The sequence below is a fragment of the Kryptolebias marmoratus genome, linkage group LG3 (genome assembly GCF_001649575.2).
Source record: "Kryptolebias marmoratus isolate JLee-2015 linkage group LG3, ASM164957v2, whole genome shotgun sequence".
NCBI lineage: Eukaryota > Metazoa > Chordata > Actinopteri > Cyprinodontiformes > Rivulidae > Kryptolebias > Kryptolebias marmoratus.
Window position 1 is genome coordinate 18077324 of NC_051432.1, and position 138722 is coordinate 18216045.

A 138722-nucleotide genomic window follows, 5' to 3' on the forward strand; every position below is an offset into this window, starting at 1 on the left:
CTCTTCCTCAGGCACTACTAGAGTTGGGCTGCGTGACGAAGAGAACTTTGGCCAAAGCTCCTAAACCCTCACTGTTCGCCCGCTCTGCCCGTCAGACAAAAAGCGAGGCGACGTTTGAGGAAGCGGACACGGTGTTCTACGAACCCACGGTCAGCTGCTGCCTGCGGCTCTGTCAGGTGTTGCCCAACGAACGGCACTGGAACGACTTCGCACCATGAAGGTGCTCCTCCATGCCACGCCCACGTGGCTTTTTGGCTTTGACTTTTAAAATATATTAAAAAAATCATTTGCAAAGATTGTTTTTTTGGTATATTTTCTTGGAAAATATTTGTTTTCCTTTCAGAGGAATTTTTTGCTGTACTCTTAATTATAATGTAAATAGTGCTTTTTATTTTTAGACTTTTTAACAAAAGTACATACAGGACTTGTGTTTGTATTGCTTTAAAGTGGGCAAATGTCCAGTTATTGTGATGTGTTAAAGTCATGAAAAGTTTAATTTATATATTCTTACATCTCCTGACTGAGCTTCTGCATCATTAAGGAGGAAGTGAAGATAATTCAGAAAGTTCAGCCTTCTAAGTTCTGGTGTGAAAGAATAAATTGCAGCAAATCTGCTTTTTAAAAAAACGTCTGTTGGTGATTCTTTGAGCTGAATCTTTTATTTTTTTAATTAAGTGTCTAAAAAGTCCAAGACACTAATGTTCTACCCAAATCTAGTAATGTATTGAGTGTCTTGCAGTGAGATTATTTTCACATGAGAAATTTAAAATGTGTAGCCTAAAAAAAAAACAACTAGTTTTTCACCTCATAAAACATGTATAAAGTTGTTTTATTCCCCAGTCTTGTTTGTTTTTCTCCAGTCGGTAGAATTCGGACCTCATTATTCTTCAGCTCAGGTCCCACAAAACAACAAAACAAAAATTGATTCAGTTTCTGAAATGCTGCCTGTAGACTGCATTAAGGTGTAGCATCGAGTAAACAGTGCAGCGAGGAAAGGGGTTGTTTATTTTCAGAGGGTGGAGACCACATCCACCGCAGAAAAACCGTTATTTTATCTGTCGCTTTCTACTGTAGGAGTTTGTGTTCTAACCAGATTAGTGGAAACAAATTTTATGTGGAACAAGATTATTTTATCTTTAGGTCAAGAGAGAGAAAAAAAAAGAAGACAAACAATTACTCTGTTTTAATTTTAAATTGCAAAGGTTGAGAAAGCAAAATGTACGTTATATTTTATTATAATGGTTAAGTATGAGAAACAGACAAACACAGAATGACTGGTCCAGGTGGACTTTTATTAGAAGAAGGACAGAAAAACCTGTTAATGATAGAAATAATTACAAATGCTAACATGGAGAGTAGAGCAAACAGACAGCAGCAGGGTGAGGACGTGGTCAGTCTGTCCTCCAGCAGTCTGAGCCTACAGCAGCAGACAGAGGACATGTGGACAGTCTGTCCTCCAGCAGTCTGAGCCTACAGCAGCAGAACTAAAGGATAACTCAAGAAACCAAAGCCAACCCTAACTATAGGATTCATCAAAAAGGAAAGACAGTCTTAAAAGTAGACAGGATGTCAGCCTCACAGACAGAAACAGGAAGTTGGTTCCACAAGAGAGGAGCCTGAGAACTAAAAACTCTGCCTCCTGTTTTACTTTTAGAAACTCTAGGAACCACAAGTAACATGCATGTTAGGTTAAGTGGTAACTCCAAATTGTCCCTAGGTTTGGGAGCATGAATGGTTGTTTGCCTCTATGTGTCTTTGTGATGGATTTATGACCTGTCCAGGGTGTCCCCCGCCTCTCGCACAGGGACGGCTGGAGATAGGCACCAGCTCCCCGGGTAAATAAGATGGATGGAAGGATTCATTTAAACTAACAAAACCCTCCTGTTTCCGCCAGGTTTCTGTTAGACAAAATAAATCCGTTTGATGATCAGTTATCAAATCATGAACTAACAGAGACTTAGAGGAGAGAGATCTTATGTTCAGTAATTTACATTTAATGATTTCATTTTTTGTTGTTGTGGTAAAGTAACTCTGTTTATAAGATTTTTATGATTTATCATTCTGGAGCTGATTTTTGGTTTATTTATTTGGAGTTTCAGTGGGGGTTTGAGCAACAGAGGAGAAGCAGCAGAGAGGTGTGTTTGTTTACAACTCTGCTTCCTGGACTGGGCCCTAGGTAGCCAATAATTTGGATGACTAACAATAACTGGCCAAATTCCTGGAAAGGAGAGCAGCTCCACCCGAAAGTGGGATGGAAGCCATCTTTCTGCGCCAGACCAGGTTTTCCCCAAAATGTCCTCCGGTGATCTACGTAGCCCACATTGTTTTCAGGACACAACCTGGATAGCCAGCAGGTTGTCTCTGGTCAGGTTGGGGAGGGGATCAGAGAAAACTAAAGAGTTCAACATACTTTTTGCAAAGTTACAGACTGAAGCAACATTAACTTTAGTGACCTTCAATTGGCATAACCCTAGTCCTGAGCCAAAAGGCCCTGACCTTTTCAACTCTGAGGAGACCCTAACCCTAGCCCTGAGCCAAAAGGCCCTAACCCCTTCAACCCTGGAGAGACCCTAAACCTAGCCCTGAGCCAAAAATCCCCAATTCAATTGGCATATCCTGGTGTCATTACCGCCGACGTGGATAGCAATCTTAGAGTATTTAACCTTAGCCTTAGTCAACAGTTTCGGGCAGGATTCAATGTTACACACTATGGCCCCCAGAAATAATTTATCTATGGTCAATCGGGTCCTTAGTGCCACATTTCGGACTATGGAGCAGCCAGTTACCAGGGTCTGCTTCTCAGCAGGTGTGTCCCTGAGTACATTGCCCCACAAAGATGGTGTTGTGGTAAAAAAAAAAAAAAATTCCGATTCAAACTGAAAATCTTCTTAAGAGTAAAAGTTTGTTACACTTGTCGACAAGGGAGAGCAAACACACTCTTCAACAGATTCTGAGTGCTCTAAGTAACAGGAAGGCAGCAAGGAATAAAGGGAAGGGAAGGGAAGGGAAGGGAAGGGAAGGGAAGGGAAGGGAAGGGAAGGGAAGGGAAGGGAAGGGAAGGGAAGGGAAGGGAAGGGAAGGGAACAAAATAAATCTTTGGAGCAGGGCTTGAAGCAGATCACAACCAGTGAGTGTGAAAGGCATCCGGGGATTTTTATCAGGAAACTGATAAAAATCCCCGGAATCTTAAAGAATGTACTCCCATTGAAGTCTGTTCAGACTCAGCGCACAACAAAACTTCCTCAAGCTCAACTCCCTAATTTCTTCATGTGTTTGGGTCAGAAACAGACCAACAAATTTGTGCTCAAGTTCATTAGACACTTTGGAAGTGTGTTTAGTTTGTGGAACTCTGACAGCAGATCATTTGCTCTGAGAAAAGTCAAGTACACAAAAGTATTTTAGTTTTTATTGTTACTCTCTGTACAGATTTTTAGCCCCTCAGTGAGTGAAAATCTAAAACCAGGGATACAAACATGCCACACTTTCACTTTCAGAATTGCCCCACGTTCTGGAGGCATGCTGGAAAAATGATCTGAGGATGTGTGATGAGGACAGGCTGTGCTGCCAACATTTAAAAGGGAAAAGGAACTCGCACAGCACATTCAGCTTCTGACCTCCGAATTCAGTTTTTCCTTTCAGGCCGAATCACCTGAAACTGCCTGAGAACAATGTTTTTCCATTTTATTCTGACGGTGGGTTCCTTCGTGACTTTTCTGTGCGTCTGCTGTGTGACCAGTAGTGGTAAGTAAAGAGTTAAATTGTCCGAGTCATCGGGCTGTCTAATGCATAAATTTACTCATTGTTTATAGAAGATATCTGTAGTATTTATGTAAGCTGCTGGATTGTTGTCTAGAAATGACCACCTTTAGTTTAGATATCATGTGAATAACCTTCTGTATTGCATCCTGAAAGTAGTGATTTTGTATGTTTAGTGAGGGTTTCTGTGATGTTTTTAGCAGTTAAAAAATACAATGATTTAAAAGACTTTGTGTCGCTTGAGGAGAAGTTGATGTCGGATGCAGCGTGAGTTAGATGGGGGCCTGGGTGTGTCGATTCCTGGCAATATTGGCTCTCGGGATGTGGAATGCCACTTTGTTAGCAAGAAAAAAACCTGAACCAATGAGTAAGGTTGAGCAATGATAGGATTTGGGCTTACTTCCACATACAGCTTCGGCTCTGGAACCAGAGTTGTGCTGGGGAAGGTTGGGTGGGGGGATGCTCTCAAGCCCCTGGCCTCAGTGTTGGGGCTCCGATCTATAACTTTGAGCTACAGGAGGATTCTTCTGACTGTTGTTTGTGGATATACACCAAACAGCAGCTTGAGCTACCCGGCATACCTGGGGACTCACATTGGTGTCCTGATGGGGGTGTCATCTTTAGATAAGATGGCACAAAAGCGCACTTGACCTTAATCCAGATTGGGTAAAATTAAACATTTATCCTTGCAGAGTTACTGAGGAGGTGATAGGAGTTTGATTGTCCAGTTCATGTGTAATTTGTTGAGTTAAAAAGAGTTCCCCGTTGTGTTCGCCAAGAGATCTTGAGCAGTTGCTTTTGGAGTATGCAGTGCCCTGATTTCTGAGGGATTTCTGGTCATCTCTGAAAACAAAACTCTTTCTTTCTCTTTCTCTTTCTTTCGCCTCCCTGGAAATAAGTCAAATAAGGCACTGAAAAACATTTAATTAAAGCAAAACAACTTCTTCCAGAGGATCTGAGGGATCCGGAGGGGTCAGAAGGTACCAGCAGGTCTGATAAATAAGTGAGACTCAGCTGAAAACAAACCATAAATCAACAAAACACACAGGTGAATGTGACGTGTATGAACATATTTAAATACAGAGAAGCACAATGTGAGACTGAACCAGTGAATTAAACCTGATAAATACCCACTAGAGCCTTAAGTGACCAGGTAGCATTTAAGGTAATGAAGGATTGTGTGGAAAGATGCTGAGGCCGATGTTCAAATGCAGATTATTTACTGTGTTTTATTTCTTTCAGACTGCGATAAACCTGTGTTCACTCCATCCAGACTGGTAGTGAAGTTCAGAGATTCAGCCAAAGCCAGATGTGATGTTTGCAAAAATGACTGTCACTACGAAAAGATGGGTTTGGAGAAATCGGTGGGGAAAGTATCACAAAATGGAACTACATTTTTTTGGACAGTTGAAAGCCTTACTGAGTGGGGTTCAGAGCCAATGTGCTTTTATAATATGAAGACTGGTGGCCAGTGTTTTACCACCCTGCCTCTTATCCTCTACCGTGAGTAGATTTAATGTTTCCTGTCACAGCTTGAACTCTCCATTTGTTCAAATAAACAGAAATGAGCAACTCTGCTCCTGTTGACAGGATCTTGTTTTGCTTTGTGTCGGCCTTTACATCTTTGTTTTTTATTGTTTATCTCAGAGCCTCCACAGAGTGTGTCCATGAGTGTTGTGAATCACACTGGGCCAATGACTGAGTGTAGCGAGTACACCCTGCAGTGCATTGTGGGAAATATAGCGCCTGCTGAACACCTCACTGTGACCTTCTACAGAGGATCCACACCACTGGGTCACAGGACATCTAACAGTACCACAAAGGAACCAGTGACCGAGACTTTCACTCTGAGCTACAGAACCAGGAGACAAGATGATGGAGCCCAGTTCTGGTGTGAAGCCAAGCTGGAGCTGGGGCCTGAAGGACCACAGCGCCCTCCTGTGGTGAAATCTGAAAAACTCACTGCAGCAGTAAAGTGTGAGTCTGCAGGAAAAAAAAAAAAGTCATTATAGTGTTTATTGTAAAACATGTGAACACTGCCTTGATTTGACATGAAATCTTTTGTTTTATATCAGTATGTTCCAAATAACTTGATCTTTATTTGAGGCTTTTAAAATTTTTCTAAGAATCATTTTATCAGATATTGTGTGTGTTTTCTTATTTTACAGATTTGACTTGTCCAGATAAACCTGTTTTCACTCCATCCAGACTGGTTGTGAAGTACGGTGATACAGCCAACGCGACGTGTGTCTCTTCCAGGGACAACTGTCATAACGAATATTTTAATTTGAACGTAACTTTGGGAAATGTAAATAAAAATGGATCCAAATTGTCATGGAGAGTAGACAACATGACTGAGTGGGACCCAAATACTGTTTGTTTTTTTGGACTGGATGATAAACAGTGTAAAGTCAGCCTGCCTGTTACTGTCTACAGTAAGTAAATTGTTATTGTCCCATTTTGACCTGCTTTTGTTCAGTTGTAAAAAATTGTGTTTTTTTGCTGTTGTTGACAGGTTTGATTTCATTTGCGTGTGTGTGTTTTAATGTTATTATGTTTATTTTTCTATTTTTGTCTCCTCAGAGCCTCCACAGAGTGTGTCCATCAGGGTTGTGAATCACATTGGGCCAAAGACTGAGTGTGGTGAGCACACCCTGCAGTGCATTGTGGGGAATGTAGCGCCTGCTGAACACCTCACTGTGACCTTCTACAGAGGATCCACACCACTGGGTCACAGGACATCTAACAGTACCACAAAGAGACCAGTGAATGAGACCTTCACTCTGAGGTTCAACACCAGAAAAGAAGATTTTGGAGCCCAGTTCTGGTGTGAAGCCAAGCTGGAGCTGGGGCCTGAAGGACCACAGCGCCCTCCTGTGGTGAAATCAGAAAAACTCACTGCAGCAGTAAAGTGTGAGTCTGCAGGACAAAAAAGTCATCATAGTGTTTATTGTAAAACATGTGAACACTGCCTTGATTTGACATGAAATCTTTTGTTCTATAAACCATCAGTGTGCTGCAAACAATTTGATCTTTATTTAAGACTTAAAATATTTTTAAGAATCATTTTATCAGATATTTATAGTGTGTGTGTGTTTTCTTATTTTACAGATTTGACTTGTCCAGATAAACCTGTTTTCACTCCATCCAGACTGGTTGTGAAGTACGGTGATCCAGCCGACGCGACGTGTGTCTCTTCCAGAGACAACTGTCTTTATGACTTTTTAAATCTGACCGTAACTTTGGGAAACGTGAATAAAATTGGATCCAAATTGTCATGGAGAGTAGACAACATGACTGAGTGGGACCCAAATACTGTTTGTTTTTTTGAACTGGATGATGAACAGTGTAAAGTCAGCCTGCCTGTTACTGTCTACAGTAAGTAAATTGTTATTGTCCCATTTTAAACTCCTTTTGTTTAGTTGTAAAAAAAACTGTGTGGTTGTTTTGTTGTTGTTGACAGGTTTGATATAATTTGTGTGTGTGTGTTTTATTGTTATTATGTTTATTTTTCTATTTTTGTCTCCTCAGAGCCTCCACAGAGTGTGTCCATCAGGGTTGTGAATGACACTGTGCCCATGACTGAGTGTAGCGAGTACACCCTGCAGTGCATTGTGGGAAATGTAGCGCCTGCTGAACACCTCACTGTGACCTTCTACAGAGGATCCACACCACTGGGTCACAGGACATCTAACAGTACCACAAAGACACCAGTAAATGAGACCTTCACTCTGAGGTTCAACACCAGCAAAGAAGATTTTGGAGCCCAGTTCTGGTGTGAAGCCAAGCTGGAGCTGGGGCCTGAAGGACCACAGCGCCCTCCTGTGGTGAAATCAGAAAAACTCACTGCAACATTTGACTGTAAGTCCAAAGAATTGACCTTACCTCAGTTTTGCATCGAGTGGATAAAAAACCTTGATGACACAAAAAATGCAAATAAGGAATGTTTTTAAAACAGCTCATTTTAAAATATATTTACAATTTTTTACTTATATTGTAGAATTAGTCACAGTTATTCTTTTAATTTATTATATTATAAACATGAAGCGACCTCTGCCTCTAACACCAAATGTCAACTTTCACAGAAAGAACAAAGTTTTGGGGGGTTTGCACAGAGCAGAAGCTTCCTCTGTTTTTATCTGAGATAACTAAAGGAATGCTAATTTTATTTTATGATTTATTACGCAATTTTTAATACTCGTGAAATTACTTCAAATATGTTCTGCACATTCAGATTATTTTCAGATAAGTTTCAGCAAGTGGTAAACATGAAGCATTTTTAGAAATATTGAGTTGCACAAAAAGAACTTTGACTTTTGCATTAGATCTGCAGAATAATTCAAATGATTATTTTTTTCATTCAGTGTAAAAAGCATTTAAAACAGCTAGGGTTTGGTCTGACATTGTGTGCATTTTCATTGTTAACTGGATAAAATCATCAGATCTTATCCTTTGATCAGAACAACACTGTTTTTGATCAACTTAATGAGCTTAATTTACTCACTTCGAGCACGGAAACATAAAGAATCTGAACCTGTTTTGTTGCAGAAACCCCTGGTCAGCTTTAGTTTGTATAAAAACTACTAAAGAAAAGCAGATTTTTCTATGATGTGACAAAGATACCTGTAAAATATAATAAAAGCCAAAACCTGGCATATTTCTTTATATTTGCAGCTTTTTTCTGACTTTATTTTAGTTAGCGTCCTTTCTAAAATTCAGCTGAAAGGATTTTTTGTAAAAGATTTATTTAACATCAGTCATGGTTATCTCTTCATTCATGTTGATTTATTTAACTCTGTGTTCGCAGGTTGGAAGAGGCTCTTTGGACCAACCGATGGAGCTGCCAGCGTTTTCCATCATGTGTTCATTTTGTGTTTCATGTTTCTGATCTGTTTGTGTTTGAGTTGATTCACATAAAATGTGAGTTTGTACATTTTTAAGAACAAAAGCACGCTATCAAGGAATGTAAATAATAAACAATAAACTGTCTTCTAGCTGTTCCCTGTGCAGCCTAAAGAGATAGTGCCGGCATTTTGACGTGGAGCTCTGTGGAAAAGTTATGAACAGTTAATATCTTACCTGCTGTAGATAGCTCTTTGAATGGTGTCAGTTTGGAGAAAATGTTTAATTCTGGCTAGATTGATAAACTAACGGCTACTTCAAGACTAAAGTGGACTTTTGCCATCCTAAAACAAGTCCCAGGCTTTAAAAGATCTGACCTATCCCTTGAATGTCAGCACATTTGTTTCCTTAAATACTCAAATAAAATCATTTTGAACAGCAGACATTTAACCACTGGAGGGCGCTGGTCCAGACTGTAGTACTGAAATGATAGTTTTCACATGTAGTTTAACAGCAACAAAAACAGTTTATATAAAAGCTGCTTTTAGTTTGCAGAGTTACCTGATTTACTTTAGTGTTGTTTCACATTCAACCCAACATAATACTGACAAAATGTTCAAATGACTTTCAGAGGATCCATTTATGTCTCTACTAGTTTGTTTCAGATTTGTGAACCTCCAGAGAACAATACCAACTATAGGACTGATGTCTTCATGAGTCATTAAGATCTACATGAGATCTCTGCTGCAGAGCGTTCAGAAATGCTACTAACCTCTGTTGTTATCATGATTGAGAGTGCTAGTGTGTGTGTGTGTGCGGAACTCATGTTGCTTTCCAGAAACTTCCTGTCTGACATGTGACCGTCATCAACTTCTCGTTGACCCATAGTTAAACATTTTGTGTTTCTAACTTGTGACTTTTTGCAGAAGTGGAAAATATTTCTAAATGAAGCATGCGTTAGCAATTTTCACAAGAATAAAACTCTCGTAACCACAGAAACCGTGTTGTCATGTCCAAAATGCGTGCAAACAGAGGCAAAAACTCCCTGCCATCTCACATTTTCCCATCTGAATCCGGCATGAATCAGGAAATTCACACTTGACGAGTGCACCCGATTATAAAGCATTACTTAGAAACAGCAAGATCTAAAGGAGTTTAAACAGTTCACTGAGTGATGAAGTCAAACACGAGGCGATAAGTGACTCAGTCTCAGCTTCATTCAGTTGTGAAACAGCAGGAGGTCAAACTGAAGGTTCTTTAGGGTCAAAGTGACCTTTCTGTGTTGTCTGAACACAACGTAAAAACGTATTTGTATCTCTTAGATGCTATCTCTTTATCTATACATAAAAGTAATAGTTCAAACTGTTTGAAATGGTGTTCAGTGGAAAGGTTATGAACAATCCACATCTCACCTATCGTAGAAAGATTTCCCACAGAGCCCCACTTCAGAAGATTTGAACTATCCCTTTAGTGTCTGTCCTTTATTACTTTGTCTTGTCCCGTCTTTGTTATGTCTAATATATGGCAATTTAAAAAAATAATCACAACTACTGTTTAAATAAGGCTGGATATTTATTAGACATTGAGTTTTTTCCACACAAATAAAGTATGATTTGAATCTACTGAAAGGGGACACATGCAAGAGAATTTGAGCCTACGTGTGTTTTGAAAAGATATGACTTTTGTTTTGTTTCAGTTAGAGATGTGTGTGTGTGGTCATGTATTTGATACATTGTGGGGATAATTTTCCTGACATACAGTATACTACCTTGTGAGGACGAACTGCTCCTCGTGGGGACCAGGCTTTGGTCCCCACGAGGAGAAATGATGTTTTTGGGTTAGGGGTTAGGTTTAGGCTTGAGGTGTGAATTGAGTTTAGGTTTGGTTTAGGGTTAGGTATGTACTGGTAATGGTTAGGGTTAGGGTAAGGGTCAGGGTTAGGCTGTAATTAGGGTGTAGAAATGAATGGAAGTCAATGGAAAGTCCCTGCAAAGATAGAGAGACATAACATGTGTGTGTATGTGTGTGTGTGTGTGTGTGTGAATCAACTGTAATGTTGCAAAGTCCAAAAATCCACATGAGAGTCACTTTTGTCCACAGAAACCTCCTGAGCTGCCTGTTATTACCTGTTGGTTCATCCTTTACATGTAAAGACAGGAGCTAAGAAAGAGTTTTAACGAGATGACACTCTTTGTTGTTTTTTATTTTCCTTTTACTTTTACTGTATAACCAGCGTAGCTTTATGTTTCTAAGTGTAGACGGCTGTTCTGAAGCCCAGAGACTTTATCCTCCGTGGTTTTGTTGGAGCTGGATAGGGCCATATCTGGACAAGAAGGGAAGTGATGGGACAAAAGTTTACTTAACTTCTTACCCACAAGCTCCAGGTTGTTTACATGCTTATGTGGGAGCCGCAGCCATTAAAGGAGGATTCCACCCGGATGAACGCCTGCAGACCCAGGCTGTATAAAACATCCAGACATCATTCAACACTAATAATTTATCAGTGTTTAAGAAAAGAGCTTGTGAAAGCACCAGCTTGTTCTGTAAATTTATTACATAATTTAAAGTAAAAGCTCTGCTGTCATTGTTGAATGATTTTGGTCTAAAGGTAACAAAAACTTGGCCGGAACAAATTTGAATGCCCTCTTGTTCCAGTTCTCCAAAGAGGAAAGGAATGTTCCTCACATTTTTGTTATTTCTATGCTTTATATTATGTTTGATGTGTACTTAATCCAATTCCAGGGCCCTGTCCTTCTGTGTGTGAGGGGAAAATGAAGTAAAAGGCCTCTGCTGCTCATTCCTGTCATACCGAGTGTTACCAAAACATCAGGGGCTCTGAAAAGATAAGATGTTTTGTCTTCTGTAAGCACAAGCTGGAGCTGGAGAGGGGGGCTGGAATAAACAGATTATTTAAAAAAAAAAGCTGGTCAGAAACAATGAAAGTGGACTTATTGATTGTGAAAGAGTCAAACCGACCGAGGCAGGCTGACGACAGTAAAGGTGGCTGATAGTTTCCGACATGAAAGCTGATCCAGAGCAGGACTTCTCCTGTGAAGTGGAGGAAGGGCTATCAGGAAGTAGATAAGGGAACTCTGGGTCGAGAGCACGAAGTGTGGAATGTTCCCCAGATTATCAGCCAAAGAAAGCCCCCGTGTGACATTTACATCAGGAGAGGTGATCTGAACACATTTATTTGTGAGAAGAAACAAAACTGAAAACTGAAAACTGAGACGTGTCTTTAGGGTTGTTGTTTAAAAAGAGACAAAATTTAAATCCCAGAGGGTAAGTCAAACGTCTAGAGATATCATGAACACATAAAAAAAGTAATAAATAACTTCACTTTTAAAATAAAGTCCAAGCATTCCTTGAGGGAATGCATACCGCCTGTCACCTTTCATCCCAGAGTTTTAGACTGAAATCAACTTATGTTGAGAAATGATGCAGCTGTAGCTGTTTTGGTCAAACCTTAAAGTTGTGCACAATATCCTGAGACACTACACTCAGAGTATGTGTAGAGGATGACTCTCAGCTACTACCACACCACGTTGTAGCTCAATATCTGTAAAACTGACTGAATTATAACCATTTTTGTGTTCTTTACATCCAGTTGGCTGTGACGGCCATCTTGATTCTGGTTGGCTTAAAAAGTTAATCAGCTGTAGATGCATATCCAATTATTACTTCCTGAAAGTTTCATTATGATTCGTCCAGTGGTTCATGAGATATTTTGCTAACAGGCAAACTGCATTTACTCTAATAGTTCCCTGTAAAGTTTTAAAAAGAAAATCTTGTGCGATCAGTTAGGGCTCATATCATGTGTTAGGGATGACTCTCAGCTACTGCTACGCCACATTGTAGCTCAATATCTGTAAATTTGACCAAATTATGGCCATTTTTGTGTTTTTTATGACCTGCTGGCTGTGGTGGCCATCTTGAATTGAGTTGACTCCTAAAGGTCATCAGTTGTAGATAAACATCCAGTTATTACGTTCTAAAAGTTTCATTACCATCCACTCAGCGGTTCGTGAGGTATTTAGCACATAAACAGTTTTATATGTTTTTTTTTTTGCTACCTACTGAGAGAAAAAGGACGAAAACTGTTTTTGCTCTGAGTTCAACAGGAAAGACTCAACCGTCACCAGAATGAATCATGACTCAGTCAGCCTCTGTGATCACTGGGGTTTTCCAAAAAATCGCAACAATTACTCGATTTCCTCTTGTAGTTTCAGTTTCAGATTTCTCTACCACACCTTAAGCAGACATTTTCTAAAACTGTGCGTAGTGCCTGCCTCTTCCACCTCCTCCTGCTCCTCCTCCTCCCTCTGGTTTAATAAAACCAACAAAGAAGAAGTGGAGAGTTTTTACTTTCAGTGGGAGGCTGTGCTCTGCCATCACACACACGTCCTCCTCCTTCAGAACAAAATGTTTTCCTGCTGTGGGGTTTTGGTTATTTTGCTGCTGGATTTTCTGGGCGACTCCCGAGTGTCCGGTTCTGGTAAGTCCTTGTTGTCTTCTGTCCGAGGTTTAAGCTCCAGTTGACATTTTACAGACGCAGTGTGTAAAATATCACATTTAGTAACAACTATAACTATACAGAGATCCTGTCACTGATCTCATCTTATAAGATTTCTGTTAAAAATAAACAAAAACAACTGGACTTCTGTTCTGTAGCTTTTTTGGATTTACCATACCCTGGGTGAGTGGGAATCTAAACCAGCATAATTTGTGTGTTACTTTGTGTGTAAAATTAAACATTTATCCTTGCAGAGTTACTGAGGAGGTGATAGGAGTTTGATTGTCCAGTTCATGTGTAATTTGTTGGGTTAAAAAGAGTTCCCCGTTGTGTTCACCAAGAGATCTCGAGCAGTTGCTTTTGGAGTATGCAGTGCCCTGATTTCTGAGGGATTTCTGGTCATCTCTGAAAACAAAACTCTTTCTTTCTCTTTCTCTTTCTTTCCCCTCCCTGGAAATAAGTCAAATAAGGCACTGAAAAACATTTAATTAAAGCAGAACAACTTCTTCCAGAGGATCTGAGGGATCCGGAGGGGTCAGAAGGTACCAGCAGGTCTGATAAATAAGTGAGACTCAGCTGAAAACAAACCATAAATCAACAAAACACACAGGTGAATGTGACGTGTATGAACATATTTAAATACAGAGAAGCACAATGTGAGACTGAACCAGTGAATTAAACCTGATAAATACCCACTAGAGCCTTAAGTGACCAGGTAGCATTTAAGGTAATGAAGGATTGTGTGGAAAGATGCTGAGGCCGATGTTCAAATGCAGATTATTTACTGTGTTTTATTTCTTTCAGACTGCGATAAACCTGTGTTCACTCCATCCAGACTGGTAGTGAAGTTCAGAGATTCAGCCAAAGCCAGATGTGATGTTTGCAAAAATGACTGTCACTACGAAAAGATGGGTTTGGAGAAATCGGTGGGGAAAGTATCACAAAATGGAACTACATTTTTTTGGACAGTTGAAAGCCTTACTGAGTGGGGTTCAGAGCCAATGTGCTTTTATAATATGAAGACTGGTGGCCAGTGTTTTACCACCCTGCCTCTTATCCTCTACCGTGAGTAGATTTAATGTTTCCTGTCACAGCTTGAACTCTCCATTTGTTCAAATAAACAGAAATGAGCAACTCTGCTCCTGTTGACAGGATCTTGTTTTGCTTTGTGTCGGCCTTTACATCTTTGTTTTTTATTGTTTATCTCAGAGCCTCCACAGAGTGTGTCCATGAGTGTTGTGAATCACACTGGGCCAATGACTGAGTGTAGCGAGTACACCCTGCAGTGCATTGTGGGAAATATAGCGCCTGCTGAACACCTCACTGTGACCTTCTACAGAGGATCCACACCACTGGGTCACAGGACATCTAACAGTACCACAAAGGAACCAGTGACCGAGACTTTCACTCTGAGCTACAGAACCAGGAGACAAGATGATGGAGCCCAGTTCTGGTGTGAAGCCAAGCTGGAGCTGGGGCCTGAAGGACCACAGCGCCCTCCTGTGGTGAAATCTGAAAAACTCACAGCTGTAGTCCTATGTAAGTCTAATGGAAACAAATTAAACAGGAAAAAAAGCTCATTTAAATGTAACAGAACTGTTTAAAAGTATTTCAGCCCTTTGCTGCACTTTTACTCTATTTTAAATAAGCACAAACAGTAATATAATAATTCAACTTTACTACAACTTTATCAAACAAATCCTCTCATGGAAAAAATGCAATTTAGTGGACTTTTTGTTAAGCTATTACAGAAACAACCTTTTGTTGATTAATTCACTCAAATCATTTTTGTTTTCAGTACATAAATTACATGTAAATAAATCTTGTTAGTTTCATAAATGCAGTTATCAAGCTGTAATAAAACACAAATGTTTGAGGGATGTATCTGTGCGTTTCTAACTTACATGTTCAGGTTTTACGTTGAAGCTCCTTCAATCAGTAAAAACCCCATAAGTCACTGAATGTGAAGGACATAGACTCAGTTATAAACTTAGATTTATTTCTTAATTCTGCAGTTTTTGGATCTTACAGACACTTCCTTCTAGTAAATTTCTTTTGTATGGTATGTATGTTGCTATTTTGGTTACATCACTTTTAACTTCTGCTAAAGCTGGCTGATTGTTCTTCTGAAAAAGAAACTGTTCAATCTAAGAGACAGAACAAGGAAAGTGTTGCTGAAGATACTGGAGTTTTTAGCTGCAAGAAAACAAAATACTATCCTGAGAATCATATTTTGTCAAATGGTCAGAAACAGGAACAGGATATATTAAAGGAACTCTTTACAAACTATGAAATCAGACATAAAAAAGGTTCTCCTGAATTAAATCAAATGTTGAAAGAGTTTACTCTGGTCGTTTTCCAGTTCTGACATCACTCAAAGTAAACAAAGCACTTTTATCTACATACTTTACTGAACAAATCTGAACGTATACATAACATAAAAATACATATAAATTGTCTGATTTCTACATCCTAAACAGCCCTTCCAATGCTGATCTCTTTTTAGTCACTTCGGTTGTTTGCGTAGGTAAACAACATTTTGTTTACATTTTGAAATTACACCTAGTTCAGTATCATGTAGCAACCCTTGCAGAGTTGTAGTTTTTTCAATAATAGATTCTAATTAATACAAAAACATCATTAAATGCCAGTTTTGATCCATATGTGTAATATGTTATGTTATATATTGCTGTGTCTGTTGCAACACATTGTTTCTGTTTTTCAGAGAATCAAACGGCCATAAAGCCGTCAGTTTTAGATTCTTTCAGAACTTATTTGAAATTTTGTGATGGTTTGTTAAATGACAAGCAGCACATGTTGCACTGTGTTTGGTGCAAATAGTAGCATGCCAGGATACTTCAAAAATATTTGTCACATAAAGGGATAGTTCAGGTCTTTTGAAGTGGGGTTCTATGTTAAGGTTATGAGCAATTAATATCTTACCTGTTGTAGATGGCTCTGTGAACAACCTCAGTTTGGAGGAACTGAGTTGAATTCTAACAGCCATTTCCTTCTTTCCAAACCCACACACAGATCGACCTGAGCTTCTGGTTTCAGAGAATCCAGATACAATCCAAGTCACCGAAGGAAACCCTTTGTACCTGAACTGCTCGGCTGAGGGAAACCCCGCCCCCTCGTACACCTGGGCGCTTCCATACAGTGGCTCCTGCCACAATGGCAGTGTTTTTACTGTTCAGTCTGTGGGGTTTGAGCATGAAGGGACGTATAACTGCACTGTCAGTAACACCGTGGGCACTGTGTGGAAGACATTTAATGTAGACGTCAAAGGTGAGTTCTCTGAGTAATGTTGAGAAATAACCCACATTAAATAAATAAGGATATTCATTGGGACTGTTTTTGAATCCACTGACTGATGGTATTCTCTGTGACTTCTTTTTTCTTTTACAGTTAACCCCAATGTGTACATTATAGCAGCAGCAGTAGCAGTAACAGTAGCAGTTTTGGTTGGAGCGATACTGATATACATCTTTTACTACAAACCCAACCGGATGGGAAATTACAGCTTAAAGGATGTTTTCCGTTTACGCTCGCAGCACACTGCAGTTCCTGTTAGAGATTAAACCCACATGAGTGTGGACAGACTGGAGTTTGGACCGGATCTGAATCACCTGAAAGATGCTCACAGTTAGCTGCTGTGTCTCTGGATTGGATCTGTTTGGATCTGCAGCTTCTTTTCTCTCATAATTTCCATGAATCTCTTCACTGACACTTTGTAAGGAGAAGAAAACAAGAGGATTAGAAGAAAAGTGTCAGTGACTCTTATGCATCCTGAGTGCCGAGAGGAAGTTTCCACTTCCTCCTATACTTTATTTTTGTATGAATAAATCACCAGAAGCTCAACAGTTACTTGCTGCTCACACTTTTACCTGAAGCTTGAGGCAAGAATAGATCACAGATGATAATTGTTTAAAGTTCTGAATTATTATTTTTTTTTCTTTTTAATGTTTGATAAAAGAATGGATGTAAAAATTGTCATGATGATGGGAAGACTAAGTTTTTTTGTTTTCTTTTATTCTGTTTGAACTGGCAACTACAAGCTTTTAATACAGAAGTTTTCATATGTGAAGTAACTAAAATAGAAAACTTATTCTTTATTAATCTTTTAAACAGACAAATGTGAATTTGTTTCTTTCTCTGTCACGTCAGCATCTTGCTGTAGGTTTTAGTTGGAACGTTGATGCTTTTACTGAAACGTTAAGGTGGCTCAAGATTGAAAGAAACTAGAGGATTTTTTTAGTTGCAGCCTCACTGAATTATGAGTGTTTGAAGCCAAATGACCAGCCAGCCGTGTAGCCACATGTTGTGCAACCAGTATTTTGAAAATGACTGCCTATTTCTGTGTGCACGACTTGCAAAACTGTAATATAGGCCGTGCACATTATTTTATTGCTCATATTATACCCACCTCAGCCAGCTTTGAACTCACTTTGGCAGCTGTTCCATGTTTATATATGGGCCATTTTAAAAAAAATGTATATATTAATTATCACCTGTGTGTCTTTTTTTAGTTCTTGGCAATTTTCAAACTTGTTCAAAATTCAAGCAACAACGCCACAAGTCACTAAGAAATTGAGAACTCCCGCAAATATTTGAAGACATTTTGGAGACTCCCTCGTGACTGCTGTTCAGAAACCAGTTTCCAACAGTCCCAACCCAGTGAGATACCGGCTCCAGGGATGTGTTTCATGGTTTAATGGGAAAAAGAAATTAAAGCATTTCTTTTTACATACTGTATGTAACTGGATGTAGAGTGTGAAGACGAAAAACTTAAAAATGAAATTTATAGGGCTTTAACAGATAGGTGTGCATTTCCTTTTTCTGTTTCGTGTTGTTTCGTTTTGAGCATGTTTTCATAAAGAGCTTCACAGATTTTTTTAGACACTCAGTGTTAAACTGAAAACCCCCACTCTACTGCTTGTGAAACCACTGAGAAAGTTTCTTTCTAACCCACAGAAAGTAGCTCTAGTATATAATTGTGTGCATGGTAATTACAATGCGGTGCTACATAATTGCTTCTGAGAAGAGGAAAAGGAACCATGCAGCAAAATACTTTAAAGAAGCAACTGCAAGCTGAAAATCCAGTATTAAAACATAAATCTTTTAAATGTATTTTGATAAATGTAAATAAATTGTACTTTTTTACAAATGAAAAGATGCAGTTCTGTTTGTTCTGGGTGAAAATGTGGCTCTGACTGAATCGTACAAACTCTTGTTTGACAACAGAAAAGGGGAGTTTTGCAAACCCTGAAAGTACCGGACTGATTAAGGAAAATTGCAGCTGACCTTCGGTATTTCTGTTTTTTTTTTTTTGTTTGTTTATTTGTGTGAATTTTACTGAAGCCTCAGAAGCAGGGTGGAGTTAGTTAATATGATGTCAGAAACGTCTCTTCCTCCCTTCATAGTGGGTAAAATCAGTGTGTGTGTGTGTTATTTTCCATAGCTGCGGTTTCTACAATCTGTTTAAATAGTATCCGTCATGCACCAGGTTCCATCGTTAAATGAGCCTCGAAAAGGAACTAATTGCTATATCTGACTTTTGATCCCCACACCGTTATCTCAGCTCCCTGTAGGCGACCCTCCACGCTTGTTTGTAATCACCACTTTGTTGCTGCAACGCACTCAGAACGTGAGTCCCATTCTACTTAATGGTGTGTGGAGACACCGCAGGATAATTGCCTCTCTCATGAACCGGTAGTGTGTTTTGGGAGTCGGGATAATTGGCGCAGTAGTTTTTGACCTCTTTGAAGTTGGGAGGGTTCGGGGCTTGGTGTGATTCTCGTAAAGCCAGCGTAAAAGTTCATTCTGATAAATTGGTGAGGTTTATCAGATCCTGACAATTTTAGTTTGTTCCTGTTTGCTGGTAGGATTTCTGTACATCACAGGGTTGTGGATACATAAAAAATCATTATTATCATTACTTATTTTTAGGAATGACTTATTGGATGTGTATGATATCATTTGTGAAAAAAATCAATGGTTTATATATAACAATTAAAATCCAAATCCAAATTAGGGTCTGTGTAAATTTAGCCAATGTTGATTCGATGGGGTGGCCATCTTGACTTTGATTGAGTCCAATAGATAATCAGTTGTAGATGTACGTCCAGTGATGACTTTTCAGAAGCATCAATAACATCCATCCAAAGGTTTATGAGATATTTTGCTCACAGACAGAGAGCGATGACTCCAGCAGTTGATGCTAAAATTTAAAGCGAAGATCTGAGTGCCCTTTAGAGTATGTGTTGTGAATGACTCTCAGCAACAACTACTCCAAATTTCAGCTCAATATCTGTAAAATGAACTGAATTAGGACGTACATCCAAATGATTGTTTCTTTAAAGTTTCATTAAGATCTGTCTGATGGTGCGTGACATATTTTGCTAACAGACACACACGGGCAAAAACATTATTGTCCGCCTTCGCCTTTTGGCAGCGGGTGATAATAGACCACTGTTTTTTCTAAAAATAAGAAAACAAACAAACAAAAAAACCACCAGAAAGGGAGTCACGGTCAGAGCTTGAATGGAGGGAGCTGAAAAATTAAAGACAGAAACATTAACTGTTGCTCAGTTTGTTTCTTCTAGTTTGTTGGTTTGAAAGCATAAAATATTAATACAAGCCTAAATAATATAAACTACAAGTACATAATATAATATAATGCTGGCATATTAATATTATTAGCCTATAAACACAATGAGTACATGATATTTTTGATGTGATAAAAAAATGACGGGCTTTGAATATTTTATTCAATATCATTTGACAAGTAAAAACTAAAAGATGTAGCCTGCATTAAGTTGAGTTAATCATAAATATAAATATTAGACTCTAACAAGCACCATAGCAGAGTTGTGGTTCTGAAATGAAGGACTGAATGCCTCCGAACACCCCTGCTGTTCAGAGCAGGTCTGCAGGCAGCTGACGGAGACCCTGAGGGCCTTCAGACAGGAAAGGGAAGAGGTGGGATGGCTGGAGATCTGAGAGGCAGAAAGACTGTAGACATCTAAAAGAACAGGAACCAGGCAGCTAACCCCGGTGTGAAGATTACTGGACTCCACTGAGAATGAGGTGAGACAGCATGAGTAATGGAAAACAGTTACTCTGTAACCCCTTTCACGTTCACACTAAGAAATACTAAGAAAAAAAAACTAATTGTATTGCTAAAGTTGTGTTCCTGCCTTTTTTAAAAACATCACAAGGAGTAGATTTTCTTAAAATAACCTTTCATTTATTTCACAAATATATTGAACTTATCTGTTAATACTTATAAAACCAACAAGGAAATTTAATTGATGTCAAATATAACCCACAATGCTCAGTTATTCACTGTGAACAGAAGTTCATTAAACATTTATGAACGGGGATGTAAACAGGCTTCATATTTCCACATGACACTTGTGTCCTTGTCAACCCCATCAGCTACTTGGCCCATAAAATGTGCAACAATCCATTATGCCTGAAAGATAACAAGTACTAAATGTTGTATTTACTATTACATTACTGCAGCAGATAACAATAATACATCTCTCTTTACAAATGTTCACGAGTTACCAGAATTTACCCATCTACCTAACTTCATGTGTGTGTATGTGTGTGAGATAGAGGGAGACACAATATAAATATCAACTCTGATTGATATAATGTATATTTTTTGATCACAATGATCCACAATCAGTGCCCATCATTCTAATAAGGGCTAATCTGCTTTCCAGATCTGCCTGGGTAACTTCAGACAGCACTATCTCAAAAAGTATAAAAGCCACAGCTTAGATATTTACACATCACAAATCCTAACAAGTAGATGAACATGTTGATATATATTATGTGTGTGTGACTTACAAACTGAATGAGTGACAATGGTTAGAAAACATGTACAAAATGAGAAAATAGAGGCGTGAGCCAAGTTGTTTACATCCATAAACTGGCAACTGGTCAGCCCTGTTCTCTGAGGAATCGTAGACAAATCTTTTATTGTCGACTTTATTTCCTTCAACTAAAATATGATTGCTGGAGGGTGTAGAAATGATATGTGAAAATATATGTTTTTCTATTTTCTCTATGTGTGATTTCTGAGGAGCTGTGCAGAGCCATGTCACTTTCTTTGTTTTCCAGTTTTCAGACAATAGTATTTATGCACAGCAGTGACACTCAGTGGCTTAATCAGTATTATACACTATTCAAAGAAGTGACTGAGGTAAACAGCTAAAGATTTTTCAGAGTTTTAAATGCAGCAATATGGAAGTGAAAAAAAGGTCAACCAGGCAATGCAAGTTAAAGAGTTAATATAAAACAGTGTAACTACTATAAATATATCGTATTATAAAAAATAATAGACCAAATTATAGTAATACAGTATGATCAATAACTTGGGTATTGCAAACAAACAAACAGATGCAATCCAATTAAATTTATGATTTTTAGGATATAAAACGTTTAGTGTAAAAGAATAAGGGTAATGTTAAACTAAAGATGATTTAGAAAGCTAATGATGGCTGATTAAGCTCCATTTCTAATCTTTTTAGTTTGACTTATCTTGACTCAGTTATTAACCGTATTTAAGGAGCTTCTTCTCAGCATCTCATTCTCTTTAAGAAATCTTCAAACTCAAAGAGAAGAAAATACTGTAATAACTAGCTGTCATATTCTGCTGTTTGAATTTTTCCCAGTCTCCCTGTAAATAATCTGCCTTTTTTAGTACCTAATTATAGTTTTATCAGTAAGATGAAATAATAACTGATTATTTTTACTTATTTGTGTAAAAAAAGGTTTGTGTAACTCCAGCAAGCCGTGCTGAAAGGCTTGTTTCTCCCGTGTGATCATAAGACTGTTCCGAGGAGTCTCCCTACCTAATATGGCGGCGACCTGTACGTGTCAACGCGGCAGACGTATGTTTACGTCAGCGACGGTTGCGTCACCGCGCGCGGCGTTACCGTTACTGGAAAGAAGATTCCCCTGAGAGGCTTGTGGATGTTATCGCTGCTAAACGGATTGATTTATTCTTTTTTTTTCTCACTTCAACGCCGTGTTATTTGAATACCCTCGTAGCGTTAATTTAGAGATTTTAATTTGAAACTGAGGAGCAACAAGTCGGAGGAGATGAGCGGCATCGACTGCAGCGTCGGGGACCACATCTCCGTGTCCGACGGCGAAGATGGGACCGGTCCGTTCGTCGCCACCTCGGACATGTTCAGGATGAGACACCGGGTGAGGAGTGAAACTTGTTGTAGCCGTGAAGTTTAGCGTCCCGCTACTGGTTAGTTGTACAACTGGGAAGAATATTTGTTCATAAACGTTAAAGCTAGAGGAGTGGGCAAAGAGAGTTTTGTGAACAGGTGTTGTGCAGAAATCTGTGACCCGTCTATCTGCGTCTGTCTAAGGCACTACTTTCATGCTTGAGTAAAAATACTAGCATTGTAAAAACATAACTCCTAGTAAAATAAATAGTCATGAGAGGAAAAATACTTTTATTATCTCTAATATTTGCAAAACTATTTAAAAGATTAATGAAAATAATTCGGTAAATAACAAAAGGGCTCAACAACAAACAAAATTGATTCATTTTAATTCTATTACACACTGGATTATGACTAAACACAAATACTGGGGAAGAAATAGTATCATGTTTATATAATCCAGAAAAAAGAGGTAAGATTGTTTACATTTACAATATGTATGTGTCTAAATCTGAATAATAAGTAGGTAGAATTATTAAATAAAATTTATACATCCTTTGATTCACAGTGTTTGGCTTGTGGGGCACAAAATGTTCCCTATTGTCTCTGTTTGAATCTTTTTTGTTTAAAGTAACCAGAGTAAATTATCACAAATAAAATGTATTTCAGACAGCCAATTATTAAAAAGTTTAGCTCAGAAATATCAGATATCAATTTAACTTAAAGCAAAATTCATTTTGCAACATTTACAAATAGTGCACTTACTATTTCACTTCTTATGAGTCTTCATTCATTAAAGAAACTAAATGTTTTGCAGGTAAACCTCCTGGACCTCAGGTTGTATTTTTGTCCAGATGCTTGTGGCATTTTATAAATAAAGCCTCAATCCTTTGCAGTTGGTGTATAAGTTACCTCTGAGAAGGAAATATTTCTTACTTTTATAGCTGTCGAAAGTATTGAGAAATGTATAAGATGAATGTGATTATACAGTTTACTTTTAAGCTTTAAAATTGGAGCTGATGTGAGCCTAAAAAGAAACCTAGGAGCACCCAGGTTGTGGAGATTAACAATAATACAATATTACATTGTTTACAAAGTGAATTATGAGCTTGAGATTCCTAGGATATTTTCCGTCTCCTGTCCCCAGCTAGATTTTTGGTGTTTGTTTACCAGGTGTGTTGCAGCGGTGGGATGACAGTCAGAAGTATCTATCAGACGACCCTCATCTGGTGTGTGAAGAGAACGCCGATCACCTGGTTGTCATCTGTGTTGATTTTGAGTTAGATGAGGTGAGAGCTGTTGGAGGACAGCATTGCACATATTCTGGGTCAGTAAACAAAACACTTCATCCTGGTGGTGTGGGCTGATTTCTGAATGTCCCTGCAGAAACATGGAGCAGATCACACACCAAGCCATCGACACGCAGTCCGTCTTAGATTTAGCTTGAACGCTGAACGTTGAGCCAAAAGGCTGCTTCAGACAGTTCTTCTCAAGGATGAAGGTTTGTACTGACTGACTCACGGTTTGTTCTGTATAAGCTTACTGAAAACATTTGGGGTTTGTTTGTTGTTTTTTTTTCACATAAGAGAGTTTGTGTTCACACCAGATAAGCCATACCAAGACGCATGTGATCATGAGCTGGAGCTGTTGAACCAAAGGGTCCGAAGATGTCCTCAGATTTCCTCAGATGCACATGGAGGACGCCATGAAGGAGTTGGAGGAAGTGGAGAGGCTGAAGAGAGACTGGGCCCAGGTGGTTTAGACCCAGAGGTCTATGAAGGTAAATCCTGCACATACACAAGTTAGAGACTTTAAAAATAAAAGTTTTGTCGGTTTAATGAAAGTGAATTTCCCTTCAGTACTTTAATTTAAAATTATCTGTGTTGAATCAGAACAGCTGGAACAGAGGATGCCACAAGAGAGGTTTTTACATAAAAAACAAGACAGATGAACAATAATTCAAGTAAAATTTAAAATAAAATAGAACAGATTAGTAGAAATAAAAACTGGTTCATTGAGATTTTTTATTTCTGTTGTGTAATGCTTATTTTGATCCAGCAAATTTAAAAAATACATCCTGTAACCTTGATAAAATAATTCAGAAAAGCAAATCTTTTTCCATCTTTTCAATCGTAACAAATTCAGATAAATCAGACTTTAGTTTTCTGAACTCTAGATGATGTATTTATGATTCTACTTATCGGTTTAGGATCTAATCCAGCTCTCTGTTTCCATCTGGAATCCAGGATGTATGAATTTACTAATCAGTATTTTTTTTAAAAATGATAATTTACCTCCTTTTATTTGATTGTCATGGTTACAAATGACACAGAACTATTTTATTTAAGGACTGAACGTGATGTGAATCAACGTGACACATTTTTGGACATTACGCTATTTATTTGTTACATGTAGAAGAGAAAATTTAAATGTACTCATGTATGAAGAAAAAAAAACTAAAACTTGCATTAGATTAACTTCAGTAGTTTTTTTTTTCTATATATGTTGAAGGCTGGAAGAGTCAAAACTGCAGATGAACACCTGTCATTTATTATCATAATATTGCTTAGTTTAAATATTTTGTGTACTTTATTCTAATCAAGAGTAATTTAATTGGGCTGATTTTTACAGTTTTTTACACTTATGACCAATCACAATATAGCTGTAGCTTATGTATTTGTTTTGTATTCAATTTTGCTTATTTCTAGCTTGGCATGTTCAGAATGGTGTTCAAATATTAATTATTTTTTCAAAATTGCCTTCATCTATTATTCTGTCGCTTATCTTTCTTAATATCATTCTATTTTTTGCCTCATAATTTCCCTCAGAAATGTTTTAGCTTGAAGATCTTGTCCCATCCTGTGATCCTCTGGACCAAACTTGTCATTCATTAAAAAAATAATGCTATCTGTGCCTCCATTCCTCCATGAGTTAAAGATACCAGGTGGTTTTTTAGTGCTGAAAAGTATTTTAAAAAGCCTTCATGTAAATAACGACTTATTGGAGAAAACAAAAAACATATTGGTGCTCTGACAAATGATGATGATGCAGTAATAGATATTTAATTTACAGAAGAGTTTTACGTTCATGTGAAGAGTATCTCTTGGTGTGACCCGTGTTACTGTCAGAACAACAAAGAAGTCAAAGCAGATCTCCATCTGTCAGACAGAAGCTCTGTTCTGAAGATAAATGGTCTCATCTTATAAGTTTACACACTACTTGAAAGAAGTTTCTTGCATTTTGTTATTTTCATTGCACCAAGTTCAAACTCTAGTTAAAAAAAAGAGGTACCTCCTGAACTGATCCTGATCCTGAGGACAGTTTGAACGTGACGGTGTAAAAATTCCCTCGTTGACTCAGAGCTGAGATATGAGCTGCGGTAGCGAAGCCTCGTGTCGTCGTTTGGTAGGAACTGAAGAGGAGCTTTGATGGGAAAACCACTGAGATGCTGCAGGGAGGGATGAAGAAACTGGACCCTGAGGTCAGTGGGTCTCTCTCTCTCTCTCTCTCTCTCTCTCTCTCTCTCTCAGACAGCAAAGCATCCAAACAGTTCTGCAGAAACAATCAGTCGTTCTTTGTTGAACCTGTTTCTGTTTCTCTTCCTACAGGAAGGAAGATACCACCTGAGGAGGTGAGTCAGAAGAAAGAAGATTAGAAACGATAATTTAAACAACCCAGTTCTTCACTTTTTGTAGCTTGGTTAGTTTACAGGTTTTTTGAAGGCTCCTATGTTTCTAAATCAAACATGTTGGAAAGGTTCCATACAAATAATGTAGCATACTGAACCACAACGACATGCAACTTTAAAATAAAGTGTTTTAAATATTATTAAATGAACTTGTACAAAAGTCTAAATATAAATCATACATTTGGGTGTTTTAGAGAAATAGGATGACACTTGGGTTGAAAGGACAAATAGGTTATTTAAGATATTTCAACATTTGATTGCAGCTTTTTTTTTTTTTTTACTAGAACTTGTCTTCTAGCAGTATTTTTAATGTCCAGAGTAGTCAGCAGATTCATATTTGTGTCTATTTGTTTCAACATTTGTCCGGATTTATTTCCAGTGTTTTTCAAAATGACCTAATATCAAATTATAGCCAAGGATATGTTAAACAAAAGAAACAATAAAATAATATATTTAGATGTATTTTTAGTTGAATTTGTTTTCAGTGTATATAAATATTCAGTGTAAAACACTGAATATTTGAATATCATCAGATTTTGGATCAATACTTCTATCAAACCTAAAAATGGTGTAGCTTGTTAACACCTCAGTGTACATCTGCAACTAATATTTGGTCAAAACAATGTTACGAAATCTAGATTAGCTTGATAAATATAGATTATCTGGTCCTTTGTTTGCTTGTTCAGTTCAGATTTCCTTCAGCAGAGTAAAAGAAATGTCCTCTTCATCAGGATAACTAAATATTTTCAGCCTAAACTTGTGTAAAACCACAAACATTGCTTACATTTCTACTTGTTCATCTGAATCCTGACTTGTTTGTTCCTCCATTTTTCACTTGCGTAATAAATTGCCGCTTTGCCTCCTCTCTCCGTCACTCGTCTTCATAATTAATTGGTGGGTTTGATTTAGCGGGCCTGTGCAGGATTTATTTATTTTGTTCTATTCAAAGCCTCTCTGTGCATTCACTTTTGTAAGTAGGAAACAATCAGCGCAGGTCAGGGGCACAAATCAAATTTAGATAATTCCTAAAAGAGCTGATGGGAGAGTGACGGAACTGCCTCACAGCCTTTCCTTATGCTGTTATATAAACCTGAAAAAGCCCGAATGTCATTATCAAATTATCTGCACCGAGAAAGCACTGTGTTCAAGGGATAGTTCAGCTCTTTTGGGTTCTGTGGAAAGATTACGAACAATTAATATCTTACCTGCTGTAGATAGCTCTCAGAAAGATCTCAGTTTGGAGACATAAAGTTTCTTTCTGACTGAACTGATGAGCTAACAGCTAGTTAAAGAGTGGCTAAGACCAAAGTGGGTTGCTCTTTAAAACAATGCTAATCTTATTTTTTATTTATTTTAAAACAAACTTTGAAATACTGTTAATTTTACATCTCATGGTTATTACAGAAAAAAACATGATATTCCTGCCTGAAGTGCCCCAAGCTGCACCGAAAGTGCAACAGCTAACTGCTGCTGTTGCTGTTTGCACTGACCAAAAAAAGAAAAATTGTAAAATTCTTTCTAAATAACAAACAATTCAATAAAAGTTTCTAAAATAGTGTGTTATATGAACCACTGTAAAACTGAAGTTGTTTTAAGATGTAAGCAGTTTGTCTTGGCCCCTCACAGACTAGCCCTTAGCTCGTCGATACGATCAAAATTAAAATCTGTTTCTCCAAACTGAAGTGACATCTACAACAGGTAAGATAGTAACTGTTCATAAGCTTTCCACAGGACGTCAAAAGAACTGAAACTACCCCTGCAAATGTAAACAGCTTGATAATTGTCGACTCAGGCATAAATAGTTTCAAAACAGAACGTTATGAGAGAGTCTTTGGCTTTTTGTTTTCCTGTTTATGAGAGCCTCTGTGTCCCTATCTGTAGTTTTTGTTTTTGTTTTTTCAAAAAATGTTAAATAAAAGAAAAGAGCAGCGTGATTCATGTTAGTAGGTGGTTTAATTGTGTGAATGCACCGAACGTCCTTGAATGGCTGTTTAAAGGACACAACAAACAGGGACAGGCCAGAATGGCAGAGTGAGAAACCACCAGGAGACATGAATGCATATTGTGATTATTTTCAATATGAGCGGTGTGTAGCAGGAATAATCTGCTCTTTGTGTGTGTGTGTGTGTGAGAGAGAGAGAGATGCCTGGCTATTGAAACAGGGTGAGTGTGCGGCTGATAATAACAGAAAAACCAGGCTCTGCCATATAAAAAAAAAAGAAAAAGAAACAGCAGGGGTAACGATGGAGAGAGGAGGAGCGGAGATTGTTGTATGGGATTAATGGACAACACAGCGAGGGAGGAGGGAGGCAGGGAGGCAGGGAGAGAGGGAGGGAGGGTAGATGGGCTTCTCCACGGAGGCTGTGGTGATGGTGGGAGGGAGGGGGGTGACTGGGGGAGACCACTGTGGCAGGGGGAGGGAGGGAAGCTGGTGATATTCATGAGAACGGCGAGTGTTTTTCTTTTTTTTTTTTTTTTTTTTTTTTTGGCTCTGGCAGTGGTGATGCACTGCAATGTCTTCAGACAGGCAGGCAGAGCGGCGAAGACAGGAGGAGGCAGCGTGAAGGCAAGACGGAGCCCAGCCCATCCTGCCATTGATCTTCAGGCGATCAAGGTGAGTGTGTTTTTATTCTTGCATCCTGCAGCGTGCGTGTGTGTGTGGATGTATGTGTGCACGTGTGGCTGTCTGACACACACACGCACACACGGACGCCTCTGGCTCTTGCAGTGTGTGCAGACAGACGTGACAGCAGGGCAGTGTTTATGTGTTCATTTCATCTATTTACATTCTGGGTGTTTTGTAGCAGGAGGCATGTTGATGCATTGCTGCTTGGTTATCTAAGCTGCTTTATCTGTGGCGGAGGTGGTGCTGGTGGCAGCCATGGCGTGTGTATATGTGCTCAATTTGCTTGTTGTCTGTCTGTATATATGTCACTGTGTCACTCTGCATTTGTTGATTTCCCCTCACAGACCTGTTATTACCCCGTGCCGACGCTGCCGTGAAAGTCCTTGTTTTGCTGCGAGGGTGTGTTCCCTGTGACCCTGGTAAAAGTCGTTTCCAGCCGCTATCTGCCTTTGTACCCGTTCAATCTGAAACACTCTGATATGCTGAATCTGCCCCATCCGATGGAATTGGGTCAACTCGGATTGCTCAGAGTAATTATATAACATCAGAGAGCTTTGGCGTTGCAGTATCTGCTCAGAATTAGCCACAATGTATGTAAAGCTGCTACGAGACCAAAGTATTTTTTGTCAGATCTACCATTCTTCCAGCTGAATAATTACTTGTCTGAGCATCCATTGGAATTTTAGCCCAGAAATTGCTTATCATTATCATTTTCCTCTGCATCAAATTTGTAGTGTGAAAAGGTCAACTTTTGCGTTCGGATTCCTGAGTACTGAATATGTGGGGAAAAGAGTCATCTTGCTTTGTGTTATGTAAAATTAATTCACTGCCTGAAAGCAGGGCAATGAGTCGTAAAAGCAAAAACAAGAAAAGATGAGTCAACGATAAAAAAAATGGGGTTTATTACTCTTAGGTTCCCGCTCCTACTAACTCTTAATATCTATTCTTTTGTTTTCATTTTCAAGGATGAATACCAGCAAGTCAAACCAGGAGTTTTGACCTTTAGATGTCCCAGATGAAGCAGCAAAATCCAGTCAGAGCTTCCAAGCAGAGATTGGATCCAAGTGATCAGTCTCATCGTGGAAAACCTTCCTGGAGACCGGAGAGACCTGGTGCAAATTCTTTTTAAAATCACTTTGGATTCTGAATTGTTGGAAGTTTACTTATTACGTGGTGGGATCAGTTTAAGACTTGAAAACGTCCTGCAAGCAGCTCGACAGGATGGATGAATATTTGAACGGATTTGGGGAAATATTTCCTTTTTCATCATCGTGAACTTTTGAATGGGATTCTCCACAGCCTCGTCTGACCAAAGGAAGACACGGGATGATGAGAGTTTTTTGATTTTATTTATCTTTTTACCTTTGGCCTTTGGGAAAACACCAGGGAAAGCACCCGTCTGATTCTGGAGCCTCTGAGGGAAACATAAATGCTCCTTCACTGTTCGACGGCAGAAGGACGCCTGGTTTCGTCCGTCTGAAGACCGAGGCGTGGACGGGGAGGGGACGCAGGCGAGGCTGTTGGCTGGCCGAGTCAGCGCCAATGGGGGCCGGTTTTGACCCGGTCTGACCCCAGTTTGAGCTTTGCAGTGACCTTTGACCTCTCCGGTCCTGGCTCTCCACCTGCTCTGCTGCCTGGGTTCCGGAACGCTCCGCCCTGGGGCCCAGAACGAGCCAATCAGAATGAAGAAGAGCCGCAGCGTGCTGTCGGTGACTGGAGAAGAGGTGAGATGGAGAACGTAAACATTCAAACAAGCAAACAAACAAGCAAAAAACCCCAAAACAATAATAAGTAAATAAAACTAAAATCTACCACATTATTAACAGAAACAGTAAAAGAAGACGCAGACGTAAAGACTGAAAGACTGCACTCTGTGTGTGTGTGTGTTTGACAAACAAATCGTGTGACTTTCACACATCGAGCTGCCTTTGTTCCTGCCGTCAGGGTCTGTGCACACGCTCAGACGTCCCAGTGGACAGTTAGAATCCTCGAGCGTACATTCACGCAGCGTGAACCGCTCTGTCACAGTCCTCCGAGGGAACGGGCTCCTGCCAAACGAGCCGCTTTCCATTTAAAGGTGACATCTGGGCTGAAGGACATGACATCGTGCATTATTCAGGCGCTCTGACATTGATTATGCTAAGCAGGTGCCCGTATGTTTCTGTACGTGAGTGTGGTTGTGAGTATCCGTCCACATCTGGGTCTGGACGACATCAAACGCGGCATGGAAGCAACACGGCACTGTTGCCTAGCAACTGCTGCCATTCCCCCAGTGTTTTGTTGCTACGGTGCTGCAGTGCAGATCAGCCTCCTGAAGCTCAGTCTGTTGAGGCCCTATCTCACACACACACACACACACACACGCACACACTCACACACAGCCTTGTACAGTCACACATGCGTGCACTCACACACACACACATTAATCATTTAGAATATGGGTTTCTGTAAAAGTTTCTTCACTTTTAAGAATAAACTCGTGTTTGTGCTGAAATAGTAACTGAGATGTTTCTTCATTTTTAAATTTTTTTTTTTATTTCTCAAGCCGGTTATTTAAAGTATAAAATACAAAAAAACACACCGTTTATAATAACCTGTTCTGCTTTTGTTTGCTTTCCTTCACCCTCTTTCCCTCCCGTCTCACAGGGGAATGACTTAGAGGTAACAGATGCTAGGGAGAAGGCGGAGCCATCTCGCTGCAGCCGATCGTACACGTCCGGGGCCACGCTGGGGGCCGAGCTGCGCAGAGGGAGGACCAGAAGACTCTCGCCTAGTCTCCAGGTATTCAAAGTCACCACGGACACATTAATGTGCTTACAGGTTGTTGACCATAACAGGAACCAGTGGACCCACCAGTCCTGTCCATGCTTTGTAAACTGTCACCTCAAGGTTTAACAGTTTTAAACAAAAATCATCTTGTACTAAGAAGGGACAAAGTTACAGCCGTTTTGGTCGAACCTTTTCACATTATTTATGATCTAATGAGATATTGTGAGATCTTGCAAGATATGATGTCACTCATAGATTGTGTTATGGATGATTATCAGCTACTACCACACCAGATCTTAGTTCAATATTAGTTATAGTTATAGTCATTTTTGTGTTGGCAAAGATCGATTGGCTGTAGCAGCCATCTTGAATTGAGTTTACTCCAAATGTAAATGAGTTTTAGATGTACAGTCGATGATTACTTTATTTGAGTTTCACTAAAATCAGTTCAGTGGTGAATTTGATATTTTGCTAACAGACACAGTAGACTCCAGTAGTTAGTGGCAAAGTGTTTAGAAACAGATCTTATGCGATCAGTCGGTGCTCAGCATATGTGTTGTGTTATGAATGACTCTCAGCTACTACCACGCCAAATTTTAGCTCAATATTTGAAAAAATTGTCCGAGTTATAACCGTTTTTGTGTTTGCGTGGCAGCCATCTTTAATGGGGTTGACTCCAAAAGTTTACTCAGTTGTTTACATACATCCAGTGATTAATTTCTGAGAGTTTCATTAAAATCTGTCCAGTTGTTCATGAGATATTTTGCTAATGCTACACACAAACGCTAACCCACAGACATACGCCAAAACATTATCGCCTCTTGCTTTTAACAAAGAGCGATAATAATATTAAAGGAATTTAACAAAGATTATCAAGCTGTAGCCAATAAAATTTTGCTTAAATAATGTGACCTGTGCTGGCAAAATGAGTCAGGATGACTGCAGGCTGCAGTGCAAAATAAACGTCATTGAGATTTGTGTAAAAATGAGTCCATAAAGACGCCACATAGTGATTCCAATAAAAGAGCATATAATCCTCTAAATCTCTCTTTAAATCAAATGTATGTCTTCAGAAATCCTGCCTTATAATGCTTGTAATTTTTTTTAAATTGAACATTGTTCTCTACCGGCTACAGTAGCACTAGGAAATCCTTTCGTGTAATGTTCGGTGTCATTGTGAAGCTTTCAAACCAGAACGGTTGTAAACAAAACTAGCTTGTCGCCAGGTGATAAATCACCAAATCTCTACAAACTGCATCAGATTTTGAAGCTTTTCAGATGGAAAATTTGAAAATAATATTAACTCAATATTGACAAATTCCTCTCGGTGCCTCATTTCTGCCAGCACAGGTCACAAATTACAACAAATCGTTTAAAGGTTGTTGTTCTTTGAGCATCAGCAGAGTCACGTTCTTCACAATGTTCCATACCAAATCAGCATCATTTTCAGATCTTTTTATATAAAACAAAACACCAACACAACAATCAATTTGACTACAAGTAGAGTAAAACCTTCAGGGGTTTTTTCACTTATGAAATTAAATTTATTGTTTTTCTTTCTGGCCTCAAACATGTTGCAAAAAGAGAGGACGAGGACACGGTGAGGGCTCGGGAAAATCCGACTGCACCCACTCTGAGCTGTGATGGAGGCCTGTTGTGATAAAACAGCTGCTTCAAAGCTGGACCATAAAGTGCAATAAAGAAATCATCCTGTGCAACCCTATGAAGCTGATTCATGCCAGCCCCCCCCAAAAAAAGAGCAACCCAGTGAAAAACATTTATTTATTTTATTCCTGCAGCCTGTATAATTTAAAACAATACAAAGAGGAAAAAAAGGCCTCAAAGCTAAACTGTACGGTTGTAACATTCAGACTCTTCCCCACACTCAGCCTCCATTTTTTACATGAGTCCTAATTTGTAAAACTGAATGAAACAATGAGCTGATTTAATATGATGGTCCAGTGGATCCTATGCTAGAGTTAATGAAATATTGAAGCTCCTTTGGTATTTATAAACTTTGTGCTGCTCTTATTATGGCTACCTGATACTTTTGGCTCATTTCGCTCAGTGAAATACCTTCCAAACTGATTGAAAATAAAGACATAATCACAATCAGGATGATGTAATCAGAAAAGGTGATTACATCATCGTCTGGCTCAGCTCCTGCCTTTATGGATTTAAGGGTGACTCACAAACGCATGACACCAATCACAGTAACCAAACTGTAATGTTTTGCTCACCAAAGGGGAGATTTCAATGTCATTTTTAATAAAAACGCTGCCAATTTGATCCTGTCCTTGTAGACTGTTGTGCTGATAAGCCTGGGTGAACTCCCAGTCTTTGTGATTAGCATTATTAAATAAATCTGTTGTTGTTTATTGGAGGAGAAAAAGAGAAGAAAAGAAAGACATTTTGTTGAATCAGCACACTAACTAACATCATCCCACCTCTAATCACACACACACTTTTACTTTCTAATTAAATGTTTATTCGTTGTTCTCGACTGCATTCAGCATTTTTTGTTGCAGTGGTTTGTCACTTTAAGCTCTCTTGTCTTTTACACAGGTAATTAGTTAGTCTTTCCACCTGTAGTTTATATTTTCAGTGTATAAAATAAGAAAAAATGAGAATAAGAAAAGAAGATTAAATTTCTCCCTCAAGTATTTGAGCTTTCTACAGATGTGTTAAAACTACCTAAACGAGAGTATCTGTCTTTAATATATTTCATATCCCTCCTGAGTTTTTCCGAATATTATTTCCAATGCAGTATTGGACTTGTTGAAAATGCAGTAATTGTTATTTTTTCTTTATTAAAGTGAGTAACTGAATAACATTATGACCTTATGTGCTATCTCCTCAGCTATAGTTAGGAACATAAACCATAAACCTATAAAGCTACAACAAAACCAGCACCAACAGTTATTAGATACCTAATCTGATATTATTTTACAATATTGGATTACACTGGACTAAAAGTCTGCTTAGTAAAAATAGATATTTAGACAAGGGGTTCTGTGGAAAATGTTTTGAACATATATCTTACCTGTTGTATGTAGTTCTTTGAACAACTTTAGTTTGGAGAAGTAGTTGAATTCTGACTCGACTGATGAGCTAATGGCTAGTCCAAGCTGAGCCAAGACTAATGTTAACTGCAGCAGTCCACTTTGTTCTCGGCCCCGCTCAGACTAGCCGTTAGCTTGTCATCCAGGTCAGAATTAAACTCTGTTTCTCCAAACTAACTTGTTCAAAGGGCTATCTACAACAAGTAAGATATTGCTTGTTCTTGTTTTCACAGAACTTGACTTCTGAGCTATCATTTAGCTTTCTAAAACAATAATCCCCAGATTGCAGAGAACTTGAGCTCTTTGAAGCTCTTAGGCAGTTTTAAAGCCGGGCTTTTAAAATAATTTATGTACAACACCTGCTTTTTGTCTCTTCAGGTACCCTGCTGGCTCCGCCCCCGAGATCGGACTCGTTCACCTGACATCCTGAGCAATACATCACGTCCCACGACTCTTCCTCTTCGCATCCCTCCACGCATCTCCATCACACAAGCAGACACCGACAGGTTCACACCTTACATCAAACCACTTCTTTCACCTTGCTCGAAGCTGGGTGTCTTCTGTCTTATCTTATTTTTACTAACATTGTGTTACAGTTATGAAGCAGAAAATGGCGTGTCCCCAGGTCATACCCCTGTGGGCTCCCAGAGTCCAAGCCTCACCTTGAACACCTCCTTTCCTCAGGGCCAGAGAAGGGAGTCCTTCTTGTACCGCTCGGACTCAGACTACGACATGTCGCCAAAGACGGTCTCCCGAAACTCTTCCCTTGCAAGTGAAGGGTGAGCCTCACAAACAAGACAGACACCATTAGTGACGAATGTCCCAATATCTTTACTCACCGTCTCATTGCCTGTTTTCAAACTCTCCTCCCTTCTTTCAGGCACACAGCGGAGGACTTTATTGTCACACCTTTTGCTCAAGTGAGTATGATGAAAACAGAGCCGCTCGTCTTAATAAATGGCCATTAAAAAAATGTTTCAAAACTCTATCTTTGCCATCTTTCTATTACTGTAGAATTCAGATGTGATGTAACACTTGTATCAACCCGTATGTTTGTCCGAGGTTCTGTTTGTATACAAATACACTCTGATACCATCTGTTGCTTTAGGTGCTGGCCAGTCTGCGATCAGTACGAAGCAACTTCACCATCCTCGCCAACGTCTCCACACCAACAATCAAGTCAGTACCAACAAAATGTCCTCACTTACACAATAAAACAATGAACATCCGGGAACGTTCACATCAACCGCTTTGAAATTTCTGATGTACTTATATTCCTTTATATTATAGTAACACAAGCACTCTTTTGTCTAGTGCAGGGGAAACACGTGTACACTTTATTTTTAGTACCACAAAACCCAAACTTTTATAACAAGAAAGTTAAAACTACAAATAATCCTACAACAGAAGGTTCAAAACTGTGCATGCATTTATATCTAAATAAACCTGAGTAGTCCAGTCTGCTGCCTTCTGCTGATCTGAGTGCCCGCTGTGCTGTCAGGAGGTCTCCTTTAGGTGGAGTGTGCGTCAGTCCCAGAGCGACACTGTCAGACCAGCAGTACCAGCAGCTCGCCCTGGACACACTGGAGGAGCTGGACTGGTGTTTGGACCAGCTGGAGACCATTCAGACCCACCGCTCTGTCAGCGAAATGGCTTCCAACAAGGTGCTAAAACAACTCAGAACCACAGAATCCAACTCAAATATCAGCAGGCTGAAAGCAATTTATCACACCTGCATCAATGATGCTGTGCAGTCTATGTTTAAACCAAAACTAGAAGAAAAAGATTAGATTTCTGGCTTTATTTTTATTTTTTTCCTATTAAAATGTTCTTTGTCATAACTGTTAAGTACTAAAAACTCATTTGGTTCCTGGTGCACCATATTATAAGTAATGTGTCCAAATGTCAGATGTTTCTTTCAAAATCCTGATGGGGATTGTTTGTGATATTTTTACTGTAGTTTTTCTGGACTTATCTGTTGTTTTACTCCTCGCTGTCTTTTACAAACATAGAGTAGTAAAGTACCTTATAGAAAAGGCAGATTTTCTCAGACTGTATCTCTTTGTTCTCATTCTGTCACAGTTTAAGAGGATGCTGAACAGAGAACTTTCCCATTTGTCAGAGATGAGTCGCTCGGGGAACCAAGTGTCTGAATACATCTCCAGCACCTTTATGGGTGAGCTCCATCAAAATGCCGATTCCTGCCAGCATCACATTCGTGACGTTTGGTAAATAAAAAAAACAGGAAATCCTTCTGTTTCTGTTTCCCTGTCAATCTGTAGACAAGCATCACGAGGTGGAAATCCCGTCTCCGACGCTCAAAGACAAGCCGATGAGTCACATCAGCGGAGTGAGGAAGCTGTCTCACAGCTCCAGCCTCTCCAGCGCTTCGATGCCTCGCTTTGGCGTCAACACGGACCACGAGGATGAACTCGCCAAGGTGTTGTTTCCAGTCTGGGTCATTCTAACTCAGAAAATACATCGCAGAAATCAAGTCTTCACATTTTTCAGATCTGTGACTGACTAGAAATCACAGTTCTGTTTTTGTTTACATCTTTGCTTTTTGATCTACCTGTCCAGGCTCTGTATTTGATGCCAGAATGAGTTAAAACATAAACATAAAGTAGATTCCTGCCTTTCTGAGCCAGCAAGAGTTTTTCTTGGTATTTGACTTGTTACTAAGATGTTGTATAAATTGTAAACAAACTGTTTACGTGCGAGATGAACGTTTTACATCTTTGTCATCCTCTGCTGAAAACAAAAGGGAGATAAAGTCTCAGTAACACGTTCAGAGCTGTCGCCTCACAGCAAGAAGACTGCTGGGTATTTCTGTGTGCAGTTTTTGTTCTCCCTGTGCATGTGTGGGTTTTCTCTGGGTACTCTGGTCTCTCCCACACACCAAAAATATGCATGTTAGGTTTACTGGAAACTCTGAATTATCACTGAATGGCTGTCTGTCTCCTTCATGTCTATGTGTCCCTGTGATGGACCGATGACCTGTCCAGGTCATACTGACCACCTGAACTTATGATTCTTCATCATGAATCTAGACAATAAGACCTTCATCTGCTTTTATAGTAATTTCCTTTTATGATCGCTTGGTTTCTGAATTCACCTTTTATATTTCTTTGTGTGTTCAACCAGGAACTGGAGGATCTGGACAAGTGGAGTTTTAACATATTCAGAGTAGCAGAGTTCTCCAACAACAGACCCCTCAGTTGCATCATGTACGCCATCTTCCAGGTAAAAAAAAAAAATAAATAAAAAAATCCTGCAGATCCCCTCTGACATCAGTGTGTTTCCTCTGACATCGTTCCTGCTCTTGTCTTCCCTCCTCAGGAGCGCGAGCTCTTGAAGACATTTCGTATCCCTGTTGACACTTTTGTCACGTATGTGATGACCCTGGAGGACCATTACCATGGAAACGTAGCTTACCACAATAGCCTTCATGCTGCAGATGTCACCCAGTCCACACACGTCCTCCTCTCCACACCTGCTCTGGATGTACGTTAATAAACAGAAAACCACACAAAAATGCATGATATGATGAAGCTTTTCTAAACGCAAATTAGGAGATAAAATAAAAATATTAAAAAAAATTTTTTTATGCGAGCTGCTATAAAGCCTCATGAATTATGGTATCATCTATTGTTAGCTTTAGTTTTATGTAAATAACGCATAATCTGTTCATTTTACCAACCATGTGTTCTCTATTTATGTCACATACTTTGCCAAATATTGAATGGAAATGAGCCGTTTTATAAGATTATTCCTAAATAATTCACAGGTGTTTGATTTCTTTTAACTTGCACCTCGAAATCTCCCGATAATTGTCAGGTTTAAGCAGGATAAATGTCAGAATTTGTGAGATTTTTATTACCTAATAGAATACTGTTTAAAAATAGCACTGCGGATTTGTAACAAAAAAGTGTCTTACAAAGTGCTAAATAAATGCTCAGGTTGTGAGAATTTCTCGAGACCATTTTAAAAGTGTTATTCGCTTAAAACAAAACGGAACTGCAGTAAATGTAGTATTTGTAATCATACTGTCATCTTCACAGACAGCTGTTCATCAGCTAGCTACCTCTTGCTCCAGAGTCGGGTTGCAGAGGCAGCAGCTTGAGCAGCGAAGCCCAGACATCTCTTTCCACAGCCACCTCTTCCAGGTCTTCCAGGAGGAGTCCAAGGCATTCCCAGGCCAGCTGAGAGATATAGTCTCTCCAGCCTGGGTCTTCCCCCGGGGTCTCCTCCCAGTAGGCAGTTCCGGGCATGAGCTTTTAAACTACCTTGGCGACCTCGACCTCGATTATGGACAGACCCACCCCAAAGTCCCCAAACTCAACTTCTTCCATGGAAGACATGTTGGTAGGGATTGAGAAGGTCCTCGAAGTATTCCTTCCACCACTTGACGACATCACTGGTTGAGTTCAGCAGCACCCTGCCTCCACTATACACAGTTTTGGTAAAGTGCTGGTCCCCCTTCCCCCCCGTCAGCTGCTACATGTTTTGCCAGAATGTTCGAGACTCTCTGTCCAAAGCCTCACCGAGCTCCCCCCACACTGAGCCTTTGGCTCAGCAACAGCCACGGCTGCAGCCCGCTTGGCCTGCCGGTATCCTACCACCAAACAAGGCCCGAGCGGACACCTTCATCAGCTAGACGGCCTCCATCACCCGTGGTGTCCACCACCAGGTTCAGGGATGCCCGCCAGATCAGATGACACGACTACAAAGTCTATCATCGACCTGCAGCCTAGGATGTCCTGGCACCATCTGCACTTATGGACACTTTATTTTTGAACATGGTGTTCATTATGGACAAACTGTGACTAGCACAGAAGTCCAATAACAGAACACCACTCAGGTTCAGATCAGTGAGGCCGTTCCTCCTAATCACACGCTCCGGGTTGCAATGTTGTTACCCATGTGGGCATTGAAGACCCCCAGCAGAATGATAGAGTACCCTGCTGGAGGCTGGAGCACCTTCCAGCTCCCCCACTAAGGACTCCAAGAAGGCGGGGTTCTAAACTCAGTTCTTTAACATGGACAAATTCCTGACTTTCTTTGGTCTAAAACCTTCCAATAAATCTTCCTCTGTTGTCTTTCTTCTTGTGTGGGTTTTGTCTTTTCAGGCCGTCTTCACTGATCTGGAGATCTTGGCTGCTCTGTTCGCTGCAGCTATCCACGACGTTGACCATCCTGGAGTTTCCAATCAGTTCCTCATCAACACTAGTGAGTTCACCCACACACAGACTCGTACAAACTCAGCGACACGATCTTCATCGCGCTGTACAACCTGTGTTCACGCCCCCTCCTCCTTTGTGCCCGTAGACTCAGAACTCGCGCTGATGTATAACGACGAGTCCGTTCTGGAGAACCACCACCTGGCTGTGGGCTTCAAGCTGCTGCACCAGGAGAACTGTGACATTTTCCAGAACCTCACCAAGCGGCAGCGCCAGAGCCTTCGCAAGCTTGTCATTGATATGGTCAGGACTTCAACAACGGCAGATTAACGTATAAACAGTTTTACAACAAACACAGCAGCATTTCTGAAGTCTCAGACTCCTCTTTTTAAAAACCCTGCAGGAATCTGGTTTATCTTTAGATATATTCAGATTTCTTTTTGCAAGTTTTACCCTGCTTTTTAAAGGTTATGATTGGTCAAAAGCAGTTTAAAACCACACAGGTTCACTCTATTTATATCAGATTTTGTTAAATACTGTAAAATGTACTAATTTATATTTCACTATACATTTTGACTTAGACACTATTGTGAATTTAAAGTACATAAATCTATCCTCTCAGTAATACATTCATCTCTCTTTTCCTGTGGATCTTGGTTGAATAAAGGTTAAGTAGGTTAGTTTCCTTCAACATTTTGAAAGGTTTTCTGAGGGGTAATTGGATTTCCAGAAGAAAAGATCAGCTGACTGTAGCTTTAATTCTTACATAACTGTCATTTTTTTTTTATCACAGCAACTCGTAATGGTAAAAGATAATAGGATTTATTTCAGCAGCCTGTCTGAGAGCCATAGACTAAAAAAAAGAGCTTAGAACATTGTTTCTGTCTGTGTGCAGGTGTTGGCTACAGACATGTCCAAACACATGACGCTGCTGGCCGATTTAAAGACCATGGTGGAGACCAAGAAGGTGACGAGTTCGGGCGTTCTGCTTCTGGACCACTATACAGAACGAATACAGGTCATTCAAATTTCCCTGATTTTCATCTGCATCTTCGATTTTAGGTTTATGTAATATAAAATCATTGAACGGTTTTCTTGTGTTTGCTTCTGTTTCAGGTGCTGAAGAACATGGTGCACTGCGCGGACCTGAGCAACCCCACCAAGTCGTTACTGTTGTACAGGCAGTGGACGGAGAGGATCATGGAGGAGTTCTTTCGACAGGGGGACAAAGAGCGGGAGAGGGGGATGGAGATCAGCGCCATGTGTGACAAACACACAGCCTCTGTAGAGAAGAGTCAGGTGAGGCTCCACCTCCGTGTCGCTAGTAATGAGAAAATCTAACTCTGCTTACAGAAGACAACAAATAAATAACTTTTAAAGCTTCTGGGCTAGACGAAGCATAAAAATAAAACTTCTGTTCGTAGTGAGGTCATCAGGGTGTGAAAGAGGTCAAACTAAACGCCTCCAGGGTGTTAAATATCATTTTATCCAAAAACATCTGTGTATTTTCCAAACTCAATCCTTTTTAACCGTCCTGAAGCCCTCAAGAGAGAGAGAGAGAGAAAGATGAAGAAAACAGCTTTATGTATAAATTAGTTTCTATTAATCTCCCTCAATAAAACATGTTGCAGCGTTTGTTACTCAGTGATAACTTCGGATCAAGTCTCACCTGGAAGCTCTGAACTCAGATTATCGAGGGCATGAATGACCAGCAGGTGGCAGCAAAGCATGGTGGTACATTTTCTTAACTCTGACAGAAATAAAAAAAAATTTAAAAAAAAAACGAAAGAGAAATCAAAACAGTATAGTCTTCTATAACATTTCACCCAAAATGTTTGCAACAATTAAACAACATCACTCACAAACATGTTCAAACTTTATACACACTGTTGATATTTGCTGAAGAAGCCGGTTTAATTCAGCCTGTGTATGTATGTCTCAACACAAGATGGTTCTGCATCAAGGTTCAGACACATTTACAGTCACTCTACTAAAACTCTGTGTGACCACATGTGTCCCAGGCTGACTCCAAATCTGCTGTGGACAGTTGGACTTACAGTAAATACATTTTACACTGATCTCAGGTACATTCGTTCCTGTATTTCCAGCTGTCCATCTGTGATCAGATCATCTAAGAGACATCCTGAAGCATTAATTCAGATTGGTTGTGAACAATTAATGTCTTACTTGTTGTAGAAGGCTCTGAAAAGTGTCGTCAGCACAAAGCTTCCACAGACAAAATAACTGGACTCTGTTAAGAACGGTTAATTCATTTAAAACATCTCCTCTTCCAGGTGGGATTCATCGACTACATTGTCCACCCGCTGTGGGAGACGTGGGCCGACCTGGTGCACCCGGACGCCCAGGAGATCCTGGACACTTTGGAGGAGAACCGGGAGTGGTACCTGAACACCATGCCTCAGTCTCCTTCGCCTCCTCCTGACAGACACCTCCAGCAGGACCGCTTCCAGTTTGAACTCACCCTCGAGGACCTGGAGCACAACAACCACAACCATCTGTTTCTGAGGAGCGGGAGGAGCGGCCAGAAAGCCATCTGCGACGACAGAACGCAGGAGGACCAGACGGGAACGATTGGGGAGGAGCAGAACCACGCCGAAGACGAGGAAGACGACAAGGAAAATCACAACAGTGAGCAGAACGGCGTTCGGGAAGAAGAGGGAGAAGATGCTGGAGAAAAGGAGGGAGAAGAAACAGAAGAAGTGCAGGAAGACAAGCGAGTAGAGACAGAGAGCGGGGAAGAAATTAATGGTGCACAAGAGGAGGAGACCAAAGAAGAAGAAGAGAAAGAGGAAGAAATGGAGGAGATAGATAAGGAAGAGGAGAATGATGAGGTGGAGGGAGGTGAAAATGAAGAACCAGACAGACAGGAAAACATGGAAGAGGTAGATGGAGAAAAAGGGGAGGAGGACGCTGAAAATGAGGAGGCGCAAGCGGAGGAAATGACAGAGGAGGGTTCGGCTGAAAAGGAGGAGGATGTAGATGATACAGAAGGAAAAGGGGAAGAGGAGACAGAGATGGAGGATAAAGACGAGGAAGTGGAACAGGAAGGAACAGAGGATAAGATGGAAGAGGAAGAAGCTTCTCAGGAGGCTGAGGAAGACGAAGCAAAAGAGGAAGAGGACAGTTAGTCGACAAATTAACAGGGTCAGTGAGGGGAACAGTAAATGAGAGATAAAGAAGGGCCAGAGAGGCTCTGACAAGCAGCAGTATGTCTGTAAAAGAGCTGAAAAATGTCCGTCTGACCACTCTATCATGCAACGCTCTCGTCTGAAGGCCAGTTCACGCTCACCTTCTGATACCTTGAAAAGCTCACAGAGTAACATGTAAGACCAACAGGGCAGCACTGGTTACAGAAACTCTGCGGGTCTTCCTGAGCAGCCAGACTGTCGCAGTGAGCCGATGAGCCGGTAGAGACAGAGACTAGAGTCTTCTCAACCTGGTGTCTGTGCATCTATCACTGCCGTTGGGGATAAACGGGGGACATAACAATAATAATAAAAGCGGGGGGGAAGACCGGTTTAATCAACTTTTTGTAGCTTCTGGAAATAAATTTTAAAAAATAATACTGAGATACGTACATGCAAATAAGTGTGTGCCTGTTTTCCGGTTGTTATAGACTGTCACCCATTGTCTCCTGGTTACCGTCTACGTCTTATTGATGAGGAAGAAAACACAATCATTATTAACTCAAGAGCAACCGTTTCAGAAAAGAGACTGAATGTTGCAGTCTGGAAAGTGTAGTTTATCATCTTATATTCACTACAGCCCCACCTCCAACAAAGTTAGGATGTGTCAAATGTAAATAAAAACAGAATGCAATGATTCGCAAATCTCATGAACCCATGTTTTATGGTTGAACAAAGGTCATTTTGTATTTGATGGCAGCAACACGTCTGAAAACAGCTGGAACGAGGCCATGTTTATCACTGTAAAGCCTCTCCTCCTCCTCTAACATCAGTCTGTAAACATTCAGGAGCTGAGCAGAGCAGCTGAGGACTAGAGGACTCTAGCTGTCCAACAGTCCTGGGTCTTCTTTGCTGTTTGGGAGCAGATATTGGTCTAAAACCTGCGTATGCTTTTCTGCATTGATGGAGCTTTTTCCAGATGTGCAAGCTGCCCATTCTGGAGGCGCTAATGCACCCCCATACCATCAGAGAGGCAGGCGTTTGAACTGTGATAACAGGCCAGATGGTTCCTCTCCTCTTTAGTTATGGAGACGTTTGTGGTTTCCAAAAAGAATTTCAAACATCGATTCATCTGCCCACAGAACAGATTTTTGCCTCAGTCCATTGAAACCCAGTCCTCTTACTGATCTGTTGCCAGTGAACCTAATTAGTTACAAAATCCTCCTACAGTCGGTTCCTCTTCATGCCACTTACTTTTGCAGCCTTTAGTTACCCCCGTCCCCAGATGTGTTATCAAATTCTAAATTACCTTGAAAAAAATTGGTACAATTTCTAAGTTTCAACATTTGATATGTTCACTGTGTTCCACTGCGAGTAAAACATGAATTTATGAGATTTGAAAATCATTGCATTCTGTTTTTAATTTCCATTTTACGCGGCGTCCCAACTTTGTCACAACTGGGGTCGTAGCGAACCTCTCCACAGGAAGCTTCGTACGCCGCGGTCTAAAGAGCAGCGTAACCTCCTCACATATTAGCCCTGAAGCGACGATGCTGGATTTCCTCGCACCGTTTCTGAAAAACAATACCAACACGTGGACTCTCCTCTCAAAGTGGAAACGTTTAAAAAAAAAACAGGCTGATGTATTGTATGTGTCGATGTCGAGTCGTGTGAAGATTTTAAAAAAATTTAAAAAATCAAATAAAAACACCAAGTGTTTATGCTATTGTGACATTGTCACCTGAGTTGTGCCAAATTGTCCCACAACCAGCACTGAGCAACGCGGCCTCCAAACAGGGATGGGGGGGTGGGGTGGGGGCTAACTTGTCACGAAGCAATGAATCTGTGGGACCAGGCCAGCAGGTGTTATGGTCTTCCACAAATCTCTGTCTTTTTTTTTCTTCTTCTTTTGTAAAAAATGTATTTGGCACTTTATTTAACACCCTTGTTGCATATATGTATATAGTAAACATGTATTTTAATCTGCTGATGTCATATAATAAATATGATCAATTCAGTGGATGGATTTGCGTTATTTATTGAAGAGAAATACTTTAAAAGTGGATTATTCCGAAAGTCAAAGTCTCCCTGAAAACAGAGCCAGCGTAGAAATTGTTTTCCTCTCATTCTTCAGTAATCAGATTCTGTTTCAGGATCTTGGCTCTTTGGTCATGAAATCCCAGCAGCTGGAATTGAGCTCCGTCCTCAGGGTGGCCGGACTGAGGAGCTCGGAGTCGAGCCGCTGCTCCTCGTAGAAAGGAGTCCAGCTGAGGTGGTTCGGGACTCTGAACGCGCCCTGAGCGCCAACCAGCGGAGGACCCAGAACTGTCGAGATCACACATGCCCACTCCGGGCTGGGAACGCCTCGGGAACCTCCTGGAGGAGCTGGGGACAGAGACGTCCGGGTGTCCCTCCTTGGCCGTTTGTCTCCTTGAACCAGATAAGAGGACGAGGACGGATGTTTCTCTCAGCTGTGAGCATTTATTATGGCTTTCGGCTGTGTTTGTCTTTGTGCCTACCTGTTAGCAAAATATCTCATCATTATTTCTGAAACTTTCAGAAAGTAATCTTTGGATGTGCATCTGCAACTGACATACTATGGAGCAAATATAATTCAGAACGGCCGCCACAGCATCTAATCATTAGTGAGCCAATAAATGGTTATAACTCAGTTACTTCTTCAGATATTAATCCAAAATGTGATGTGGAAGTAGCTGACAGTCGTACATACGTGGTGTGTGACATCTCGTGGTATTGTATGAGACTACACATAACTTTATTATCAAGGTTTGACCAAGAAGAATTTCTAAAAGTCTGACATGGATATGCATGGGGCAATATGCATTCCTTTAAGCTCACTGTGATGACAGCAATACATTTAACCATAATAATAACCCAATGGCGGCACTGAAGTTACTAAAACTGAACCATTTTTGTTGTTCGTCAAACATACATTTTTTAGAATATATTCTACTTTTGACTTGAGTCTCTTTCCAAAAGGTTTGCTGCTGTTTCCTTTATTTTTAAACCCAACATCAGTCTCTTAGTTTGAGTCTAAAGAACGTCTGGCTGGGTTTCTCTTGCTGACCTCAGATAAGCCAAGCTGGATGAATGGCAACAAGGGTTTACATTAAATGTTAGTAGGTTTAAAAAAAACAGGCTTCAAATTTGGGTGTGCTGATAAATCTATCAGGAGACGATCAAACACGGCTGTAATCAAAAGCTTTATGTTGGTTTATTTCAGTACTTTTCACTGGAAAACGGTGGTGTCTGAAGTCTTATGAACGTCTTTCTGAGGTGAAACCGGCCCACTTCGGCTCCTCCTGTCTCCTGCCTGGAAGGTGAGCTTCCCTCTCAGTCAGGTGTGAAATTCCTCGGCGGACCATCGACCCGCTGGCTCTGAGGAGTCTGAGGCTGTTTGTGCCCCCCCCCCCAAAAAAAGAAAAAAAAAAACAACAAGAAGGAGCAACTGAATCACAACGATCCTTTAAAGCAGGGCTGTCAAACTCAGTTACACAAGAGGGCCAAAATTAAAAACTTGGTCCTATCTAAGGGCCAATCTTGATCAATATTTCTGAAAAAAATACATAAATTAGTACTTGTTTTAGATGTAATATGTCAACTCATTCATATAGAAATATCAAATACCTCTTCCCAGTTTGATATTATATAGAATTTAGAAGAAACATGTTTTAATGAACAAAGAAAAATGAATTGAACTTAAGAAGACATCATTAGCATTCTCCATTAAACAGCTAAAAAGCCACCAACAAAACTTCAATCATACAGCGACTAACATTGACACTGAAACAAGAAGAAAATATTAAAACCAATATACACTGAAGCAGACACCAGTATTGTTTCTTGGCTGCAGATTCATCAACAAGAGTTTGATCTGTCCCATCTGATGTGCCCTTTTTACGTCAAAACCAAAGATTACAGAGGAACCAAAACTTCATTTTCTTGGCTTCAAAGTAACCGTCACAGGAAGACTTCACTAAACAGGTTCAGTTTTTTTTAAGCAAAATGAGAAGCGACAGAGACTCGATCTGTCACAGACTGAAGGGCCAGATTTAATCACATTTAAATGTTATCTTGGGGGGCAGATAAAAGGTTACCAAGGGCCGGATCTGGCCCACGGGCCTTGAGTTTGACACATGTGCTTTAAAGTTAGCAGCTGCTGATTCCAGATGAAGGTGTTGCAGGTGGTTTCTCTCCAGAGAGGATGTTTTCTTACAAAGGCATGCCAAGCCGAGTGTATTTTGTGAACAAGTACTCACCGTGTTTGTCTCTCGTGTTTCTTCTTTTCGTCCTCTCTGCCTTCGTCTCCTGCTGTCGCCCCATATCGCTCTCCATCCTTTCTGAAAGGCAGCCCAGACCACCGCAGATCAGCCTAAAGCTCTGCAAACACGGCAGCCTCTCGTCCCTCAGCCAGGAGCGGATACGTACGTGAGCGAGCGCTGCTGAGACAAACGTCCTGCTGCTCCTCGTCCTCCCGGTACAGACTGTAGAAGAGGCTTTCCAGAACTAAACTCATGAACGTCTTTACGGCAAATCCTACAAGACAAGCGCAGCTTTCAGCAGCATGAAAACCCAGATATTTCCATGATTATCTGTATGTTTGCGCAGCGTCTCCTGACCTGTGGGAGATGAAGCGTCAGGCAGCTGCTGCTGAGAATCATCATTCCCTGGGTCTGGTCTGAGGATAGATTGTGTCTTTAGGAGGATCTTACTTATTTTGTTTTTGCAGCAAATTGACCTGAATTTTGTTTGCAATCTCTTTTTTTTCTTTATTAGAGTTTATTGCAAATCCATTAGAACAGCTAATCTACCTTTATACTTTCTTTGAAACCACACAAAATTGGGTCATATAAACCCAACCATTATGACTCCAGAGGAGTAGGAGGTTCCGGTTCAGTGGCTCTCAAACGTCTCATGACGAGTACCACCTTAAAAAACACTGAGCTCTTCAAGTCCCACCGTTATGACAGTCGATTCGAACGTCTAACTCCAACCTAAAAACCAAAACCAGATTCTTTATTTCAGCTTCAACCTAAACACCTCGGGTAAGCGGGGGTCTAGTGGTAAAAACACCAGATGAACCTGAGATGTGTTCCAAGGTTCTAACAACACACCTGAAGACGTTTGGTTTGCTGAATAAGTGTAATAACTTTAACAATCTTTACATTTTAACTCCTAGAATAAACTAAGAGAGATAGGATCTTACAAAAATCTCAATTAAGGCAAAAATCAACATTACGACTCATTTTGGAGCACGGGTCACACATTATCTCTTCGTCCTCACCCCCTTTGTGCAATGCACCTGTATAACTAGCCCTGCACCATGATGCTACCACCACCATGCTTGAGAGTTGGTCTAGTGTAGAGGAAATTCACAATAAATTCTAATTTATACACCCAGTTCTTGTTACATGATCGCAACGGCCAGAAGACAGAGGGAGACGTGAAGTGGGCGTTCGTGTCGTACCTCAGCAGCTGCAGGAGGACATCAGGCAGCTTGTTTTCTGTGATTTTATGTTTGTTTGTGTTCTCTGGCTGTCCCGACGACTTCCGCTGGGCTTTTCTTGCAGGTTCACGGAGCTCTTTATCTGCTTTTTTTGCCTGCCAAACAGAAAGCTCTTCATTTGATGACATATTTTATACCAAAACGGATGAAAATAACATTTAAATCTGATCTGAACACCTTTAAAGTTCAACTCACCCTTCTGCAGGAGCCACACTGCTCGTCATGTAATTTCATCTTTGGGCCCTGAGTCACAATCTCAGTCCAATTCCTGTGAAAAGAAATAATAAATATCCAAGTAAACACTGACAGAGAGATGAGATTCAGACACAAATCCTCAGAAAAGACGAAGAATGAATCAAACTAACATGTTTTCTTGGTCCGAGAGGTTTGATAGACTCTGACTTCTGACGTCTTCGGCAACAGTCTCTTTATCTGAAGGTATTTTTGTAACGACAACTCGTTTAGTTTACTCTGAAGGACGAACAATCTCAGCCACTTCCACTCTGGTTTGTTTTGGTTTAAAAGCCTCCTGTTAGCAGATGATGCTGTCGTTTAGAGATGGATTTAAAAAAATGTTCCTGCAGAATACAGAGCTAAGCAACAGCGATTTAAATAAAAACAACTTGTTTTTATTGCAAAAGGCCTTCAGAAGAGAGAGCAAAATTAGGATTCTGTTGTGCTAAACATTAAATAAATCTTTATTTTTAGACATAGAGCTCCAAATATACATTTGGTCATTATTGTCCACCATGTGTTTGCATGTGTCTGTTAGCAAAATAATTCATGACATATTTCATGTTGAGTCACATTTGTCAGTAAATCTGATACACCGAATTGATGTCACCTTTTTGAGGTGTGTTAATAACATCGGTGGTAAAACAAACCAAAAAACTCCAATGTTTTGTTTTTTTTAAATCTTATGTTCTGTTTTGACTTTATTTACTCCAGTAATTTTAGGATCTCTGTTTTGGTTTTTAAAAAGTTTAAATAAATCAAATCAAACATTGAGATTTTTGTTTCAAATCCATTTTTTTTATTGGTGCTTGTGAAGAGAAAGAAAAAAACGCTCCAGCCAGCTTTCTCTGACATTTGTTTTGCAGTTTTACATTTTTACTTCCCAATAAAGGCGCTGGAGCTTTCAATCACCATGAAGTCGTTCTACCACCTGGGAGCCTTTCTGCTCTACAGACTGAGGTGGCCGATAAATTAATCCTCGGCATTTCTGTGACGATGTTATTTCCCAGAGACAGATATCAGAAATGGACCCAGTTTCACACTGTTTTTATCACCAGCAAAGGTGAGTGATGTAAATTGTTAAATTCTATCCCAATGCTCTCTGACAGATGCTGATGAAGAAACAGAAACAGTTTGAGGTTGAAAATTTATTCAGATAAACTCATGTCAGCTTCCTGGATTTGCAACGACACCTTAAAGCTTCACAGTAAAACATCAGACTGTTGTAAATTCTGGGACAGATTCAGAAACACAAGAGCTGAAGGGACATGATCAAAGTACAAAGTACAAAAGTCACTGGCGGACAAAAATATAAAATGTTAATACTCAGCCAAAAGGTTAAAAATAAACCAACGGTGGTGAAAATAGTCCAGATAATCATCAGTTTTTTTTTCCTGTTGTAAACTGAAACACTTCTGTGCTTGTATGTTCTGTCATTTAAGTACTTTTCGGTTGGCAGTGATCAGTTTCTTGATTAAACTCGCGTTTAATTTAACAGAAAACCATCTTTAACAGTTTTAGGTTAACTGAAAAACACAACCAGTTCAAAAATGTGTAATAAAAACATGTTAGACGACAGTTTTCATCAAACTTTTGACCTCAAGGAGGGGGAAACTTCATTTTTACAATAAATACACAAATACAAAAACATCTTCCATTCGGAGGAGTTTTGGAGTGAAAACGCAGCTGAACACCAGCAAATAAAAACACAAACCAGAACCCTGTCAGCAGAAAACAGTGCTGACGACCTGAATAAACTACCTGCACACACAGGTGAGTTTTAAACAAAGGCACACAAAATGGTACAGCTCAGGAGCCGGTGGAAATGAACCTGAATAAATAAAACTCATCTGAATTCTAAACTTGTTCATCACAGATGCCCAATTTTCATTTGTGGACGAACTGAAACCAGAGATATAAAAGCAGAGATAAATACAGGCGACAGTTGAAGTGACTGCCTCTTCACTTCCTGCTGGATGAGGAAATCCCAGATAAGTAACTTAACTAACAATAATAATAATGCAAATATCACACGCCTGTAAAATATCCCAGTGGAGATGAAGAGGAAGCTGTGAGTTTACTAAAGTAACATGTTCTTGCTCCTAAAGCAACACTTCAGATCTTTGGGAAATGCTATGAACAACTAATATCTTACCTGCTGCAGACAGCTCTTTGAACGACATCAGTTTGGAGGATTTTAAATGTCTGGTCTGAGAGACTAAAGTGCTGTTGTATTAAAACAAGCCCGACATTTAAGATTTCAGAGCAGATCAAGTGAACGCTATTTTCGAAGCTTTACGCTGCTGTCAGTTTCACGTCACCTGCTGATTAAGGCTGAGTTCAAGACATCCAGCTGGCCCGCAGGATCCGCGGGGAGAGGGCTTAGACTCACCCCCACATTTAACACAACAAATAAACAACAACAGAGTGTCATCGATCAGAGGCTTCTTCAGACCACTGCCCACAGCCATCAGCATCTATAACAGCTCTTTACCAAAACCAGGATGATGACTTACAGCAACAGTTTATTTCATTTAAGTATTTTTGATCTGAATTGAATCTGGTGGGCACCAGGTAATGTAGCAAACCAAACAGATTGTTTCCCATGTGCACAAGTAACCTATTTAAATATTTTTTTCAGCCGTAGGGCAGTGGTGTCCAATCCTGGTCCTGGAGGGTCACCATCCTGCAGGTTTTAGTTGTTTCTCTGCTCTTCAGCAGGTCTCAGTCACTCAGATCAGGTGTCAAAGCAGAGAAACACGTAAAACATGCAGGACAGAGACCCTCCAGGACCGGGACTCCTTTAGGGTCTTTGTACTCATCAGTCCAGTCGGAATTAAACTTTTTTTTTTTCTCAAACTGAAGCCATTCAGAGCCATCTACAACAGGTAAGATATTATGTGTTCATAACCATCCCACAAAACCCCACTTTAAAACATTTTTCTGTGTAAAACGGAGCTGACATTCACAGGAAAACACTTCTTTGGTTTAAACTTTAGTAGATCTACAACATTCACAGAAAACCTGCCCCCCGTTTCAGAGGAGCTTTCTTTGGCTTGTTTGCTTCTTTGTACTCCCTTTACCACAGATGTTGGCTGAGTGGAGTCAGATTCTGGAGGATTTCTGTCATTTTTAGTGCTTCGTCAAAGAGTTCCAGTCAGGGAAACTGTCGACCTCTCCCGTCTCATTCAGCTGCTGGTCTCCATGTGTTAATGTCAGCTTGTAGCGCAGACGAACTTTACTCTGAGGGACAAAAAATAATATAGGCTATATATAAAAAAACATCTGAAATCTGCCTGACATACAAGACTGAAGAGGATTCAAAATTAAACGCACAGGGTTGTCTTTTCTCTCGTGTGACAAATTGAAAAAATAATAAAATCTTTCCTGTTCAGGTTTAAAGTGAGGACAGATCTTTTAGTGTTGAAGTAACACAAATAATCCTGATGAATCCTTATAAAAAGCAAAACCGAAACGTATTCATTGTAAAGTCCACATTCAGGTATTGGAAGTTATTTAGCGTTTCTGTAATACAAGTATAAACAGGTACAGTTATTTACACTCACACTCTGAGGATTAGACACCAGCAGGACCTGTGAGACGGCAGGTGGAGGCAGCAGAGGGTTGTAAGGAGGCAGATGTGTCCGAGACGCCGGCTGAAGTTTCACCAACATGTTCTGCGGGACAGGAAATAAACACCTTCATCAAATATAAATGATAAACACGAAGGCTTACACATGCAACGCCACAAAAGCTGTTCACAAAACGTCTGTAATTAAAAAACAAAAAAACAAGTCCTTGTTAAAAAAAGGATATGTATCGAACAGTAAAAATGTTACGTGGGTCTATAGTTTTACCAACGGAAATAACAACTCTGGTATAAAGAAGTTTAAAAACAAAAATAAAAACTGGTTGAAACTAAACCACACTTGCAATTAGACACACACACACACACACTCAGACCTGCAGTTTATTAGGTTTTTAGATGATGTAACAGATATAAAATGTTCAGATGTAAGACATTGTAACTTTGAATATTGTCAATTAAATTGTATAAATCTGATATGTTGTCATTTCTTTTGTTTTATTCTGGTTTTATTTTATGCCTAATTAAAGTATGTGATGGTTTGTTATAACTTTTGTTTTTATGGATTGTATTTGGAGGCAGAAAAGCCTAACTGAGGACAAGAACCGCAAACGAGCTGTTTGAAAACCTCAGAAATATGTTACTCGTTTCCAAGAAGAAAAAAAAAAACTCTGTTTTTAGTCTCTTCAGACACTTTTTCATTGACTTTTGTGTCTTGACAGATTTCAGAGTTTCAATAAAATAAATTCAGAACTAAACGGCCACCAGCGCAGGGACCAGTTTTATTTACCTTTGGAACAGCGACCTGAAACGTAAAATCCTTCACTTCGAGCGCAGACGTGTTCACTGCCGACATGACGACCACGGCGACCCCCGGATGACCCGACGGGCTGTCTCGTGCAAAGTGGAGCGACACGTGGATCCCAGCCCGGTTGTACAAAGTGATCGGCTCCAGATGACCTACGACACACGAGAAAACAGCACAAATATCTTCATTTCCCAGTTCATTCTCAGCTTATTTTTGGCTTCTGAGGACAAACATTTAGAGTAAATGATTATTAATTCACTTTATGTGCCGTGTTCTGATTAAATACATTATTATTTTGCCAAATATTTGTTAGAAGACTGTAGTTTTTAACACAGCTGCTCATTCAGATCAACTACAACCAAAGAGTTTTATTCAAGCTTCAAATCCGTCAGCGGCAGAGAAAAAGAGGTTCTTCTTTAACTGTTGTTACTTTCATTCAACATAATAAACATAGTCAGATTTTACACCAACTAGTCTCATTCATTAAAAGAAAAGAAAAATAACTTGTAGATAGGCAGAAAAACTAAAAGTTTATCCCTGTTTATTTGTGGTAAGATAGAATGGAGAAAAGTGTCTGAAAACCTAAATGTCATTTTTAAATCCATTTATTCCCCCAAACTTAATCAGACCCGGACTCTATTAGAAACAAAAATAAACACTTTGTTGGACTTTCAGGCTGAACGTGTAAATTACTGAAGAGAGCAAGCAAAAACAAAACTCTGAAAACATCACAATATTTACTGTCTTAGGTTTAGGAACTGTACCAGATTTAATGGCCTCCAGAGGAACAAAGATGTTCTTCAGTGACTGAGGCGAACAGGAGCTCTTCTCTTCGAACCCCTGATTAGTTTTGGGTTTTGATTCGGACACTGTGACCTTCTGAACATCGGGGAGTGACCTGACGGGACAGAGGACAAATATATATATTAAAACTTGTCTCGGCTGAAATATAATCATCTGGTTATTTCTTGGTAAAGATCAGGAATCCTTTTGATCTGAATTTAATAGATAAAGATTTCTAAAACAGAAAAAGGAAGCTTTTCAAACGAGTCAGTTCCTAATAATATGATGTATTATAGGGAAACAATAATATCTCATACTTAATTTTAACTTCCACTCAAACTCTCTCCTTTTGTCAAACTTTACATTTTAAACATCACATTATGATTTCTATATTTTATTTTTATAAACCTACCTCTATAGTTTCCTCCCTTCCTTCAGGCTCGATGTTTAAATCTTTTTACAAATTATCCCTGTTTTAAACCACCCTGTGTGCTTTTTGGGATGCTTGTTTGTTGATGATCTTTAACATTTTGATCTTTTTTAATGTAAAGCACTTTGTGTTACATTTTGTTGTTTGAAAGGTAAAATAAATAAAGTCTGAATAATTGATACACATTTACATTATGTGCAGCAATCAATAAATACAGATTTATATCCTACTGTCCTTCATAAAACATGTAAAAGAATAGATATATGCTAAATATATTCCATGTAATACAGTTACATCATAAAGAGTATTTTCAAGCAGTAAAAACTTAAATTATAAATAAGTTAACTTTACTGCAGCTAGACAGATCATTAAACCCCTTTATCTTCTTCCTGCCATTTAGAAGAACGATAAGAAAAAATGTTGATAAGTTAATCAGGTTTTTTTTTGCAGGTATTTATATCCGACTCGTGCCCTCTCCTTTCTTTAACTTTACCAGATATTTGTTCTGTTTGGTGTAGAGCTGCTTCCTCCACATCCACGGGCTCTCAGTAAAACCTCTCTCCCTCCGTTCTGCTCTGTCTTCTGACACACTTTATCCAGCTGGAAAAAAAGTTTATATTTTCTTACATCGTCTCCCCTGATAAAACAAGCCGTTAAACCTTTATTTTTAGAAACAGGATCGAAATTTCACCTGGATCAGCTCCTCGTAATACGACTTTGGATTCTGCTGAGTCTGTTCTGAGACCAGATCGTCAAACTCTGTAAGACACGACATGATTACGCGACGTAACGTGTTTAACAGCAACAACACGGTAAAGAATCTGAACGCAGGCTGACCTGAGTCCTGCTCAGCTTCTGAGAAAAAGGAGAAAAGTGGTGAAGAGGACTCAAATGCAGGCAGTGGATCAGCTTTTCTTTGGGTCTGAGGTGAGTCCAGAGCTGACAGATCGATGAGGTGGTAGCTTTTAATCTCTCGGGGGCTTGTAGGCACTGAACAAATAAGACAGAAACAAAGTCAAACACACAACAGACCCAAGGTCAAAGTGGTTTTCCCCCCAAAGGGACCAAAAGCTTACAGATATTTTTACCTGCTACTTCTTCACTTTTGCTTCTTACTTTTCCTCCGTTCCCCTCTCCTCTTGCCATCATGTCTTTGTAGGCACTTACTGCAAGCGTCAGCTCATCGTTCGCTGCCAGAATCTGTGCCAGAGCCGCATCGTCGTCCATCGTGTCGCTGGCCAGCCGGAACAGGCTCGGCCTCAGCCGGTCACAGCGCTCATACAGCGCCTACAAACACGAGCGAAAGATCAAAGTTTACGCAGCAGAGGAAATACCAACGAGTCAACATGTTCTGGACGTTTGCCAAAATTGAACTTCAGGATCAAATTTCATTTTTAGAGGCCCCAAAAAATCTGATGATCCTCACATTTCTGTGATGAACACACAAAAACTGAGGCGACAAACCTTTTTAGGTGGTAACTCTAATCTGTGGAAGCGTCCCAACTATTAGTTATTTGAAATCAGTGTTGAGAACCCATTTCTTCTCAGTGGTTTTAATTCTGGCTTAGGTTTGTTATTGCACAAGCTCAAGTTATTTTATTATTATTTTACCGTAGTTCATATTTACAGCACCTTGTTCAACTAAGTCACTTTTAAACTTTGACTTGATTTGTAGGATGTTGGCACATTTTTACCATAAACCTTACAGTCTTTTCTGTTATATATATTTATTCTCTGCAGATTTTGTTAGGTGCCACATTAAGCAGGTGTGTAAATGGAGTAAATATGTTGCGCCACATAAAGTCAGGTCCAAAGGTCTGAAAGCACGTTCTTGTTTTCTTATAAACCTGCACAAATTTAAAGCTTGAGGAGTTCTGCTAATTAAAACCAAAATGAAGTTGGAAACCCGTGATTTTAACCAGTTTGACAGAATTTGCAAAAGTAGCACCAAGTATGGAGGAAATCTGACTGCATCGAACTGTGGACAGATTTAAAATGTCTGAGGAAGACGTTTTTACTCAAAAGCTTTTTTGCAGAAATTGTGTAATTGCTCCAGTGTGACAGAACCCAAGACAGAGGAGATAAAAGTTTGTCTTAGGAACAAAAGACACGTTGGTGAAACAGCTGAGTGAGGACCACAAGACCAATCCCATGAGCCAGACTGGGCCAGGGGACGATTGGTTACAAGTAATCCATTTAAAGCGGGTGTTTTAAAGCAAGAACACATTTAAAATACGCAGGAGAGCGGCCCCCGAGGAACGAAGTTTGACACCTGTGGTTTACAGCGTCGGAGCCCATCATACCTTCACATCATCGCTGGGCTGTAGCGAAGTCCTGGCCTCTAAGTGCTGGTCCAGGAGCTCTCTGAGCTGCTTGGTGCTGCTCTCCACCTCCTTCAGAGTCGACTCTCGCTTTGCCACCTTCTCAACCTTTTCCTGCTCCTAAGAAGCAACAGAATTAATCCCTACAACCAATAAAGATGACCAGTAAAGATGAGCAGCAGCTCCACGGCGCTCCTTACCTCCTTGATGGTGCTTTTAATGAGCCTGTTGGCGGTTTCCAGGTCTTCAGGACGGCCGCTGTTCAGTAATCTTGCTAACAGCTGGTGAAACACAGATCTGTTGGCTAAGAAAAACGGAGCGGATGTGTTTGTTGTTTTATACCATCACAGTCACTCACCTTGGCCTTCTCCTCCTGGTCAAACACAGACTCTGTGGTTCTTTGTGATGGTGGAGCCATAATAACTGTGTCTGGAAGTTTGGGATCTTTCTTCACAATACCTAACACAGGCAGAAAAACAAGACATATTTATCATGTATTTCTACACGTCACATTTATTTCTAGTTTTAACTGTAGTGTTTCCAGCGGTCTTCCTGTCTGATAAATGTAGATATTTGTGTTTGCGTTGTTCCTCACTCTGTTTCTTCAGCATCTTGTAGGCCTCCTGAATCTTCGGTTCATCTTTAAGCCAGAGCGTCCAGCCGTACAGGACCTCCGTCACCCTGTCTTTGACTGTCTGTGCAGTCCACGCACCGAAGTACTGCTCAGAAAAATCAATACAATCACGTTAATTTAGACCAGGTCGGCTTTATCGGGATGCAAAAACATACGACAATAAAAACAACAGTCAATAATAATATAAAACTCCAAACCTCCAAACCTCCAAAAGATTTCTATTTTCACTCCTTCACCTTCAATATGAAGTTATTTTTCAAATATTGAAATATGAACATGGTTACAATTTTTAGGCCTTTTATCCATCCTTTGACATTTAAAACATGTACCGCTTAAAACACATTTAGCACAATATTTTCTTTAATTTTATTTTTACTTTTTCTATTGTATTTGTTTCTGTTTATTTGGATTCTGTATATGCAAACAGTGAATGAAATAAATCTACTCATCTTGGATTATTAAATCTGTTCAGAATTTTAAAAGTTATTTCTTTATGGTGGACCTCTAATATGAAATAACTAACCTGTAATTGAGTAATAATATTGTTTGTTGTATTCAAATTTTCTGCATTTTCTTATTCCCTGGAAGCTTATTTTAGCCAGTGTCGTCAAACTCACTTTTTAAAATGTTTTTTAAACCGCTCATCTTAAGTTTGAGTTTTCTGATCCCACTTTAGCTGTTTTTTTTGTTTTTTATTACAGTAATTGGATTTGACTTTGTATTTTTGCCCCTCTGGGAAAAATTGTTTATATAATGTTTGCAATATTTTATGTTGAACCTGATAATTACTTTTTGAAAAACAGTAGGAAACAAATGAGTTATGCATGAAGCAAAACAAAGCAATTAGGTCATTTTTAATGGGGAAATATACGCCACAACAAATTTACTTCTCCCTTAAAGTTTGTCACACATTTAAAGGTACAAACATGATTTTAAAACCTGTGTGCTATTACTGAATGCACCTGGATCATATACGTGCTTAGAAAATGTATCTTTTTTTGTAATCTCACGGATTCATACTGCTGCAGGGGTCTTTTTAGTGGCTTAAGACACAGACTTTACACTGAAAACACAAACTGATTTCAGGTGAGCACTAACATCTGTACGTAAAATTACCTTCGGTGTTAAGACTTTAATTAGCTCGTTCAGAAAACGAAACTTGGCAGCTTCACTGTGGAATCTCTTTCCACAGTTGTTCATACACGCCTCGAGAACCTGGAAAGCACCAAACAAAAGATAATCGTTACCAGCAGACATTTTGGAAGTGAAAAATGAAAGAAAAATCAAGAGAGAAGGATCATAATTTGTCGCTGCTTGCCTCTGAGGTTAACCAGCCTTAAATATCACATGACACGAGCGTGAGTGGTCTTGTCACTGACCGTGAGAGCCTGCAGTGCTTGTTTCTCCTGTGGAGACTGGATTTTATGGGCGAGCAGACGAAGAGCCACCTGTGGGCTGAAATGTTTAATTAGATTAAAAAAATGTGCAAGTAGCTTCTTTCTCAGTGGCAACACTTCTCACATCCCGTCCTCCAGCAATGGCCACGAGGGCTAAAAGCTGAACAGAAATGGAAGGTCAGAACAAAGACGTTCGGTTCTTTCTGCTGTTTGAACGTTTTACCGAAGAGACGTTAAAGTTCTGTTCAGACGTTGCAGAGGAACTCAAGGCTGACGTTAACATGGTTCTGCTCTTTTCTTCTTCAGTGGTGGAGGAGCGGCATGTTCAGATGCTGCTGCTCAACAACAGGGACAAATCTACGGTGCAGACGGGTGATTCTGTCCTGCTAATTTACTGGATTAGGTTGGATCCGTTCTACTGAAATCTGTCTCTGTTATTAAACTCAGTTTGTAAATAAGCCCAGGGTCCTTACTGCTGCGTTTCATTCATGTGTCGGAGAATTAAAGAAACACGGAACATGGTTCTGTGGTCTGACACAGAACAGGCCCAACGTATAAAAGTGTTACTGTTCAGTCAGGATAAACAACAAACAAGGATGAACGCCAATCACCGTCAGCCGGATTGGTTCTGGATCAGCCTGACTCTAAACGGCAGGGCACTCTTTGAATTTGCTCGACGTTCTCTTAAAACTTTACATTCCACTCATACTGAGAGCAGCTTCTTCCTCTCTCTTCATCAGTTACACCATCTCAGCACGCCGCAATGGGAACTATGGTCTCAACCTGTGAAGCAACTCTTCACTCAAAGCTGGACGGATTTAACAATCAGAAGCGAACGTCCTGCCCCTGCAACTTCAATGATTGCCTAAAAACAACTGAGAGGAAACTGCTGCAAGGTGATGCAAGCGTCTCAAATCAAATAAAGATAACTACACGCAGCTTACCCGTCGTTCTCCTGGTTGACGAGCTGGTAGAAGCCCTGAATACAGTCCCATCTGTCCTCCTGATTGTTTGGATCTGTGGCCTTGTCTAGTGCAATGAGACAAAATAAATCAGTTTAGAAAAAAGGGACAATTATTTAACGAGGAATTTAAAAAATCTATAAAGCTTTTTATTTGTCAAGATCTCTTAACCTCCTAGTAGTGGTCGTTGTTGCAAACTAAGCTAGAGGATAAGAGGTTTATCCAAGTCAGGACTGTTTCTTCAAGACAAATAAACACAAAGTAAATAGATGAATAAATAGTGGAAACTGCTGGAACAGCAGCACCACTGTGAACTGAGAGGTCCTGAGACGCACCTGGAGAAACCAACACCTTCGATTATTACAGCTGATCACAAGGGCACACAAAATGTCTTCTCGGTAGACAGGTTATGATCAAACTGGACAAAGGACACAGGAGGAGGTGAGGATTGCTGTATCCTGCTTACGGACAGTCTGATGAAACCACCAACCCTCTGAGAGTAAGACCACCACTTTCACATGAGCTTCGGCCCCACTGATCATCACAACCAGAGGAACATCTGGGCTGCAGTCACGACGGTGGCATTTCTTCTGGGACCGTTTAGCTTTCAGCAAATTTAATACAACGATTAAGGAGAAGTCACAATTCTTCAACAAACTATCCACCAGACAGCTGATACTTAACCTGAACAGCACCATGACACACAAACACTCCTCAAATGTTGTGTTTTTACAGACCGCTTTGCAACATATAAATGTGGATACTTCTTAAAAGTCAGGACAGCAACTTTTTGCAACTCTGCAAGGATATGCTCAACTAGATTCCTAAGTTTAATGGTGTTTCTCTCCACCAACAAAAATAAAAACATTAAATTCTGCAGCAATTTTATCCTATTAAACAAACTTCTTGTAATAAACATATGATAGATGGATAGAAAGCCAGATAGATAATGATTTGCTCTGCATTAAGCATACAAATGAGCCTTTGTAAAATAGCAAAGCGGTTAAAATGCTCGTGTTTAAGCTAAATTAAATTTAAATATTAGGTATATCTTAAATAACTTCACTCCTAAATGTATTTTAAGGTGGTAAAACTCCAGTACGGCTGCTGGAGAGTCATAAAAACGTACTTATTCAACTTTTCTCGCGACATTAAATTGAGTTAAAATGTCTTCTGGTTCTGAGTTTTTTCCTGCAACCAAAAAAAAAAAAAAAAAAGACGACAAACCGCTCGAGCGCTTCTCGTTGCACAGGAACGCGCACGAGCTAAACGACTTCCTGTTCTAGCTAATATAGTTTTCCACCATGAAAGAAAAGTTATTTTATTTTAAAATAAGTCAATAAATTTTAAATAAAAATGAGGAGTCAAGCACCGTCCTTGTCACGGACTCCACAGCGGGGTTATGGAAGCGTGAAAGCCGCTCCGAGTTGACGGTTAACGTGACGTCTTCAGCGGCGGTTAGCGTAGATAAAAGCGACGAGATGCAAGCTAGCTTAAATAAGTAGCCGTTATAAAAAGTTATGTTTTCCTCTTTTTCCCTGCATGGCGTTTTTTTTTTACTTACTGAGCCACGACTCAAAGGTGTCCTGGCTGTCACCGCTCGCCATAGCCGCTCGTCTCTTGCTGATCCAGTGTGTGTGTGTTTGTGTGTGAGTCCGGAGCGAAGCGGAGGTGTCAAGCTGCAGTTTGTTATGGTGACATGTGACACTCACGCCCCGTCGGTGACTCTTCTGACGCTATAACCAAATTACACACAACACGCCCTCCCCCGACCCGTCGCTGAGGGGGAAACTATTATAACTGTGAAGCATGTATGTTTTCTGTGACGCAGGTTGGCCTCATCATTCAAAACTGAAATACCTCATTTACAAGAAGGGCCAATATTAGTCAATATTTATCGACATATGCACACACTGATCTTGGTTTTCAGATGCAGTGCGTCAAATTACGCCTTAAAAAGACACATAAGCAGCTTTCATTTCTTATTATTTGCTCTCTACAAGCAGCATCTCTTCGTTTCATCACAATCAAATCAGCTAAAAACATCCTCCGCAGAAAAACATCTAAATATACATTTTAATGTCTAATAGGAGAATACAAAATAAAGATATGAATAAATATGCAAATAGACTCTCTGTTGCTTCCTTAAGTAAGCTCAGTTTTTGAAGCAAAGCGGAAAAACAAACATTCAGACTGTCACAAATCAGGAGACCGGATCTAATGTTTAAAATACTACCTCACAGGCCGCATAAAGTTGTAACGGGGGCCGCATTGGGCCCATGGGCCTTCAATTTGACACATATGCTTTTGAATATTTTCTTTTTATCCAAGTGTGGCGACTTCAAATGGGAAATCTGTTGTTTGTTTTTTTCTTTCACATCACCCGTTTACTACAATAATAATATGCTGCTAACTATTTTAAAAAATGTAAGACTTATAAGTGATAATCAGTTGTATTCTTATTCTGTATGTCATTTTAGTTCAAGGAATTTTCAAGTATTTTGCAAGATTGTTTAAAAAAAAATTTAAGTGTATTTCTCTGACCACAGAATAAAATCATTTTTATTACAGGTTTTTTACTAATACTGGAGGATCGTCAGATTTTAATTTATGCACATTGTAAAAAAGTTAATGTTAATGCTTGTGTTACAATACAGAACTGCAATTTTAAAACTTGTCATTATAAAAGTAAAAAAGAGAAGTTCCGAACTACAGTTGTCATTATTATGCCGTGAATGAAAAAAGCAAGAACCCTCTTTTAAATAGTGGGTTTTGTAATAATAACAATAATAATAATAAGTGTCAAAATGGAGTTGTTCTAACCACAGCTGAATAACATATTACCCTGTCATTAACAAAACCAAAATGCAGAAATAGAGCATAAAAGGCAAAAAAAAAAAAAAAGGAAATCGCACTTTTACAGCTCCAAGAAACGCAGCCAGGTGCTGCTGAACAAACTGACTGAAAGCGACGGTGAGGATCTCTTTAAACGACACATTAGGACAGTTCAGATGTCGGAACAAAGTCCAGAGGAGGAAAGACGTCAGCAAAGATCTTCGAGAGACAACTCTTGCCTTTAAACTGGACAAAAAGAAGTGTTGCAAAGATCCAGCAAAAGTCCAGCTTTTAAAACTCACTACTTTACTTTTTGATAAATACCTGATGATACAGTGCATTAGGTGATACATTGCTTATCTGAATTCATTTTAAACTTACTCATAATAATATTAAGGTTATAAAATAAAGGATTTATTTTTTACAAAGACTATATTATAAATAAAGACCAGAAAGTAGAAAACTGAGAACTTAAATATACTGACTTCAAAGCTGCACTTGTGAGTTTCACCCTTTTTCTAAAACAAATGTCCTCAGTGGTGTGTTATAAAGAAAACAACTTTATACTTATCTGAGAGACACGGATCTAATTCAGAAGCTTTAAAATCTTTCACGTTGTACGTTAATTCTTTGATGGCGTTAACAAAAAGTGAAGCAGCTCAGAAAAAATCCAATAATAACTATAAATGTGGTGTTTGGTGTTTTTTTTTTTCCCCTCTCAGATCATTTTATGGAAACGTATTTAATCATTCCTGCACAAGTTTGTCACGTTAGAACTGAAACTTAGTTTCATTTCACTAAATTGAGGACAGATCTGTAAACTTGGGTTCATTTAAGCGTTTGCTTTTTTTTGAAAAACTGAAGTTAAACACAAAACATTTGCATAAACATACCCAGGTACTTCCCAATCAAGTTTGTAGTTCTTTAAAACTGAAAGTGACTGAAGAAACAAGGAAACACCAACATGATTTTTGCTCTCAACTTATTTATAAAATGTTAAAATATTTGCGATAATGCACATATTATTTAGCCTTACAGTTCATTTTAGACGAATAACCATGCGTGAAGTCAGGCATGGCAGGTGAAGTCCAACACCTGATGTCCTCTGGTTCCAGTCAGTCAGTGAGTTTAATATAAACTCATATTATGACCCTCTTTAAGCTGCGCCTGAAAGCTGAAGGAGCCTCTGGAGTCGATGTTTGATCTCCGAAGGACCCAGAGACACCATCATCTCAGCAACACCGGGGCCTTGCTGCAACACAGAGAGGAACAAAAGAGCAGAGCTCGGTTAAATTTCACAAGAAACGCAGACTGATTGTGTCCATGAGCTGCAATGAGAAGCTCCTTCCTCCTTCGGTCAGCCTTCAGTGAATGTGCCAGGGTCACTGAGTCATGACTTATTTATAAAACACAACATAGGAGTTTAGCTCGGTCATGAGATGGATGGAAATGAAAAGCAGGCACATGGAGCTGAAGGTTCGTTCTGATTACTGAAGCTAAAACTCACAAAAACTGCTGATGGCCAAGTCTGAAAAATACCACATGAGGAATAAAAATGACAGAAATGAAACTACAGAGTGCGACCAAAAGATCTGCAGAGTCCACATGATCGAAAACCGCAGATTAAATCAGCTGAACCAACGCCAAGTCCAGAATGAGACTTTAGTTGATTGAATCAGTAACACAGAGTGCTGTCAGCCTCAGTGACTTTCACAATAAAAGCATAGAGATATTATACTTATATTTATACTTGTTCAAATATAAAGCAGAGCAGAAGCTGCTGGTTTTCATTCTATTCAGTGAACAACACTCCAAGACTTTGAAAAGTCTTGAGTTTTTTTTCTTCTTTTAATATTTTTAAACGTGTATTGGCAAAGCGCTTAAGGTTTAAGATGTAATCTCTGAATAAATCTTTTTAAAAGATGAGATTTTATTGATTTTATATGAATAAACTTACTCATACACAATACATTGAAGATTACTTTGGCAAAAAGTGAACAACTTTTTGTGAAATACAAACAAAACCAGCTCACTTTTACCATTACTTAGCCTTTACTTTTCAAAAGACTAGACTCAAATGATTAACTCACACACGCACACACACACACACACACACATAAACACACGTGATGAATGATTCATGCCCCTCAAGCTGTTGGTTAAAATATTATATACAAGTTCAACCCCTCAACTTGTGCCAAACACAAAGATCTCTGGTTATTTCTCACAACATGTCACGGATCAGTACCTGCAGGCCACTGAGAGCCAGACGCAACAGCTTCATCACCTCACTGTACTTGGTGGCTTTAGTCTGTTTAGCAAAAGTCTTCAGGTCCTTAACGAGTCGGTCCACTGACAGCTCCTCGGTTTGCTCTTCTATTAACCTAAACACACAGATAACAATCCTGATAAACCGCTGTGGCTGTAAGGTGGAATAAAATGTGCCATTAGAGATTTAATTTGACAAACCTCAGCATTAATGAAGCAATTAGATGTGCCTCTTTGGTGAGTGCTGCCACCTGCTGGCTGGAGAAGGAAGGACGCACCCACAGGTAGGAGTAAGAAGGACCCACAAGCTCCTTCAAGGTGGAAATGTGACCCTTTTGAACAAAAAAAAAAACAGTGGTTTCAATATTACTGCAGATACAGGAGATAAGTACCGAAACGTGAGAATAAAAGCAACATCAGGTTCTCGGGAGGAACCAACACACACACACACACACACACACCTTGTCGCATTTATCAAACAAAGACAGCTTTCTAAAGTTTCCTCAACTACGCAGGGTTGCATTATCAGAGGAAATAATATATCTTTTCCTGATAACTGGCTGAAGGCAAATCTAGGACATTTATACATACAAGATGTGAACAACTCGCAAACGTCAGGAGCAAAAACTCAGTCTGGTTTAATAACCTCCACGTCCAAGAATATTTTAAAATTTACAAAACTCTTGATTTAATATGACGATCTGCTTAAGAGCAAGAAAAAAATACAAATGCATTCAATACAAAAAATAAAGAACTTAGATAAGTGTATAAAATATGTTAAACTTAAACATTTAGTCTAATAGATACAGGCATGCATATCAGTGTACAATTTAAATATATCTCTTCATATTTTTTAATATCCTGATAAAGTTACCTTTCGGAGCTGAAGAACCCGTTTGATATAATCCTCTTGCAGCACGCCTCGTTCCTGGATCTCTGCAGCGTAAACCTCCTGGATCTGTCCCCGCAGATCTTCTATCAGTAAACGACACCTCTGCTCGTCTTCAATTTGCTGCTGCAGGTGGATCCTGACAAATTTACAGAGATGTCAAAACGACTTCTAACAGTAGCTTTCTATAGGCTCGTGTTGCAGAAGATTTAGGGACTCGCAGCAAGAATCTGTGCCTCAGAAAGTCGATAAGCATTAATACCGGAGAAGATGGAGACTGAAGTTATTTTTTTAACTTGGCAGAAAACATTTGAGACCAACTAACTTAAGGTAAAAAAAAATGACTTACCTGTTGTACTCTCGGAGTTTATCCAGATCTAACAAAGCAGAGTGAGTTGTGATCTTTGAAGGATTAAACTCAGAAATCAGTTCATCTATTGTCCTTCCCATTCGGTTGGCTATAAACAAACATAAGGATTTAATTAGTATCTTTTACACTCAGTGTATATACCATGAAGTTACTCTAAGCCCCAGTGTTATGTCTTTTTGTTCTTCACTCACTGGTGAATCCAGACCCACAGTTGGTTGTAATATCCAGCAGAGCCTCTGGCAGCACCCCGTCCCTCTGGAAGTTCTCAATGAAAATGTCCCCCTGTCTCTTAGAAAGTTTGCTGCCGTCCTTATTCATCAGAAGAGGAAAATGTCCGAAGGTGGGGGGCTGCCATCCGAGGGCCCGGTACATGAGGAGGTGTTTGGACGTAGAGATGAGCCACTCGCAGCCCCGCAGTACGTGGCTGATCTTCATGTAGTGATCATCTACGATGTTAGCAAGGTGGTAGGTGGGAAAACCATCGGCTTTTATCACCACTGGGTCGCCCTCCACCTAAGACGAGAAGACAGAGGGGGTGAAAATCGCCACTAGAATGGAAAAGCTGAAAATTAGCTTCATGAGAGATGGACATTTTAAACTACAGCTGGGTCAGTAGTGTTAGACATCATGTTGAACTTGATGCTGCTATTTTTAGCACGACTGCTACAGAAAGAAAAAAAAAAAAATCACAACAAACCCGACCTGTGCCACCTCATGGCGGGTCCATCCAAAGATCAGATCTTGAAAAGGTTGAATGCCAGTTTCCAGACGAAACCTGATCACATGCGATGCTCCCTGAGCCAGCTTGTCCTGGACCTGGTCTGGTCGCAGGTGTCGGCACCTGTTGTCGTACCTGTGGAGAGAAGAAAACAATCAGCACTGCAATTCTGGCAGAAAACTCGACCTGTGCGTTATTTCTATTCCAGACATAAAGTGGAAGAGGCGTCAGATTTTATGTTTCTTGTTACCTCGGAGTCTGTCCAGCTCGTAGAGCCTCTCTCCTGAGTAGTTCCAGTCTCTGAGGACTGCAGAAACAGTAGTAGGCCTGGCCGCTCTCAACCAGCTGCTGGGCTGTTTGCTTGTAGAGGTCTAATCTCCGAGACTGAAGGTATGGACCCAGAGGCCCCCCTCGACGAGGACTTTCATCTGGAGGTAAACCTGCGAAAGACACAAGTTCAAGTAGTACAGAATCCGACCACCAAAGGTCTCTTTTAGGTTACTTTTCACAAAGATAACATCAAGCCATGAAGTTACAAACCATTGCATTTATAAACACACACAGATGAGTCTCACCAGCCCACTCCAGCATGTCCTCTATGGACTCTGCTGCTCCTGGTACCAGCCGGCTCTGATCAGTGTCCTCCAGCCGCAGGATGAAAACGCCTCCATACTTCTTCGCAAAGATATAATTGTAGAGAGCAGTTCGGAGACCTCCAAGGTGTAAGAAACCTGCAAAAACATTTTTTTTAAAGACCACTGTTATAGCAGGAAAAGGGAACAAGTGTATGTATAAGACTGTATTTTGGAATTTAACTCATGATCATGATACATAATATTTCCTGAAGTTGTTAACTCCTTTTGGCCCAATTAAAAAAGGATCAATAAATAGCTGCACAACAAATGATTGGGTAATAGACAGAAAATGAGAGAAAAAAGCTGCCAAAGAAAACCCTCTGAAAGACCTTCAGAAAGCCTGGAGACTTATTAATAAAAATCCCTTTAAGATTACAAGAAAGTGTCGCCTTGGGAGCAAAAATTAAAATAAAGTGGAGGAAACATGGATGACTCAAGACTTATGCACATGTTGTATGGTATAAAAGCTCCTAATGGGCCTCCTTCAGACGGGGCTGTTTGCAGGATCTTTATGATCTGGTGACACAACAACATGAACATGAAAAATAACAATAAGCTCAACTCTTAGTTTACCTGTGGGGCTGGGGGCAAACCGGACCCTCACCTCTCCCTGAACCGTGGAGCAGCATCGCCTCACGGCGTCCTTCAACCGAGGCTCAACCCGCCTGTTTCTGACCGCCGTGAGACACATGAGTCCAGCCGGAGGAACCGAACTGCGCAGGAAACACCGTCTGCAGGTCGTCACCTGGAGCCACATGATGCCGGAGCTCCTTAAAGCGTTTATCACCGGCGCGAGACACACGACTTGTAGGTCAGAAACCGGATTTAAACCTCATGTCTACAGACCATCCCGAACCGAAGACATTAAAAGAAACAAACTTCTTTATTTTCATCCAGCTGTCGTCAATTTACTCCATTTGTTATTTTGGGTCAAATGGGAAGCGCCGTTCTTCTTCGTCGACACCGGAAGTAGATTTTTTTAACAGCCGGGAAACAATCGCAGGCACCACGCTGCCCCCTAGTGGAGGAAAGGCGCCACTGCCGCAGGTTTTCACTGACAAAAAGGACATCCTGTGAATTACTGTGATATCATGCAGTATCTCCCCTTTAAAATGAACATTTCTAGCACAAACTTGATTTTTTTTGTCTGTTTAGCTCACCCACATGATTAATAAGGTGCAATATTCCATGAAAAAGTCTATTTACCAACATCATCAGACTGCTTTTACATGTGGCCACATTTACAATCGGTCTGGTATGGACTCTGTGACTCACATTTCAATATTCTTTAATTTATTTTTCATATGAACTCCGTCCTTTAAGGCTGCCTCAGCTTGTCATGGCGGTGAGAGTTGATGTATGCTTTGTAAATAACATCAGAAAAATCACAGAAATACAACCATGCTCCCTCAAGTTCATCCCAAAAGTCAGTTTAGGCTGAATCATTAATTTGCCTAACATGTATTAAACTGAAGGCGGCAGCTGGAGAAAATCCACTCATGCATGAGGAGAATATGAAATTGTACTTCTGTATTTGTAATTTCCACAAACTGATAAACTTCAAGTTTTCACAAAACTCTAATAATATCCACAAGTGTGTTAGTAAGTTAAAAAGCTAAGAATATTTTAAGTTTTCCTAGCTGTTTCAGAAATTATTTTTTAAGGGTAGTTCCAGTGTTTTGATTTTAACATTTTGAAGTTTACAATATATAATTATAGTCAGTTTTTATCTGAAAATAAAATAAAACACAATAACAATTTAAGGGGTGAAGATTAGTACAGAATTAACAGTTTAATCAAACCAAAACAGCTAAGGAGAAACAGCGGGGGTGTCTTCTTCTTTCTTAAATAATATATCAGGCAAAAAGTTAGATTTTTTTTTTTTTTACAATATCCTGCAGAGTTTCTGTTTTCCCCAACATGACTGTAACCAATTTTCTTTAACGCTCATGCTCTGTAATACAGTTCAATCTTTTTTAATCTGGGAAATGAAAACCAGTTTAACTTGTTTGGGTATGCGTGCTATGTGTGTGTGTGTGTGTGTGTGTGAATTACCGGTTCCCACAACTGTTTGTACTCTAAACGTTTCGCAGTGAAACTTACCTTTCGCATTTAAATGCTTCACTTACCTGCTCACTTGTCACTGAAGACACTAAAGAAGACTCCCTGAGGTCTGATGTAGAATATTTTACATTAAAGGCATTTTTGTGGGTTTTAAATGCTGTAAAGGGAGGATGTTTTTGTTGCTTTTCCATAATGGTGTCTCTGAGGAATAGAGAGGGTGCATTTTCTCAGAGGAGCTGTTTAATTTTCAGAATAAATCCAAGTGAGATTTAAAGTTTAATGCCCCCTGATCTGCTTTCTCAAACATAGAGTCTGCAGTGTTTGATTCCAAACAAAGCCAGAGTCTTAAATCAACAGCAGCTATAAAGGAGCGTCCAACATTAATCACACTTTGTCACTTTCTTTTATATTTCATTGCTTACTTCTCAGAGGCTGGGTACCTTTACAGTATTGCACACAGGTGAAGGCTCTGCCCCCTTGAGCCGCGCAGAGGAGTGATCCTTCATCACTCGTGTCATTGTCTATAGGAAAACACACCCTTTACAGGTGCACCAGCGTCTCAGGTGTCTGCAGAGACACAGCTGAGCTCTAAGGCACCCTGAGGATCAGCTCTAAAAACAAGGTAAGAGCTTTTAGCTGTGATTTCATTCTTTCATCACATTTTATTTCCGTGTCAGGTCAGTCACAAACGAGACATCCTGAATCTGAAGTTTTATTTCAACATGATTGACTCTCACAGCCATTTTGCTTTCTCTGATATGAATCTGAATGTGTAAAAGGTAACGGAGAGGAGCTAATTACTGTTACGCTAACAGGCTTCTCCTGAAGGGAATTAGATGAGTCACAAAATCAGTATGATTTGGTCCTTTTTGTCTCGGGAAACAACGAGCTGTTTGGGTTAATGGACTGTAGTTTTACCAATCAGGCCACTCAAAGCGTGTGCCCTCATTAACCCAGCCACACATCTGAACCATTCTTTAGAGTCTAATCGGTGCTTTAGACTCCATTCACACACCGATGCGGCACATCGGAGGCACTGAGGGGTTTAGTGTCTTGCCCAGTGGCACTTTGACACGTGACTGCTGCCAGGAATCGCATTATGTTTTTCTACACAGAAACCCAGGGTTTCTAGCCTCAGAATGAAATTATACGGTCAAATCATGACACTTTTAGCTTTTAACTTAAGAGCTCTACAAGGTACAATGTGATGGAAATAATAGAAGAAAATATTCCATTATTAGGATGCCAAACTACATTGTTTCTTACTCTTTCAATTACATAAAATAACAATGTTATATTATTAAAAGGACCAGGTTAATGTGCAATCTGGACTCATGTTGGTTAGTTAACCACTCTGCTGTGTTATTATATGTTTTATCTTGAGAAATGCATCCTGTAGGAAATTATTCTGTGGGATATTTTAAATAAGATAAAAAGATGTCATTAAAACAGGGCAACCCCTGCCGTTCATATTAAAATAAATCACTGCATCTTTAAAAGATCATTTTACTCCTTTTTGTTTCTTTGTATGTAATTTACTTCAACATTTGATCAAATCAATTCTGATTACTTAGTAATTTATTCCTTTTAAGTTTTAGATCAGCGTTTTTCTCTTTTTTCACATTTTAGTTTCTCTTTTCAAAATTATTTTAGTCTCTTTTTCCAGTTGTAATAGTGATAGGAAGCTATAACAAACAAGATTAAAAGGCTTAGTGTTTTTGTCAGTAATGGAGCACACCTTTTAAAGTTAAGCTCTGAACACAGAGAATTAGTCATAAAAACGAGGGAGTTTGCGTTTCTTTTATTCCAGTGACAAATGTGTGGAGGATTGTTGCTGAACAAACATTTAATTTGACTATTGAATGTGTAAAATGTTGCAATAAAAAAAAAAACAATGAAGTGAAACCACCGAGAACAAAACACACAAGTTTGTTGTTTTACTCGCTGCTTACCGAATGGAAACATTTTGGGGTTTTATTTCTTCATAGTTAAGATATTTATTACAGTTTAAAAAAAAAAAAGCCTTTCACTTTGAGCAGAAAACAACATTTTTTTAGCCTATTTCCTGTTTTCTTTGGATTGCTGCCATTTTAAAACAGCTCCAACCTAAATAAATCTTTTATAAACCTTCACACTGCTGTCGTGACGGGATTATTTACACAGAAATCTGTGGTTACAGATAGCAGCAGCTAGCTGTAGCACTTCTAGTGCAGCCTGGCACACTTCTGACTTCTATCAAAATATTGTAGCCAGAAAAACTGTGTGATGCAAAGTAAACAGCCGTGTGAAGGTTTGTAACATAATGAATACAACAAACATTATGAAACTTTTGAGGTTTTCAGACGACAGCAGTCGTCCACTTTCATCTCTATCCCACTTGGACTAGCCATGAGCTCATCAGTCTAGTCAGAATTAAACTCAATGTCTTCAAACTGAGGTCAGTCGAAGAGATTTCTACAACAGGTAAGATATTAATTGTCCGTCACCTTTCCACAGAACCACACCTTAAACTATATGAACTGTCACTTTAAATTCAAGATCAATCCCCACCCAAAGATTACCAGGAAACAGAGATATAAAAAAATCTGCTTTTATAAGCAAATGCCAGTTTTTAAAATTAGGTATTTTATTGACTTTTTAAACTTGAACTATTTATTTTACCTTCTACTGTTCTATGTTTCTCAAAAATTAGGATAGTTGTTTTGGTAGCTCTTTTATAAAATTAATGAACAACAAATTTACAGATTATTAGTTTACAGACAGGGCTCCAAGTACTAGTTTCTAGCTTTTGATTTTAATTTTTTTTTTTTACTTTTTGCTACGTTGTACCTCCTCCTCATACATTTTACTTACCATCACATATTTGTTCATCTGTTCTCTCAACCTGTAATTTTAATAGATTCCCAGCTTTTATCTGATCTGAAAATAAACGTTTGCCACAATTTTGGATCCTCAACCCTCTTTATGTTAATTATCGCCCGCCACGAAGAGGTGATTATGTTTTTGCCCCTTCTGTGTTCGTTTATCTGTACCATTAGCAAAACCTCTCCTGAGTCAACCTGATTCAAAATGGCCACTTAGCTAAATGACCAACACAAAAATGGCTTTAACTCAATCCTTATTACAGATATTATTGTCAGTTATGAGGTTTGACCAAAATGGCTATAACTGCGTCCCTTCTTGTCATAAAACAATCTTAATTTAATCCTCTGCTGTGAAAGGTGTAGGAATGCCCAGTCTTTAATTTATAAATTTTCCCAGAGATCCTAGCCCTAATCTTAACTAAACTCTAATCAGATGAGTAGATTAAAGTATTGGTGTAAGTTATTTTAAATCATCAGCTGTCACAGAAGAGACCCTGAGGTGGGTACAAAGAGAACCAAGGCAGGTGGTTCCCTCAAAGGAGTCAATAGTCACCAAAAATGTAAAAAAATGGGACAGAAAGAAGAATAAACTGGAATTAAACACAAAGTTCGCATCCCAGAAACATTTTCCAGAAAATTGCTAAAGTACGGACATGGGCTTGGGTTTTCATTCCTATTGTTTGGAGCTGAATGGGGTTGAGTTTCGGCATTCTTTCCACTGACCCATTGTTTCATCCTGTTTCTCCTGCTGAGGTAAAGGGCTTTATAGTCCGTCGACTGTAAAAGGCATCCGACTGCCACTCCCTGATTCCTGTTTGCAACAACCACACAGGCATGAGGGTGTAAAAGGCTCTAACAATGATCTGACAAAAGACATGCTTTTTCTTTTAGTCTGCTGCAATTTATCAAGCTCCGATACGCATCACTCGTGACAAGGGCTCGAGAAAAATCTGCCTGTGCCTTCTGCTGCCACACCGAGAAACATCGGTGTGCGGCGTTTTGTTTCTAATTTAGGAGTTGACTTGAAAACAAAGGGAAAAAAAATCGAACTTTGTGTCTTTTCCTGTGAGACCCTCTAAATCTCATGTTCTTGTTGGTGAATACTGACTTTGTTCTTTTTCTCCCTTCAGTGATTTTTTTTACAAAGGCCTCACATCCCATGAGATTGATCACATTATGAAATCACTCAACCCGTTCCTGCTGGTTTACCTACTCGGAACCATCGTCGGTAAGAGCAGATTTCATATCTTTAATGTGACACATGGTCAAAAAAAGGTCTCAAAGGGAAAACCCACCCCCAACTTTTTCTTAAAACATCAATAAAACTCGAACCGAAACACTCAGTTTGGTCATTGTATTCATTTTAAATCAAGCCCCAAACCTCCTAATTTAGCTATGGGCTCATTTGACATTTTTTTCAAACACCTAGAAAGCAGAAGACTCTTTAAATTCTTTTGGTTAAAAGCAGTTTGTGGGATTAACGCTGGCTGACAGCTTCATGCTTCTCAATTGTTCATGAATTTTCCTTTGAAAGGCTAAAACTGGCTGAAACTACGATACCAGAACAGCATGTAGTTCGAGTCAAGTTGTTTAAAGAGCAACAATTCAAGTCATCCTACAAAAAAAAGAAAGAAAAATCAACAATTAGACCCCCAGAACTTTGGGATTTATCTTTCTGAAGCAGTCCAAAATGAGCTCCAGAGTACACGAAGACATTGCATTATTTTCTGTTTCTATATTAAAATCTTATTTTAGGAGATGAATAACAAAATGACAACATTTAACAGCTTCTGCTTGGATCTTAATCTTCTTAGCACCTTGAAGAAATTAACTTTTTTAAAATTTCCCATTTTGACACTTATCATCTTATTATCTAAAATGAAAAATAACTCTTTTCTGCCATTTTTCTGATCATGAACTAACAAGAATCTCCATGTTTTCCCCAACAGGAGGATTCGGTGCCCAGGGGTAGGTTCAATAAAATGTTATCATATTAGTACAGAGACAAGAGACCATTGAGATGAACTTTTACGTTTTTAAACATTAATGCTGTTCTAAATGTTGTGAGCTATTTCATCTCTGAATGTGTGTTTGTCTTGTTTTATGGGATTGAAACCTTCAGCAGTTTAAGCTACACCACATATGACCTGGTGAGTTCTGCATCTGTTCTTATTCTTAATTTTTCTGTATGTGATGATGACGTATTGAAGAACATTTCTTTCTGGCGAACGCAGCACAGTTTGGTGCAGAGTTGAAGTAACCACAGAGGGAGGGATAAAACTGATTAAATGAAGGAACAGAGCTGTTGAAGCCAGTTTAATAAGTGAGGTAACGATCTGTGGGCAGCAGTGTGGTTTCATAAGAAAGAGCTCTTAAGATGTGATGTTTGCTTTGAGAGTCCTGATGGAGATATAAAGAGAAGATCAGAAGGAGCTGTTGTGTGTCTTTGTGGATCTAGACTACATAGATGACACAGAGCCAGGAGAGGAACTGTGGTACTGTAGGAAAAATTGAGAACATGTACATACAAGTTCGTGACAGTAGATAATGGGCTTAAGGTGGGGCTGGGAATATCCCAGGAATCAGGTCTGAGCCTCTTCCTGTTTGCAGTGAATTGACAGATGAGGTCAAACAGGAGCACCCATGGAGTATGATGTCTACAGATGACACTGTGATCTGTAGTGGGAGCAGGGAGCAGGTGGAAGAGAGCCTGGAGAGGTGGAGAGAAGAGAATGAGAGTGAAACCTGCCGAGGTGTGGTTTGGAGGTGGTGGGACTGACAAAATGAGCTGCAGGTGGCAGAGATGAAGATGTTACGATTTGGACAGGATTAGGACATGAGTCTATCAGAGGGACATCTCAAGCTGAGGGAGGGATAGTGGACATAAGGATGTTGAATTTGGAGCTGGAGATGGACGCTGCTGTGGTGACCTCTAAAGAATGCAGCATCATTTTAGAATTTGTCACTATGTATGAAAGACTTTCTAAAGGTAGAATCACTGAAAAGAATAATCTTAAGACTTATCTTATGAGGCTGAGTGAAGCACTTTAAAAAGACCAAGTCATGCTGACGGAAACACCTTTAAAGACAGGCATTTTTCTGGATGTCTGTCACAACACATCTGATAAGATACTAATGAGAAGTTGAAAAACTGACCAAAGCACATACCAACGAGATCACGTTTGGTTCGCAGCTTATTTTCACCTCAGCAGTTAGTAACACCAGTCACTGATCCTGTTATTGTACCCATGCTTCGTGAAGCAGGTTTTCCGACTCTGCCAGGAAAGAACCATAAAAATGATTCACCCTTTTCCAGGCAGCACAAGCGTCTGCGTTACCTGCTCCTGCACAGCCTGTAGTGCGAGATGAGAGCTCATGCGAAAACAATGAACATATTAGTTTTCTTAGAACTCGGTTTATGAACAGTGATAAAAAGGTTTCTCCGTATTGTCTCTCTTTGACTCAAACGTTACACAAAGCCTGTCACTCACAAGCCTGTCACTCACAAGCCTCTGCAGTTTCTTTTCTGTATCTAAAAAACAACATCTGATACCTTGAAGCTAGTTCTTGTGACATTATAAGGTTTACAAAAAAATTGAATTCAGCTAACTGAATGTCCTGACCTTTCCAACCTTATGCTACATCTAAAATAAGTTATACTGTTGAACAGCCTGTTTATTTTCCCTTAAATTGAGCCACATTTGTGAGGAAAATGCATCTGTGGGTTGAGCAGCAGAGTTGAGTGTGTGGTTTGCACCCATGAAAAACTTCCCAAATCTTCTCTGCCAAACAGCTTGTTCTGCCATTGACTCTTATTTGGTATTTTTTATGGTATTTGAGGACTAAAATCTAAAGAAACAAGACATATTGTCAGTTTAACAGTTTATTCATTCATGCTGATCTCCAGCTCCGTCACGCACTGCTGTGGGATGTGGTGGTTGTAGGTCAGCCAGTGTGGTTGTGTCGGTCACTTTGGAACAAACAGCACGTCCAAACTGATCCCACAGATGTTCGGTGGTGTTGAGGTCAGGACTGCAGGCAGGTCATTCTATCCTCTCCACTCCCAAATTCTGGAGGTAGACTCTGATAAACCCCTCTCTGTGGGGCAAACGTTGGATGGTAGAGTTCGGTCACCAGGCTGTGGAGACACTGGATTGTCACTGGTTGCTCTCAGGTGTCGACAGTCACACCCTGGGGTACTACAACCTCAAAACAAGAGTCAATAGCAGAATAAGCTGTTTGGCAGAGAAGATTTGAGAAGTTTTTCATGGGCACCACCCAGATGTTCAACTCTGCTTCCCAACCCAGAAATTAATTTTCCAAACAAATGTGGCTCCATTAAAAAGAAAATAAAAGTCTAAAACTGCTATTAGGGTAATGCAAACAAATCTAATTATATTTTTTAAAAGAATATAATCAAATAAGTCTGAACAATCCAATTAAAATGAATCTGCCCAGCACAATTAGATAACGTAAAATAACTTTGACAAAATGTGTTGATTTGACCCAAGTAAAGGTTCAGACAACAGCTGGTATGACCGCAGAAAGAAAGCCAGTGGAAATTTTCAACATCTCATTGTCTATGCACTGATTATTTAGAACACAGTAGTTCACATCAAGTGGCATTCTTGTTTCTCACGGGTTTTTTTTTTGTGGTTTATGTCTTCGATTAAAAGGACAATGCGACATCTGGCTTCCTGCAGTGTGTTGGATTACCTTCAACAGACGCAGGAAGAGATCACTTGCAGACACTGAAAGAAATACTTGAAGCAACATGGGACGTGTACACCTTCATGGTATGTTTCTGGAAGCATTTGAACTCAAGGCATGTTACACAAATTCCAGTTTGAGCAGATTGTTTGGTTTAATTATTCATTTGCCATGTCATGACATGGAACTACCCTACAATTAAATGACACCGCATAAATAAACATGTGTTGCTTCTTCTTTAAACCACTAATTCTTCATGCAAGCATTTTTAACTCATCACTGTCACCGCTGCCGCAGAAATCCAGCATGACCGGCATGCCTCTCCTGAGCCTGGAGGGAGCGCTGGAATTAAGACCCGAAGCAGACGCGCTGCAGAATGAAGCCCTGGTCAAGATGTGGGTGGAAGTCAAGATGAAACCTCTGCTGCAGTCCATCACCAAACACTTCCTGTCGTGCCTCAGCACCAAGAATTTCAGCTGCTCCACCTATCAAACCATGTACGCCTGTTTCTGTCCCTTTTCTGCTTGAACGGCAGCTGCTTTTGTGGCATTCGTTTTTGTTTAACATTCCTTTTTTTTATTAATATTATTATCTTTTGCAGCCTGAAGGAGCTCAACGAGTATTATTCTGAGATAGGTCCAGACAGACAAAAGTGGATCTACACGTTCTTCATCTACCCCTTCCTCTCTGGAGATGGAGTTGCTGGTAATGTTTTCAAGCAAAGAAATAAAACTCGTAATTAATGAACTACTTAAATAACAAAATCTCTGTTGCAATGTAAAACTCATAGTTACAGGACTGCGTGCATAGAAAGGACCAACAGAGGCAGAAAAGTTGGAGTGTGATTGCAAAGTTTTGAGATAAAGTCGGAAAAATGTTTCATATGCATCAAAAAACATGTCTTCTTGTTTACTTTTTAAAAAAATAACCATGTCTGATGCTTCCAAACCTGACAAAATAGAATGCTTTCATGTTTGAGATTATGGCAGACAGTTTGATGAGGGAAAAAACAGACTTTATCTATCTCAATATAAACAAAAACAGAAACAACGGAGGAATAAATGCAAAAGTAACAACTTGATCAACATATTGAGGAAGGCAAAAATAGCCAAATAGCCAAATTAATGACAAGTTGGAGCCTTGAGACAAGAAGAAAGTTACAGAAAACACTGATGATGGAAAGACAGCAGTGAAAAACCAAAGTCAAAGTAAAAACCATGATACAAATATTGGACAATGCAGAACCGACCTGCTGCTCTTCGGCCTAAATTTTACTGTCATCACTTTACAAATGTTTATTCATGAACAAACAAAGCAGCTAAGTTCAACTTTAAGTGACGGTTTTAGAGAATGAAAGATGATTCGATCTTTATTTGCACCTGCGCTCGTGTCGAATGAGTGTGTGTTTTCTGTGAAGGTTGTGTGAATCCAAATGAAGGCAGTGAAGAATGGCTGATGAAGAACTTTGGTGCCTTCAGCGCGATGGCCCGGCTGAACGACTTCTCCACCATCAACATGGTCTTCAGTGGAGTGAGTTCAACACACTTGTCTTTAGACTTTCTTATATTTTGAAACAACACAGGTTTTATGTTCAGAAATACTTTATATACTACTTTTTGGTCACAATATTGGGCACTTCCCTGGTACTTACCTGGTACTGGTACATACATATCTGGTACCTGCAGGAACCAGGCTGTATTATAAAGTAATTTGTTATTCTGTAGGTACCTGGTTTGCACCCAGTAAGTACTCAGTATATGCCTGGTACATAACCTTTAGGTACCCCTTATATACCCAGTATGTACCCTGTAAGCCCTCATTATGTGCTACCTACTTTTTAAGTAACAAAGTAATAATAATTTAACACCTAACTCTAACCCTCCTCCAACTCTTTGTCCACTTCTTGATCTTTTCCTTCACTTCCTGTGTTTCCCCCCCTCCAGCTGGAGGTTCTTCACCTGCTCTCTCCAGCACAAAAGGCAGAGCTCCTCCTGAGTCCCGAGGTGAAAAGTTTAGACAACGGCACTTTGACTCTGGTCCTCCAAAGTTTGATGACAGGAGAAACATTTCCTTCGACCTCTGGAAACATAACGGTGTTACCGGCCACATATGATTCCTACTCTGCACACAGCAGCCTCTCAGAGGTACGACTGCAGACCTCTTTATGTCTTTTAACATTCGTATTCTTAGATTACCCTGAAATTATTTAAATACTTTACATAATCTCCTCCTTCCTTTATGGTTTGAATAATGTTAAAGTTGACTTCTTACAACTTTATGATTAATGTCTTAACATCATTTTACAAAAAGTCACAGAAAATGAATGTATTGTTTTCGCTGCTCACTTCTGTTTTTCTCAAAATGAATTTTATGATATTTATATAAAGTTAAATTAGAAATTGGACACTGGTTTTGTGTTTGTTTAGTCAGTGGAAAACCTTTGGTGTTTTTGTTAGTTTGGTTCAACAGAACAGACAGAGTGTACTAAAAACACAAAGTCATCTTTTGTCGGATGTGAAGGCAGCGTGAAGGAACTTCTAATGTAATGACACGGGTGGCTGATGTAAACTGGTTTCAAAACATCTGTGACTTCATCCGACGTCAGTGTAAACAACTTCCGTGTCAATCCTATAATCAGTGGATCTCTTTCTCTCAGTCGGTCTGGTTGACTCTTTATCACTGTATCATGCTGTCTGTCTGAAACGAGTTTAAAATAGAGCCAAACTGATATCAGACCTCAGGGAAACATATTAATGCTCAGTGAGCTTTAAAGCTTCGGTTTCCGGCTCTCTGTTCATGGTCACCTGTCTCCAGCGAGGCTGAATTAACTCATTATGTGACGTCGCAGCGAAAACAAAACTCTTTTATATGCAGAAAACCTGTAAGCACAAACAACTATTACATCTAGACTGATCTATATAATGAAAATAATTTGCTTAGTTTCTAATACAGTTTATGCAAAACTAGTTGCTAATTTATGACGGTTAGGGAGAGATTTATTAAAGAGCAAATGCAATAAAAAAGGAGATTCCAGAAAGTTAGTTTTCCTCCTGCTTAAAGAAATAGTTCAGATTCTTTTGAACTCTGCAGAGTTCTTATAAGTAGTCAGTATCTTACCTGCAGCAGAAATCCCCCCGACCATTATTCGGCGAGTCAGACAAAAGTTTTCTCAGGGGAGACAAGCTAACGGCTAGTCAGAGCAGGATCGGTTCTGAGGCTGATTTCTGCTCTCGTAGAACCTCAGGGTCAAAAGTTTCACAGCAGTTCATTTAACTACTGTTTTGTAAACATTTACATCATCATCACTTTTGAACTACATGGTTATTTACATACAAGTAAACAGAACCTTTCTAGCTAACCAGGCTTCTCAAAGCGCTTTATAACTCAATTTATATCCTCATTTACCCATCCACACACACATTCATTCAACACTCTGCTACATCTTTACAAAGCTCATCTGAATAAATCATCCTACAGAGTCTAATCAGTGCTTTAGATCACATTTATACACCAATGGGGTACATATCGGAGGCAGTGAGGAGTTCAGTGTCTTGCCCATTTCAGCATGTGGCATAGTGGTGGAATCAAACCTTCAACTGTCTTCATGGAGGACGACTGCTCTAACCACTGATCCACAGATACTCTGTGATCAGTGACACTACAAACTGAGGCGACTGTAGTCAGTACCAGTAATGACCCTCATGAGACTTTTGTTGCAAAGCAAAACATGTTAAACATGACTGGGCCACCTCCCACCACCGTCTGGACGTAAACACCAGGTGCCCCAGGCCCCTGAACAGATCTAAAATGGATGAATGGATGGGAGAAAAAAAAACTGATTGATAAGTAAGGAGGCGTAAATTATTTCTGCATCAGATAGTTTAAAATGTTCAGCTTTGCAAATTAAAAAAAATAATAGACCAGTGCTAGTAACAGCTGGCCGTTCAACTCGACTTCTGTGTAAATAGCCACAGATTTACAGTGTCTGTAAAAAGTATTCATGTTTTAGGCTTTTATTGCTGTCATAAATCAAAATTGACCTTCTTTGCAAAAACATATCACAGTGAAATTAAATTTCTACAGAGTAAGACCAATTAAATAAAAATGTGTCATGTAAAATAAGTGATTGCATAAATGTTCGCCCAATTTAAGGATTTTAATTCAACTAAAAGATTATTAAAAAGTAGTCAGGGGATGGATGCAAAAGGACTTCTAAGACCCTGAACATTCCCAGGAGTTAAATCCATCATCATCGCTGTGAAACTAAAAGTAAAACATGCAAGATTCAAGAGGTATATTATCTATTGGGATATGAAATAAGAAAAGTTGCCTGTTTAACAAACTGAAATGTTTCTTTTTTCATCTTTTTTCCCCCAGTTTGTTAATGGCTTCAAGACAGCGTTCGCAACAGTTGGGAGCTTTGCTCATGAATTCGTTTCCTTCACCAGTCAGGTAAATAAACTCCTGCAGTCTCATCCTGGGATAGTTAAACTGACAGGCTGACTGCGAGCAGGAATGTGTGGAGAAAGTGAGACTCCTGTCCTGTTGTTTCCACAGAGGAATTTATCAGAAATCAAAGGCACCACCCTGACTCAGTTCCTGCTCAACTTTACTCTGGCTGAACTGGCGAACATCTACGAGCCGAAGAACACGTCAGACGTTTCAGAGACGCTGCAGTTTGACGTGACGAGTGTGGAGGACTGGTACCGGCAGGTTGTCGTCCCAGTCTTACGAAGGTTTTGGCCAAACGAAGCAGACCTGTTTCATCAAAACATCACACTTGCTTTCCATGAGCTGTTGTAAGTCCAGCAGATGAAATAAATATCTGCTTCTCCCCCCTTTCTGTGCCCATATGTCCCTCTCATGAACTCATTTTCCCAGCTCTTTCAAACGCAGACATTACTCCTTTAAACTCTTCTGTTCCATTAAACCTTTGTTTACTTCTCTACTTTTGTTTTGGTTAGCCATGCTGTGCCATAAGACATCTGTGCACGAGATAAAAATGCACAAACATAAATTATTTAAATTGTATAAAATAATTTTAAAGATGACAAAACAGATTCGATATATGTTAAAGGTTCCAAAGTTTAATCTGCTTAGTGTTGTAAATAATACAAGCATAATAAAACTTAAAATATTGTTGCTCCATTTCATCTCATCCACTCTTAAAACTATAAAAACAATACTTCGTATACATATTTGCCATACAAGTTGTATATTTTTGTCACATCTGGACTATGAGCTCTCTGTCGTTCACTAGTGGTGAAAATATTTTTAGTTGCAGCTTTTTTGAGTTGTTAAAATCCAACTAAAGCCATTTTAAAGAATCGATTAAATTATTTGCCTATTTGAGCTCGACTTGAGGCAGATCACATAAACCAACATAAAAAACTCCATAAATGTAATTATTAAAAAAGAAAAAAAAATGCTAATCCATAAACATGTATTCTGAAATACAATAAATTAGTAGAATGAATTCAAACCAATGATTTTGAATAGAGCTAATTATTTTAGGATGTGCTGTTTGGTTTTACAGTGCAGAAAAATGTTTTCAAAACATTTATGTGAGCAATTTAAATTCTTGTACATCTGCTCTGCCACCTCAGATCAGCTGAAAGGTTTTTTTTCCCGGAAGCTGCTGTTTCGTAATGTTGAATTTCTGACCTGAAACTTGAAAGCTTGTATCTGTTTTATGTTTTGCAGCTTTCTGGACAATGGTATGGACAATGAATCGTATGAAATCCAGGACGTCTGTAGTCTGACCCTCGATAAGGCTCCCTGCGGGGTGAGGCTTCTGATTATTATTAAAAAGTCTATAATGTCGATCTCCTGTTTTATTCGTCTGATAAAACGCTTCTGCTTCTGTCTGACCTCATCTTGATGTTCATGCTGCCAGCTGACCGATGCTGTGGAAAATGTGGCTCATGTCCTACACTGTGCCGCTCGATCCAACCTGACGCTGACTGAGACAACGGTCCTGTCGCTGATTCATGAGCTGATCAGACGATCGAACTCTCTGATGAATGATCTGTTCACAACAGTGAGTGAACTAACTCAGACCAAAGCCAGCCTTGTGCGTGGGTGTGCTTTTCTCTGCACACATCCCTCCCTGACAAAATCTCTAACAGGTGCTTATTTTTGTCCTGCAGAACTTTGAGGGGCCCTTTTTTGACATCAGCGAGATCTTCAGTGAAGGGGAGTCTCCGTCTCTGACCCAGCAGCACCTGGAGGACCCAGAATACATCAGACTGTGGTTCCAGGTCAAACTGCTGCCCCTCCTGCCGCACGTAGATCCAGACCTTCTCTCCTGCCTGAGCACCAAGAACTTCTCCTGCCTCGCCTACCAAACCCTGTGAGTTCACGGCTTTCTGAGCTGTTGTTTCTTGCTGTTTAAAGCATGGTTTCATCACATCATCTTCCTGCGTGCAGCGTGGCAGCACTGGATGAAAGCATGAGCTCCACTGATGCTGATCCGATGTACAGTCACAACATCTACAGATACTTCATCTACTCTTTCTTGGCGCAGCGCAACAATTCTGGTAAGCAGAAATATCAGCAATATAAAGAAAAAAAGAGCAAAATAACACAATCTTTTGCAATGAAATTAAAGTAACAATCCTCTAGTTACAGAAATTATCTTTATATGGTGTACTGGGCAAATAACTAGCTTCATTCCTCTTCAGAGCACAAACAAAATCTCACATTAAAAGTTAAAGACTTGCACTGAAAATGCTGCTTTTCTTTTTTTATTTAGGTGCATTAATAGGTTTAATGCGTATCATCACTGATGCAGACTATTTAAATTCCTAATTTCGATATTTACTTTGACCTACATGTTAACTGTGGTGGCTTTCAAAAACCATGCACCTTGTTAAAGTTATTTGCATTTTTTTTTGTGTAGATAAATGAGGTAAACTCATTCTACATTAACATGAATATACTGTGCAACATGTTTCAGACTCCCAGTGCATCTCTTCAGCCAATCGCAGCGCAGAATGGCTCGTGAACAACTTTGGGTCCTTCTCAAAATTTGCCTCCATCACTGACTTCTATGAGCTGAATCCTTATTTCTCTGGCGTAAGTCTGAAAAAACACAACGAAACACGCTGGATGTTTTTGTATAAAAATCAGGCTTCACCTGAGGGTTTGGTAAAAAATTTGTCTGTGAAACTGTAAAACAATCAGCTGTCTTCTCTTCTCTTCTTCATCTCAGTTGGAGGCTCTTCCTGTTCTGTCCTCAAGGCAGCTGGCCGAGCTGCTGCTGCTGCCTCTCCCGACTCCACCAGAGAAAGACGTCGTCATCGACCGGGTGTTCGACTTCCTGTTGGAGTCGCCTCAAAGGTTTTCTGAGGTCTTGCTCTTCGTGGTTGAGCTCGCCGAAGAGGTAACAGCTTTTATCAGGACACAAAAACTTATCAAACTTTGGTTTAATCCTGGATGACTGATTATAAAACTTTTTAATTTCTCAGGTCAGTCCTCCGTGTGACGTCTACAACCAAATGTGAGTACTATCAGATGGTTTAAAAATGTACCGAAGAGGGTGCTGACTAATTTCTGGCAATGTGTTTCCTTTCACTTTACATTTTCTTAATTACTTTGTCCACAGATAAAAATGATCTGCTCAACAGGTTTATCTTGAGTTCATGTTTATGGATTTGTTGAAAACTGAACTAAACTGTAATAACACAGTGTCAGCTCTCAAACATGGCAGTGGTAGCATCATGCTGAGGGGCTGTTTCTCTGCCAATTGTTCTGGTGCACAACATGGATGGAGTAACAAAGAAGGAGGACCACCTCCAAATTTGCTAACTTCACTTCAAATCAAGAGCTAGACAGTTAAAACTTGGAGACATTCGAGTGTTTTGATGTAAATGTCTTTACTGCGGAGGACAGGCTCGAGTTTCATGTTTGGGCTCCAACTCCATCACTTCATGATCATATTTCTGAGGAGCTCTCAAGTGGATGTTAGAGTGGAGGAGGGCCAAAATCTTACAGAACATGTGGAGAGTCACAGAGGAGGACCTGGCATGGCAATAGCAGATCACTGAATGGATGGACGCTTAAAGACTGGACAGGGGCGGCAGCTGAGATGATGAGAACAGGTGTAGATGGGCGGGGCAGGCTGACGATGTAAACATACTGACTGAGGAAGGAAGTGGCTGGTGGCACAGAGGACATGGCTTAATAACCAGAGGAAGCACAACAAGCAGAAAAAAAACACAAGAATCACAAGCAGAAAATAAACATGATAGCAAAAAAAGGAGAGCAAACCAAGCAATAAACACAAGAAGAATGATGGAAACGTAACTAAAAACCAGATCCTGACACAAGATTTAAAGCAAATCCAAGATTTCTGTCAAACTCTTTTTCATTCTTGTCTTGTTTGTGTATTTTGTTTTTTGCTTGTTGTTGATATGCTGTATTTAATTTTATTTGTGTGGCAGTTTTGAGCTATTGTACCGATCCATACCATCTCTGTCTGCGGGCATGGAACCAGTCATCTGGGCTCGCATTGATGACCTAATAAACATCGCACCAGAGGGTGAGTTTCTGTCTCAAGTACACACACACACACACACACACACACACATATATATCCATCCATGGATGGTCATCGGGGCCCTAGGGGCAGTCACCCCCAAACTGGAGCAGTGGCTACAACAGATCCCAGGAACAACATCAGACATCTCAGTCCAGAAATGTGCAGTTCTAGGCACAGCCAAGATACTGCGCAGAACCCTCAAGCTCCCAGGCCTCTGGTAGAGGACCCGAGCTCAGAGGATGAAACAAAGACCACCCGCGGAGGGTGAGAAGGGAATTTATATATATATATATATATATATATATATATATATATATGTGAGTTTGTATTTCTGTCTTTGTTCAGGCATTGTATTGGCATCCATTCATTTCTGTAGCCTAATTTAAATTTAAACTCAATCCATAAACCTCACCCCTAATCCAAAAATACCATTCCACCATATTAAGACCAGGCTTCGGTCCCCATTAGGACTTATCTTAAAAAGTTACTTAATTATATCAGAAAAAGTCATAAAAAAGGTAAGAAATACCAATTACACACTCAGTCAAAATGACCAAATGCATAATATCCAATAATCTCCTTTATTAATCATAACAATATAATCTCACTTCTATGTTTTTAAATGTGTAAAAAAAAATCAAACTACTACTGTTATTTGTTTTTTGTTGTTTTTAATTAATTATCTGTACACTTTGTTTTGGACAGAGTGTGTACCAGCAAACATCACAGTGAGTCTTTCTTTCTTTCTTTCTCTTTTATAATTATTCATCTGTTTGAAATTCCTTTCATTTATGAACATTATCCTTAAATGTCACTCAAATGTTTTTTTTCACAGTGCCCAGAGACTCAGATCAATGGTAAGACTTTTCTGCTGTACATAAAACTTTTATTTTTGTCACTCAGTGTGTTACCACCGCTACTTTTAGAGCTGAAATACTAGAATTAATTTATTATCTGCTGTTTGACAGGAACCAATGTCTGCAGTGGCGTCGACAGGTATTCCATTTTAAATTACTTATAGGTGACAGTTAAAATAATATAGATATCTTAATAGTGACAGGTGTTTGCTTCTTCCTTTGTCCCAACAGCTCTGATCTGCAGTCCTACCTGAACACGTCTATGCACGTTTCCTGCAACTTTTCCCTGGAGAAATATGCTTGTGCACAGGTGACTGTCTGCTACAGAAAGTGTCAAACATTCAGACTTCAGCACAGAGAAATTAAATGACATTTCACTGATTCATGCACACAGCTGGAAAGCTTCACAGCCAGCCAGCTGGCCTCTCTCATGAGGTGTGACCTGCCTGGGAACAGCAGCCACTCCAGAGTCCTCTGGAAGCTGCTCCTCACTCACCTCTCCACCTTTTTGGACCCGGCGCTCGACATCCTGGCTAATGTGGTCAGTGGCTTCTGTAACCACTGATATGGATAACTTGTCATTATCCGTTATTGTCTGTAACATGTCCTTTTTAATCTATCCCCCCTTGCAGTCCAGTGACATGATGGGCCCATCGGCACCAGAGATTCTGGACGTGATTGGGGAGCTCAGGGTGTCGCTGCTGACCGACGAGCAGCTAAGGAGCAGAGGAATAATCCAGCTGTGGTTCTCGGATCGTCTGAGTGGCTTCCTGCCGCTCTCATCAGGGAGGTTTCTGCACTGTCTGACCAACAGGAACATCAGCTGTCAGTCATACCAACAGATGTAAGTGTCTGTCGTACACAGGTGTTAATAAAAAAACTAATTTCATTCATTTATTTTTTTAAAAATCCAATGAAGAGACTCTGGATTTAAAGCTTTGATGCATTAATTTGATAACTACTAGATTTCACATTTTTTGTCCTAAATGCATTGCTTTAAATCCTATTCCATGGCTTTTCATGCTTTAATTTTCCAGTTTCAGATGTGTCATTTAAGACTTAAAAAAAAGAAAAAAAAAATCAAATCCTGTTGTAGAAGGTTCCTCCTACTTCCCTTTGGACACTGGATGACTACTATAGAAACTATGTTTATTTTGTTTGTATTATTAGCTGAATAAATATCTAGAGTTTTTTAAAGTTAAAAATAAATGGATCAACCAAACAAACAAACAACCTCAGTTTGTAGAAACAGAGTTTGATTCTGAGCAGATCCATGAGGTGAGGGCTAGTCCGAGCGGGCCGGGATTAAAGTGAATTTCTGCTCTTAAAACTTTTCCAAAATCCAAAATTTCCTGTCATTTATGCAAATGCTATTCTATGAACCTTTACACTGCTGTGAATTTTGCACTTCATGGTTATTTTACATAGAAGTTTGTATTTTTTTTTTGCATGCACAAATAGAAGCAATAGCATTTTTGGTGCAGCCTGAGAGGCACGTCCTGCAGAAATATCATTGTATTTCTGCTGGAATAGCCATGTAATGTGAAACTGATAGCAGTTAAAAAGGTTTATAAAACAGCATTCACATGAAACACTCTTGAAACCTTTGATAATGAAGCTGTTTTAAGACTGCAGCAGCCCACTTTTGTTTTGACACTGCTTGGACTAAAGCAAATCAAGTCTAATGAGAGAAAACTCAGCAACGCTAAGATGTCATCTGGTGCCTCTCCCATTTCCACGTGTTTGTTCAATTAGGCAATAAGTGTTCAATTTATTCTTTCACAGTTCTATTTTTCTTAAATGTGTGTTTTCTGTCTCTTATTGTGCCATCAGACTGCAGGTATTTATTAATCAGTTTGCGAACACGTCTCTGGAACAGCAACAAGTGGTCCTGAAGTATTTCGTCCTCCGTTTCCTGTCAGCGCCTCACTCAGGTATGCACAGACGTCAGTGAATCTAGCTCAGATTTATTACAAGGTTGTTGTATTTTTTTAGATGTTTTTTGGAAAGATCATCTCAACCTGTTTCAGGTCCAGGATGTGTGTCTTCCTTCAACAGCAGTGCAGAGTGGCTGAGGAACAATTTAGGTCTATTTTCACAGTTTCTGTCTGTCAGAGAGCTGCTCGATCTCAACCCACGATTCAGCCCTGTGAGACTCAGCTTTGGCTACAATAATGGGGGGATAATTTGGAAAAGGAGAGAAAAGCGATTTTTGTTTTTACCTGTTGCCTTTGTTTGTGTGTTTTAGCTGGAGGCTCTTCAGCTCCTCACACCGAAGCAGAGCGCAGAGCTGCTGGTGTTGACTCTTCCCACTCTTCCCAACAAAGACGACCTCATCAACATCCTGTTCGACTACCTGACTGAGTCGCCAATGGAGAGGAAGCTTCCAGAGTTCCTGTCTCACCTTCTTCTGTTCCTGGAGATGGTAACGTGAAAGAAAAGTTTTCCTTGTTGTTTGCAATTTAGGCACTTTTGTGTTTGAGGGAGTAATTTTTTTATGCTTTCGTCTCAAAGGGAAACCTCTCCTGTTCGTCGTACAAAACACTGTGAGTTCAGATCAAAACATGTCTGAGTGCAAATATAAATCAATGAGGGGAGAATGCTGTGAAACGAATAAACGTTGTTGCTTCAGGTTTACCCGACTGGACGAGGCCGTGTCTGGAGCTTCTTCTGACGTTGCTTCATCCATTTTATCCAGCAAAACAGCTCTGTTCAAACTAATCCCTCTAGGTGAGACTTTCATTGAAACAAAATGGAAATCCTGCATATTTAGTTTGGTTTAGAACTGCTGTGCAAACCATACGTATATCCAGTTTTACTCTTTTCTGTTCTGTTACTCCAAATGGGGCTCTGTTTTCACTAAACTCCACTAAACTCTGTTCGCTCATAAAAAGGATTCAGAACAATCCCAAAACTCAGCTTCCTTAAAAAAGCTTTAAAACAAAATGCAAAGATAGCAGGTCTGAAGATAGAAATCAGACTCACTATACATGATTACTGATAAAAAAAGATCTCTTGATCTCAGATTTGACTAAAACATTTATGCAGAGTTTATGATTTACTGAGTAGAAGTTGGGATATTTTAGTGAAATGTCACCTGTGATCTTACATAAACTATTTAATTTTGACCATTTAAAGTACAAAAAAGGGGGAACTGCATATTTACTAAGAAAATTTCATCAAAGGTCATCACTACTATGTGACCTGTAAGTTATCAATTTAAGCAGTTACGTAGTTTATTTAGTTTTAAAAAACACCACAAACTTTTATTTTGTGTTTTTGCATAAAAAATGTAGTTCCTAAATGTCTTCATGATTTTCAAACACACATAAAATCATTGAGATGAGTTAAAACTATAAAGAAATTTAAATTTCTCGTGTTTTTTTTTTTAAAGACTGCATCATCTACAATGGAGAGGTAAATATAATCTGTTTTGGATAATTGGAACTTTAAACTAATTTTGTAAACAAACACTCATAAATGTCACATTTCTCTCTCCTCAGTGCAACGTTACAATGACAAATGGTAAGAAAAACATGCTTTATAATAAATTGGTGATTTTCTTTTTAAATTCTTAAGACTGAATGACTTTATTTCTGTTTTTCACAGAAACAGACATCTGTAAGGCAGTGAACAGGTGGGTTTTTTTAAAACTTATTTAAAAATTTATGTTAAATATTGAATTAAAGTTGATTTTGTGTATAATTTAAACCCCAGCACACAACTTCAGATGCATCTCGACAGTGGAATGATGAGCGGACGCTTCTGTGACTTTGCTGTCGAGGAATTCGCCTGTGCCTCAGTAAGGCAGATCATCCGGTCATTGATAATCTTTAAAACTGCAGCTGTGATTGAAAATGTTTCCAGCTGATGCTCAGGTCCAGTTTAACGCCTCCCCTGTTGTCTCAGCTCGCAGCTTTAACGGCGCAGGACCTGGCAGAGCTGCTGAAATGTAATCGTTTGTCCAACTCGAGCGGCTCCACGGCCGCCTGGAAGCTTCTCCTCTCGAAAGCCTCTCTGGTGCTGGACGAAGCTCTGGATCTTCTGGTCAACACGGTATGAGTTATTTAAAGTCATGCAATGATTTATATGAAGGCAAGACGACAATGAAGAATGTCTCCCAGAATGGATTTGTTGAATCCTTGTTGATGTTAATGTATTTCTTTTTTGACTAAAGTAAATGAACATATTTCTGTGTTTCAGACTCTGGACCCCAGCAGTCCTTCTTTGTCCATGATTCTGGACTCCATACGAGAGATCCGGTTGGATGGTGTCAACACGGCCGGTTTCAACGATCCCTCCTTCATCCAGCTGTGGTTCAACCGCCGCCTCCGTCCTTTCTTGCCTGCGGTTTCCTCTGACTTCCTGTCATGTCTTGCCATGAAAGCCCTGGACTGCAGCACCTACCAGCTCATGTAAGCAGGGTGGCATTTAGCATTCAGAATTATTTTAAAAAAAAAATCTAAAATACGTTAACCTAATGGCTCCTTTGCCTCCTTTCTGAACTCAGTTTGCAGGTTTTGAGCGAAGTCAGGCCACAGATGGTACCTGCCACTCAGATGTCAGTCTACACACACTTCATTGAGGTTTTCCTGACCAGGAACGACACTGCAGGTAGGCTCGGTGTCACTCCAAAGTTATAAGTTCAACATCATAGCTCAGCCAGTTAACCAGAGCCATGATGCAGATTTGGATACAAATATGAAGAAGTCTGTTCAAAAAGAGCTCTCATTCTGAAAACATCTTTAACACTGTTTTGTTTTACATGACCTCTAGAGCAGGGGAGGCCAACCCTGGACCTCGAGGGCCACTATCCTGCATGTTTTACTTGTTTCCCTGTCCAACACACCTGATTCAGTGGTTAAATCACCTCTTCATGTTCTGCAGAAGCTTGTTAATCACCCATTGATTCAAATCAGGTGTGTTGGAGCAGAGAAACAAGTAGAACATGCAGAATAGTGGCCCTCGAGGACCAGGATTGGAGACCACTGACCTAGAGTATTTAGAAGCGGATTATTTTCCTTCAGAGGAGTAAAGATGAGTCTGTGCTTTGTGTTTCTGTACTTCAGATCCTGCCTGCAGGTCAAACATCAACAGCAGCGCCAAGTGGCTGCAGAAGAACCTGGGAGGCTTCTCCGTCCTACTCTCCATCCTGGATGTTCAACGGCTTTACCCCGACTTTTCAGCGGTCCGTCATTTTGCATCTTTAATCCTCTCGATTGAATTTTTGTCTCTCTGTCGGCCATCAGTGTCACCTGTAAACCTGTGTGCTCATTTACCTGCAGCTGGATGCTCTGTCACAGCTCTCCGCCGCACAGCTGGCAGCCGTGTCCGCCACACCTGGACTGCTCACGTCTTCTGGCCAGGTTGCCATGGTGATGAGGCTTGTCCCTGATCAGCTGCTCGCTTCCTTCTTTGATGATTTCGCCGCTGCCATCATGGTAGGCAAACATCGCGAGTAGATACAGTCATGAGTGTTTTTTTCTGATCATTGCACGGTCTGACCTTAGGGTGAATTTGCTGGAATGTCCTCTCCTGGAAGAGCTGGCAGCTGTCTTAAAAGTTTTCCACTTGTGAACAATCTTTCTCATAGTAGAATAATGGACTCCAAATAGCTTGGAAATGACCTTTAACCATTCGTGGACTGATAGGCAGCAACAGTTCCTTCTCTAGGGTCATTGCTGATGTCTTTCCTCCCTGGCATTGTGCTAACACACATCTGTTTGCTCCTGAGCAGCAAATTGACAAAACTCCTGCTTTTACAGAGGTGCTCACACCGATGATGATCAGTTAATACATTTGATCAGCTTTCCCTCCTGAATCCCTGTGGAAACACCAAGGAGGTCTTAGTTTTATTCACACACAGCTCATTTTGGCTTCATCTTTGTTGAACAAATAAGGACATGATGGAACCTGCTGTGTGTTTTTGTCCACTTTACTTTAGAGTTGAAACATTTAAGGACTTGGTAAAGACCAGATCAGTTTTTATTATGTCCTGATACGTAACCTAGAACAGAAGAAGGTGGGTTTGCTTTTTCTCATGCCTTTATGTACAATAAGTAGAGTATTAAGTTTTCATAACCTTTTCTTAGAGGCCCCCTTCAAAAGGTCTGATCAACTGCTTTAAATTGGCACCAAGAAAATAAATAAAATTAAGTCAAATAATCTGTATCTATGGATCCTTTAATCCATGTTGTGTTTATGCTTTACCAAAATTGACTATTGTGGGATTACATTTTTGTCATTGCTCTTTTTGAACAGTTGGTGTTTCATGGTGGTGTTTATCTGCAGGGTCATGAGAACATGCTGCCGTCTGCAGTGAGATCTGCCTTTTTGGGGGTCGTGTTCGATCGTGCAAACCTCTCCGAGTCCCGGGTGGATGACTCGGATGTGTCGCAGTGGCTCAGATATCGGCTGCCTCCTCTTCTGATCAACCTGTCACCTCAACACGTGGCGCAGTACTTTCAGATACTGACAGGAAGGAACTGCAGCGTCGAGCAGCAGGGGTGAGTGGAAAGCAACAGACGTGTCAGTAAAAACTATGAGTAGTTCATACAGATAATAAAGACTTTTTAAATGTCTATTTCAGTGTGGAGAACCTTAATTCAACCATCTCTACTCTGAGTGAAGATTCACAGCAAGAAATCTACAATCACATCATCCAGGCCCTGAAAGGTAAAGACACTAAGAAGGTTTTAAAATATATAAACTGCATGTTGGATGGTTGAAGTGTACTTGCATTCACAACAGTTTGAAGATGCTATTTTTCTTGTAAAAAAAAAAAAAAGTGTTAGATATTCAATGTTCATAAAATTTTCACCGGGGCTGCCCCACACGTTCTTGTCACCTGTGTACAGTATCACAACGCCTTTAAAAATGTACACGTTGTTCACAGGACCGCCACCTCTGCGTTGCTACGGTGACAACTTCAACTCCAGCTTCTACAGTTTCATCGAGCGCTCGTTCATGGGGTTCCAGTTCCCCAACCTGACGACCTTCCTGTCCCTTGTGCCTCAGGACAGAAAGCCTCAGGTGTGTTGAGTCAAAGCCTGTCAGGAGTAAACACGAACAAGAGGAGGCAGAATGACACGTTTTCTGATTTCTGCTCTTCTAGCTGGTTAACTCCATACCTCCGTCACATCTTGGAGACTTCCTGCGCCGGCCGAATGTCGTCGATGATGAAGCAAAGCTCTGCGAGCTCTACGGCAGCTACGACCAGACGCCCGTGTTTCTGGAGACTGTACGTACCATAAACACTCAGAAATGTAAACGTGTTATGGTAATAACCACACTAACTGGAAAATTAATCTCAGGAGTCTCTGCCAGCCGAGCTTGGACGACCCACTCTGTTCTGCGTCTGGCCCATGGTCCTCAGCACCTCCAACAGGTCAGAGGTCAACCTTCTGTTTGACAAGAGCCTGCAGAACTACCTGGTCTTCCTCACGAAGAGTCTGCTCAACTCTGACGCCACATCCAACACTTCCTGCGTGGCCTTCCAAAAACTGTATGTCGTCGTGCAACTTCATTCTCCTTTTAAGGTCTTTTTTTTGTGTGTTTGTCTCAAATGAAATAAACATTGTTGTTTCAGTGTGTTGGTTCTTGGTGAATACAACTACACAGCAGCAGACTTTGAGAGGCAAGACGTGTTTGACACCATCCATTCTTATCTTACATCAGGTCAGTCTGTAAATCCTACCTGTTAAAGTTTGAATTTTATACCAAAATGTTACTACTTTTTATTTATTTATTTAATATTGGAAATTATATATTTGGATTTTGAACTATTAGAAAAAAACAAGACATTCTGCTTGTGATATAAATGTTGTGAATGACTCTCACCACACCAAAATTTAGCTCAATACCTGTAAAATTATAACCATTTTTGTGTTGGCTAATGATGGCTAATTTAGTTCAGTGGTTTAAAACACAAATGTTTTTCCATCAGTCTGTGCTCAAAGTAAACATTGGAGATCAGTTTCCGCTGCTACCAGACAAAACTTTAGCTCATTATCTGTAAAACTGATTGAGTCACAGCATATTTTTGTGTTTGCTAAGATCGCTTTGCCATGGCAGCCATCTTGATTGTGGTTGACTTTAGTTTCATTAAAATGCATTCAGTGACTCATGAGATATTTTGCTAATGATGCTAACGCCTGCAGCTAAAGATTTTAAATTTGTTGTTGCAGCAAATAAACCAAGATGTTACAACGCCAACGATCCCGAACTGAACTCCACAGCTTGGTTTGCCGAGTACATCGGCCCGTTCATGTCCTTCCTCACTCTGGAGGTTCTTCAGTCCTTTGGACCTGAAGAGGTACTGAATCAGGACTGAGAAACTGCAGCTTTGGTTTAGTATAGGACTGAAATACAGATTTGGGACAAACAGATGTGGTTGTTTCCTCTTCCCGCAGGTTCTCCAGGTGTTCGCAGTGAACCCTCTGAACATCGCGCTCCTAAACCACTCGGCGTTGCCTCAGAACCTCACTGACTACTACACCAAGCTGATTTATCAACAGGACAGTAACTTCAACCCCTTACTGTGAGTTAAACCTTCTAACATATGCTGCAGCCACAGCAGCCACACGTGGCTAAGAGAGCTCCACACACACACCAGCTGTGGCCTTTATGTTCAACTGTATGAGAGCTGTTTTTGCTCTCTTTGCAGTCTGCCTCTGTTGTGTCGCTGTGTCGCTCCTGGTCTAGCATTCACCCAGCTGAGCGCAGAAGAAAGTATGATCATTCTGCACAACCTCACCAGCGTCTGCACAGACTTCGATCCACAGGTACAATCGTGTATAAATACAGACTCGTCGCTGGTCCTGTTTTCATTTTTACTTGAGAGGCTTCTCAGATGTTGTTGCACAAAAAGACTTTGTTTCGTAGTGGAATCTGATCAGCCTTACGTCTGATGCATCCGTAGATCTCTGCTGCTTTGGCCAATAATTTCGGTGACAACGTCGATGACACAGTCATTACTGCCCTCGGTAACCAAAGCAACAGCTTATCCTCGGGTCAGCTCAGGATGATAAAGCCCGAGAGCCTGAAGAAAGCACTGAGCGTTCTCGCCAGCGTGATGAACTGGAGCGAAGGACAGACCAGGGTCATCATCCAGTTGCTGATGTCTTCAGGGTTTTTCCAGGTAACTCACGCCTTCACTGATGAAACTGAGATCGTGTCTGTGATCACACTTGTTTGAAATGTTTGTTTGTTTTTTTTTTTTGCTTAAAGTCTGTCACTAGTGTGCCACCTCAACTGTTTGTACTTTAAACCTTTCTAGATCAACGGCACATCCTCACTGTTAACGCTGGGCTCCCTTGTTAGAGGAGTTCCCTCCAGAGTGTTCCTCAGCATCCGCAGCGCCGAGATTCTGGCTGCATCCAAGCACTCCTCCATTGTGGGACACATAAAGTCTTCTCCAAAGGTGGTTCAGCAGACTTTTGTCACACAGGTATGATGGCGTCATCTTACGGCACGGGCACTTGATTTTAGTTACCCTGAAAATACTTTCAAGACAAAACAGAAACAGAGAATATCAAACATACAGCACAAATAAGATCCACTGGTGCCAATTTCAGCTAATCGGCCTGATTCAGACCCCAAACAAATTTAGAGTTACGTTTTCCAACAAGTCACTGTTCTCCACCTCTCTGTCAGATCATATCAGTGAACAGCAACAATGAGATGATCATCGTGAACGTTCCAGACGAGCTGGCCACTGAGATCCCTCGAGTTCTGCTGCAGGGCTTCACAGTCAGCAGGAGCGTCGTCACCACACTCAACAAGAAGATGTGGAAAAAACAGCAAGTAAGGGGGAGCCTTTCATCGGTGAAACCCTTAGATACTTTGTTTTGTCAGTATACACTCATGCATCTGTTTCTGGGCTGTTAGGCTGAGCTGTTTTTTAACGTCATCGCTGTGGAAAATGCCACCGCTGAGCTGGGAAGTCCTGACAAGTAAGTTAAGTCTGAAAGAGACCGGTGAGGAGAAAAAAGCCTGCATGTCGATTTCATAGTTTCAATGTTTCAAACGGGGGCAGTTTTTAACTTACAGTGTGTGTTTGTGTGCAGTTTGACCTCGTCTGTGCTGCAAGGATTCACGTGCACGAGCGTGAGAACAATTTCAAATGTGCAGACCAAGAAGCTGATCAGAGCCTGCAGGAGGAGAGGCCCGAACAAGGTCATCCTGGAGGAGACTCAGGTGAGCCAAGGCTGTTGGGATGATTAATGTCTGTCCAGCACATTTCAGGGACTTGAAGAACTTTTAGGGAGAAACAAAAAAAATAATGTCAAATTTCAAGAGGATGAAGGTTAAGGGTTTAACTGAGTCTGCAGTAAATTTTGAAGTGATTGAATATGAGGCGATTATCTAATTGAGTCAGGAGCTGCATGACACCTCAGTCAAAATCAGGTCAAATCTGGTTTAAAAATTTGTTTGAAAAAATAAAAAAATGCATGTTACAAGATACAGCCCCCCCCCATGATTTCTTTACACTTTCAAACAGCCAGGCTTTCTTTTACCCTTAAAAAGTGATCTTGATCCGTAGTTTTTCTGAAGGTCTTTCAAAGGTTTTTTGTTTTTTTGGGGGGGCTTTGGCTGCTTTACCGTTTGTTTTCTGTCCACTCTTCGTACCCGAATGTGAGAGCATACCATGTATTTCACAGTTTGTGGTTAAAAAAAATGAACAAAGTAAACAAACGGACGACAAAGGAAGAAGAGTCAGGTCTACCTATGAGTCATTGGTTTTATTCTTCACCAGTAAAGACATGCAGTAAAGTTTGTTTTGTTTTTTCTCCTCTGCTCATTTTTCTAGTTGACCTGCATGTACAACCTTATCAAAGGAGACCCAGACGCCACCAGCTTCGAGCTCTACCCTCCGGATGTGCTGCTGTACTATGAGTAAGAATCTGTCGTTACTTCCTGTGTTCATTTCAGGTCAGAACCAGTTTTTTTTTTTCCTTCAGAGATGTGACGGCTGTGTTTTCCGTGTCTCTGTTCAGTTACTCCCTGGTGCCACAGAGCAGCTGCAGGTCTTATTTTGAACAGCTGGGCGATGCAGATTTCTCCGTCTTCTCCTCCGCCCTCAGCTACAAGCGGACCGCTCTGTTTGAAAACGCCAAGAGCTGCCTGGTAAGAGCACAAACGAGAATAAATGGCCTCTACCATAAAAGGATGGTTTCTCAAGTTTAATACATAAAACAAATATTTTTTTCCAATAAATCCTAAACTGGTGGCAAGCTCGACTCCCAAACTTCATAAGAAAAACACCAACAGTCCATTCACCTACATATCTGTCAAAAAACAAAAATCACTTTAAACCAGTTTAGCTATAAAACAAAATTCAAGGCAGTATTTTGACTTTCCAGTCACCTAAACAAGAAACAGCTCACATTTAGGAAAAGAAAAAAATGTTAATCTTTTTGACAAATCAGATCTATACTTAATACTTACATATAAAATGGCAAAGCGCAAACAAGTTAAGCACCAATGACTAGTAATCACTAATTTATTAATCACCAAGTTCTTACCAAACCAACAGAAAACAATTTCTGAAGCAGCCAAATTAAAAGCACTTGGTGGGACAGCTTACATAAGCTTTATTACTGACCAGTTGATGGATGCATTATGTGAAAACTGATGATTGTGTGAAGATTTCTGTAAGAAAGCTTTTGCACTATGGTTGATCCTCCCATTCGGATCATGTCAAAATAAAAGTTTCTGCTGCAAAATATGAGAAGCAAAACTTTGAAGATTCTCACATTTAATGCATATTTAGCTTTACAAATGCTCGGATCATGTGGTACTCATTTCTGATTTAATTTTTTATTTTTTCTTATCCAAGGGTATAACAAACACAAGCTTGACTCAGGACAATATCTCAGTGCTAGGGAACATGTGCTGCGTGTTGGACAAATCCTACATCATAAACTCTGATCTGTCCATCTTGGAGATTCTTAAGACCTGCCCGGATCTGACCGACGCTCAAGCAGCTGCAGTTGAATCTCTGCTGATTGGTGGAAATACAAAATATGGGTAAGTCTGTAGCAGCAAGGCAAAATTTTGCTTTTATGTTATTAAAAAAAAGTTTAAAAGGCTGTTAGTTTTGTACATTTTGAAAAAATATTTTTGACAAACTTAAGAAGCCTTTAAGATAACCAGTTTTTGTTTCATTTATCACCAGAGCTCCTTCAACCTGGAATGAGCAAACGCTGAACGACCTCGAGCCGCTGCCTCTGTATTTGACCTCAACTTTCTATGACAACTTTAGCAAAGTGAGTAACAGATGAAGACTCCAGCAGAGAGAGAGAGTCCTGAGTATGGTGCTGGAGTGAGACGGGTGACATTCGCTGCTTTCTCTCCTTCACAGACAGCAAAGCGCGCTTTCTTGAAGGATTTCCTGAAAGTTCTCAGGACGACCGGAGTGAGCCAACAAAAGAAGAGGACGATGAAGAACGAAATAAGAAAGTCTATCAGGAACAGGGCGAAGCGAGCTGCAGGTCAGTCTGCTACCTGCTTCACACACATTTTTGTCCAGCAATGGATGATTTTTCACTTTTTTCTCTCTCTCCTCCATTTCAGTCACTGAGTGCACTGTAGGATTGATTACCCAGGTGACTATCAGCGACGACACCTTCCCCTTCGACTATGATGACATAAATCAGTTTAACAGCTGCCTCACTGCCGCCGTTGTCAAAGACAACCTGGACGCCATCATTCAGAAGGTGGATCAGCAGGACTACCTTCGGATTGTCCTCAGCAAGCTGCGAGAGGTAAGCAAAACAAAATAATAAAGGTGAGATGGGTTTAAGGAATCATTTGAAATTATTTTCAACTTCAAACCCCACTTTAAAAGACCTGACCTACCTCTTAATTGTAAACCCAATTAATAAAAGAAAAAATGCCCTTAAGATAATATTTTATTTTGGTTTTCAAGTACAGGGTATCTGCAGAGCAAACGGCCAACATTATCAACCTGTTATTTGGTTTTTCTCTGTATTTTCTCTTTACTTCTTGAGTGTAGATTTTTAAGAGATGATCTGGTCATTTTTGAAGTGATGTTTTGTCTGATAGTTATTGAAAGTTAGTGCCTTATCAGCCGGGACAGAGTATAGAGAAAAGGGCAAAAGGCTGACCAAATGAGTCCGTTTTATAACATTTTTCAGTCATAAAACAACTCTTTCTCAAAAACGACATACGTTTGTGAAAGAATGCTTCATTGGCTAAGCATAAACCTCTTCAGAGTTGTTTTATAAGCCTGGAAATCGATATAAAAACTCTGTGCTCTATGACTGCTGTTACAGCTGATAAGGTACTAACTACTTAACTTTGCATTCCTTCGGACTCATTCTCGCTCCTCTGCAGGCTTACACCTCCACCATCCCAGAAGATCAGGTTCAGGTCTTGGGCCCAGCGTCCCGTGTTGCTGCTCTCAGTGACATCAGTCTGTGGAATATCACGCAGATCGACACGCTCGCCGCTTTGATGGACTCAACAAACGGAGAGTGGGACCCCAGCTTGGTGAGCAAACATGGTAGCTGTGTTGTCCTTGTGTGCATATTTTAAAAGCGGATTTGTTCTCATCGGTGCATGTTTCTCCTCCAGGCTGAAGCAATCATCTCTAGGTACCTGAATACAGGAGGAAAGACCCTCAGCAGCGCAGAGCTTAATGCCATCAGAGGACCAAACCTGTGCACCTTGAGCGCTGATGTTCTGGGGAGCATTTCTCCACAAAGCCTCAAGTAAGAAGTTATTATTTGTAGGCCCTTTGGAATTATCTTACTGATTGTTGTTTTTGTGGGGGTTTTTTTTCTTTTTTTGCTTTGATTGATAATAAAAAAATCTATGCACAGGAGAGTTTTGGAGAATTTCTTTCTAATAAAACTGCCTCAACTCATTGATTTAGGTTACATTGTGATCTGAGCTCTGCTTGATAAGGCAGAGTTGTTGTTTTTTTTTAGTAAAAAGTGATTCCATTACACAACTGTCCTCAACTATCCGATGTGTCAAAAAGCAAGTTGTTTTTGTTTGGTTTTTAATCAATTGTGTATTGTCTTGTTGGTTGGACTATTTGTTTTTCACGAGTTCCCTTTTTTTTATCTTCTCAGAGATGCAAATGCCTTGGATGTATCCAACTGCACCACAGACAAAGTGGAAAAACTGTTCAACATTTCCACTGAAGCATTTGGCGCCAGCAGCCAGATGAGCAACGTCCCAGTTTCCACATACCAGCTTCAACAACCATACATCAGTAGGCTGATTGACCCACACACACACACACACACACACACACATCAGCTGAAAACCTTCATTGAAACCAGGAACTCACTGTTTGTTCTTTTTTGTTTTTGTCCTGCAGGAGGTGCAACTTCAGACTACATTCAAAGTTTGGTGAGCTCCAATGTAAACATGGACCTGGCAACTTTCACTGATATAAATGAGAGCATTACACAGGTAAGTGCTGCAGATATTAGTGACTTGTGAAACTTTTACTTGGTCATCTTTTTTTTATTTTTATTCGCTCTGCTATGTGTATTTGCGCATGAGTATAAAATGGATCTGCTTGGCTCTCTTTAGACGCTGACTGTCGATGATGTTAAGAATCTTCTTGGCACTAACCTGCCAGATCTGAAGGCATTTGAAAACCAAACGGTGGTACAGAGTTGGATCTCCAGGCAGTTACAGTCAGACCTCGACACACTGAATTTGGAAATTATGGGAGGGAGGTCTGCCAATGTGACTGTAACTCCATCCTCTGCCTCCAACACTACGACTCCATCCCCTGCCTCCAACACTACAACTCCATTATCAGCTTCCAACTCAACAACAACTATGACTCCTGCCAAAAATGGATCAACAACAGCCACAACTGCATCCATCACTTCTACCACAACTTCTACCACAACTTCTACCACAGCTTCTACCACTAAAGGTGAGTCTTGAAAAAGTAGAGTTATGTCAACAAACAATTCAGGAAACAAAAGCTCTTATTGTCCGTATTCTTGTTTTACTCAGCATTGTTAGGCTTTGTCACTCGTCTGTTGCTAGACATACAGCTCAGATGTACAGGTGTGAGCTTGCTTTGTGAAAACATGCAAGAATAAGTGGAGGAATAGGAAAATGCTTCTTTTTTAAAAAAAATCTGAAATGTTTTATTCATTGTTACTGAACCTAGTCACAGTGCTGCAGAGTCCCTATATGAATAGTTTCTACCCCTGAGAGATGAAGAAAGGTTTCGGCTTTGAATAAAAGTTCTAAACTTAAAAATAAAGGCCAGATCTTTTCAAACTGGGTCCTGTGGAAAAGTTATAAGTCTGATGTAGATAGCTCTTTGAACCTCAGTTTGTAGAAGTATAAGTTTAATTCTGATCAGGTTGACGAGCTAACAGCTGATCCGAAAGGGGCCAAGACCAAAGTGGATTGCTGCTGCCTTAAAACAACTTTTACATAAATTTTATGTTGGTTCATGTGTCGACTAACAACAGACACAACTCCAAAAATTAGAGATGCACATGAAAGCTATCTCATTAGCCCTGTTTTAAGACAACTGTTATCTCGTCAATCCTGTCAAAATTAAATTCTGTGCCTACAAACCATTCAAAGAGCTGTCCACAAAAGGTGGGATATTAAATGTTCATGACCTTTCAGTGAAACATCAGAAAAATCAGAAGTATTGCTTTAACAATGCTCCACAGTCTTACATGTAGACTGAAATCTTGCACAAGCTGGAAAAACCTGCTGATTAAAAACTAAAAATGACTACAAACACCTAGGAAGTAATATGTTTTTGTGTTTTTTTTTTACTTAGGGCTGACCGTTAGTGGTTACCAGTCCCTAAAATGTGTATCTGTTTGTGTTTTAGGTGCTGGAGCCCGCATCCAAGCCGACGCTGGCTTCTCCTTCCTCGTTTTCCTCGCACTCCTCATCTCTTCTCAGCAGATTATAATGTAAAAAAAAAAGACTTAATAATCATCGTTGGAAACAAAAATCATTAATTGAATAAGAGGGTGAAATTATTTTATTTATGACTTACTGAAGGAGATCATGGTGAAGATGGTATGTTTTTATGAAGGAAATGTGCATTAACTACACAATAGATTTTAATATTGTGTTCCTGAGTGTGTAATCCTTTTGTTTAGCTGTTCTGAAACACATTTGCTTTTAAAATCAGAATTATGTTTTAATATTTACTTTTTTATGTTATATTTGTTAATGAGAACATATAATTTCAAGATCTTTTTTTTTTTTGAGAAACTATTAAGACATAAGGCATCCCTTTGATCAATCAAACTCCTCAGAATTGTATAAATAAAATGTTTTTATTGGATAAACATGTATAGAAAATAACCAAAAAATAGAAAAACAACGAGTTTTAAATAAAGTGTCGGCCATATTTTACTTGTTTAAAATGAAAATTGGTCGTTATTGCATCAAATTCTATACATGACCAAATTCAAAAAGAAGAAACGTAAAATAGCCCTTCTTTAAAGCTGTTTTACGGGTTGGTATAAAAACTGTGAGTGTCTGCTGCGTCTGTTTTATGAAATTGTTATGAGAGAGACCTTTATTATAGCAGCCTTACCTCAAACATGCGTTATGTGATTTACAACAAATAAACACTGAAAATCATTTATTGGTCTTAGTTTGTTCATTTTCAAAGAAGTGACGAGTTCAATGATCACATCATTTCATTTCTCCAGTAACACCAAAAGAAAAAAATCGTCATGAGCCTCAAACATCTTTTTTTCTGTCAGATTTTGTGAACGTCATTTGCAAAACATAAAAAAAGCCAAAGAACCTACATTGGAAATAAAGTTGTTACCCAATTCAGACTATTTCAAACATTAAAAACCAGTTGCAGATTGATCTAATTTAAAATAATATAACTAACTGTTGCTGCTGCAGTATTGGTTATAAGCGTTTATACACTCCAAGCGCGGTCTTGCAGGTAGGACAGGTGTGTTTGGCGTCTTTCAGACGATCCAGGCAGAACGGGATGAGGCAGCAACCCAAAACAAAGCTGGAGAGGGAAGCAGATGCTGTCATAATCATCGACTTGTGACTCGAAGTCTCCACTGATTATATATATATATATATATATATATATATATATATATATATATATATATATATATATATATATAATCAGTCTGACATATATATATATATATGATATGACTTTGGACCTGGTTTTTTGCTTACAGAGATTATCACCCACAGTTCATGATATCATAAACTGTAGATGATGGGATAGTCTTCCTAGTTTTTTTTTTGTTGAGGTTTTTTAGAGACTGGTGAGATTCAACCTCTCCAAAATGCTCTTTTATACCCAGGTCTCTTACTGACCTGTTGCCACCTAATTTGTTGTAAAATGCTGCTGCAGCTGTTCCTTATACGTACCACTTATTTTAACAGCCTTTTGTTGCCCCTGTCCCAACTTTTTTTGAGAAGTAGATCACACAGTTGCCTGAATAATACAATATTTTAGCTCATTTACCCACAGAGGATGAGTCCTCCACAGAAAAGGTAGGTGAGCAGACCAGAAGAGTATTCCACCTTAGAAAGGACAGTCTGATGGCACTTGGGGCAGGCGATCTGAAATGGATTGTCTCCTAATAGGCCGACCGTCACTATATTACAGACAGAAATGAAAATAAACAAAATAAATACACTGAACTTTACATAAATTGGAGCCAAGTTGTAGCCCTCAGACTTCAGTCACCCTTTAATAGCCTCAAACTGTTGCATAGTTCTGTAAACTCACCTGCAGATGCTTGTGTGTTTGACATTTTTCCTGTAAAAGAAATTAAAATTTAAAACGAACACGAAGGTAAATATAAACTAAAGGACACAGTACATGCTGACAGACATGAGCTGGAGATTAAGAATGTCACAGATGGATTCTGTCACAATTTTAAAACATAAAATATATAAGAGGTTGTATTTACAACAAAAATAATTTCAATTTGGGCAGGACAGTCAATTTAACCAAAAACTGTACAATTTAGTCTTTTTCTGTGTAAATTAAGATATTAAGTATGTTGGGATTCAGAATCATTGTAAACCTATAAATAACTAACACAATAATCAGATAAAAACAAGTGTTTCCCTGATTACCTATAGGTTATATAAAATAATACTTACAGTCTGTCTCAGAGACGGGTGTCTTCAGATTGGACAGTTTTTCCTCATGGAGGAGTTTTCTGTTGGAGCGAATCTTCCCTGTCAGCCTTAATCAACTCAACTGGAGTCATGAGGTTGTTTATGTGATCACAGACCCAAACCAGACCCACCAAACGTCTGTTATCTTACAAACTTTGCCCTCTTTTCTTGAGCTCTACTGAAATAAATATGATTAATTTGACATGTGTATCCCAGCTGTGAGTATGTCCAGATTTTTACTACATTTTTGCTGCTGCTGTTTTGCAATGGCTTGTTAGATTTACAACTTTTGAAGTCAACTAAAATTAAATTCCTTGAAAAAAAGAAAAAGTTTCACTGTTTTTATTGAACTACACTTTCAGAAGAAGTTTATTGTTTTTGACACGTAAAACTACCCACAGAGGGGACGAGCTTACAAAGCTCCTTGTTTCCGAGGGACACTAAGTGAAGATGGATAACGATCCATTCAGTTTGGAATTAGCAGCACATGTTTCTGCTGCTCCAAATTAGAGACACAACAATTCATTCTGTGAACACAGCATTCCTGAAGAGGCCACATTAATCTTTTCTTCATATAGTCAATATTGTGTTACGCATCGACATCCTATAACATCCGAATTTGTTGACTTTCTGAGAGTTTCATTAAGATTTGTCTGCTGGTTCGAGAGATATAGTTCCAGCAGTTATTGTCAAAGCTTTTGGCAAAAATATCCCAATGAGTAGTCAATCTTTAGCACAATATCTGTAAAGCTGGCCGAGTTATAAGTCAGTGGCTGTGTTGGGTCATCTTCAATCAGTCACACATGAACAGATATGTTTTTGAAAGTTTCATTAAAATCCATCCAGTATCTCATGAGATATTTTGCTAACAGAGCTGATTCCAACAGTTAATAGCTTGAGGAATGTGTTGGGGATGAGTCTCAGCTACTACCAGCTCAGTATCTGTAAAACCAACAGATCAGGAACCACTTGTGTGTTTGCTAAGGTTGTTTAGCTGTTGCGGCCATCTTGAATGAGGTTGACTCCAAAAGGTAATCAGTTGGAGACGTACGGCGAATGATCATTTTGAGAGTTTCGTTAAAATTCGTCCACTGGTTCATGAGATATCTTGCAAACTGCACAAACAAATACATGGATGAAAACATCATCACCCCTTCTCCCTCAGCGGCGGGCGATAAAAAGCCTCGTTATTATTATTATCATTGCAGGATAACGCCACCTCTCTGCTGTATTACAATCCACAATGAAGCGAAACAACAGTGAGAAAGATTTTTTTTTTTTATTCAATAAAAACTGGTGCAATACTTCACATGTAAACAACTGCAGCATCTCAACCGTAATACCTGAATAGTCACATAGAAATCTTTTAGTGACAAATGCTTCTGTAAAAACTAGATCAGTGTAACAAACCCATCATTATAACCCCGTCAAGAAAAATAATAAGAATCTGGATTTTTCAAGTGTTTTTATGCTCGTAATAAAAATAAAATAAAATAATCAGGTGTGACATTTCAGCTTTATTAGTGGTCTCTATTGGTGAATTCAGTCTCTTCAGTTTCTAAACATAGCTGGAAAAATAAATTGTTAGGTCATTTTTATAATATTTGATCAATTTATTGGACACTTGAGCTGTAAATTATAAAAAAAAAAGCTTATTAAGATTGTCGCCATTAAAAAAAAAAGAAATAAATCAGATTCAGTAGAAGCATGAAGTGTCGTATTTATTCATTAGCCTATTACAGAAAATTAAAAAGTTTCCAATGTAGCTGAAAAGAACAGGTAAAAATAATAAGTTTTGGAGGTTATTTCTTAGAAATGGCCGAAGAACACAAACTTCGAAACAAACTGATTTTATAGTAAAATAACAGCATGTGTTTGACTCCTGGGTGAGAGCATATTTGTTTTATAATAATTAAAAATAAAAAAAGCCCCATGTCCTTCATTTACGACAGCAAAGGAGGGAAAAAAAACTCTAATTTTACTTTGTTCAACAGTTCTTCTATATTTAAATATAATGTTAATTTCCTTGGCAATTTCTCCTTTAAGTATGAATAAAACAGGAAACTTAGCAAAAGTAACGCGACCTATGGCACAAATTGTAACTATTGGAAGTTTTGTAAATTAATCAGTAGACTTGTTAAACAAAAAAATAATAATAATCAGTGCTAACAAACCGATTAAGCAAACTAAAATTATCTGTCGTCTTCGTTTTTTTTTTTGCCTTTTCCTTAGTGTTGGAGTTTTCTGAAGGCATTCTGAAGCCGTCTTTAACCCTAAACAGACGGAACGCCTCTGCAGATGCAGAATGAAAAACATTTAACTGAATAAGTCATACTGAATTTTCCAAACTAGTGTGTCTCCATGAGTGTAGAGGCTTAAAGCACTTTGTAGAATCCTTCATGGTGGGAATTATCCACCTGTTTGAGTCCTGACTCATCTATCGGCCTGAAGGACACGTGACGACGACCAATCAGCAGATTCTCCTGTTCTTCCTGGAGAATTATTGGCTCATTACCCTTAGATTTTCACAGATCTAATCGCAGCTTTTTCTCTCCCCTCCTTCCTTCATTTCCAAGTGCTGTTTCCTTTATTTTTCCCCCTCCTATGTCACTGTTGGGATTTCCTGCAAACCTTGTCCTCATGAAGCCACGTGGCCTCTTGTCTGTTCCGTCTCCGTCCTCTCTGGAGCCTCTGTCCTGTCCTTCAGCGCCCTCAGCAGGACCCTGAGCAGAGCGTTCTCGCTCAGCAGCGTCTCCGAGGTGTCCGCCAGCTCCTGCAGCCGCCTCAGCGCTTCGGCCAGCTGCCAGCTCTTCTCCCGGAGCTGCTTCTCCAGACTCTCCTCCATGCTGCGCTTGTCGAACTTCAGCTGGCGGTAACTGCGCCACATCTGCGCCAGCTGCTGGGAGAGACGTTCGCGGGCGTGGTGCAGAGTTTGAACTTCCCGCTGGAGGGCCAGGAATTCGGCATGGAGGACGGCGCCGGGTCCAGTCTTTCGCTCTTCGGCGGACGGTTTGTCGGCGCAGCACAAGGAGCCGGAGTGCTGCAGGAGGAAGCGGAGGAGGTTGGGTAACGTGATGGGAAGGTCGGCAGGAAACTTCACACTGAGATGCTTTCTGAAAGAAAAACACAAAAGGGACATCAGTAATCATTAATAGTATAGTATTTTTTTATTTTTCAATCACTATTACTTGTGGGTGAAAATAGTGGTTGTTTTCCCCTATTTGTTTGAGCTGGTAAAAATATCCTGATATATGACAAAGAAAATAACATAAAATATTGGTTTAAAAGATGAAATCAACAGCAAACATGATCCAATTAGGATGCAAAATAACAGAGTTAAAAATAAAAAAAAATCGAGTATTTTACCTGATTAAAATTGGGACGTCATTGTCAGATTTTTATGACAAAACTATTCAAGGTTAAAAGATTTTACAAAGGCAATGAGAAGGTGAAGGAACCGAGTGATATTAACTGTACAAAACATGCAAGAATAATGCTGAACTGTGAATTAAAAGGACAAAAACACAGTATCATCACAAGTAGTCTTAATCCATAACTGTTGTTTTTATACAGCTCCTTCAATTGATAAAGATGAGGTGTTCCACGGATCTCTGGTTGTGTCGTTTTGTTTTGAGCGCCTAAAAACATTCTCACCTGTATCTGGGAAACAGAAGAACGGAAGGAACGTGATCCACCATGAACTCCCAGGGAAGGTCGTTACGGGCAACGTTCACCCTGAAAACAGAACCGCGCGGTTCCTTTAGCTTTGTTTCCGTCAATAAGGAGGGTCAGACCACCTGAAACACACATGGGTCACACGGTACCTGGCCACAGTGATGTTGCCGTTTCCCTGGAACAACCTGGCCAACTGGATGATGACGTGGTTCAGAACGGAGCAGAACCCACACCACTGAGTGTAGTAGAACAGCAGCACATCCTAAAACACGCATGGACGTTATCTTTTGGAGTTCAGCTGCATGAGCTAAAATCTGACTTTTTTCCTTATTTAAAAGTGAACTCAGAGCTTTTTTTTTGTCTGGTGATCCTTTATTGCTGACTCAGCATTCACACTGTTGTTTTTCCTGTTTATAGTTTCTTCTGTACAATTATTGCAATCAAACTACTTCATTATATTTTGTGCTACTTTATTGATTCATACGTCAAAACATTCGCTTCAATCTGTTAGCAGCTTTGTCACTATTCTTTTTACATTTTATACTCTAAAAAAGTTTCAAGCAACAAACAAGAGCTTTGAAAAGATCATTTGTTCAATTTTTGAGGCACAAACACATTCACTTTCATATTAATAATAATTTAATAGTAGAAAGACAACTTGATTTCATAAATAATTTTTCAATGACATGTAGATTGTTTGTGGGGACTTAAGTATCTTTAGAAGAACTCAGAGTCCACAGTGTGAGTATTTAGAGTCCAGGAAGAGTTTCTGAATCACCTTTTGATGGTCCATGACGGAGGGCAGGAAGGAGGAGGTGGTCAACTCCGTGATGAGGAGGCGCGGAGGAGACGGGGAAGGTTCATCTGGATGCTTGGCGACATCTTCGCCTCCCTTCTTCTCCTCCTCCCCGACCAAATGTCTCTGTAGGAGGCTGTACGGAGCACTGAAGTTCCTGATGAAAGCCTCTTTATTGGGACATAAAACATGAAAACACAGCTCAAAATCACCATTTTAACAAAACCATGACACTTTTGATTTATCGGGTAGATGTAAAAACAGGCACAACGTGATGTGTTGATAAAAACGTAAAGAGCGCCTCAGTGGGAAGATTAAATTATTATTTTAATTTAGTTTATTTATAGACCCAAATCACAACAGTTCTGAAAGTAAAGTGACATTTTGTTTAAGTCACATTCAGATATTTACAGGAGCTGCAAAAAGAGACAATATTAGAAAAACGTCAGACATTAAACATAAAGCAATGAAATCTTGGGCAAAACATCTCTTTTGTATAATTTAAAAAAAAAAAAAAAAACACCAAGATATTAGTTGAACCCTTACTGCCCAGCAGGGACTAACTGAGATGAGGAAGGGGTTGAAAAATCTGCTTTTCTTTTTACACTGTAAGATTTAAAATAAATAAATGCAATTTTTAAACTTGTTACTTTCAGACTTTAAACTGATTTTATTCCCTTCTATCCTTTGAGGTTCATAACGAGAATTATCTACTGAAAATAATCCAGCAGCTTCAGGTAAACCACAGAAAAGAACTGAACTGTTTTTAGCACATTCTGGGTTAAATCAATTTAAAAATAAAACAGAGCTCAGTGATTTGGTGGATGGTTTGTTAGATTTGCAGATAAACTGAAGAGGTTAAAGTTATTATTACTAGTTTATTTCTGTGAATATAATTGTTTTAAAGGGGGCCGAATCCCTCTAAGGCTCTTTTTCCTTAACATTTAATTATTTTTTTTGTGCAGGTAGGTGAAACTCTGCAGAAACAGGCTCGCCCTCTGCCCGGAATCAAGTGAAGCGATGAAAATAAATCTTACCCAGAGACTCTGTCAGCGTGGCTGCCGGGCTGCGATGAAGAACATAATGAACCTCGTCCTTCAGGTTCACAATGGCTGCAAATGACCCGTCGCCGCTCCCATCAGCTTGTGCTGAAGGCTCCTGACGCAGAGAAGCGTTCCTGCTGCGTGACGCTCCGAGCCTCACCGCCAGAGGCCAGTTCAGAGCGACGTCCAGCACATAAAACCTGAGCGTCCTGTTAGTCTGACATCTTAGCCCTGTGATGCCGTCCCCCTCCTCCTGAGGAGCGGAAGGCAGAGGGATGGAGGAAGGAGAAGGTGGGAGAGCGCTTTGCATGTCTGGCTCCTCTTTGGCTTGTGATTCGTCGAGTTGAGGTTCGGCTATTTTGCAGCAGGCACTGAATAGAGTAAACGGACTGTAGCTGTCCAGGAAACTGCTACAGCCCACTGAGGTTGCAGCATGTCCAGAGATGGAAGAAGAAAGTCTGTGGAGGCAGCAGTGTTTGATATTAGTCTGAAACACACCTCCTCCCTGCGTGATGGAGGGGAAGGAGCAGCGAACGGAGGCCGCGGGGAGGCTCGGCCCAGATACGTTCAGGCACACCTCGCACACGTTTGTGGTCGACTCTGGCAGAACAACGGACTGGCAGCACACGGAGTGGGAGGTGAAACTGTTGTCCGAGCTGGAGGGGTCACAGGAGTAGTAACGCACGGCGATGTCTGCAACCTAAAACACAAACAAAGTTAAAAAAACTTTACAAGTGCAAAATTTGGAGCGGACATAAGTTGCCTTTTTAGGCTAGTTCAAATTACATTTTAAAATTAACTGACAAAAATGATGAAATAAAGCCCTAAATTAAATTATAGACTAAAATTCAATAAGGATTAAACGGTCTTCCTGAATTTTTATTAATACAAAATCAAAAAGAGCAGAAAAAAGTAATGAAATACAAACATGGATAACTTCTATTAGGGTATCAAAGAGCTGGATATTTCTAATATTTGACCTTTATAAATAGAGAAAAAGACAACATTTAAAAGTAAAAGTTTCTTGATCGTTCCAGCTGAGGTTAGAGCAGAAACATCATCCTAGTTTTACTGCAAACTGACAAAATGATTTGAGCTGAGAGGAAATGTATGACAGGAAATATTCAGGGAGATAATAAGAATGATTAACTGAAGTTTACCAAATAAAAAAATGTATTTAGAAATGATGCCTGACAATACAGAGAAAGATATACAGAAAAAAGGGGACTGAAAACGGAGCCTTGTGGCACACCACAATGGAAAAGGCATGAAGCATCATCAGCACTGACGGAAAGCACATTTTTCCTCATTCCTAATGTGACAATTGTTTCCACGGCTGATTACCTGCTGTAGTATGGGGTTTGGTTTCGAGCCCAGTGGGTTGTGTGGCACAAACAGCAGGAGAGCCGGGCCTTTCGTCAGCTCCTGTTCCAGCAGATGGGACTTTGTTCCAGGAGGCTGCAGCCACTGGAGGACGATCTCACGGTGTTCGAACACCCAGCTGCAGATGGCGTTCGACGTGAAGTTTCGCTCCTTTCTAGGGAAGATCTGAAGAAAAAAAAAAAGGAAGGAGTGGCGCCAGCAGAAAGTGTATTCAGCATTTTGGTTTTTTGTGTGTTTAAATGCCATCTATCATGAACCGGTGATGACTCTTACCAAGGGGGAGTTAAACCTTCTGTGCAGGTAAATACTTTCATCCTCTCTAAGCGAGATGGTCTCAGCCACTTGCTTGTTTGTCACAATTCCGAAGCGCACAACTCCACGAAAATCTGTGATAAAAAAACAGAAACTTGAAAATAAATTAAAGACTAAGTACTTCTTTTTCTGTCATCATTCACAGTACATTTGAAAAAAAGTGATCATAAAACTTAGTTCTATGTGTTCCACATAATAACAGCGCTCGCTCTCAGGCTGTTAAATCTATTTATAATCTAAAAATGTTGCATCGGATTGAAAAATACCAGCCTAAAAGAACTCGGTCACTTCTTACCCCTCCGAAGGGCCTGCAGGGCAGAGGACAAATACGTGATGTACCCTGGTGGCTGTGGAGAGGAATTAAACTGGAAGAAACCCACGACACGAGGCTGGAGGTACACAGGAGACAGACCGTTACTAAATACAGAAGGTTTTCAAAGAAGCAACACAAATAGAGACGAAGGAGAATCCAAGACAGGTCAAACAACCAATAAGACAGTGAATAATAGTGTGAATGTTGGGTCAGCATTCATACTGTCGTTTTCCTGTTTTATAGCTTCTTTTGCATGTTTTTCTGGACTCAAACTACTTCTGCATATTTGCTCTATTTTTGTCTTCTTGTGCTTAGTTTAGCTTTTAGCTACAATTCTGCTATTTTTAGCTTTTGTTCTGCTTGTTTTAACTAGAAATTCACTCTCAGCTTCTTCAACAAATCCCAGCAAAGACATTTATTCATTCCTCTAGTAGCAAAGTGCATTCTGCATGAGGATAAGATTTAATAGTAAGCAAGCACACAAAGTAAGAAATTAAACTAGCGTTTTTTGGAGGAATGCATGTCGCCCGCCACCTCGCAAGCCAAAGTTTTAAACCAAGAGCTCACGTGGTCAGAGCACGCGCTGGGGAAAATTCTCAGCTACTACCGCTCCAGATTTTAGCTCAAAATCTGTATAACTGACAGATCTGTAGTCATTTTTGTGTTTGTCACGGTTGATTAGCTGTGGATCTGTCGAGTCATTCGTGAGACGTTTTGCTCACAGACAGACAAATGAGCGAACACACACACACAAACTGATAATAATTTACTCGGTCAGGTCTCCATCTCAGGATGTAAAGTCAGGTAATACCTCGTGGCATGAGAGGAACTCTTCAAGGTCCTCTCTCGATGGGAGGTAAGTCAGGGGAGTGATGACTCTGAGGATAAAACTTTCAACGTAGGAAGCCACAAATGGACCTTTGTACTCTATTGGCCCAAACCTGCAGAACAACCAAACAGCAAATATCAACAGGACAATCAGGAATATAAAACAATGTTTCCAACTTTTATTTAACCAGATCAAATATTCAGGACAGCAGCAACAGCACAACAACACACTGACATCGAGATATTTGACAAATGCATACTAACTACACAAAATCAGCAAAAGATTTAAAATGTTTAAATTGTTGTGCGTTTTAAATAATAATAGAAAAAAAAAACAATTCTCGCCACTGCAGGAATAAATTATTTTACTGAAAAACGAGGTGTTGAACCTGTTTCAGGTTCATTTATTATCTATATATTTGGAAATATCATCAAATCAAATGCAGATGTTTGTAGGACTTTCTTTAAACCCCGGTCTTCTTACCTTCTGTAGAAGAGATGGACGACGGGGTACTGAAAGAAGCGGTTCAGCTTCCTGCATTTCCCCTGACTCCACCAGCAGTTAACGGCCACAAACTGCACCTGTGATGGAGGGGGAAAGAGACAGAAGGAAACAGCTGAAACAAATAAAACCAGAGCAGATGCAGATTATTGGGTGCAGACTTCCTCACTAAGATCAGACCATCTGTCACTTTTAATTCAAAGTTTTTAGTTTGAACCGACATGCCACCTATCTGATGCTGATTTCCTTAAACTTAATATTTGATTCCATACATACCTAACTCAAGCTACAACTATGACTTTTATCCATCCATCAATGGTTAGGTCTCAGAGCTTACAGGTCCAGGAGGGAAATCCAGATGTTCCTCTCCCAGTTCCCAGCGACAGTCTTCGACTTCTCCTGCACAATTCCAAGATGAACACATAATCCCTCCTGTGAGTTCTGGGTCTGCCCCAGGGTCTCATCCCAGTCGGAAATGCCCAGAAAACCTCCAGAGGGAGGCACCCTGACCCACCTCAGCTGACTCCTGTCTGTACGGTGGAGCAGCAGCTCCACTCTGAACTTCCTTTGGATGACAGAGGTCTGTCTTTATCTCCAAGGCTGAGCCTGACCACACCTACAGAGGAAGCTCATTTCAGCCACTTGCATAACGGATCTCATTCTTTCTGTCATTACTGGAGGGATTATGCATCTTCTCTAGCCTGGGAACGCCCCTAGATCCCTTAGGAGGAGCTGAAGCGTGTTGCTGGGGAGAGGGAAGGCTGGGTTTCCCTCCTGGACCAGTTGCCTCCACGACCTGAACACAGAAATTCTTCTAGTCTTTCAGCTGCTCCCTTGTCAGGGGTCTCCACACCGGATCACCTGGCTCTAAGTCCACCGGTAAGGCAGCCATACGATCAGTACGATCCAGTAAAGCAGGAATACGTACGATAAATCCAGTAAGGCAGTCGTACGACCTACGTTTGTTTTAGCACAAGTTGCACGCTAGAAGTCCTTCTTGATGCAACCAAGTTTGGGATCTGTACAAAAAGTACACCGAACGTGCTCTTCCAGTCGCGACCCGACCACAGACAAGCTGCAGAAACTGACTAGTTAGACAGGTGGGTGAATATTTAATGTGTCTATGTAAAAAACAAGCATCTTGTCCAATAGAATTTCAGTAAAAAGATCCCCAAATGGTATTTAACCAATCCTGCAGAGTGATAATTTTGACTCATTCTGTACCTGTTTAGCCAGCTTCTTGGCTACCTGCTGCACTTCCTGTCGGGCAGCCATGGAGTGGGCACACCACGGAGCGTAGAAGAAGATGAGAGACACTTCAGCCATGCTCCTGAGACGCTCCACCTGAGACAAAAAAAAAAAAAATAGAGACGATTTTATTGACTGATATTTGACATCGAGTTTACACTCGTTAGCCGCTGGCATTTTCAAAAATAAACGTTCTGGAAATATTAAAATCCTTGCAGCCTCTTCTCACGCTCCGTCTGCTGTGGTCTCAAATGTATTCACGATGCCGACTGTGATGCTGACAAGTTATACCTGACAGTTACACGATGATCTGTATCGAGTCTCTGCGTTCTCGATTCCTCACCTGGTCCAGTTGACCCAAGTAGAGATCCACTACAGGGGCCTCGGAAGAGAAGAACCGCACAGGAGGCCGAGCTGCTGCCACCACATCTTTAGCGCGGCTGCAGACAGAAAGGACAGAAAGGACGGAAAGAACGACAGTAAATACAGTAAGCTGGCTCAGCTTCTGGGTTAGCGAAAGCTCGTGTTCTTTCTGTAAAAACATTCATCTCTGTCAAACTGTTGTCTTCGGCTTTTTGTACATACAACGTGAGAACAAATAAATATTTTCTTAGGGCAGGGTTATAATTAGGTGTAGAACAAACACTATTTCATCCCTTTTGTACACTTAAATGATTCATAGGTGTGTGTTAAATGAATTAAAATAATAATTTTTCCAGTCAGGTACAAATACTGAATTGAAGGTGTGCAAAAAAATAAAAATTAAATAAAACAGTTTGGCTGCAAAATAAAATAGATTAAGGTGTAGATTAGGATTAATGCACACTACTATTTCAGCAAAACAATCAGATTAGGTATTATACAATATGAGATCTCAATGAATTGCATTGGCACCAGAGATAATATTGCTTAGAAGAAGAAGACTGCAAGGATACAAAACATCTTCTTTATTTGTAGTTTTCCAGTCTTCACATAGTAAAAGTGCTTAAACAAAAAATAAATTACCTAAAAACATCCCATTGAACAAGAAGTGAAACAGGATCTCCTCAAGGTAATTTGCCTCCGATTTGCTTCAAGTTTCAGTTGTTCTAGCATTAATCTCTTCACTTTAGGCCACAGAACATACATTTGTGGCTAAACAATCAACAAACTGAGTCACAGTTCAGCAAATTGAAAACCATGGAGCACAACCGGTTTACTTCAGACTGAAAATGACAACATGCTATCAGAAAAAGAGCTCCAATTACACCGATAAATCAGCTTTCGTAGATAATTTTACAGCGTTATCGCCTCTTTTCCTACATTTTCACCACTATCCAAAGCAGATGGGTTAGGAAATACATACATGTTTTAATCAGTCAAGTTTTTCCATAAAAAACAGCATAAACCATGAACTAATTTAAACAAAAATAATACAAAACAATAATAACCAGCAGTGAAGATGATGCCTATTTTCTCACATTAAAGCAGCTCACTCAAAGCTTTTGCATTTACTACCAAGATTATTATTGTTATTATATAATATTACTGTGGTGTTTGAAAAAACAAAACTAGTTTCAGACTAGTTAGTTGTTATTCTGTCGACTTGAGTGACCAAATAAAACAGCTCTGTGTCCTAATCTGAACATTAAACAACCAAAACTAAGAAAAACAGAAATACTCTGTCTGTTGAAAGGGATTAGTTGTCTTTTAGTACACGTCAGGTTCACAGATTAGCTGCAGAAATAACAAAAACACCTGATAACGACTGAATATTACTGAGTGACTAACCTAACTGAGCTAAAATCACATTTCTCTTCCAGCAGAGCATGAGCGTTTCTGCTCCCTGTTAGGATAAACACAAGCTCCCAGATTAGGATCAGAACCAGGTCCCGATTACCTGTATGTGAACTTCACCGCCAGCACGAGCAGGACGCTGAGCACCACAGCCCCGCAGAGCAGATCCGGTCTCCGGGCCATCAGAAGCAGCACCTGCCGGAGAGACTGCCGCGCCCGGCGCAGCATTTACACCCTGCCGTCGGTTCTCCGACTCATTTATATGCTCCGGACGCAGCTCAACGCGTCCATTTGCCTAACGTGGGGGAGGAGGGAGACTGGTTGGACCGGGGACAGAGCGAACCTGGATTGGACATCGGCGCTGTTAGTGTGTAAGGTGCTCAGACGCAGCCAGACCAACCTTTCTTCCCCACGTAGACTTTTCACTTCCGCATCGGCGGCTGCGGGGAGCGTCCGCCAATCGCAACGAGCGATGAAAAACGTTCACGGAGTTTCACATTTTCACACCAAAATACATCTAAAACACAATTTACAGCTGAATGCACTAAGCCTAAAGATAAACTCGTCCAATAAAAATACTAATAATGTTTGGATGTAACTTTAGTGAGCGTGTTTGTGTGTTTTCGTCGGTAATTGTGCCAGCTATTTTACGACAGTCCCTATAGTGTTTTGACGAAAGACGTTATTGTAATTTTTCTCATTAAACACTAGGGGGCGGTCGTTTACAAAACAAAATATAATGTATTTTAAACACTTAATTCTATTGTGAATAGAAACCCATGGAGCCCAGTCAGAGATATGATATTATTGCGTGCCCTCGCAATGTTTTGATGCATTTTGATGCTTTTGAAAAAATGCATTATCTATATGCTACATTTGTGGGTGTGCCACTTCCTTCTCACATTTCAGTTTCATGTACAATATGAACTCAGGTATGGTTACAGTAAAGAAATGCTTCTCCTCAAGCATACTGTGTTGTTGATCAGTCCCATTTCCGAAGCTGCATTTGATTCAGGAGTGGAAATTTTAAAAAAATTTACCAGCCACTCAAATATTTTACCAGCCACTATTTTTTGTTGTGACAAAAAGTAATTTCATATGATGATGATGATGAAGGTGGGTGGAAGCAGTTGTGGTGCCCTACAAGCTGAACAGCACCTCTTTCTGGACACTGCATGGAAATAATAACTAGATTTTTCTTGTTTAAAACCATTAAAAGATGCATATCTGTACATAAAAAAAACAGTTTTTGACGGGTAGCACCGACCGTTGGACATCGCTGTTTAGCTGTGCTACGGTAGTAAAATCTGACAAGGAAGCACAGATCGAGAACACCGGCCGTAGGCGAACGCACACTGACCGACGTCATGACGTCATTGATTTAGTTAAAAAAAAATAACATTCGGGTTGAGTGTTATTTAGATCATTAATTATCCAACAGCTAGTTAATTTACCAACAAGTCTTTAACTGTGTTTATTCCTCTCATCATGGACAACAAGTCCTGTGAATTTGGAGACATTTGTTCTTTTTTTGCAAAAGTTACCAGGGGGGAACCAAATATTTCAGCCGTCTGAAATAATCGGTTCCCCCTCTAAAACATGGGACAAAAATAATTTACCAACAACTCCTTACCTGTGTTTATTCCTCTGTATTATGATATTATTAGCACATTTTATTTTTAAAAGAATGACGTTTTTTGTTTTTTTAATGAGAAATATTTGCCCCTCTAAACAATTCTGTTAATAGATAAGTCATTATTTACGGAGACGCAGGGGGAACCGTATCTGATGGGGGAACGCGGCTCGACGTAACAGCAGCAACTCAAGCACATTACTATATGTCAAGAGGACAAATAACACCTTTTCTGTTCGAATTGCCAACCCGCCACTATAAATATTTACCCGCATTTGGCCAGTGGCGGGTGCTAATTTCCACCCCTGATTTGATTGTATGTGGCATGTTTGTTTCTAATAAAAACAATGTTTATGATGAAGACATGTTTCACTTGAGATGTGTTTTGTTGTGGGCTGGCGGAAGGCATGCACACTATTCAGATCCTGTTACTCTTTATTGTGTTCATGCTTCATAGATGCACCCTGCAGTGATTTGATTAATCACAGAAATTATTAATTTATGTATTTTGGTTTTCTGTCTTCAGATTTTACAATTTTATTACAGTACAAATCAATTAGGGGCTTCTGTTTCACCATTTTTGGTCCAATGCTGCTACCTTTAGGATATTTTTTGTCATCTTCAGCTTCTACTATCTTACCTTTTAATAATTCTTTTAACTGTCATATTGACTCCGGATGCTTAGAGGTTTAACTTTTACGTTTTTCTAACAATCTTTTCTACTTCTTTATGAATTTACAGTGTATAGCAAACAGTAATTTCAAAAACAAAAGTGTAAGAACATACAGAAAACCTTCAGAAGTGCCATGAATGCTGTGATAAGCCCTGGTAAGAACCAGTCCATAGTTAACTGAACTGAAATGAATCTTGGCAGGAAGTTAACCATGGTGCCTCCCAGCTTCACAGTTTCTGAGAAGGAGATTCATGACACGAGTAATTATAGCTGCTCATACCGTTTATCCCTGTCTTTAAATTGGTTTTACAGTTACAGTGACATGTTGATGGCCTCTCTCAGACACAAAAATTGTTATAAACTACAGTGCGCACCAGATATCACCTAAATTCTATTAAATGGTTCTTAACCCGGCACTGTTGCACACAGATATTGCTTTATCTTTATTCAGTGGATCAGAAAAGTTGTTTTTTCTTCACCACACTGACTGGTCCTCTCCACGCAGGACGGCCGCATTACATGTTAGGTTAAATGGTAACTCTAAAATTGTCCCTAGATGTGAGTGAGAGTGAATGGTTGTGTGTCTCTGTGTGTCCCTGCGATGGACTTGCGACCTGTCCAGTGTGTCCCCCGCCTCTCGCACAGTGACGGCTGGAGTTAGGCACCAACTCCCTGCGACCCAGAAGGGAGAAGCGGGTAAAGAAAATGGATGGATGGATTTAATTGTCAAGCTCTTTGCCATAATTTAAGGACAAGAATCTGAGAAAATAACTGCTTTAAAAAAATCTTTATGGTTTGTCATCAGAACACATAAAAACAACACCAGTGTAGAATTTTTAAGTGCAAATAAACAATGTAGAGAAAAATCTGATTACTTCAGTCAAACAATGAAATTAAAAAAAGATTCAGCAACAAAAATATTTCTGAACAGTAAAAAAAAAAATTATTGTGCAACAAAGTATTTCTCAGCAGCACAAGCTACTATAAAACTATTTATCACTGGAAAGCATTTAACATTTTAACATATGGATAATTCAAAAAAGGAGGGGAGAAAAATCTGGGGTGAAAATTATTTTTTAAACAAAACAGTTTCTTGAACAAGCACTAAAGCCTGAACAGCCCTCTGAATTACAAGCTCTGATTTTTTGCACATTTTAATTCTTTTACATCTCTGCAGGGTTTGAGATTAAAGCTGCTAAGGATGCAGAGTACATCAAAATTTAAAACCACAATAGCTGTCAAAATATACAACTTTTCAAAGGTTTTGATTTGAATTTTTTGTATCATCCATGATGAAAATAATCACTAAATACCAATCATTCACAAAAGCCTACAGCATAGTTTGTAATAAATGAGCAAAACAGCAGAATTGTGTTTTTGTTGCCAACAATTACGAGCCGTTTGTTTACATTCGAATACTGACAACTACACTTCGGACGGTCTCGACAGAAAACGAGTTGGTGAAACAATCTGAATGTAAACAGAGTCAGAGGGAGAACAACAGAGTCAGAGACGCCAAGTGGGAGGAGAAAAAGGTGAAGTTCTTCTTCTTCTTCTGAAAGGAAACAAAGACTAAAAGCTGTGAGGAGAGTCGACAGAAGTGGAGTCATCTAGGAGGAGGGGATTGAGTGGGTGACATAATATGCAAATGAGCTGGGCTGAGATATTCCCAGCTGTAATGGCTCATAACTCATCAATGAATTTAGTTGTACACAAATGTGAGGAATATTTGCTGTTTTCTAACACACTTTTTCAAATCAAAAACACTGAAAATGACATATTTTGACAGCCATTAAGGTTTAAAGTAAAATGATTAAGGTTTAAATACTAAACTGAACACTTCTGCAGCAGCTGCTCGTTCCACTAACTGGGGATTATGTGGCAAGAAGACATTTGATAAGAAGTTAAAGAAAAATGAACGTTAATCTTCAGAACCATACATCCAATCTTTTCTTGCTGAACTACAGCGATGTCAGAACTACAAAGCCGGCTTAAGAAGCAAATCTTTTATGTTTAGTCATTATTTTCCACTGCAGAGCGGCACCGTTGTGGTTCGAGAACACACTGTGGAGAACGGGCGCCCCGAGGGGATCAATCCAAGTCCGTAACGCCACAGATATTCCGGAGAGTCTCGTCTTCTTCGTACTGTTTCTCCTCTGTGCCCCAACCTTCCGAGAAAAAGAGACCGAACCGGTTTTCTTTGAGTTTACTGCTGAAAATAAACACTCCTCCTCAGCAATAAGACTTCAGAACATTTAATCTGCTGTAAAGCGTACAGCTCAGCTCAGGCACTGACTCCATGCAGTCTGTTACAGCGCCCTGGTTTCGGGGTGCATTAACTGCTGCACCACCATGTCGATGTTAATGATGGGGCTGAAGTAGAGAGCCCAGTAGAAGAGGCAGTTGCACACAAACTGTGGGACGAAAGGCCACAGGAGGGCAAAGGCAAATCCCTGAGAGAGCATCTTCCACAAGTGGTTCCACATCTTTTGCGGCACAGTCCTGCAGAAAAAGGTGCAAATTAGACTGATGTGTTACGACAACGTAGGAGCTAAACAATCCCTGCCTCCACATGCAGCTTTTATCAAGCAGCTCGTACCTGATACTGGCGGTTGTCCAGAGCCTCCACAGAGAGCAGCCCTCCAGCACTGAGAGCAGCATGGTGTTAACAATGATGAAGCGGGATGTCCAATAGTGGACAGCCAACCAGTCCCAGGCAAATTCTGCTATCAGCTGGTACGGAAGCAAGCAGTATTTCACCAGAAACTCTGCCCACTGTTGCCAGCTGGGTTCCAACTAACAAAAACAGAAGGAAAAACATTTAAAACAAAAAAAACCCACTGAGCTCTTTGAAATCATTCAAACAGGTATTACTGAAAAACTGATCAACAGCAAATAGTTTACAAGAAATTCAACAATTCATAGTTTTTTCCAGACATGCAGCACTTTGTATAAATCGGATCTGAACTGAGTGAGTTGGGGATCGTATTTAAAGGAGCTTTTTTTTTTAACATTTTTACAAAAAAAAAAAAAGAGGTCTGATCTAGTGCTTTCTGTGTAAAGGTGTCTAACATAGAGGAGCAGCGGTAAACTGAAATCACAGCTGGGTACATGCAACAGGTCTAAAGTCACAATTCGGTATGTTTTTGTTGCAGCTGAGGAGCTGCCTTCTGGTCTCTCATTTCCCTCCAAAGAGTCTCCTGGAGTTGCTCTGCCGAACATGATACTAAAACGGCTGTAATACATCAGTCTTAATGCTCCTTTTTATCTAAACAAAAAAATATTCATGCACTTCCAGGGTTTAAACCCATGTTAAGTTATAAGTTTTATTATCGTTTTGTTAGTTATATAATATATATATATATATATATATATATATATATATATATATATATATATATATATATATATATATATATATATATATATATATATATAAACATCGCTCAAAGTGTCACCTGTGGGTAGAGATATCTGCTCTCCGCAGATTTGTCGATGTGAGCGCTGGCTGGACAGCAGGTGTGCAGGAAGGGAAGAAAAGTCTCAGAATAATCAAATAAATACAAATAAAACATTGTGAGACGAGGGGAGCGTTTCAGTCCGTACAACAAGAACAGAGACTTCCCAGCATTGGCTGCCTGGAAAAAAACAGAGACAAAAACAGCAAAGGGACAGTATTTTAATTGTGAATTTAAAAAGTACAACAAATGTTCAAGCAGGAAACTTAGATTTTAAAGCCTTAATTGTAGAGAATTTTACATCCTTAAATAATCTGAGAGTCTACTATTCTTTTTAAAAAGATGCAGAGAAGTACTGGACACTGAAGCGGGCCATACTGGGACAAAATCATTCAAAACGTATAAGAACCACAGAGCTTACTTTGTATTCCCAGAGGTTCTGTGGAGGTTTGACTCCCAGGACTTTAACTCTCTCCAGTTCAGCCACAACAGCTCGTCTGTGAGCCTGATTCTCAATGTTAAAAGGGGTTTTTAAAAGCTCCTCATCCCCCAGCATCAACAGCAGCCTGAAAAGTAGAAAATCAACAGGAATCACATGCAGGACAGAAAATTTGCAGGCAGGACATTAAAAAAAAAAAAAAGCTATAATGTATGTTACCTTCCGTTAACATTTTCCTGCTGGAAAGGTTTCCTGTAGAGCTCGGTCCACGGGCCCAGGTGCTCCAGCCATGACACGACCTCTTCTGGCGTCCAGTGAGACACGGGTTTACTGATCAGCAGGTCGTGCTGCTCCAGGACTCCACTGCCCCAATGGAACACCAGCACCACCACCTGGACACGTGCAAACATTATAGGTTAAAAACAAAACGAAATGAATCAATTCTGACGATGTGTGAGATCCCAGCAAAGTGTTGGTTTCTGCTGCTTTACCAAAACAGGAACCGAAACGTGCATCAGCTCATCAGTTCATCAGCAAATATTTAAAAAAACTAGAGTTTGAAATTCCCTGATTTTTCATTAGTTTTCCTGATTTATACGACAGATAATAGAAGCTGTGGTTTCTCTAACTTTCAGTTCAGCTGCTTCTTTACTTTTGATTTGTTCAGCAGGGTGAAGCTCATTTAAGTCTTCAGATCTGTTTGTTGTCTTGAAGTATTTGTTGTTTATTTGTTTCCACTTTATCTGATGACACAAACACTTTGCTATCAAACTGAACAAATATGATCCTGATCAATGATGGTGATGCACCTCCATGTTTTAGGTGACGTGTTTGAAACCAACACACTTTTTATCCTGATGTTTTGCTGTTTGCTGTTACAGGGGTGGGCAGTTTTAAAACCGTAGAATACATGCAACACAACCTGCTGGTTACATTTCTGTGAAAATATTGTGGGTCGAGTAAAACAAAGAGCCAAAAATATCAAAAGATAATTCGGCACACAGGTCGAGGCTGAGCTCTCTGACTAAATAAAACTGTTAACTAAGAGAAAGATATTTACAGTGATGTAATTTATTTACAAACCTAAATTTACTGCCGCGTTGCAAGGTAAACAGTGACATTGCTCCCAAGTGCCACATGGACAAAATAAACATGTTCTTTTGACAGCGTGGGGAAAGCTGACCTTTTGAGCCAGAAATGTGATAGCCTTTTTAATTTTACCTGCTGCTCTGGAGCAGCGGGACGTAACAGCCTCAAGTCACATTTGTTAAAAACGGAAACATCTAAGGTAAATGTCAGACTTTTTAAAAACCACTGCGATTCTGTTCCCGTTGTACTTACAGCCACACATGTGAGTGCAGTCAGGACTCCAGAGAAGAAGAAACCTGCTCCTTTGTGCTGGTTTGTCTTGGATCTACCCAAGTTGTCACCATACCTACGAAGAGCCGAGATAAACATGAGACGTTTAGCAAAATTAAGCTCTTTTGCTTTACAACTGAACAAAAAAAAAAAAGATCAGGCACTGAGCCATTTGCAAAATTAGGTGATGAGTGTTAAGTTAAATAAATTTTGAATAACACAAATATCCAGAAAAGATCTGAAACTTTTCCTAAAAAGATGTGACGAGTACAAGTTTTAAACAAACAATGAGGCACAGGGAAAATCTTCAGGTTTGATGATTCCTGAATCTTTGCTACCAACACGACACGATGCAACAAAATCTTCAACTGTTGCTCCTGACAAACTGCGGGAAACATGTGCCCTCGGCTTAGATGAAGAAGACCAAAACAGGAGATTTTCCTGCAGTGTGTGAACAGCTGCTGTTCAAACAAGCACGTCACGATGGGAGGGTTTCTGAGGGAGGAGGTGCAGGGGAGTCTGCAGCACTCGGGAGGCAGGACAGGTTTAAATTAAAAAGTCTTCGAAGGAAGCACCATGTTTCCCTCCCACCATCAGAACAAAGCACATCTGAAGGTATCCACAGTACAAAATTGAATTTACTTCAAGAAAAAGATAAAAAGCACCTCTGAAATGCCAGCAGGCTCCGAGCGATTTTGGGGTTTGCCTGGATTTCTGCTTTCCTCTGCGGAACGACTTCGCTGAAAAGCTTTTCGATTGCATCTCTGAAAAGAAAGAGGGTGGAAATAAATAAAAGTTAAACTTATTTTAAGCAGAATGTAAAACCAAACCACATCCTCAAAAAGTGATGTTACTGTCTGTGTTTTTCAGGTTCTCCTGGGGCACCTTCCAACTACAAACAGAAAAAGTTTTGACTGCAAACGTCATTATGTTTTGTGAGGTTTATTGAGCACAATAATTTGTAAACAGTCCATCTGCTCTCATACCACACACACATAAACCGAAACTAAAGGCTGAAATCAATAGTCCAACTCCATTCTGCAGCCTGAGTCTCAAACTTTAGAACCAAATGTAAAATGCCTCGATTTTTATTTATGCACTTGCAGCAATTTGATTTAGACTTTTGAGCTCGCGCACAATGGCCCATCTCTCTGTGAACACAGACAAAACACCTTTCAGCTGACATTTATGGCAACATGAAGTGTTTTGCTGCATAATTTAGTGCAGATTTAGACCACTTTTAATAGTTCCTCTCTCCCGTTCAAAAAAAATAAAAAGGCACTTGAATTTTGTTCAATCCTCATAACACACCCTGTCCAAGCACAGAGACAGAACTCTTTGTCCTGCACGTTACTGGACACAGATCAGAGCACTGGGTGCTTCGTCCCAGACGGTTGAACCCTAACACACATGACCAGGCCAAACTAGGATGAAGAATAACACATATTTCTCTGTATCTCTGGTAATAGACATATGATTTAAACAGTACATCTATACATCATTTTAGACTAATCCACACAGACCCAAATATTTACATAAGAATAAAACGTTTCCTGAACACTTTAGCTTTTCTTTCCCACTTGAATCACAGTTTTAGGTGACTGACAGTTGATTTTTTTTTTTTTTAAGAAAGAAAAGTTTTCCAGATTGAGATTTTGCTGTTTTGAGAGAAAACCAGAGGACTTGAGTAACAACGACGCAGACATCCATACCTCTGACCTGATTGGATCTTATCAGCTTTGTGTTCCTATCACCCAATCACATGTTTCTTATCATCCCTGACCAACCAACGGTCTGCCTGTCATTTACATATACATTCACGGTCAGGTTTTTTCTTCTCCAGAGTTTAAAGAAGTAGAGCTAGTTTAACCGAATTATGGTCTAAACTGTAGTTTAAAAAAAAATTAATGTTCCCTTGAAATTTTAGACTTAAAAGTCCCTCACTGAGTATATGAACATCCTCAAAACCTTGCTGTCCTGACAAATGAGTCTAACTTTTCTTTGTTTTGTTCTGTTAGAACCAGAGGAGACAGTAACCCTGCAACATAAACCAGAGGAACAAACAGGTTCTTTTGAAGAAGCACTTACCATACCATACCACTTTTATTTCTAAAGCACTTAAAAACAACATAACAGCTGACCAAAGTGCTGTATAAAACTCTAAAAGAGAAAAGAAATTAAACAACAACAACAACAGTCTTCTACAAAGACATTTTCTGTTAGCAAGGACTCATGCTAGGTATCATAATCTTTGTGCTTTTTGAGTAGCAGGACAAAATTGGTGTGTAATAAAAATTCAAGCTAATTGTTAAGTCTTAACTGCAGGCAAACACATCATGGAATCTGTCGTTTTCATGTTCTTTTTTCTCTGCAGTTGTTAGGAACTGATCATCTCCGTCTGTTTTAGTTAAAAAAATTGCATCAATTCTGAACTTTTACTTTTGAAAATCATCTATCAAAGCAAAATCCAGTTTTCTTGCTCCTGACATGAGGCCCAGTTTTACTCCAGAGTATCACACAAATGTCACCAAGTTTCAAATGAGGCCCTAGTCTCAGTTTGGTTGTTAGTGGGACCGTGTTTTCTACAACACCTAGTGGAACAATTAGTGCAGCTGTGAGCAGAATACCTCATCAGTATGTTGATTTTGGGGAAGCCTTCCCATTTCTCCCGGCACTCCGGGCACTCATTCTTGCGCGAGGACTCCCACCACAGAGCCAAACAGTGACGACAAAAGTTATGGCCGCAGGTCAGCGTGGTGGGGTTGACCAAGATGTCGTAGCAACAGTGGCAGGAGAACTCATGTTCCGAGATGCCGCTCGCTTTTGACTTCGACTGACGAGATTCAGGCGCGCAAGAGTCGTCGTCCATTAACGCTACCTGATCGTCATCGTCACCTGAAGAATCCCAATCCATCTGGTGCAGTATCAGATCTGAACGAAGGAAAGCACAAAGTTTGCAGCAGAAAGACTGCGTCACATGGGATAATTTGATGAAAAATATTAGCATCCTCTTTGAACGCACCAAACCATTTTTTTCATGTATACGTCAACTTTAGTAATCCAGTGCATTACTAAATATCTTTTTTTAAAGCAGTCATTTTTTATTACACCATAATATCAGAAAATACTTCAAATCCTAAGCTGTGTGACAGTAAATCCACATCATTATCATGTTATTTTTATGACACCTCATGGTGCCATGTACGCACATTACATATTTGACTGCATTTTGCCTTATCCGTACTATTCTCATTCTCATTATCTTACATATATATTGCTTTTGCTTCTACTCTGTGTTATAATTTAATTTCTCTTTCTCTTTCAGCTTTGCACTGGCTGCGGACAGCAAAGAAACAATGTCATTGCTCAGGAAATCTGTTTCCAGCTGTGGACAAGACAGTAAACACTGAATCCTTTGAGTGTACAAGTACATAAATGTACATTATTTCACTATTAAATTATACTGCAAGCCATGTAAAGAGAGACTTTATAAATTAACTGTGGGTTAAGTCTTTTGGAAGAGGAGAAAATGTTAGAAACCTCTTTTTTTAAAGGGTGGTCAGCCTAATAAAAGTACAACAGCAACACAAGACTCAGAAGCACTTTTTCAAACTGAAACAGGTAAATCAGTTGGGACACTTTATCACATCCTGTTTAGGAAAGTTAGCTGAGCTAACTAGAGACTAGCTACGAGCTAAACTAACGACATTTTCTGGTTTCCTAAAGCAGCAGTTACTGATGTTACAAGTTACTGATGTTACAGATGCCAAAACAACGACAACAACAACAAAGTGCTATCATTAGCTTGTTAGCCCGACCTGCGGACGTTAACTTCAGGTTAGTTAGCTGGTCAGGACAGTTAGCTCAGTTCGCCCCGGGTAGTTAAAGAAACTAACCGTGTTGTCCCTCGCCTCGGGTCGGAGTTAAACGGGTGAAGAGGTGAACGACGACATGGCTGTCCTGCTGAAGCTCAGGTGGTCGGTTTCACTCGGTACCCAGACAGAGCAGAGACATTTCTGCTCGAACAACTGTCGCCATAGCTCCAGCCAGAACGCCCGTCTCTCTTCTTCTTCTTCTTCTTCTTCTCCTCCTACCTTCCTCCTTCCTCCTCCTTCTTCTTCTACGCCTTCAACGTGATGTGCGGACACCTGAAGAAGAAAGACGGCCGAACTGAGCCGTGCAGCTTTTAAAAGCTGCTCTGGATCAAAGTTCAGATGTTATCCAGTCAGTAAAGCCTCTCTGGCCCGAGGTGACTCGCTGCTACGATAATAACAAAAGTGTAACCTATTAACTTACGCGAGGCTCACGTGGACAAGCTGTTTCTGCCCCTGGTTAACTACATCATAACTACAATAACTACACCAAACCACTCAGACTATTAGGGCCATTTCACTCCTGCACTCCACATCCTAATAATAAAACTATGTGAAACAAATTAATAAAAAACACAATTTTAGTAATGACTCTTGAGTAAAGTTCACCAGTTTATAAAAGAGAGTGACTTTTTTTTGGCTAAAATAGGTCTGAACATTCTCTTTTAAGGTCAATGATTATGTACCCATTAATAAAGGGTGGTATGTCGAAACAAAAACTAAGTGTTGCATGTTTTTACCCAAGAGTGTCTGTAGTTGTTGGCCTGTTAGGACATGGTGGGGTGACCCCTCCGGGTTGGGAATGAGTCTTTGCCTCAAATGGAGGAGTTCGAGTGTCCAGGTATTTTGTTCACAGGTTATGGCAGGATGGATCGAATGATTGGAGCCTCATCCACATTAATCAGGGAGTTGCTCTCAACTCTTTACAGGTTCATCTACATTCCAGCCCTCACCTACGGTCATCAGGTTTGGATCGTGACCAAAAGAACGAGATCCTGGATACGAGCGACTAAAATGAGCTTCCTTCGTAGGGCTGCCGAGCTCAGCCTTTAGAGATAAGGTGAGGAGTGCCGTCATCTGGGGGAAGCTCCGAGTAGAGCTGCTGCTCCTCTGCATCAAATAGAGTCACCTGAGGTGGTTTGGGCATTTGGTCTGGATACATGCTGGACACCTTCCTCCGTACGCTTTCTGGGCACGTCCTGCTGGGAGGAGATCTCAGGGCAGATTAAAACTTGCTGAAGGGATCTTGTGTTCTCTCTTACCTGGGAATGCCTTGGGATTCCCCAGGAAAAGCTGGGAAGTTCTGAATTTTGACCCAGCATGGCACCTATGCTACTGTATGTATTCATTGTATGATAAGTGCAGGTAGCATACTGTGGCCATGTTTCAGTTCAGTTTGTGGGTCTTCTCTCCCAATAAATACGTCAAAATGGCTCTTTTGGAAAAAAAATGTTGGACTCCTGCGCTTTACTGGCACACAAGAGACAATATAAGTACATTTATCCACTACAGTCAATGCATTTTTACTTTTTAGTTCCCAAAATTTACTAGTCTAGTCCAGAGGTTCACAAAATGTTCAGCTTTCGACCCATAACTTTATGTATTTATGGTCACTGTTTTAATTTTTTTAAAATGGTTGATGCTGAATATGTTACAGGCAATCATTTTAAAAGTTAATTTGATTTCTATAAATCTTCTGAAAACCCCTCGCTTGGTGTTTCACGACCCCAGCTATGAGAATCTCAGCTCTCGACGTACTGTGTGCTTCAGGGTCCTCGGTGATCAGGGTGGCTTTCTTGATCACAAGACGAACAAGGGGCACTGAGGTAAACCAGTTATTGCACTTGTTTAATTATTCTGTGTAACTTTGCTTGCTGTTTTACATTAATGAAGTTAAACGTTGAACCAGAAATGTTAAAAGTTAAAATCAGTCAGAGACTTGTGAATTAAGGTCAGTGGGCTCCTGCTGACATGAAAGGTTTTTACCAACAGATGCTGTTGGGCTTTCTTGTAGGCTATTATTATAAATATGACGAATTTGCTAAAACAACAAAAGGTACATACAAGACAGAATACAGAGCAGAACTCACTGCAAAGGACAAAAGTTTCCTTCAGTAGTTACTCATATCTGTCCAGACAAAAAAGTGATCTGACAAATTAACAAGCTCATAAACGTTTCCTGTTATCTCACAGCTGTTTTATTATTTTGTAATTACTTCCTGATTTCAGTCCTGCGCGCGCACGCTTGGCAGACTGAAAGCAGGAGGCAGTAAAGCAGCTGCAAAGATATATAAGTACCGTGAAACCTCGAAGAAGAAGAGAGAAGAAGGAGGAGAAAGAGGACTGGCCTTAGTTCATAACAGCTGCTCACATCTGGGTTAACTTGGCTTATTATTTGTTTTAATTATTTTGTTTTTTTTGTTTTTTTGTACCTGGTTTTCTTCATGACGTCATTCCCAGCTGCTCCCACCTCGCCTCGTGTTTGAGGAGGTAACGTCGAGAAGACGAAGCTGCCGCCCGACTGCCGCTTGTTTGAGATGTAAACCATTTAGTAGCCTGGTTAACCTGGTTCACAGGGACAGACCATGTTAGCAGACCGTTTAGCAGCATTCCCCTCTGATTATTTACCTCCATCCGTCACGTCGAGGTGAAGCCAGCCGGCTGGAGCCACCAGGTACGTTCACGCAGATCTACGCCCCTCTCTCTACGAGGTGAGCAATTCTTCATTTTTATCATTATTTTTTTCACCACCAAACAAAATAGCCAGGCAGCTAGCCAACAGCACCGGGGATACTTTGATCCGTTTTCTTATTTAAACGTTTTATAAAGTCAGTTTTAAAGGCTGGCATCACCAACAAATCAGTTGTATGGCGAAACCCAGGGGCGTTGTTAGGATCTTCAAACACCGTGGGGGGCTGAGCCCGTGATCCTAGAAACGTTTTGACTTTCCTTCAACCATTGCGCCATTGTAAAGTTAATTATTATGATAGGAACTAGTCATTTGCTATGGCTTTCTGTTGTCTCTGTGGGGGGGCTGTGTTTCATCCACCCGGACCTCCTGGCGCTGAGGGCCTGGCCCCTGACTCGTGTCATTCAGACACTGTGGGGCTTCCTCAGAATGTGATTAACACCGTTCAGAGTGCTAGGGCCCCCTCCACTCGGTCCCTGCATGACTCTCTCCTTCCAGTGTCCAGTTGAGGTAATTTTGTCCTTCCTGCAGGAGTTAATTGAGAAAATAAAAGCCTTCTCTACAATTAAAGTGTTCCTGGCTTCTATCTCAGTGTGTCATGTGGGCTTTGAGGGGAAAACAGCCAGGAAACACCCTTTGGAGGGCCGTTTTATGAAGGTGGCACACAGGTTTCTCCCTGTTTTCAGGCCCCTGGCTTTCCTGTGGGATCTGGCAGTGTAGTGTTAGAGGATGTCTCCAGCTCCTGTTTGAGCCTCTGGGAGAGGCTGGCCTCAAACATCTGTCCTTCAGGACAGTGCTGCTGCCGGCCCTGGCGTCTGCTTAGTGCGTCGGTGATGCTCATGCACTTTCTGCACCAAGTTTGGTCCTGGGGGTGTCAGAGTCTCACTGCAGCACAACCTTGCTTTTGTGCTTATTTGGTGGTGAGCTCATTCTCTCCCATTATTCTTCCAGCCTTTTCTCCACCTCCTTCTTCTTCACCTGAGGAACAGCAGTTAAACAAGCTTTGTCCAGTCTGTGCCTATTTGAACAGGACTAGCAGTTTTCGGAGGAGCGATCAGCTCTTTGTGTTCTAGGTAAAACCTCATATGGGCAAGAAATATGGGGTGAAAAATCTAGTGAAGACACGTGGTGCACTGTTTCAAACTCTTGGTAAAATGTGGAAAACATTCAGGATACAAAAATGAAATTTTTTGCATTTTTTTGTAAGCTTGCAATCAGGAATGTCAGAATTTTGTCATTTCTCCTCCTGATCTCAGAGTTGCTTTTGGTGTTATGAGAGAAAAACAGCCCTGTGATCTGTGTTCAGGACTCCCCTGATCGTTCCCACCTGATGTCGAACAAACCGAAGATGGCGAATGAAAGCTTAAACGGCAGAACGCTCCAGCTGACTGTCAGACTACAGGCTGGGGAAAAGGAGGACGAGGAGGAGCAAGACGAAGTAATCCAAGGCTTCATCAATTCGGATGGAGAAGTGGTTGAGTGGGACGATAGTAAGTTATTGAGAGCCGCACACGCCCATAACCACTCAGCGAAATGCACATTTATTTATCTAAAGGTTCAATTTTTTGTCTCTGTTTCACATGTAAAGTCTTGAAAAGTGTTTTAATATATAAAAAAGAGGGCATGGTCAGTGTAGTCTTTCTTCAGTCAAAGACATTCAGTAACACCTAAGCTAGAAATAAAATAAAAAAAGTTTATAAAATAGAACAATGGCAGGATATTGTGCTTTGAGCATGTGACACAACACTTGAACTGATAGCTCATGCAAGTATGGAGAATGTTGATGCAGTAGATGAAATATGCAGCGTTAGATTAGATTGTAATGCTTACAAGCAAAGTTGGTTAACTGTAAGGAATCTTATTTAATGTTACCAGTAAAGAAAAGCAGGAGGGAATAACCTACATTTTTAGCATGCTAATCTTTTAATTTCTCATTAAATGTATGTATTTTTCTCCATCTGTCATTACAGGAAACTCTTCTAACCAAGGCTCTTATTGCTCAGAAATTTTCCAGCCTGAGGAGGTAATGTTTTCTCTTTATAAGACATATAACTTATTAATGTAGTGATACAAAATGTGTGCAACTATAGGAACTTTTTGATGTTGGATTTCTGTAAAATAGCTTTTCCTGTCTCATAAAGGAGGAAGCTGGAAAAGGTCCTTTTAATAGTAGATGTCAACATCAAAGTTTAACAAAATGTAATAAGAAAGCAAAACTACTGGAGAACGTCCTCTGTTCAATTATAAGTGGCATTTTTACTAATTGATGGTTATTAGTGGCACTTTGTTTCTGTCTCCCACAAAATGGCAATATAAGTTATGGCTGTATGCTGCCTGTGATCAGTTTGGATTGGATCTTATGGCTACAACATGTTATTTTCTGATCAGTTAGAAGACCTAAATAATGTCACCCAGGGAGGGATTCTGGGATGCAATGTTTATAGTCGTCACAGGGGATCATGTTGTCTGCTTCTCAGCTGCAAGATGAGAACCAGAGGGACACCAGTAGTTCCTCTCTCATCATAGAAGTCGTGTCTGAGGATGAAAATGAGGCAAGAGATGAGAAGGAGACAGTAAAGAAGACTGCTTCCTCGTCTTTACATTCCGGTAAATGCTGGAGTCCACTAAAAACAGGTGTTATTATCAGTTTCTGAGGTTACTCTTCTGCTCATTTTGGCAGGAAAGAGACCAAGACGAGAGAAAAAGGCTCCGGTTGAGTCTCTGGATGATTCAGTCACAGGGAAAGGTGTTTCTGCTAACGCTGGTGAGTGACCGGAAGCATGGAAGAAATGCATGCAGAGGATTTGAATCAATCTTAAAATTCAGTTTGCTTTTTTATATTTCAATCTTCTATCCAGGATTAAAATCCTATTTTGTGTAACATTCAGTTTTTGTTTTCGTTGACAAGCAAAAAGAAGAGGCAGAAGACAAAAATCTGAAACTGAGCAGCTGTCTGGTGAAGTTTCAGAGGCACATCGGGGAGGTAAATGTTTCTTTGATGTTTAATGGATAAGATGTCAGAAATATTCAGTTTATTTGTTTATTTTTCTGTTCTAATCAATTCTTTGTTTTTTAAAGCATCAAGGCGTAGCCTTAGAAAGAGAAATATTTGCACCTTTGCTGAACCAGAGGAAAAAAAATCAAAAACTACTCGCCGTGTTGCTGGTAAGACACCAAAAATAATTTTCTATTGTTTTATTTTGCTGATTCTAAATCTAAATCTGCATAATGTTTTGATGCATATTGATTCAAACACTGAAGTGGTTGATTTTGTGAGTGTTTCAAATATTGCACCTTGGGGTTTTTGAGCGAATTAGTCAAAGGGATTTAATCAAAGAGTTAATCACATTCAGATTTCTCCAGCTGTAGCTGTAGAACAGTTTTGAGTTTAAGTTTCACATTAGATTAAACAGGTTTTCTTTTCTTCTTTTTTTTTTTACTGCAGCAAAGCAACCCTATAAAATGAAGAAAAATGCCAAACCGCTTGCTAAAGCAGAAGGAGAAAACACAGGCGTTTTATCTGGTGAGAACAAATCTAACCGGCTTCCAGAAGTCTATAACTCTTCGTTTTGCTGCTCATAATCTGTGGAAGCATCTTTAGTTATGATCACTGGCTCAATAAAGAGAAGAGAACGTAGAGATGTTTACTCTGATAGTCCAGGTTCAGCTGTGTTTGAGCTTGCAACGGTGGTTTAAATGTAACTTCACAAAACATTTTGAGAAAGTGAGCAATAAATCCAACATACTAAGAGAGTCGTGGCACAATAATTATTATTACTGGATCTCATTTAGCTAGGAAAGTGGCACTTTGCCAGATTTTGTCTGAATGCAGTTAAAAGAGTTGGTTTGAAAATGCCTGAATAGTAAAACAAAGTAACAGTAATTCTGGTTCGAATCTTATTGGATTTTTACATCCATCCATTTTCTTTTACACATTTTTCTGTGCACAGCTGCAGTGAGCTGGTGCTTATCTCATTAAGCAAACGGCAGGGCACACCCTGTCAGGTCACCAGTCCATCACAGACTGGACATTTAGACAAAAACTAGATATACAACCGATAATGCTCTCACTCTGAGGGACAATTAACCTAGCAAGGATTTCATTAAATATCTACTTTTATTTTATTGCTCTCTCCCCCTTATTTAGGAAGGAAGCGCCCTGGAAGAAAGAGGGCCCGTGTACCAATAGAAATACCTCCTGAGCTGCTAAAAGCACCCAAAGAGAAGATTGAGTACCGCTGCTCAGTTTGTGGCAAAGAATTCCCTCACGCCTACAAACTGGAGCGACACGAGCTGATCCATACTGGGGAGAAACCATACTGCTGCTCCGTCTGTGGTCGGGGTTTTAACCAGAAGGGAAATCTGAAAACGCACTACAAAGTCCACCTCGGTGAGAGTTGTCAGCAGTGGTGCACATCTGCATGGAGTAGAGTGGTGCTACTGAAGGATTCTTTCTGTTAAACCTAAATACTGTACAAAAATCATTAACGCCTCTTGTTTGTGAATCTTTTGTACTAGGTTACATTTTGTGTTACATTTAAGTTTACCCTGCATGTTGAATCCTTGTCTTAGCTTCTTATTCGGTGCATAAAAATCCATAGCTGAAAAATGTCCCTTCATGGGAAAATTGCTCTGCTAGAACTTGCTAATATTGCTTTTTTCTGTTTTTATTTCTGTTTAGGTCGAAAGGGTGCAGTCGACTATGACGATGAGGGGGATCCCACCGCCTCAGAACTTTCTGAGTACTTGAAGTCTCTGCCGGGAGAATCCAAGGTCCGATTATCCATCCGCTGCCTGGAATGTGGGAAGGACTGTGAGAGTCAGTCAGCTTTACAAGCGCACCACATCACTAAACACAGCGAGACGGTCCCTGAATCAGAGGAGCAAACCGCATCAAAGCTCTTCTTCTGCCGGCGGTGCGGGATTCAGGTTAATGATAGAAAAAAAATGGAAGAACACATGAAAACCCACATCAAGGAGAAGCCCTATTCGTGTCCAGACTGCGGCAAGAGGTTCATCAACGAGAGTTACATACAAATCCATCAGCGCATCCATACGGGAGAGAAACCGTTCCTCTGCTCCCAGTGCGGCAAAGGTTTCCACACAGCTTCCTCTCTCAAACTCCATGAGATGCAGCACTCTGGGGAGAGGCCGTTCGCGTGTTCGATTTGCGGCAAGGCATTTCAGATTAACTCCTATCTTAACGCACATTACCAGACCCACATTAAGGACAGGCCTTTCATCTGTAATGTCTGTGGAAAAGGCTACTCCAGAGCTGAGGAACTGAAGGTCCACCACAGGCTTCACACTGGAGAGAGACCTTATGAGTGCAGAGATTGTGGAAAGAGCTTCATTTACCGCCAGGGACTGCGACAGCATCAGCGCACGCATGCTGGAAGACGCATCGGGCCGACCAGGCAGCTCGGCAGACCCAAACAACAGGCCAAGCTGGACATTTAACAGCTGATCTGTTCATGCATTTTTGATGTAAACTTTGTTTGACAAGATTGTGGTAAACCGCTCTTCCTCTTCGCACATTTTTCTTCCATTTTTCCCTCTTAGAGCACAGAGAAATACTTCACAGGAAGCATGTGCTACCCACTCACAATGAGTCACCAGACAATAGTTTTGATTCTTTCTGTGTTGTCTTTTTTGTATTCATGTTTTGTGCCCATACTTTAATGTTTCCTCTTTGCTAGTAGCCCACTTGTCCAATTTCAGTGCCTTTGTATTCTGCATGCCAAAAAAACACTAATTGTTAAAGAATTTCTGCACTACGTCAATGTTATTTCAAAACCAATGTGAATAGAATACAAACAATTTTTAGAACCACCTGTTTATTTTATGATGCATTGTTTTTTTTGTTTATTTTTATGAAAGTTGGAAAAGGAGACCACTCTTTAGGAGTGGATGTAATGGCAACTCTGTGCTCGAATGTTTCATCCATCATAAACTAAAACTGCAAACATATTTCGGATAAGAGTTTTCTAATATTAATGAGTTCGTCGTCTCTCTTCAATGTCACATGGAGAACTAAGACAACACCTGAGGAGAGGCAGACCAGCGTGGTGGATCCCATTTAAAACAAAAAAATGAGACCTGAGATTGTGCTCCAACTATCGAGTGATCATATTTTTCAGCGCCCCCGGGAAAAGTTTACCTCAAGGTGTTGGAAGGAAGCCTTTGGCTGACTGTAAAACCTCAGATCCAAGAGGAGCAGTGTGGCTTCAGTCCTGGACGAGTACAGTGGATCAGATCTTTACTCCTGCAGTTATTAAGGGGGTCATGAGAGTTTGACTGTCCAGCATGCATGTGTTTTGTGGATCTGTTGAAGGCTCATTACCATGTTTGTCAGGGCATTCTGTGTAGGGTGCTGCGGACTATGAGCTTTTAAGGGCTACACAGTCCCTGTATAACCAAAGGAAGGGCTGTGACTGTATCCTTGGCACAAAGTCAAGTAGATTCCCAGTGCAAGTTAGACTCCGCTTCGGCTGCTCCTTGTCTCAGATCCTGTTTGTGGTGTTCATGGACAGGATGAGATATGAGATATGGATCATGATCAAAAGAATGAAATCCTGGATACAAGTGGCTTAACTGAGCTTTCTCTGAAAGGTGGCTGGGCTCAGCCTTAGAGATATGGTGAAGAGCTCCGTCATCTGGGGGAAGCTTGGAGTAGAGCCGCTGCTTATCTGGAGTGAAAGGAGTTGGTTGAAGTGGTTCAAGCATCTGATTAAGATTTCTTCTGGTGCCCTGAGGTTTTCTGGGCATGTCTCACTGAGTCCCCCCAGGAGGAGAGGGATGTCTGGGTTTCCCTCCAACTCGACCACGAAGAAGCATCAGAAAATGGATGGATGACTTCATCAGCCTGCTAAACTGATAGCATGAATTAATTTTTGTGATACAGCAGAAGCAGTGACAGTAATTATGATCTATTATCTGTTAGACTGTCAGTACGGCTGCAAAACTTGTGCAATGTAAATTTCTTTATTTGTACCACTGACATAAAAAAGATGAAGTGTCTCCACTTCATTTTGTTGTTCAACAATAAAGCCGGAGATATATGATTTACGGGTGCTGCCATGTTGTATTTTCAAAGCCAGAGTCTGCACACCTGATATATGGGGATGTAAGACCTGCCTTGTCCCCCATACACAGTCACTAAACCAAGTATTTGAATATTTGAACATACAGTGTAGCAGTAATTAGCTCTAAAGGTCGCAGGTTCACCTCCTGGCTGGGGCCTTCTGTCTGGAGTTTGCATGTTCTCCCTGTGCATGTATGGGTTTCCTTCGGGTACTCTGGTTTCCTCCCACAGACCAAAAACATGCATGTTAGGTTAATTGTAACTCTAAATTGTCCCTAGGTGAGCGTGTGAATGGTTGTTTTTTTCTATGTGGCCATGTGATGGACTTGTGACCTGTACAGGGTGTCGCCCGCCTCTCTCACAATGTCTACTGGAATCCATCTCCTAATATTTACATAAAATGCAGTGAGATTGCCAAGTGCAAAAAGGGTGATACAAACAAAATCTTTGCCTTGGAGTGAAAAGCAAAGATTAGCAACGAAACACAACAAAAGTTCTCTTTTGTTGCCAAGAATTACAAGTCATTTCTTTGACACTTTTTTCGGATACATTTTAAGGCAAATCTCACTGCATTTTATGTCATCTTTAGGAGGCGGACTTGTTCAACCTTGGTATGGTTTATCCAAACATGAACCCATATTAAAATCTACTTGTCTGCAAGATTCTGGACAAACACAGAGGTGCTTTTTCTTTGGCTTCCACTGTGAAATAAATAGAAAAATAAAAAAATTTGTCTTTGGAATAAATTCAAGATTTTAATTCCATTTTTTTCTTTTACATTAACTGCAAAATAAAATAATTAGATTTTCTTGAACGCGCTCTCGTGCTGTGACGTCGTCAAGCACTAACGAAATCTCGCGAGAACACGAGATATGGGAATTCTCGCATAGCGTTTTCATTTAACCAAATATTAGACCTGGTGACTTTCCAAATAGAGGATCGGACTGCAATGGCCGCAAGCCAAACAGCAGGAATAAAGAAAGAATATCCCTGTCTTTGGTTGACCACACCATTCGCGTTAAAAGTGTCCGATAAAAACAGGAAATCCCTCGTCGGTCAGCGAGCTCTAAATAAAGACTTGGACCAAGCTCGAAATAAAACCAGAGTGAACATCGGAGCAGCTTTCCCGAGATGGAGAGAGCTACGGGAACAGAAAGGATTCAGAAATGATGCACAGTTAGCCACATTTCTACTGGACTGGTAATTTATACAGCTTATCCCTGGGATTTCTTATTCCGAGACGATAGTCAGATAAGTGAAATGTTCACGGAAG

The 138722-nt window shown here is 40.0% G+C and overlaps 12 protein-coding genes across 25 annotated transcripts in view; 7 read left to right on the forward strand and 5 right to left on the reverse strand.

Annotated features, from left to right (window-relative positions):
• The window catches only part of LOC108239851 (general transcription factor 3C polypeptide 1), a 20088-nt gene extending 19461 nt beyond the window's left edge, over positions 1–627 (forward strand). Inside the window, exon 41 of the mRNA XM_037974618.1 lies at positions 12–627. Within this exon, the coding sequence (XP_037830546.1) occupies positions 12–218 (207 nt within the window). The 3' untranslated portion in view covers positions 219–627. The remainder of the gene's footprint in view (positions 1–11) is intronic.
• A 2820-nt stretch (positions 628–3447) lies between these two features.
• LOC108243232 (intercellular adhesion molecule 1) lies at positions 3448–10440 on the forward strand. 2 transcript variants are annotated; one of them, XM_017428568.3, is made up of 8 exons: positions 3448–3741; positions 4999–5259; positions 5404–5733; positions 5925–6191; positions 6340–6669; positions 6868–7134; positions 7288–7617; positions 8564–10439. In XM_017428568.3, the coding sequence occupies exons 1-8, from the start codon at positions 3669–3671 to the stop codon at positions 8662–8664; spliced, it is 1959 nt and encodes a 652-aa protein (XP_017284057.1). In that variant the 5' UTR covers positions 3448–3668; the 3' UTR covers positions 8665–10439. The 2 variants fall into 2 exon arrangements, with proteins under 2 accessions (XP_017284057.1, XP_017284134.1); XM_017428645.3 differs by lacking the exon at positions 3448–3741 and adding an exon at positions 4464–4804 and having other exon boundaries at positions 8564–10440.
• A 2496-nt stretch (positions 10441–12936) lies between these two features.
• Positions 12937–18284, forward strand: LOC108244774 (intercellular adhesion molecule 1). Of its 2 annotated transcripts, none has more exons than XM_017431276.3 (5): positions 12937–13093; positions 13916–14176; positions 14321–14650; positions 16145–16399; positions 16520–18284. In XM_017431276.3, the coding sequence occupies exons 1-5, from the start codon at positions 13021–13023 to the stop codon at positions 16690–16692; spliced, it is 1092 nt and encodes a 363-aa protein (XP_017286765.1). In that variant the 5' UTR covers positions 12937–13020; the 3' UTR covers positions 16693–18284. The 2 variants fall into 2 exon arrangements, with proteins under 2 accessions (XP_017286765.1, XP_017286846.1); XM_017431357.3 differs by lacking the exon at positions 12937–13093 and adding an exon at positions 13152–13721.
• Positions 18285–22072: 3788 nt separating this feature from the next.
• Positions 22073–44574, forward strand: LOC108241415 (cAMP-specific 3',5'-cyclic phosphodiesterase 4C). Of its 5 annotated transcripts, XM_037974668.1 has the most exons (22): positions 22074–22336; positions 23479–23594; positions 23692–23806; positions 23912–24085; positions 28517–28607; positions 28964–29038; positions 29585–30343; positions 31266–31400; positions 34829–34956; positions 35047–35229; positions 35331–35370; positions 35559–35629; positions 35952–36114; positions 36533–36626; positions 36733–36890; positions 37595–37693; positions 37790–37954; positions 39580–39679; positions 39779–39933; positions 40526–40648; positions 40747–40929; positions 41925–44574. In XM_037974668.1, the coding sequence occupies exons 7-22, from the start codon at positions 30302–30304 to the stop codon at positions 42777–42779; spliced, it is 2694 nt and encodes an 897-aa protein (XP_037830596.1). In that variant the 5' UTR covers positions 22074–22336; positions 23479–23594; positions 23692–23806; positions 23912–24085; positions 28517–28607; positions 28964–29038; positions 29585–30301; the 3' UTR covers positions 42780–44574. The 5 variants fall into 5 exon arrangements, with proteins under 5 accessions (XP_017281230.1, XP_037830595.1, XP_037830596.1 ...); XM_017425741.3 differs by having other exon boundaries at positions 22073–22336; positions 39580–39933; XM_037974667.1 differs by lacking the exon at positions 28964–29038 and having other exon boundaries at positions 22073–22336; positions 39580–39933.
• Positions 44575–49670: 5096 nt separating this feature from the next.
• On the reverse strand, positions 49671–61171 carry LOC108243543 (ADP-ribosylation factor-binding protein GGA3-like). 2 transcript variants are annotated; one of them, XM_017429104.3, is made up of 16 exons: positions 61023–61171; positions 59441–59525; positions 58479–58554; positions 58216–58314; positions 57061–57184; positions 56824–56924; positions 56666–56746; positions 56448–56585; positions 55233–55431; positions 54982–55134; positions 54836–54903; positions 54638–54744; positions 53696–53829; positions 52914–53083; positions 52104–52214; positions 49671–51780 (listed from the first exon to the last, which is right to left on the reverse strand). In XM_017429104.3, the coding sequence occupies exons 1-16, from the start codon at positions 61063–61065 to the stop codon at positions 51670–51672; spliced, it is 1800 nt and encodes a 599-aa protein (XP_017284593.1). In that variant the 5' UTR covers positions 61066–61171; the 3' UTR covers positions 49671–51669. The 2 variants fall into 2 exon arrangements, with proteins under 2 accessions (XP_017284593.1, XP_024859081.1); XM_025003313.2 differs by lacking the exons at positions 59441–59525; positions 61023–61171 and having other exon boundaries at positions 58418–58550.
• An 859-nt stretch (positions 61172–62030) lies between these two features.
• Positions 62031–68154, reverse strand: ears2 (glutamyl-tRNA synthetase 2, mitochondrial). Its single transcript, XM_017429762.3, has 10 exons — positions 67747–68154; positions 67114–67269; positions 66789–66978; positions 66523–66673; positions 66012–66333; positions 65800–65908; positions 65436–65589; positions 64763–64893; positions 64542–64677; positions 62031–63545 (listed from the first exon to the last, which is right to left on the reverse strand). Exons 1-10 carry the CDS (start codon positions 67928–67930, stop codon positions 63450–63452), a joined length of 1629 nt encoding a protein of 542 aa, XP_017285251.1. The 5' UTR covers positions 67931–68154; the 3' UTR covers positions 62031–63449.
• A 1578-nt stretch (positions 68155–69732) lies between these two features.
• LOC108240542 lies at positions 69733–102833 on the forward strand. 3 transcript variants are annotated; one of them, XM_017424129.2, is made up of 65 exons: positions 69733–69859; positions 73232–73329; positions 74051–74069; positions 74224–74251; positions 76778–76897; positions 77109–77308; positions 77413–77516; positions 78229–78341; positions 78755–78955; positions 81189–81263; positions 81369–81610; positions 82515–82596; positions 82708–82851; positions 82961–83163; positions 83241–83350; positions 83770–83888; positions 84025–84195; positions 84281–84312; positions 85256–85353; positions 86059–86081; positions 86189–86210; positions 86322–86349; positions 86442–86520; positions 86605–86751; positions 86843–87054; positions 88044–88144; positions 88241–88359; positions 88459–88635; positions 88725–88756; positions 88843–88940; positions 89605–89627; positions 89714–89735; positions 89820–89847; positions 89928–90012; positions 90120–90266; positions 90414–90625; positions 90721–90824; positions 91280–91398; positions 91496–91651; positions 92502–92716; positions 92800–92885; positions 93106–93242; positions 93325–93450; positions 93524–93714; positions 93799–93887; positions 94397–94524; positions 94622–94749; positions 94876–94993; positions 95131–95349; positions 95488–95658; positions 95865–96014; positions 96099–96163; positions 96278–96407; positions 97021–97106; positions 97208–97337; positions 98050–98240; positions 98389–98479; positions 98575–98704; positions 98787–98977; positions 99570–99725; positions 99810–99946; positions 100313–100455; positions 100564–100658; positions 100782–101136; positions 102067–102833. In XM_017424129.2, the coding sequence occupies exons 2-65, from the start codon at positions 73278–73280 to the stop codon at positions 102153–102155; spliced, it is 7794 nt and encodes a 2597-aa protein (XP_017279618.1). In that variant the 5' UTR covers positions 69733–69859; positions 73232–73277; the 3' UTR covers positions 102156–102833. The 3 variants fall into 3 exon arrangements, with proteins under 3 accessions (XP_017279618.1, XP_017279703.1, XP_017279785.1); XM_017424214.2 differs by having other exon boundaries at positions 74227–74251; XM_017424296.2 differs by lacking the exons at positions 91280–91398; positions 91496–91651; positions 92502–92716; ... (3 more) ...; positions 93524–93714; positions 93799–93887.
• On the reverse strand, positions 102536–104621 carry LOC108246147 (lipopolysaccharide-induced tumor necrosis factor-alpha factor homolog). The gene is made up of 4 exons (XM_017433586.3): positions 104349–104621; positions 103969–103998; positions 103702–103834; positions 102536–103224 (listed from the first exon to the last, which is right to left on the reverse strand). The coding sequence occupies exons 2-4, from the start codon at positions 103991–103993 to the stop codon at positions 103116–103118; spliced, it is 267 nt and encodes an 88-aa protein (XP_017289075.1). The 5' UTR covers positions 103994–103998; positions 104349–104621; the 3' UTR covers positions 102536–103115.
• A 1008-nt stretch (positions 104622–105629) lies between these two features.
• txndc11 (thioredoxin domain containing 11) lies at positions 105630–116668 on the reverse strand. The gene is made up of 13 exons (XM_017426655.3): positions 116346–116668; positions 114810–114906; positions 114443–114562; positions 113201–113298; positions 112700–112829; positions 111871–111964; positions 111537–111649; positions 111225–111428; positions 109875–110580; positions 108820–109007; positions 108191–108303; positions 108021–108101; positions 105630–107479 (listed from the first exon to the last, which is right to left on the reverse strand). Exons 1-13 carry the CDS (start codon positions 116468–116470, stop codon positions 107005–107007), a joined length of 2544 nt encoding a protein of 847 aa, XP_017282144.1. The 5' UTR covers positions 116471–116668; the 3' UTR covers positions 105630–107004.
• A 2650-nt stretch (positions 116669–119318) lies between these two features.
• Positions 119319–128069, reverse strand: LOC108244354 (bifunctional apoptosis regulator). Its single transcript, XM_025003614.2, has 9 exons — positions 127701–128069; positions 126432–126735; positions 124470–124568; positions 123787–123880; positions 122665–122837; positions 122428–122572; positions 122007–122186; positions 121148–121344; positions 119319–121050 (listed from the first exon to the last, which is right to left on the reverse strand). The coding sequence occupies exons 2-9, from the start codon at positions 126716–126718 to the stop codon at positions 120858–120860; spliced, it is 1368 nt and encodes a 455-aa protein (XP_024859382.1). The 5' UTR covers positions 126719–126735; positions 127701–128069; the 3' UTR covers positions 119319–120857.
• A 1475-nt stretch (positions 128070–129544) lies between these two features.
• Positions 129545–137433, forward strand: LOC108243696 (zinc finger protein OZF). Of its 3 annotated transcripts, none has more exons than XM_017429351.3 (10): positions 129546–130387; positions 131672–131855; positions 132336–132388; positions 132843–132972; positions 133046–133129; positions 133274–133348; positions 133444–133530; positions 133811–133888; positions 134513–134755; positions 135047–137433. In XM_017429351.3, exons 2-10 carry the CDS (start codon positions 131696–131698, stop codon positions 135823–135825), a joined length of 1689 nt encoding a protein of 562 aa, XP_017284840.1. In that variant the 5' UTR covers positions 129546–130387; positions 131672–131695; the 3' UTR covers positions 135826–137433. The 3 variants fall into 3 exon arrangements, with proteins under 3 accessions (XP_017285000.1, XP_017284840.1, XP_017284924.1); XM_017429435.3 differs by having other exon boundaries at positions 129546–130350; XM_017429511.3 differs by lacking the exon at positions 133811–133888 and having other exon boundaries at positions 129545–130387.
• Positions 137434–138340: 907 nt separating this feature from the next.
• LOC108239911 (zinc finger protein 2 homolog) overlaps positions 138341–138722 on the forward strand; it is a 9783-nt gene continuing 9401 nt past the window's right edge. Inside the window, exon 1 of one of the 3 annotated variants that reach the window (XM_037974674.1) lies at positions 138341–138649. In XM_037974674.1, coding sequence (XP_037830602.1) covers positions 138399–138649 — 251 coding nt within the window. In that variant the 5' untranslated portion in view covers positions 138341–138398. The remainder of the gene's footprint in view (positions 138650–138722) is intronic. The other 2 variants (XM_017422993.3, XM_037974675.1) reach the window with 2 other exon arrangements.

Excerpts from the sequence above, each read along its gene's own strand:
- LOC108243232 (XM_017428568.3), top strand. The coding sequence starts at position 3,669 with ATGTTTTTCCATTTTATTCTGACGGTGGGTTCCTTCGTGACTTTTCTG. Across the intron at positions 5,734-5,924 it reads ACTCACTGCAGCAGTAAAGT|ATTTGACTTGTCCAGATAAA; the intron begins GTGAGTCTGCAG and ends CTTATTTTACAG. Across the intron at positions 7,618-8,563 it reads ACTCACTGCAACATTTGACT|GTTGGAAGAGGCTCTTTGGA; the intron begins GTAAGTCCAAAG and ends CTGTGTTCGCAG.
- LOC108243696 (XM_017429351.3), top strand. The coding sequence starts at position 131,696 with ATGTCGAACAAACCGAAGATGGCGAATGAAAGCTTAAACGGCAGAACG. Across the intron at positions 133,349-133,443 it reads TTCAGAGGCACATCGGGGAG|CATCAAGGCGTAGCCTTAGA; the intron begins GTAAATGTTTCT and ends TGTTTTTTAAAG. Across the intron at positions 134,756-135,046 it reads GCACTACAAAGTCCACCTCG|GTCGAAAGGGTGCAGTCGAC; the intron begins GTGAGAGTTGTC and ends ATTTCTGTTTAG.
- LOC108243543 (XM_017429104.3), bottom strand. The coding sequence starts at position 61,065 with ATGGCGAGCGGTGACAGCCAGGACACCTTTGAGTCGTGGCTCA. Across the intron at positions 58,555-59,440 it reads GTCAACCAGGAGAACGACGG|CCCACAGGTGGCTCTTCGTC; the intron begins GTAAGCTGCGTG and ends TAAACATTTCAG. Across the intron at positions 57,185-58,215 it reads TTAAAGTCTTAACACCGAAG|TACTTCGGTGCGTGGACTGC; the intron begins GTAATTTTACGT and ends TTTTCTGAGCAG.
- LOC108244354 (XM_025003614.2), bottom strand. The coding sequence starts at position 126,718 with ATGGATTGGGATTCTTCAGGTGACGATGACGATCAGGTAGCGTTAATG. Across the intron at positions 122,573-122,664 it reads CAGGAAAATGTTAACGGAAG|GCTGCTGTTGATGCTGGGGG; the intron begins GTAACATACATT and ends TCTACTTTTCAG. Across the intron at positions 121,051-121,147 it reads TGGACAACCGCCAGTATCAG|GACTGTGCCGCAAAAGATGT; the intron begins GTACGAGCTGCT and ends CTTTTTCTGCAG.
- txndc11 (XM_017426655.3), bottom strand. The coding sequence starts at position 116,470 with ATGCTGCGCCGGGCGCGGCAGTCTCTCCGGCAGGTGCTGCTTCTGATG. Across the intron at positions 111,429-111,536 it reads GAAGGTTTAACTCCCCCTTG|ATCTTCCCTAGAAAGGAGCG; the intron begins GTAAGAGTCATC and ends TTTTTTCTTCAG. Across the intron at positions 108,102-108,190 it reads GGCAACATCACTGTGGCCAG|GGTGAACGTTGCCCGTAACG; the intron begins GTACCGTGTGAC and ends TTCTGTTTTCAG.
- LOC108240542 (XM_017424129.2), top strand. The coding sequence starts at position 73,278 with ATGAAATCACTCAACCCGTTCCTGCTGGTTTACCTACTCGGAACCATC. Across the intron at positions 83,889-84,024 it reads TGAATCCTTATTTCTCTGGC|TTGGAGGCTCTTCCTGTTCT; the intron begins GTAAGTCTGAAA and ends TCTTCATCTCAG. Across the intron at positions 98,241-98,388 it reads GGTGGAAATACAAAATATGG|AGCTCCTTCAACCTGGAATG; the intron begins GTAAGTCTGTAG and ends ATTTATCACCAG.
- LOC108241415 (XM_017425741.3), top strand. The coding sequence starts at position 30,302 with ATGAAGAAGAGCCGCAGCGTGCTGTCGGTGACTGGAGAAGAG. Across the intron at positions 36,115-36,532 it reads GCGAAATGGCTTCCAACAAG|TTTAAGAGGATGCTGAACAG; the intron begins GTGCTAAAACAA and ends ATTCTGTCACAG. Across the intron at positions 37,955-39,579 it reads TCTCCACACCTGCTCTGGAT|GCCGTCTTCACTGATCTGGA; the intron begins GTACGTTAATAA and ends TTGTCTTTTCAG.
- LOC108244774 (XM_017431276.3), top strand. The coding sequence starts at position 13,021 with ATGTTTTCCTGCTGTGGGGTTTTGGTTATTTTGCTGCTGGATTTTCTG. Across the intron at positions 13,094-13,915 it reads CTCCCGAGTGTCCGGTTCTG|ACTGCGATAAACCTGTGTTC; the intron begins GTAAGTCCTTGT and ends TATTTCTTTCAG. Across the intron at positions 14,177-14,320 it reads CCTGCCTCTTATCCTCTACC|AGCCTCCACAGAGTGTGTCC; the intron begins GTGAGTAGATTT and ends TGTTTATCTCAG.
- ears2 (XM_017429762.3), bottom strand. The coding sequence starts at position 67,930 with ATGTGGCTCCAGGTGACGACCTGCAGACGGTGTTTCCTGCGCAGTTCG. Across the intron at positions 67,270-67,746 it reads GTTTGCCCCCAGCCCCACAG|GTTTCTTACACCTTGGAGGT; the intron begins GTAAACTAAGAG and ends ATGTTTTTGCAG. Across the intron at positions 63,546-64,541 it reads TGGCTCTCAGTGGCCTGCAG|CAAGGCCCCGGTGTTGCTGA; the intron begins GTACTGATCCGT and ends TCTGTGTTGCAG.
- LOC108246147 (XM_017433586.3), bottom strand. The coding sequence starts at position 103,993 with ATGTCAAACACACAAGCATCTGCAG. Across the intron at positions 103,835-103,968 it reads AAACACACAAGCATCTGCAG|TGACGGTCGGCCTATTAGGA; the intron begins GTGAGTTTACAG and ends TCTGTAATATAG. Across the intron at positions 103,225-103,701 it reads GGAGGACTCATCCTCTGTGG|CTTTGTTTTGGGTTGCTGCC; the intron begins GTAAATGAGCTA and ends TTCCCTCTCCAG.